Genomic DNA, 144,179 nt, shown 5'->3' with positions numbered 1-144,179 from the left:
TATAAAAAAATTCACCCCCCTCACAGTTGTCATGAAGGGCAAAATTAGATATATAGACCAAAACCACAAGTTGTACCAGGCTGTAAACATGTTTTTTTTCTGCTGTAAAGTTGGGCATTTAAACATGGGGCTCAATGAGATTCTGCTCCCTTCTGGAGCCTGTCCCTAGTGGCCAGTCGATGAATTGCAGTTTAAGTCACTTCCGTTTTGGCTTCAAGAGAAACTGGGGGAGGTTGCCACTTGATCACAACACATGCGTGTGATGCTGACGTAGGAGCTGACCAATAATGAGCCACCGTTCTGACGTAGACCCCGGAAGCGCTGCACTTTGTTTACTACATGAACAGCGTAGGAGAATGACATGGAGAAGAAATTGATAATAACATTAAGGTTGAACCAACTGTAGTCACATGGACTATGAAACATTTTTTACAGTATTTATTAATTCATGTAGATTTTAGTTAAAAATACAGTTGAACAATGTTTGTTCATGTAAGTTCACACTGTGAAATATTACATTTGATAAAGGATTCTCTGTGAGCCGTGTTTAGGAGAAGCTTTGGAATTAATTTCCTTGGCACCTGAAATATATGTCGGTCTCCTGGCATATTACCTAAGAGAATCAGTATAAATTCCTTCAAAAATTCACTTTAGGTTCACAAATGCAAATTTGATCCCTTCTAAAAGTTCATGGGATGCCTTTCAGAGTGATTTTGCTCTAGTTGAATAATCCTGTCCTCCAGTAAGTATTTGTTATATATAAAAAATTCTGTCAGCCCATTTATGTCACAGAAACTCCTTTGCGGCTTGCACCGCCACTAAAGCATCATTATAAAAACTCAAGTCTTACAGCATGTCAGGGCTGTATCATCACGTCGGTGCTCCATTCAATAAGAAGTAGATTGTCAAAACTCTGCCATGAGTTATTATTTTGTCTCAGGAATTTAGCATTTACAGGAGTTTTAGAAGATTATAGATCACAGCAGGCAAGGTGAGCAGCCAGAAGGTTGAGAATGAATCCCTATAAATCATTATCGGTGAAAAACACATTGGGGTTTTCCTTTCCTAAGGGAGTTCTTCAAAGGGAAACCTTTTCACTGAGCACAGGCACACATTCAGGAGGCAGAACGTTCTGGAGTGTATCTTTTGAGAAAGAAAAAGCTTGTTATGTCAGCCTTGCCTCTGTAACTTCAGCAGACAAGCATACATCAAAGACAGCAAATTACTGAGGAAACACTGCGAGTTACAACTTACATCAACTGTTTAAATTTCCATGAAGGTTCTATATGGGAACCAAACATTTTTCTACAGCAAGTAGGTGTAGGTATAAAATAATATGAAACCAGAGGGTAGTATTGTGTAATACTCCAATATATTGTGCATAATGGACAAGATTCTCCTATTTGAGTTTGTGGAATGAAATTAATTCCAGATTGATAGAAATATCAGCAGTGAAATATGTATTATGTCCTACTGTGTGAGTTTCTTTGCTCTGAAAACTGTTCTGTCGATAAAGTATTCCCATTGCACATACTTCAGAGTGCCCACATTTTCGTGTTTTTTTTAATGTTCGAGACAGAAACAGTTGTTTGTATTCAAACCCACCGCTAGCATTATTGAGGCCTACTACATTAGCAGTATACAAACAATTATGGGACAAAAGTGTATCACTTTTTATGGGTTTTAAGCCACATTTCAGCAATAATATCTAATTGCTTTTCCACACCATCAGGCCAAATGGTTACCTTTGCTGACTCTGTTTACAGATTTTGCAGACACGTGCACATGGCAGCCAAAGTAAGTGCACATGAAGTGTGCCATTTGGGACAGGGCCATTATTTACCCTGCCGATAAATTCAAAACAATTTACTTATTCAAGTCCGCAAGTGACCAGTTGTGTTCCGATTAACAGGGTCCCTAAGTCCCAGTGTTCACTACACCGTACTCTGAACACAGGAATTTCCCTTGACATTTAAAAAAAAAAATTAAATACAAAATATGATTACAGCAAAATGGCTTAAATAGTACATTTTTCAACAAGAAACTGACACAGAAGGCTCAACACAATAATAAATCCAAGACAGATCAAGAAAAAAAAAAAATATATATATATATAATTAATTTAAAAAGGGAAAAAGGGTGCATTATTATTTATACAGGAAATTATAGCTTAAGGAGATAAAACAGTTTTATTGACTTATTTCACTAAGGGCTTCAGAGAAATTTTAATTAATTTATGAATATAATAAACAGAGGATGGGATTTTACAGAATTTTTAAGAATTTACATTTATGTAGCTATAAAATATTTTGTCAATATTATAATGTTATTCATCAAATAAAACAAAAAACAGCAGTTTTTGGTTATCCCATACACTATATTTTGTAAGGTGAAGGTGAAACCATCAACCAATCCTGTAATGTTCTCTAAAAGGAACTAGAGAAATCATGATCACACAGACGAAACTTAAGTCACGCTATTAAAAGAGTTTGAGGTATGACAAAATATACTTCTGTAAATAAGTATAGCCTAATGTAAATAACCAGATTTTTATTTAATATACATTTTGTGCATACATGTGTGTGTTTATATAAATATTAAGATATTAATATAATTCAAATTGTAATATAAATTATATATATGCATATTATATTTACATTTTACATTTATGCATTTAGCAGACGCTTTTATCCAAAGCGACTTACAACTGAGGAGTACAGGAAGTGATCCTAAGGAGGCAGCGAAACACAGAAAGTGCCTGAAGTAGGCCCTACTAAGTTTTGGACATCGAACAAAGCATCGCACACTAGGGCAGGGAAGAAGTAGAGGGAAAATAGAAGGAAAATAAGGAAAAGGATTTTTTTTTTTTTTTAAGATAAGGTTAAGTGTTTGCGTAAGAGGTGAGTTTTCAGCTGTCGTTTGAATGCTGTCAGTGATTCTGCAATTCGGATGGAGGTGGGAAGATCGTTCCACCAGCAGGGAACGGTGAATGTGAATGTTCTGGAGAGGGATTTTCTGCCTCTCTGTGATGGTACCACAAGCCGTTGCTCCTTAGCTGAGCGAAGGCTTCAGGTGGGGGTATAGACTCGTAGGAACGAGTCAAAGTATGCAGGGGGGCTCGTGGTGGTAACATATAAATTGTCATATTTGAAAGCACTACACTGAATGATACATTTGTGTTGCGACATTAAATATGAAAACGAACATAATTTGGCTATATGCTATTTGTGTATTTTATCTTATTTATTCATTCGCCCAACCGATTGACTCCTAAACATTGATTCATTCATGAACAAAGCACCACTATTGTTTCTGAGAGATGTTCAATTCGCTTGCGGCTTCATTTGGAACTACATTCATTGGTTAAACAAAAATAGACAAATAGACCTAACTTGTAATAGGCTACTGTGTCTAAAAAGAAAGGTATTCAATATAACTTATTGTTTAATGAACTGATATTGCCGATGTCACAAAGACCAAGAAGATGAAGATGAGAGTCCATAGATTCCAATACGAAAAGTCTTTAATTAAGACTTTAAACTCAGTAAACTCAGGTAAATACATATGGTGTAACAGTGTGCGCATAAAACACACAGCGACAAACACTGAGTGAATGTGAGGAGCTAATATACACATGGGGATGAACTAAATTACGAAAAGTTTTGGTGAAGATTAGTGTCCATGGAAGCAGATGAGTGGCGGGAAATTCAGACAAAGGAACAATGAAAACAAACTAAAAGCCCATAAAAACAAATCTAACAACAAACACAACTGAATAAGTGTGACGCTGATCATCTCAGAGAGATCATGGCTCTCACTCAAGTTGGTACTGGAGGGGATTTGAACCTGAGTTCCTCTTATCTTGATCCACATGAGGAAAATCCAGCTGATCAGATAAGGCAGATGAACAGATAATTGTCTTGGATGAAACGAGGGAATAACTGACTTCATTTATTATGCAAATCAAACTCCATCTGAAGACACCACTCAGAACCACTAATGCACTTATTATGTTTGCTGTGGTATTAATTACCCGTTTTAGACATCATGTTAATGGCTTTAGAGTCTCAAGGATCCACATGCAGGTTTTTCATTGTCAAACTGATGCGTCATCCAGCAGAAAAAGATAAAAATAAGACTAATTCTTCAGAGAGTTGGAAACACAAGTCAAAACATTGTTTCTACCTTGAGTGAAGTGAAGATCAATGTAATAAAACTGTTCATCTCCCCGTTACAGAGGCGAGACTGGTGTCTTATAAAATGTTATTGGGCCGTGTCTCTACTCGAGGGTAAGACTCATTCTTAGTTTATCAGGACTGAGCAGTCGGTTGAGATGGACAAGGACATTTCTCATTTCTAACAGCAGTAGACGCTCTACACCGCTGCACCTTCTCTTCTCAGCGACCTCAGGTCACTCGCCACACACAGACAAAAACAGCCTCAAAGTCACAGAAATCTCAAAGTCATCATTTGTGGCGCGTGTGTGAGGATGTGTCAGCACTGATATGATCTTGACTGATCTGGATAATATTTCTCTCAATAGTGATGTGAGGCAGAGCAGGTCATTCGGTGTCTGTCTGCACATCTTGTTTTATTTCATATATGACGATGTGTCATGGGACATTTCTAGACCGTTGCTTACGTTCATCTTAATGAAATATCGATTGCTGTTGTCACATAGATATTAAGAACTCCATCCGCATCATAACTCACCCTAAGAAATGAAGGATGAAAGTTTCCTCTTTATAAAGTGACGCCTTTAAGGACAGTTTAAGACATAATTACTGAGGAAAATGAAAAGGTTTCTGTTAGACAGCGTTCTGTTCATATTTCTTTTCTTGCTTGACGAGACCAAAGTCACTCTTAATAAGACACACATTGCATATAGTGTGTGTGTGTGTGTGTAGCTGTCAGAGCACAGGTGAACTGTCATGTGTTTACTGAAGCATTTCTTTCCTGCAAATGAAGCTCCTTCAATACAAACATTTTTTTCCCCCAAAGAACCACAGTATATATAATAAGTGTGACTGTGTGTTTATGTTTCTGCTTGTCTTCTTGTCATCTTTAGTAGAGTTAAAGCACCTTGGATTCCAGTTAAGGGTCTCAGCAGCTTCAGGGGGGAATGAGAATGAAGTGTGTCTTGAGCTCTGAGACAATCCATGAAAGAATAAAAACGGTACGATCCGACTTTATCTGTTGCTAATTATGGTTTCTTCACTGACCCCATGCACCACCCTGATTCCCTCCGTACTGCCATCACACTGAACATAATGGACCTTTTTTTTCTACAAATATGCTTCAAAAAGGAGGTTTTTCAAGCCTTCAAGGAGGAAATGGCCCCAAATGAAGGCCTAAATGTGGCCGAGCAGCAGCATGTGCTGTGAGTAAATGGTGCGTAAATGTCAGTGTAAAAGGGGTTGGAGTGCTGGGGAGGAATATGGGCAGCTTCATGTTGAGATTGATCATTTTAAAGCTGTATTTTATTAAATAAGGGCCAGATAATTGAGTATTCCAGGAAGGGAAAACGGGAAGAGCCGTTTGAGAAATGATGGTTGGCCGCTGATGTCTGTTTGGTTTTAATGGGAACACTTTAGCTGGCTGGAGCAGATCCAGCAGCAGTGCTCCTGAAATTCTGCCAGAGTTGAATTTTAAAAACCAGGGTTTCCACAATGGAGATTCAGAACAAATTAAGGAAAAGTTCTCCCCTTGCCGCCCAATGCGTGACCCTGACACCCCCTGGATCTGCAGGAGGAGGTCAACAAATCTGTAGGTCCCTGCTTGTTTGAATGCTCTTTTGTTTTTTGAATTAATTGTTAAATGACCTGCCTATTGTAGACAATTATAATGTGTGCCATTAAACTTGCAACAATTGTAATTGAGTGCAAAGACACTGGCACCTTCCTGTGAGGAGAAGCTTTTCTCTTTAATTGTGTCATTTCTCTGTGAAATAGCCTACTACAGAGAATTGAATGGGGAACTGCAGCAAGAATAATTTTGTTTAAAAAAAAAAGTGACAATTCCTGGCTTGTTAAATAAAATAATTTGTTAGATAGATCACAGTAGATCTCAAAATGCTACTAAAAGTATAAAGTAATCAATTAACCATGTTTAGGTTATTATTTAGCCAGCACTAGTCAGTCTAGACATTATTAGCCTATAACATGCAAACTATTACCAAAACTTATTAAAACTATCAAAACATTAAACTTTAATATACTAAAGCATCAATTTAAGTTATTGATATTCAAGTGTGCAAACCAGTGAAATAACAGGCCTATAGGCTACCATATAGACTAGTATTTTTAAAAAGAAATGGAAAAACTTCATTTGTGTAGCTAAATATGTGGCTACAAACACAATACAATGTACAGATGTAGTTCACAAATAACTGACAGTCATGATCTAAGATTTTAATACTAAAGGCATTAGTAGGCTAACTTACTTTCCACGAGTGGTGCAGGTATGACGTCACTTTGTAGGCCAATCGGCAGTTAGCATCACACTGTTTCCTTTTACAAAAACCCAATAGGATTTTCCCATTTGCTTTTGGATTATCACTAAAAACAAGCTCCATCAAGATAATTATCACAGGGGCGAATTATGAACCAGGGGCGGTTCTAGACCCTTTTTAGTGGGGCTTTAGCCCCCCTGTCTGTCAAACACTGTAGACTGAACATTTTCTAGTGTTTCTGTGCCCACAATTCAGCTGTAGCCTATTCCAGACAATGTTTTCTTGCTTTCTATTTCCCTAAACTATTTGATGTTTGTATGACAGTTATATAGCATGCTACATCCTTTACCGGGATAATTAACCCCATACAAAAAGTAAAAGTAAGAAAAAGTAAATATGAGTGAAAAGATTCAAGATTAAAAGTAACGCTTCATAAGCAATAAAACAAAGACGGTAAAATGTATCGTTTTAGGTTTATTTAAACTAATGTAATTCGGCTATGAGCACATTTGTGCTATCCTTTATATTTGTGCTATGAACATTCTGCAATACACAGCCATAACACTCAGTAAAGGCCTGTTCACACCAGGACGATTTTCGCACGCGTTTATCGCCGACGTTTAACGCCTCGGGACTAAACAATGGGCGCCAATGTGAGTGTTCACACCGACGCGCAAAACGCCAGGCGTAAAAGCGTCATTTTTAAAAAAACGCCTCGGGTTCGTTTTTTTTTTTTGACGCGGCGCGTGAAAAACTGTCCGACCAATGAGATCGGCGCTTTTGTTCACGTGCCTGGAGCTGCTGAAGTGACAGTAAAACACGACTGGGTGGTGCTCAAGCACAAAACGGTGAACTGCTAATGCTGCTTGCCAGTTAGCAAAAAGGGCTTTAAGGGTGAAATCCTAGAACCGCTCCTGAAAACATTTCTTCAATTCTGAAGCCTAAAATGCAGTCACCAGAAGTAAGAAGCTAAAGGTAAGCTATAAACAAACTCGCCTACACCACTTGTTAGCAACAACAGCTTCATAAAAAATCACGAGTGGGGTAGTAATACTGAGGTATTTTATGTCGTACAATAAAATGTAAAAGTGTCTTGAGCTTGTGTTGACCACAGAGCTTATTTCAGCCATTTGACCAAAACCACATAAAAAAAAATAGAACCGGAAGTGCTAAAATGCTAATGATCGTTTCGCGTTTTCGCCTTTTGGCCTACAAAGTGATGTCATACCTGCACCGCGTCATAACAAGTCGCGCGCACGTTCAACCTCTGACGAAGAAATCCCTCTTGGCTTTTTCCCCCCGATTAAAGGGGGGGGTGAAATGCTGTTTCATGCATACTGATCTTTTTGCACTGTTAAAGACTTGGATTCCCATGCTAAACATGGACACAGTTTCAAAAGCTAAGGTGGACGTTTGATGGGAGTATTTCTTTGCCAAAATTAGTACTTCCTGTTAGTCTTAAGTTTCGGAAAGTTTTTTTCGATCATGGGTCCGCTTGACGTCAACAGGGCGGAATTTCCTTGTATGGGCCGTACGGACAATTCTACCGGAAGAGCGCGTGCGAGAGAGAGAGAGAGAGAGCGCGTGAAAGCAATAGGCTACGCCCATCAAAGCGCTGGCTCGTAGCCAAATAACCCCGCGTTAAGGCAAAAGTGGATGGAATTTGCTTTTCCGGATTTTCAAATCGCCTAATACTGAAGGATGGAGCGGTCCCAACGATAAAGGTCCCAACGTTGGAACCGCAGGCAGTGAGTAAGACTGCTTCAAATGTATGTTTTTGCCTATGCCCATCAAGTAGCCCAAATATGACCACGTATTGATCAATGGAGCATGCGATGTATAGTGTGTACATTTGTTTAGCTGGCCACTATATGTGTATGTTTGTGTATTGTAAAAGCACTCCAAACAACAATACACAAAGAATGGGGAAATATGTTGAACTAAATAAGCGCGCTTCTTCATTCAAATGCGCTACTATTCCATGTCTTTCTATGTAAACACTAGCCTGACGCGCAAAACCAGTCCGCTTACTACAAATCATGTCTACACAAACCACGCGTAAACACACACACACACACACACACACACACACACACACACACACACACACACACGATATAATTAAAGTATAAATGTGTAAATAACACAAGCCGCTAAGCATATTATATAGTTAGTGTAACTTATGCTGCCTTTACGTGCTCTCGGAATCAGGGCCGTGCAGAGAGTTCTTCAGAGGCAGGGGCTCAAATGTAAAAAAGGGGCAATATGTAGCCTAAATATATATATATTAGGGGTGTAACGGTACACAAAACTGACGGTTCGGTAAGTACCTCGGTTTTGAAGTCACGGTTCGGTACAGCAGTTTTACAAAATTGCTTTTTATTCATTTTTATTCAATAGTGGTTTAATGGGAAAAAAAATGTGTCTGTCCTTAAATGAATTCAGTTATAACTAAAAGTGTCTTAAAGATAATGCTGTAAACTATATAGGGAGCCCTTACATATTGCTATTAAAGATTAACAACAGAGCCCAAACTATTAGCCTAAATTAATTTGCTATTTATTTTTAGATATAATAATCAACACTCATAAGCTTCACATAAGGCAGTTTTTGCATTAATATCTAAATCTAATTATTATTATTTTTTCTCCAACTCGTTGAAATATAATCATTTAGTGGCTGTAATTTTCATGACAGGGTTATTTAAACATACATTAAATAAACAAGACATCACTAACAGGCTAAGTGGTATATAATGAATATATACATGGCTAATATAACGAATATATAGGCTATAGTGCATGTATTCAGTGAAAGTGTTCATCTCTCTAGTGAACTCACAGCTGTGGACACTGAATGACTTCTGAGGTAAATGTGATTCTACATGACATTGTTTGTTTACAAGCTGTTTTATTGTCTTTCCGCGGTTGAAACACCGATGGAGCGATTACACAACATATAATACGTTTCAGTAAGTTGTAATGTATCCTCAACATACCTTTAGATATTCATTTCTTTAGGAAGAGATGATCGCGTTCACTCGCGCGCCGCGCTGCCGCTTGAAGTTGAAATGATACGCGTCTATCTGTCACGTCACATAATAGAGCGTTAAAATGGCATGTATCGTTTGAATTTCGTGATAAAATGGACTGAATACTTAATATGTTCGTGTGGGAACTCTGATTGAAGTGTGTTCCGCGCTTTAAACAAGCCGACTGTTAACTGTTATAGATTACATTCATAACCGTTCGGTACACGCGCGCACCCTACCGAAAGCCCGAAACGTTCGTCTGTCCATGTAGTTTTCAACCGATTTATGAATAAGAACAGAAAATTACCGCTCCACTTCAGATGCCCAATGGAATTTGAACTTGCTTTGCCAGATCACGATTGGTTGGTGTATATACATGACAAACGGGCATTGAATTGTGTAATACTTTAAAATATATAATATATAGATTTGTAATTAAATCAACACATTAGCTCTGATTATGGATGAAAAAAAAATAGGCTATTGGTTTTCTTTTTTTCCGTAAGGCCACACACTCTCTGAAAGGACCATATTTGGCTCGAGAGCCGCTTCCGAACAGAGGAAAATCAGCAATCAATCAAAACGCACGCAACCCATAGCAACGCATTATGGCAACGCCTCAACAGAAATTGTCCGACTTTTGAGCCGTTCGTTACTATTGTATACATTGTCATCAATGTCATGTTATAATAATCACATTTATTTAGTTTTATTGACCACGATAATATCATTGATATTTGTCTGAGAGGGGCACTTTTGATTCATTTTGAAAAAGGGCAGGGGCTCGAGCACCCAAAGCCCCCCCCCCCCCCCCCCCTTCTGCACGTGCCTGCTCGGAATTATCGTAAATACGATTCCTAGGTAAACATTGCACATGAACGCCCTCACATTTTGAATCTTGAATGCAATGCGCTCGTAATCACGACTTCAGAAGTCGGAATAATCACATTTCCGATAGCACGTGAAGGCAGCATTATACCACATAGACAGAGATGTCCTGCTCTAGTCGTTTTTGCTGCTGCTCCTGTTCAACTTCAGCCTCTGGGTCTGATTCCGGATCATAGATGTATGGCTGTATCCGATTAAAAGCCATTTTTTATGTTGAATAAAGATTTTTCCCGCTTTTAGGGATGACGCAGCTTTCAGACGCACTCAACACAGTAACAGCGGCGCGCTCGACATTCTTTAGCTCCGCCCACACGATACGCCCCCAGCCGCACGGCTTTTTTCGGAAAGACTCGGAACAGCGCATCTTCCTTTTATAATTATAATAAAAATAAAGACTTTTCGGAGATATGCAGGATGCAATGCTACTCTATAGGTACTCAAGATTGACATGAGACTGACTGAAACTGAGTGCCCCCCCCCCCCCCCCCCCCTTTAACTTTAGTTGTTGAATCGAAAACAGCTGTTGGATCAGAATCGTTCAGTATCTTTTGTGAACCAATCAGGTTCATCTTTATCGCGTCTATCTCTATTTCTTCCGTACAAAAACACGAGGAACGATATGTTTTGTACTGGTGTAAAAAGAACCATATTATGTTTTGAGATGTAGTGAAGTAAATGTTTCCCAAAATAAAAATACCCCGTTACTGTCCAACATGGAAAATAATCACGTTGTTTAAAATGAATGTGTTGCCTACATAACATTATATTTTTTAACTATTAGAAAATATTTAAATAATATATGTGTGCACACATGAGACAACTTAGGCTACACAAACAACGAGCATGATTTCAGCAGCCCTAACAGACATTTGTGTGGTGAGAAAGAATACCGTTTAAAAAGAGAAGCAGAAATGCGCCACCTGGCGGATATCCGTTCACACGGCCTGGTTTCATGTTTTTAGGGTTAATGATGAATTTGTCTTTGAGAAGTTGAACCTCAGTTGGACCCCCCTTTTGGGACACCTTCATCACAGTGATGTATTTTTAAGTATTCTTAATCAATAAGCACATTTCTTATGGATGTTTGATAATTATTTGGAGATCAATACTAGCATTTTTGTTTATAGACCTACTTTCATCTTGATTATCAACTTGATAATTTCTATTTCATATTAATACATGATATTACTGATGAAATGGTCTTTCATCCCTACTTGGCAACACAAACATGGTTCGTAAGATGCTTTTTTTTTCAGCCAGATACATGCTGTAGTTACAACATCTACCATCCTAACCAGCTAAACCTCAACCCCTTCATTCTAAAAAACAGAGCACTGCTGAAAGAGCCACTGAGCCGAAGTGTTTACACTCCTTCTTATCCGAACAAGATCTAGACTAGTGTTAAGTTGACTCATCTTTTATTTTGTTTTTTTTGACGCTTTACTTATTTATCTTGATTTTCTCCTTTTATGCTGGTAGCACTGAAATAGCCAAATATTGTTTATGCATAAACACTGCACGCATTGCATGTGCTAGATAAATATCTTAACTTCCAGTATTCCCACACTTCATGTCCAATAGCTGATGTCCTGTCAGAGATTATATTTCAAAAACAAGACAACCTGTACACACAAAATCATGGAAACACACACCGAATGCGTAAACAGAAACTGGGTCAAGTCAAGAGACACAAGAAATATATTAGAGAAATATTTAACAGACACTTTGTTTAGTAAAGCAGTAAATGGAGATGGAAAGGCATCAATTAGTGTTGTTGTTGTTAACTAAAACTTAAAATTAAATATTAACTTAATCTTAAATGAAAATTAGAGATGTTGCCTTGGCAACTAACTGAAGTAAAGTTTAAGTAAGTACTAAAAGTACAACAACTTGAATAAAAATGTAAACTTAATAAAAATCGTTTTTATTTTTTTAAAATGAAAATAAAAATGACAAAAGCACATTACATAAAGCACATGAAATAGGCCTACTACAAAACTAAATAAAAAGTAAAAGGTAATTATACTATACCATGTGTATGATACTCAAATTATGCTGGCGGTGTTTGTGTAACAATTTATATATAAATTCATAATTTTTTTATTTAATTTTCTACAATCATTCATTTATTTCTCATTCATTTCTACTGAGAAATAGTTTTGCATTCATTTAATATTGGCTTGGTTTGTATAAAGCTCACTTTAATTTGTTCTAGATCATTAGACATGACGTTATAGTGCACTGGAAGCTCTTCGAAACCATTTTCCTAGATATACTAGGAATCTGTGATAGCCTGGGAAAACCCTGTGGGGATGAAAAACTGCTGATGAGGTAAAACCATGTCGTTTTACCAGTTGTAAAAGCAAAAGGAGGGTTCCAAAGGCAGGAGGAGACACACTACCACACTACCATGAGGCAGCGAACAGTGGTGATGTACATGGAGATCGGTTGCTTTGTGTCCTGTCTGTGTGGCTGGATGCTGATCTGTTCCACTCTGGCCACTGAGTACTGGATCGTCTCAGAAAGCGCTTCTGTTGCTCTCAGTGCCGGTGATTACTATTCCAACCTCTGGATGGATTGTGTCGCAGACACCACAGGAGTATCTGACTGTAAATACTACCCTTCCATGATGGACCTGCCTGGTGAGGAAAACATCTGTTGAAACAGAGACATTATTTTATGATTTCATGTATATTGCAAGAATATTAATAGCATGTCTTTGTGTGGTTGTTAGTTTTCCTCCATGTGTGCAGGGCTCTGGCTGTGGTCTCTGTGATCTTTGGTTTCTGGGGGGCTGTGCTTGCCCTCATTGGGATGAAATGCACCAAAATCGGAGGCTCTGAGCTCGCCAACGCCAGAGTTACATTCGCAGCAGCATTGACATACATGGCATCCGGTATGAACATTCCTTCATAGTCATTTTTGCATAAGCCGTACATTGATTAAAATGAACTAATGTATTTGTATCTGTTTTGCAGGGTTCTGTGGTATGATAGTCTACTCCTGGTGGGGAGATAAAGTGCGGTCAGAATTTGTGGATCCATATTACTTAGAATTAAAGTACGTAATTATGACATTTATGTTGGTCATATTACTGTTTGTCTAACAGGAGTATATGTACTGACGTAAAATATATGTCATGATGTACCAAAGGGCCTGTAGGGGTCATATAATGAGGAGTTAAATTTCTTTAGTCTTTTGAGACTTGTTTCTTGGACCAAGAAGAAATTTAACTTTCGAAACTCAAAACTTTCTCATTTATTGAAATGAAGCCTCGACATATACATGCATACGAACATACATACATACATTCATGCATATATACATATATACATACATGCATACATACTGTACATACATACATACATACATACATGCATACATACATACATACATACATACATACAAGCATACATACATGCATATATACATGCATATATACATACATACGTACATATATACATGCATACGAACATACATACATACATACATACATACATACATACATACATACATACATACATACGTACATACATACGTACATACAAATATACATATATACATGCATGCATACATACATACATACAGCAATACATATGTAGATGCATACATACATAACATACATTCATGCATGCATACATACATACATACGTAATTACATGCATACATACAAAACATACTGTACATTCATGCATACATATGTATATACATACATACGTAAATGCATACATGCATGCGTACATATATACATGCATACGAACATACATACATACGTACATACATATATACATATATACATGCATACATACACACATACATACATACATGCATACATACAGTGACTGTTGGCATTTCATTTAAGTTACTGTAAAACGCTTTTTTGTTTTTTTATGGTAAAAAAGCAGGGCGGTCAATTTAACATGTTATTTTAGTGCAATTCATTATTTAAAAAATATATGTGATTATAAGAAATTAACAATTAATTATGTCCCTTACTTGAACAACTTTTAACTTGACACAGCATTTCAACAGTGTGGCACTCATTGCACAAGTTGCTTGACATGCAAGACATGATGATGCAACAGCCAAAAACAATGCAACAGTCTGCATGTCTTTATAGACCAAAAAGGACAAAATTATTGCAGATAGAACATAAAACCATCGAATTTATAAACAAGCCTACCTCTGAAAAAACTGACAAACTCAATTGCAAAATAGATGGCTGTGAACAGTACACTTATGTTAATTCAACAATTTTATTTAATTCTAATTCTGCATTTCATTATAAATAACCTTGACATTCTTCATCAATTGATTCTTAATCATCTGTTAAAATGTTACAAATTAAACATAAGCGACTTTTATTTCTCAGGTATGAGCTCGGTGCCGCTCTCTTCATCGGTTGGGGAGGATCCTGTCTGGTTATATGTGGAAGTGCAGTCATGGGCTATTTCTCAGGGAAAGAATCATTCCCAAAAAGGTCTGGCAGGGGGGGCAACATGACTACGTTTAAATCACAATGAATATGTGGTTAAATTGGTACCTTTTTCTTCCACTCAGTTTCAATAAACAACCCAGAAGACCCCCAACCTACATGACGGCACGTACCAGACGGACGTACATGCGGCCGGGCTCATCCAGACCCACAACAGTCATCATCCCCCCTTCACACCAATCATACAGTGAGAGCAGAGGAAGGAGAGAGAGCAGAACACAAGAAAGCCAGTCATCACGAACTGTCCGACTTGCCTGGCCTCCTATAGACTCAGCTGTGTAACCCAATGTTTAAAGAAACAATAACAAAACGATAATAAAGTAAGGTTGAATTTAGTAGCCATGTTTTACAGCATTTATTGATTAGCTATTGTTTATTGTCAATTCATGTTCTTTCCTAACACATTAACTAATGTTAATATATATAACTTTAAATGTAAAATGTATTAGTATATGTAAAAATGAACATTATAGATGAATAAATGCTCTATTATTATTCATTGCTATTTCATGTTATTGCAGCAACTAATGCTAATGTACAGAATGTTCATGTAAAGTGTTGCCAAAGAAAAAAATGAGAAACTTCTCTTGAAAAAGTTAATTTAATAAATAAATATTTTACATATTAGAAAAATCTTGTCCGTTGAGGCTATTTTTTATTTTCCCGAGACATTATCTATTAACAAAAAAATGAGGCAATCATTGGCAGGGTATTGGTACAGTGAATGTGAACATGAATGAAAATGTAACAGTGAAAATGAAAATGTTTCAGCTGAGCAAATGAACATTGCTTTGCAGTACATTATTACCTAATAGTATCTAAAAATAATCTATTTGAAAGTGCATGTTTCCAAGCATTTAATATCAAGCAATAGTCTCGTCATTTCATGATTCAGGTCTATTAAAACTAAAAGCTTTTCGAGATATATTGAAAATGTAGATGCTATTTGCACCTGCAGTAAAATAGAAGCATGCACTACTGGATTAGACTATTCAGTATTCTATTCCATTTGCACCCTAGTGTAAATCTCAATATCTCTGCATTCCACTGATAGGCTACAATTAGCTAGGCCTATTTAAACAGGCTTCACCAGACTAATGGAGAGAGTACCAGGAGTTGTAAACTAAAGGAACATTTAGACAAATTATAGGGACCCACTTTATATTAGGTGGCCTTAACTACTATGTACTCAAATTTTAATTAATAATTTGATACAATGCACTTATTGTGTACATACATGTTTTAACATTGTACTTACATTTAAAAAAAAAATACCAGCATGTAATTACATCTGTAATTAATTTCTGTAGTTACATTTGTAATTACATAGTTGACACTTCCCTTACACCTAACCCTACCCTTAAACTTACCCATACCACCACACCTGTCCCTAACCCTACCCGTATCCCACCTCAATATCAGCAAAGGTGTTTTGCAATACAATTTGAACACAGTAAGTACATTGTACTTATTTTTTGATGTAAGTATAACATAGTAGTTAAGGCCACCTAATATAAAGTTGGGCCAATTATAGAATTTATAATGTTTTAACTAGCCTACCTGGAAATGGTCTTCAAACAAGCACTGCCCAATATATACCACTAGATGGCGTGACTCACCAAGAAACACTTCATGACGATGATGATGATGATGAAGATAATCGTTGAATTGGAAACGTTTTCATAAATGGTATCCTGAACTTAGATTTAGGGTTCAAATGTTTTGACTAGGTATATACACATGATGGATATAAAGAACGTGATGTAATCAAAATACATAGCCTAAGGGAATGGTGGTGGAACATTCCTCTTATGCTGTATTTTCATGTCTTAATGTAATAGATAAAATATTAAACTCAAATTTTAGCAACACTTTCAAAATTAATTGCTTTGTCTTATATCAACAATCTATTGTGTTTGATAAAACTACAGTAAACAGACATTATCAATGTTTCAAAAGCAAACGCTCTATCATGTTAGGTTCCATCCTGTCAGCTGAAATCTATTTTATTTCCATCCGGATAGGAATATAATTTCCTTTTTAACCTCCTGGGTGCCACTGTCCACGTTCGAGGACATTATATTTAAGTGAATTTCTCTGACACCACAAATGTCACAGTTTCAAGTCTGGATGTAAAGAGCACATTCAGAGCTTTTCAGAGATAGCCTATCATTTGTTTTGAGGTTTCACCAGGACAACAGCTTGGTCTTTAAAAATGACTGAATTATCAAATTTAGCACTCTTATAGAAATATGATAATATTTTGTAATATTTTGTAATTATCATTTAAATCTAATTTTCTAATTGTTTGTAATAAATCAACATCTCAGGAAATGTTATGGGGTTTCAAATCAAAATATGACTTTCTGTTCCAAACAGGGCATTGATTTCATACACGTCCTCAATAGACACCGGGGCTTAAATCATATTTATCAGGCATTTTAGGAGACACAACAAGTGAATAGGGAAAGAAATTACATATAAATGTTCCTATAAAATATTAGATATTTTTATTATTTTTTCATTACATGTTGCTCCAAGAACACATTCATATGCAAATTAGAGACAGTATGTAGGCCCTACATTGCATTGAATGGGAAAACCCATGTATGGCCATTTTACCCACATATTGCATCAAGTAAAATGGTATATCAATTCATTCCGTTATATCTTTCATAACATAGTTGAGAATATTTTTTAAACAAGTTTGGCCTGAAAAAACCCTTGATTGGCGAATGAAAATAAATCCCATTGTTTTTGCCTATACATATCATTTTATGTAATTTTACTTTTTGTGTCCTCATCTTGTGTCCACTTATGAGGACATAACATAGCATATGAATAAAATTAAGTGCCTGCAGCATATTTTTGGATGTCTAATATAGTAAAGGAAAAGGTCAATTGTCAATACAGTTTATTATTGATCTTGTTCTCGGGCCTGTGGATGTTCCCTGTGGGACTCCTTCAAATCTTCGCCCGCCCTTCCCCCTCCTCGAGCCCCAGAGATGAGATGAGGCTCGCGCCAGGAATGTGCTGTGACGTCACGGCGCTCCGAATCTCGCAGATTTGGGGGAATCGTTTTGTTGGGCTTGCTTCTGTCTGTGCTAAAGTTTCCCATAATTCCCACAGCCGTGTGGCGTTTGTTTGATTCACAGCGCTGAGGTGAAGCGGATTCTCGGACGGGCAGGATTCGACATAATTCTGCATGGATTCTTTGCTAAAACTTCTTAGTAGAGACTGAGGTAAGAGAGCCATTGCATCTGTCCTTCCCGTTACTCAGCGGCCGATGGGTGAGGGAGCGAGTCGACAAAACTTTTTAGTTTGCTGTGAAAATGCCTGAACACGAACTTCATGTTATTTTTAAGCGTCTTTTCGTTTCAAACTTGGTATCTGGTTGAAGAATTCGCCCTGTGCCGTCCTTATGCTCGTGCCCCTCTTTTGTTCTTAACTGAGCTTGTCCCAACTTGAGATGTTTTGAGGGGGCAGTAATCTGAGACGAAGGCTGATGAAATGCTGAGAGAGACGTTCGAGTTCAGTCTGTGTATTTAACAGAAAATTGCCTGATGTTTATGGGTAAATCGAGATTATGTTCAGGTCACATTTCACTTTGAGATAAAACGAAAAGAGTAAAACACATATTTTATATTTTCCATAAAGGTAACTAAACGTATTTACGACCATTTTTTCTCCCCCCCCCCCCTTTTTTGTTACATCATTTTCATGACATTTAAACCCCGAATTGACATTAGCGCAATGATAAATAATACATTGTTGTAATACGACAAATAGTGATAAATTATGTAAATATAAACATGGTAGTGTATTGCGCGTGGTATTTGTTTTAGTGACTTTTATTCTATCCATATGTAAATAAACAATGCCATTAAGGTAAATATAAATATGTAGCTATTTTAAACTTGTATTCAAACTTAATCATACAACGCACACAAAATAAGCACCTGATATGTAATTGTTTAATTTTATATTGCTAATGAATATTTGAAATGAACTCCGCTTAATCAGCGGTACATAATTTCACAGAATGACACTGTCCCAAAAGCAAATGAATCAAATTTATGAACTAATACATAATAATAACTATCTGACTTGAGTGACAAATCCACAGGAAACCCCCAAAACACCTTTAACATACACGTGCTCTTTCCTCCTCTCTGTTCTCGTGCAGTGTGTGCTGAGCAAAGTGGGACGCGCGCTCTTGTTTCCATAGAAACGTACAGGACGCGCTGATACTGCTGTGCCGCGCGCCGCTCTGATCATTCATCAAGACTTCACAAAAACCGCAAGATGGTAAGGAGACAACAGACACCACGAAGCTGCAAAATAAGGTGGAATTATTTTATTATATATATCAACGATTTCATTATTGTATTCTCGTTTTAAATGAACGCTCATATAGGCATGTGGACCTGTGTTGTTGCTGTTAGCTGGTAACGATTAGCTTGCAGTGGTGGGATTGATCAGGAATGGTTTTTTTATTTTTTATGTGACCTTGAGAAACAGGCTTGTTATGAATTAAATGTTATGTAGCTGGAATGTGTTTCTCCTTTCTTGTAAATTTCACCTAGCTTTTTGTTTCCCCTTCAGCCATTTTATGACAACGTTTACTACCCGTACCCGCCAGATCCCCCGGGAACTCATTCCTCAGCAGGGATCCCGTCTCTACTGAGCTCTCCTCAGAGTCAGCCCTCATCCGGCAGCCAGAGCAGACCGGCTGCATCCACCATGTCCACCACCAGCACCAGCATTCCCCCGCCCTTCAAGTTCAGAGTCCGGCGTGAGAATGTGGATTGGCGTCGGATCAATGCCGTGGATGTGGACCGAGTGGCCTGTGAATTGGATTTCCACGCTTTACAGGAGCACATCACGGCGGTGACATTCTGCAACGTGGAGGGCGAGCGCTGCCACCGCTGTCAGAGCCCCGTGGACCCGGCCCTGATCAAGCTCTTCCGGTTGGCCCAGCTCACCGTGGAGTACCTGCTGCACTCCCAGGATTGCCTCAGTGCCAGTCTGCAGGCGGCCGAGGAGAGGCTGCTGTCGGAGGCGCGGGAAAGGGAGCAGCTCCTCGTCCAGCTGCAGAAAAAAAGCCAGGATGCCAAGACGTTCAAGGAGGAACTGAAGCAGAGGAAGAAGATCATAGCCTCTCAGCAAGCCATGTTCAGCGCAGGGATCGGTGCCAATTATCACAAGGTCTGTACAGCCCCATGGTGGAGTGTGAATGTGGGTATTAGCATTTTCATTGTCGCTGTCACCTCCCCCCAAATGTCACCTCCCCCCAAAGCCAGACTCTGCTTCTAGCCCAGTCTCACTATTCACTGACCTCAGGGAATTTAACGTGTGCTTTTCTCACTGTTTGATGGCGTGAAGGAGCTGAATCGATTCTCTTCGCATGCTCTTCTCCTATCAGTGTTGTTATTGTTAACTAAAACTATTTGAAATGAAGCTTAAACAAAATAAAATATAAATATTATTTGAAAAACTGAAATGGAAATTAGACACGAAAAGTAATCAAATGACTAAAACGGAAATGAAAATAAATTAAATCGTGCTGTCTAATCGATTAATCGTGATTAATCACAATATCACATCTAACACAAAAGTTTATAAAATATATATATATGTGTGTGCATGTGTTTGTGTATGTATATATATATATATACTCACATATATTTACAAACGATTAATTCATAGAAATGTTAAAAATGACAAAAACACTTAACAAAATTACTAAAACTAAAAAATATAGCAATAACGGCACATTTCAAATATTAATAATAAATACTATAGCAGCAGCGAGCTGTCTAATAACTATAGCACCAATCAATCAAACAACCAGCATGCTAATTAGAGCATTGCCGCTAAAAATAGCAGAACTAAAAATATAGATAATAAGCAATAGGTCTGGGAAAAGACTGTTATGATCCATCCCTAGTTTTAGCCTTACACCGTGTCCTAACTTCACGTAACGCGATTACATTCCAGCGACAAGCAACTTGTCTGTCCACACCAGACGCGACGCGACTACGAGATGCGACAAATCAATCAAAAACCGCAGCCAATCAGAACAGTGTGTGGGCGGGCTCTCTCGCCACTCGCAAGGAAATGGATAAGTAGCCTACATAATCAAATTCACAAATATTACACCATTTAAACATTACTAAAATAAATTTACTAAAACAATATTTGTCATAGAATATACTTGTTTGTTCACAGTTTGAACGTTCTTGTTTCAATTTGTTTCATGAGTACACACTTACATATAATTTATGGAGAGTAAATTTAAAGGTAGGGCTGCACAATTAATCGAATTTGTAATCATGATTACAATTACGGATGCCACAATTATGTAATCGCTCAATAAAATGTAATCGCAATTACAAAAAAAAGTCCACAGTATTCTGTGTACTTAATGTGTTTTTTTCCTTTTCTACAGGTCATCTTAAGTTTTTAGGTTTGTTTTTATTTTTAGTATAACATTATTTTTACTTTTTTTATTTAAAGAAACCAAACCAATGTATATTTGACTTTTGAGGCTTAATGCTATAGAATAATCGTTATTACAATTTCAAGGGAATAATCGACAATTATGATGTTTGTCATAATCGTGCAGCCCTATATTTAAAGGCGTATCTAGCGTGCTGTCCGGGGGGGGGGCTTCGAGCTCGGAATTTGGCCCAAACCCAGAGTACCCCCGTGTGTGTAAGTGGTTAGAACTAAAAGTGTGGAGAAGGGGTGGTGGAGGGATGCTGATAAACTGTCAGATTTCTTTCCTGTGTCATAATATAATTCTGTATAAAAGTTTTTAATGTTTTTATTTTATTCCGTATACGAGTTTTAAATATTTTTGAAAGAAGTCAAGACTGCATTTATTTGTTCAAACGTTAATATTGTGATATTACAATTTAAAAGAACTGTTTTCTATGTGAATATATTTTAAAATGTAATTTATTCCTGTGATGGTAAAGCTGAATTCCCAACATCAATACAGACATTCCAGTCTTCAATGTCACATGATCCTTCAGAAATCATTCTAATATGATGTTTTGGTGTTGCTCAAGTAACATTTTTATTATTAATGTTAAAAATGTTGAAATAGAAATCCTTTATGCTTTTACTGTAACTTCAAAAAAGCAGCCATTTAAAACAAAAGAACAAAAACTCAAAACTTTGAATGGTTGTGTGTGTCCTATTGAAACAGGAAGTTGGGGTGGGACATATTGATGGGCTCATCCATTTTTTTAAGTATCCAACAGCTTTTAATTTTATTGGAGAAAAAAAAGTATTACAATGAGTCAACAGGTTATTTTTTTGGTGCATTGTTTGTTTTAATGTCTATATCTGACTAAAAGTAAATTTTGTTAACTTTAGGAGTATATTAGCTTAGAGAACAGACATACCGGTAGACTCAAAGCAACAAAACTCCAATTTTGATTTAATGGTTTAATTAATACTACTTTCCCATCACTAGGGTAATATGTGCTTTTCGTATCCAGTAGATGTATGCGAAATACTTTTCATCCTAAATGAAGTGTTGTCAACACTTTTAAGTCCATAATCAGGACAAGCAGGCCGGGACAGGATTAGCTAATCACCAGACGCTGTGTTTTTTGGACACTGCATTCAGGATTTGGCGAATAGAGCAGATGGTGTCAGCCGGTGACGATGACTTGTACTCTACTTATAAAAGAGCCCTAAGTGGAGGAAACAAATCAAAGCGCCCATCCCCCATCATCCCCTCCCTCTCATCTCTTCATTAAAATAAAACGGCATGCTGCATTAATTTTAGAATATTCTCTGATTTATGTTTCAGCCTTTGCCTCATGGCTTTATCAGATGTTTGCTCATTTATAATCATGTAACTGGCGTTCCTGATTGTGGCCAGCTGTTGCCAAGGCAACACCTGGTGTTTCATGTGGTTGCTAGGAGAAGCACAGGCGCCTAACAGCAGAATCGAAATGAAAGTGCTGCTCATGGTTTACTGTTTAATTCAGGATCATGAAGGGATTTCATCTAAGAGCAGTGAAGCGGTTACCAAAATATAGCTGACTCTGTCATATTTTCCCCCAAAATCAAAATTTTTTAAGTTGTATGTTGAATTGAGCTTTTTAGTTAATATTGTTTTGCATTGATATTATAATGGCATTTTTTAATTTTCTCCTTTGGTTACTGTAATACAGTATATATGTATAATATTAAACGTCTAATTATTTTGTATTATGGTACTGAGAATAAGATTTTTTTTCATTATGCTATGAGAATTAAGGAGGGAAATGTAAAAAAAATGTCAAAATGGGAAAAATTTTATTTAACAAAAAATTGTCAGTGACATTTATCATTAAAATTAAAGGGTTAGTTCACCCAAAAAGGAAAATGATGTCATTAATTACTCATCCTCATGTCGTTCGACACCCGTAAGACCTCCGTTCATCTTCGGAACACAAATTAAGATATTTTTGTTGAAAGCTGATGGCTGAGAAAGGCTTCAGATAGGCCTCCATTGGCATTCAGTACATTTACACTCACAAGACCCATAAAAGGCACTTAAAATGTCGTTACAAAGTCCATCTCACCACAGTGGCTCTACAATAATTTTACGAAGCGACGACAATAGTTTTTGTGCACAAAAAAAAATCTAAATTACGACTTTATTCAACCTCTTCTTGTCTTCCGTGTGTGCCTCCACGACGTATGCGCGAGAATATGACGTAGCGCCGGCGTTCAAGAATCCATGAAATGCACACTTTAGCCCCATTTGAGCACTAAGCCGAGACCTAAAGCACGATCAATGTAGAATTCAACAGCTTAGATACGCACGTCTTCCTCTGCTTGTAAACAAATCGCTTCTGGGTCATGTGTCCGAACGCCGGATCTGCGTAATATTCTCGCGCATGCGTCGTGGAGGCACACACGGAAGACAAGAACAAGTTGGATAAAGGCGTTATTTTGATTTTTTTTTTGCGCACAAAAACTATTGTCGTCGCATTGTAAAATTATTGTAGAGCCACTGTAGTGAGATGGACTTTGTAACGACGTTTTTAGTGCCTTTTATGGGTCTTGGGAGTGTAAATGTACTGAATGCCAATGGAGGCCTATCTGAAGCCTTTCTCAGCCATCAGCTTGCAACAAAAATATCTTCATTTGTGTTCCGAATATGAACAAAGGTCTTACGGGTGTCGAACGACATGAGGGTGAGTAATTAATGACATCATTTTCATTTTTGGGTGAACTAACCCTTTAAGTACATTTCCCCCAATTTTCACTCCTATAAAATAACTGTATAATAATATCCTGGGGTGCGTTTCCCAAAAGCATTGTTAGCCAACTTATGGTCGCAAGTTCCATCGTTATAAACATAGTTCAACGAGTCAGCGTTTCCCGAAACCATAGTTACAACGAACATTCGCAAACAGCATCGCAAAGTTGCGTGGTTGCAACGACAGCTCTCGGACCTGTGGTTAGAAGCATAGTTTCTTGTTAGCATGACATGAGGACATAATAAATCATTATCTTGAGCAAAATAAGCAAGCTGGCATTTAGTACAATCTATATCTTTTATTTCTAATACATACAAATGTAATTTATGTCTTTTAGTTTGTCAAGAGATTTAAAGCACCTTTTTTGAAGAGTGTGCATGTGCGGACGTGCTCTAGTACGTAAGAACGAGCCTATTTGAATCTGGAAATAAAACTGAGAAAAATAAGAATTAGTCCTCAGGTGCCATGTCCATAATTTATAGCAAAAAATCTAGCATTAATTCGATCTCGAAATAATGAATTAGAAGCAGTTATTACTCCACCACCTGCGTGACATCATTAACCAACGTGGTTGAACGACAGATTTGCGACAATATGCAGGGTTTCCGCGGGGTCTTAAAAAGTCTTAAAATGTCTTAAATTTCAAAATCTAAATTTTAGGCCTTAAAAAGTCTTAAATTCTCTGAAGTTTTGAGTTCTAGGTCTTAAATAGTTTTAAACAGGTCTTAAATTGTTCTGCGTCCATGTAACGCTACCTCTAATGCTCATTGAAATGCTCCCGCAGCGCTTTTGTGTGTGTGTGTTTATTCCGGGCTGTTGTAGTTCTTTCTTTCGCTAGTCCAACTATAGTTCGCTGTATTACAACTACAAATGAGACCAGCATGCATCTTATATTGCAGCCAATCAGCTTTCATGTTATTGGCGCGGGTCTCTTTCGGATTTTACCAAAGACGCATCAAACGGATTTTATTCTTCAGCTTCAGTTCTCCAGTTCTTCCAGTTCACGCGATCGTGAAAGCGAAGGTGAATCTTTCTCACATCTCGCATAATGACCAAATAAAAGTATGATATGCCCGATAGCACTAAAAAGAGTTAATTAATAAGAGTTAGTTAAAAGCAATGTAAATCACAAACTCAATAGACACACAGACCGATGTCAGAATGGCTGTGGATTTTGTGCACGCGTTTGCCGCCTGTCAGCTCGCGCAAGTGTACCGAATGTGTCTTTTTCTAGGCTTACTCTTGAACGATCATACACACATTAATATCCCTATGTTCTTATTGGCGGTTATGTCTTGACTCTTGAGTAAAAAAGTTTGGGACGTGTGTCAGTATTGTATCTGCACATTACTGTAGTTCTTAAAGTGAAAGCATACCAATATAGCTTATGTTGGTGCTCCTGTCTGTGTGTTAATGTTAAACAAACAACAACAGGGAAAAAAACGTTACTTCAACTTTAAGCACTGTTTGTATCCGTATCTTTAGGTTGTATTTATTTGTCCTATTGTAATTGGTTAATAAGTTTAGTACTTATTAGTAAAAACGTAGTTTTACTTATATTAAGCAATTGCTTACTTGTAAGATTTTGGGCATATTTCCCACCCAAAGCGATAATGTTATTAAAGCTAGATAGCACACCACTTTACCAGCCTTTTTTGTAATACCAAACAAGATTCATGCATTTTGTTTGTTTTATTGTCATGTGTGACTATTGTGCATCTACGGTAATATGGTAAATGTGGCATCCTATGCAAAAAACAAAACTGGAAATGACCACCACAAAATCAGTAATTTTGATCTCAGTAGAAAAAAAAAAAAAAATATATATATATATATATATATATATCCTGAGATTGAGCTATGAGGAAATGCAAGTTTACTAATACTTTGTTCAATTTGAATAAATTAATTTGCTTTGCAAGTAATTTTGTGATTCTGCATTTCCTTTGTACGTTTTTTTTATTGCGTGATATAGGACTTAAATATAATCCCTAATGGTCTTAAAAAGGTCTTAAAAAGTCTTAAATTTGACTTGGTGAAACCTGCAGAAACCCTGATATGGTTTCGGGAAACAGTCGTGACTAGCTAGTTGATTTCTTCAACGATGCACCGCACTGTGGTAGTTAAGCAGTGAGTTACGTAAAATGCACCCCTGTCCAGTAGAGCTGCACAACGAATCATTAAAAGATTGTGATCTCGATTCAAACATCCACTTCATTTTATGTCTATTAAACCTTCCGATCACATTTAAATCTAAGTTTGCGCTGCCGCTGACCCAGAGAGAGCATGACATGCATAGGTATGAAACATTCAAATTATTCAAATGATCACATTTAACGGGAAAAAAAATTATATTAACACTGATGTCTATGTTAGCCATCAAAATAGAAAACTTGTTGTCAAAGTGTCAAATAAAGATTAATTGTAAGATAAATTACATCATTACACCAGTAGACAAAGTGGCTGTTAAAAAATATGTAATTGAAGCATTCGTTCAATAGATTTGTTCAAAAATGCTTGCTGTGTTCGAAATCGCCCTCATTCACTATTCCCAACATTACTCCACTAATATAGTCCACTTGAGAGAGTCCATACTGAATGAAAACGCGTGAGTGAATTCGGACACTGAGCGCCGGAAGGGCTGCCGCTTTTGCGTAGTATTGTGCTTGCTGTTTAATAATTATTTGAAACGTAGCAAACTGGCAGCTCCAGTAGTAATGAAAAGATTTGTCTTGAACTCTGCCATGGAAACTAGCACGCATAAACTATAATTAAACAATTTGATAATTAAAAAGGAATTTATACCTGTATGATATTACGCTGGATCAGCTTGGTTTGGAAAACAGATGGATGATTGATAAAGCTGTGGGCGGCATCTCATGGCGAGACGCGGGAATTCATTCAGCGCGCGACTCCGTTGAGCGTACATCAGTCTTACACTTGTTATTGCGGTGCATTGTGGGGAGTGCACTCAATAACGTCCACTATGGTTTTCGGACACCACTACAAATGGCCGTCCCCGCAAATAGTGCCCTATTTAAGGGTACAGGGGGCGATTTCGGACACAGACGCTGATTTATCCAGTAATGAAGTTGTTTTTATGAGTGAGTCATTGAATCAGTCATTCAACAGATTTGTTCAAAAACGCTGATCCATCCAGTAATGAAAAAAGTCTTTATGAGTGAGTCATTGAATCATTCATTCAAGCCGATTAAAAAAAAGAAAATAATTTGAATAAATTAAATATTTTTAATGAACATTTAGTCATACATAACCTCTAGTAAATTACGTTATTTTGTTTAGTTGTTTATTCGGAATCATGGGAGAATCGTGATCTCTATTTCTAAATATTCTGAATGTCCGATCCAATCTGACTTCTGACCTGTAAATGCTGCCTGAATCATAATCATACACTGTTCGTTCGTTGGCCAGAGGAGAACTGGCCCCCGACTGAGCCTGGTTTCTCCCAAGGTTTTTTTCTCCATTCTGTCACTTGATGGAGTTTTGGATCCTTGCCACTGTCACCTTTGGCTTTTGGCTTGCTTAGTTGGGGACACTAAATATTCAACAATATTACTGATCTGCCTGCATTGACACCACATGAGAATTGAACTGAGCTGGGCCATGACATCAATGTGTTCTCCAGTGCGACTGTACAGGCGAAACAAACTTTGTTGCATTATTTTCCTGCTTTGAAACAATCTGTATTGTAAAAAGTGCTATATAAAGCAAGGTGACTTGACTTGATAAAAATTAGGATTCTCAATTTATCCTGAATTGTACCAAAAAATCTTGAAAAAACTTTAAATAGCCTTCATTTTGTCTTTACAAAATATATTTTTTCCTTTGACTTTGGGGTGAAATGAGATTTTCGTGAGGTTCCTCTGGTTCTGTAATACAAATCCTGCTGATGTGGCAGATTGACCAAAGCATCCCTGTTTGCCTGGCTCCTAAAAACATAATTGCATTTCACAGTTGATTTGGGAAGTTATGTCAGTGCAGCAATGCAATTGTCAAGCAGTGGATGTTTTACGGAGATGAAAAAAAATGCAAATCCAGAGCATGTGTTTTTGATGGGTATCAGTGGAAGTGTGGTTAAATTTGAATGAGAGTACCATACGGGTGTTTTGGCTGCTAAATGTTCTGTGAGATGTGCAGTGTTGTGGATTTTCCGCATATCTGTGAATCGGAGCGAGAGGTAGAGCGGGGATAAGATGTAACATCAACCCTGCACCACCCGGTGTTTCCATGGCAACGCGCCCACATTGTCTCTTGGTATCATTGTGAGTGGAGTGTGAGTGACAGCTGTGTTGAGCTGCACCGACACCTGCTCGTCACCTGAGCAGGGCTCGTCTTCACTCTGACCTTCAGCAATGATCCTCCCAGGCACAAAAATTCTGCCATCATTTACTCACCCTCACATTGTTCCAAACCCATATGGCTTTATTTTTTCAATGGAACACAAGCAGAAGCAAGCCATTTAAGAAAAAGTCATTAGTATTTGTCCTCCTCACAGATTTGATGTCATGTAAATGAATAAAGCCCCTGATTTTGTTTTGTTTTTTCAGTGCCAACATTGTGAGAAAGCCTTCATGAATGCCTCTTTCCTGCAAAGTCACGTGCAGCGCAGACATCCTACGGAGTTTGACATCAGTGAGTGGCAATCTGTTGTTTAGCATACTTTTTTTAAAAAGTACTTATTACAGAATTAACATAATGTAAAATAATAAATTTGTTCAAAATTATGCATGTTAATTGCAATTCAGTGAAAATGTATTTATAGTTTAAATTTCTATTAAAGGTGCACTATGTAAATATTTTTTTGTAAAATATCCAAAAACCACTAGGCCAGTGTTATATATTTTGTTCAGCTGAGTACTTACAATATCCCAAATGTTTCCAACTCTTTGTAAATGGTGAGAAAATTGCTATTTTAACCAAGGAACCGGGACGTGTGAGGGAGTCGCCTGTCAAGTGCGCCATATCTGCATTACCCTCGGTTTCCGGTTTATTTTGCGGAAACGCTTTACTCTTATGCCCCGATCACACAGAACGCGTTTTTCAGGTTTGAAAACGCGAGGCGCACTGCACTGCCTTTTATTGGTCAACGTTTTTCAATTTAGAAAATAGCAGTGCGCTGCGTTTTTTTTATGTTGCTAAGAAACCCCTGAATCAGCTGTCCTGTCAGTCTCATCAAGGTAACGGTCACCATAACGGACGGCTCGCCACTCCATTCATTCGATTGGACAATAGAAAAAAAAACGTGATGATGTCGGGCGCTTTTCCACTCAGAGTAGATTTTTTTTCAACTTCAGGCGCTCAGAGCGCCCCTTCTAAAATGCGAGGCGCAGCAGGCGGTTAAAACGCGAGGCGCCCGGGGCGCATAAGCACCACGCATAACACTCTCTGCCAACAGAAATCTATTAAAGAAAGGCACCTCTCGCTGCAAAAACGCGTTCTGTGTGATCGGGGCCTTACTGCAGTGTGCAACAAGTCTCATAGCAGCCGCCGAGCGAATGCACAGAGTAGCGTCATAACATTATTTTCAACACACTCATAAACAGAGCTGCGTTACCTCATACTCATGACCGGAAAAGCGGAAATGGCACCGGCGACTGTGGCATAATAAAAGTCCCGCTGCTCGCGAGGCGTGTGTAGCGTTCATCTTATTAACAATCGCTCCAGCGGCCTTGCTCACCTCAACAACACTCGGTCCTGCTCTGCTTCACACTACAGTAACGTTAATAATCACATCCATGAACATGATTTCTGCCCGAGTCCTATCCCGATTCTTTTCCACCGGCTGTGAGGTGAAGACCACATGTCCCAAGATTCTGCGCTCAAACGTAGCGTCATCAAACTACACCTTTATTTTTAATAGGCGACCTCTAGTGGGTGGAAAAGTTACATAGTGCACCTTTAAAAGCAATCAACTAAAAATATGTATTATTTTATCCCGCTCCCGCACAAAACCTTTTCACGTTTTGCCCTGTTTCCGCAAACAAAAACCCATTTGAAGAGGTTTACATGGATTTTTCAGTCCCTTTCCGGTTAGATTCTGTCTTGTTCCAGAAACTAAGGCCCTGTTTACACCTGGTATTAAGATGTGTTTTGGTCTATCGGATCACAAGTGGACGACGCTAAATACAGGTGTAAACGGGATCTAAAACGTCCACTTTCGACAACTTCCAATGGTAGACGAACCGGATTCAAAAACGCATTCGACCGGATAGCTTTCGTAGTGTAAACGCTCAGGTGGTCAAATGTGTTCGAACAGCCACAAAAGACGCCTACTCTCTGCCTACTGACCTGATGCGTAAACATTATGGGAAGCGCACTAGCCAGACAGGTTATAAACTTTGTCGGCTGAAGACCCAGGTTTGGTTTTAAGACAAAAAGTGTACCAAGCTTTCTCACCATTCCTGATTTCTAACACACACGCGCGCAGCGTGCAGCTGGTCTTGCGGCTATCAGAGCAGAAACGAAAGCTGCTGATCTCTGTGTGTTTTTCCGTCATCTCTGGTCGCATTCATATGTAAATTTCATGAGCTTATTTTGTCCATTAGATCTAAAGATCTGAAAAAGCCCATACATTTACCCGCCCATAGACCCTCCCCTCAAAGAAATCAGGACAGAAATGGTCTAAAGGGGACAAAAGAGACCAAAACGGCAGGTGTAAACGGGAATGAATGTCTACTTGTGATCCGATCGACCAAAACGCATCTTAATACCAGGTGTAAACAGGGCCTATAGTTCATTATTTCCAATTTCCACACACACAACACTTAAGATCTCCAGTGACAGTTTGTGCGTGCTGTTATTATTAGATGATTATATTTTGCGCAAGCCCACGAGTCATTTCTTTCTCTCCCTACTTCCCGTGCACCTCTTGTGCCCGCACTCAGCAATTCAAAACTTGTCCCGCGCCACACTCTGCACGACCACGGGATTGCAGTCCTCTAAAGTACATTACAAGTTCACATTTAATGCAATTCACTTCTTTTTCACAAGGGTGATTCAAGAATCTCATATTTTCTAGAACTGATGACAGATAATCAGAAAAAAATTCACACCGTGAAGTTACAAGATGAGATCAACAAACTACAAGAGCAGTTGACCATGGTCACGTCCCAAATGGAGACACAGCAGAAAGACTACAGTGCTAAACAGGTTAGAGAAGACAAAAGAGACACCATGTTTTTAATAGAATATTTAGTTACTTAAAATATGTATTTAATTCTCTATTTTCTCCAGGAGAAAGAGCTCATTCAAAGGCAGGAGGAGTTTAAGCGACAATTGGAAATATGGAAGGAGGAGGAGAAAATGCGGATGAACAGCAAAATAGATGAAATCAAGCAAGCTTGTCAACGGGACATGGATTCAATGAATCAACAGAACAGAAACCTAGAAAACGTATGTTTTTATTTCAGACAAAGCTTGTTGGTCATCATCAGTGTTAATCATTTTTTTATTTGAGCTGTTTTGTTAACATTTTGAATTAGTTTTTATTTTTTATAAATTTAGTTTAATTTGTATTTTGTTAAGTGCTTTTATCATATCATTATTATTATGTTTTTAAATATTGCTATTTAGGTTAATAATTTTAGTGCCTAAATTTTCATCTAGTTTTTCAACTAATATATTATTTATTTATTAAGCTTTATGTCAATTAACAGAAATGTTTTGTATAGTTTTATTTTTGGTTTTAGTTAAAGCTGCAGTCCGTAGTTTTTCCTCTTTGTCGTCATCTCTGTTCGAAATCTGCAATTGCAGTTATTCGCGGAATTATCAACTTAACGTGAATTGTGCCTCGGCACGGCACAGCGCAGAGGAATCCAATGTTTTTTTGTTTCTGTCTGTCTATGTGCCGGTGTGTCATTCGGAATCACAGATTATACTTTTTGAAAGTATGACCAACATAAGAATTTTCACCGAAAAATGTAATCTGAACAAGTAAGTAGATAACATCCACTTTTGTTCTGACCAACTTAGGGGAAAAAAGCATTGTAGTAAATCGCGATGATTAAATCGAACGATCGCTTATCATATCACGTCAAACCATGCAAATTATACTTTGTTTTCAAATTGTTAATGTTAACAACATCAGCATAGCGTGACTACATTTAATGTGTATTTAGGCTACCTGTAGTTTAGTTTCCACTTCTGTGCAGTCTAATTTCTTTCTGTCATATACCAACAAATGAATGTAGAGTAGAGGTGAATGCTCCCTCTCATAGCTAGCGCAAAATAATTGATATTTACCATAATGCACATAGCAAAACGAGAAAGGCACAACAAAGAAAACTGTAACTGTATGAATTAAGCAAACAAGTGTGATTCTATTACATAATTTAACCATTGAAAAAAAAGCAGTCTCTGCGTCCGTTTTGAACCCCTTTAAAACACGGAGTTCACGCCACCTTTCAAAAGCCCTTTTTATCCTTGTTTTCGCATGGGCCCGGTTGCAGTCTTTTTTTTTCTGTAGCCACTCCGAGGATGCGTCTCAATCAGCTCTAACTAGTTCAGTAGTCAGGACACTGATCAGGGATCAGCCCATTGACTTATGTCCTGATCAGTGCCCTGACTACTGAACTAGGGCTGATTGAGATGCACCCGAAAGTCCGAAGTTTTTTGCATATGATTTTACAACGGGCGAATCTCCAGTTGTCACTGGTGATTGTCGTTTGAACCTTTCTGGATCCACCATCAAATTGATAAGTTTAATTATATCAAGAGCTGTGAGAAAAGGCTATACATCTCCACCTCCAACATCCTCACACGCTATATAGCCTACTAGCCGGGACACCTTCTTTATGTGTACAGATGTGACGTAATGACGCAAAGACATGCTTGAATTTCCCGCGGAAATCCACCAGTACCACTGGAATTAAAAACATTATTACAAGCTTACCGTTGTAAATCGAGCTAAGGTAAGCAGATAGTATTGAACACTGGCTGGTTATGTACTTGCTCAAAAATTTATTTTGGAGAATTTTTAACCCAAAAAAGTTACGGACTGCAGCTTTAACTATAATAACTCTGGTTATCATTTCCTCAAGCTTATGTTGTTCCAAATTAATAATATAATATAATTATATAATATGATATGATATGATATAATATAATATAATAACACAGTTATAAAGGATAAAATACATTGATCAAATAAGTCAAAAACTGTAAAAAGTATTGATATTATGTGTTGTGATTATGCTGAAATGGCATTAATATGTTTACTTGTCCTCCCTAGGAATTGCTCAAATTGCAGCAGAAAAATATGCAGGAAAGCATGCAGCCATTACTGACACAGCCCAGTACATCAGCCAGCAATGAACACTGGCAGGAAGTTGTTAAACTTCAACAGAAACTCCACAAACAAGTACGTCATGCAACATTCCGGTGATTTGGAATGGATATTGCTGTACCGGTAGTTATAAAGTTAATATTTATCTTTCCTCAGGAGGTGAAATGGACAGGAAAAATGCAAAAAATAAAGGACCACCATGACAGTGAAAAAAACCTGGTAGGTATCACAGGTGTCATGTAGCTTTTTAAATATGGGAATAGCTCATATGTCCGCATATCCGTTATGTCTCTCTCTTTTTGCTCCATCAGCTTCAGGAGGAGCTGTTCAAACTGCACTCTGCTGTGTCAGAAGGCAGGGAGGAATCGCGGAGACAGGTGCAGGAACTGAGCCACAGGCTGCAGGAGCAGCAGCAGATTATTGCCTCCCAAAACAAGCAGGTCAGTACTGTAGTTCAGCACAGGAAGAGGCTCGATTGTTCAGGATATCCTGTATTAGCGCAGCGGCCCACAGTATAATCTTTAGATTCAAGCTTAAGGAGTGTACATCTGGGAACATATACGGACATTTGAGCAATTATCATCACGCTGATTATGCTGTCAGCTTGTCATTATGCAGGTTGTCTTTTCAGTGAAACATTTAAATTTAAAGTGACAGGGCTCAGATAACGTGGAGCTGTTTTTTTTGTTAAAGCAAATTACATGTGGTTTTGTTTATATGATAGATGAAACAGATCTCGTCAAAGCCGCCAACAATAACAGTACAGCGTGAGGGTAAGTAAATATTATACAGTATTTTTAGATAAACTTAAAATAACTTTTTAATAAATCAGTGCTGAGTTAACTTCCTAATTTTAATCTAAATCAATTTTTGTTTCAGTGGTCGCTGCCCCGGCTCCAGAGACTAAAGCTAAAGTAGTGGTCAGCGGTAAGTCCCTGCATAACATTTTACTAGACAACGTCCAGATAATCATAATCTCAACTGCAACTATCAGTGGTGTTGCACATTGTAATGTCAGGCTTATTAAGCTGAGGATCTACATCCAGCTTTATTATTGTTTTTTCTCCCTTTCATTTAGTCTTGCCAGGTAGCCCCGGTCACAGTGGCATCGCATCATGCTGTTTTTTATACATTAAATGAGTTATATGTAAGAAGTTTCATGTATTAATAGCTTTTTTATTGCCAATGTGTGAACAACTTGAGGAAACCTAAAAAAAACGAGACCTTCCCCAACTTCCTAGGTTGTCTACACTTTTGTTCCGTTTCGAAGTGAGGAGCATGATGTCCCTCCAGTAGCTCTTCTGGTGCTTGTTTACTCGTTATCCAGCTTGACAAGAATGACAAGTTAGCGTTAGCTTGTTAATAACAGTAGTAAAGCAGGGGTAGTATAGTTTGCAAGACTAAAGACACATTTTTATTCACTTGCCTTTTTTGGCCCATTCATTTTTCAATCTTTTGCCATGTTAATTTCGTTGACAAATAATTTGTCAATATTTTAATCAACAACATTTTTCACAGACAAAAACGAGACGAAAATCAAAACCAGCTTTGAATGACAAAAACTATGACTAATATCTATTGTCATTTTCGGTCAGCATTCGGTCTTAAAGTGACAGCAGTCCATTAACCTGCCTCCATTTGTGCTCTTAATTAGGGATGGGTCGTGATTTTCGAATATTCGATTAGTTATTTAATTATAGAATATCGAATAGTATGTGCGATTATCGTCCAAAAAAAATCCCCATGTTGTCGGTGCCGACGCGTTCATGTAACCAGAGGCGCTGCCAATAACGCTCCTAAAAGCTGCCAGTCAGCTCTCAGGGTGTTTTATACTGGACACGTTTGCTGCGGTCCGAGTCTGATTGTTCCCTCCGCCTCCGCAGTGTTGGTCTGGTTTCACACTCAACTTGAACCCTGGTGCGTTTGCGTTCATCTTACGTCATATATCATCTTACGTCAATATATTGGGCTTTTTTCAATTAATTTGGTGCTATTATGTGCAGCTGAGTAAACGACACTTGGGTTTACCGTATGTGTGTCGCTTGAAGGCGGCTTTGCTGCTTGCAAACAGACTCTTTTGAGGAGACGGTGAATTGCCATTAATTTGCTGCCCTGATTGCACTCTATGCGCGAATACACTGCAGGCTCGCTCTCGCGATCGTATCTCAGCTAAATCATCAACACTATCATCTCTTACGTGTATGTTATTGAACTAATGACATTGTAACCGGCTAAAACGCATGCGCTGGTTACTTTCTTCCACAACAAGTGCGCACCCGAGTGTTGTTTGCACATTCACGTGAATCACGGCTCAGCTCCGAGAGCAACCGAACTCTGGTTGTGTGTTCTCGGGTTCGGTACCTCAGTGCACACCAAGCTCTGTAGGTAAGCTTTCACATTAGCAATTTTTCATGCTAACCGTGTCCCATTCCGAACTAAAATGCCAGAGTAAAAACGCCCTGAGACAACAGAAGAATAACACATCGTCTCACGCGCACGCTGCAGACTTGTGGCATTTATCAGGTAACTTGGGGCGATGTCACATTACAGTCATATGTTTCAGCATGTTACAATAATATGGCTTGAGTTGATATAGCCTATTCCCTAATGAATTAAACAGTTTGTTATCATACAGATTGAGAGTGTGAATGGTCTCTCTCCCTCTCTCTCTCTCTCTGTTTATGTGTGTAGCCTATACATGCGTACATGCATGCATGCGGGGGAGGAGTTGCGATTTTCGAATAAAAATCGAATAATTCCCAGCGATCTTCGAATATCATTTTTGCTTGAAATGCCCATCCCTACTCTTAATATTAATCAAACAACAGAGAAAATCACCTCTTTAGTTTTAATAAGGATTCATTATATTTATTATACATTAATTATTTAATCCATATTTAATCTATAAGGAATGTTGTATGCAAGTTGTTATAAAGAATGCATATCATTCACTGAAAATAAGACATTGTGTTCTTCTTTAGGAGAAGTAGTTTTATTTAATTTATATAATAAATAATATTTTTGTATATGTCACAGCAGTTAAATCTGTGTCTGTATTGCATGTTTAAACTTTAATATCATTCATATTAATAGGTTAATACAGTAGATGTTTTCTCCAGGAGTATATACAGTAATGGGTTTGGACATTTTAGAGAAATTCTTAATGCATTACAATTTAACTAAACCCATTAAATTTTGTTTGTGAATGTAGTGTAGAGAACAAGTTCTAACATCCTGTTAAGTTTTCTGATTAGTATTTTTCTTTATATATATATATATATATAAAAAAAAAGACTTATAGATTTATTGTAGCAACCTGTGCACTTTCTGAAGAATTTTTGCACTGTGAATTTGCACTGTTTTTGAATAAAGGATTGAAAATTAATGTATTTTTTTAAAAATCCGATTAATAAAAAAAATGATCGACAGATTAATCGATTATTAAAATAATCGTTAGTTGCAGCCCTAGCGTTAAGTCTTTTGTGTGTTACGTGTGCACGAGTGCGTACACAAGCAATAAGTTGCAGGCTGCAGTTCACATAATGGCCACCGGTGTCGCTAATAACAAGGGTTTCTGAATTCTACATATAGCCCCTTTAAATATATTCTGATTGGCTATGATTTCGTTTATTCAGCAATTCACTGTCAGTGAGGTGTCATGACTAGTTAGGACAAGGTGTATACAAGACCTAATGTTATACTACCATTCAAAAGTTTGGGGTTGGCAAGATTTATTAGTGTTTTTGAAAGAAATTCTTAATGCTCACCAAAGCTGCATTAATTTGATCAAAAATACAGTAAAAAATAGTAATATTGTGAAATATTCTTACATAACTGTTTTGCATGAATTCATTTTGCACAGTAGTAGTGTTTATCTGCTAATGGTTTGCTGTTTGCTGCATCCCAGTTTGCATACGTATGCTATGCCCTAAAAGTATGTACTGTCGTGTTTTTGTGAAGAAAAAGTACATACTGTGTATCAGAATAGTAAGCTTTGTGACATACTACTTCATCATAATTGCGTCTTTAATTGACCTCTCTGATAGTTTTGTGCATCCTGTCACAGTTTAACCTGACCTGTCAATCGTCTGTCACAGTTAATATCCTCCACTTTCAATTTAATTGAATTTCCTACCGTATTGGAGAAAAATTTAGGAGTTCGTTGGTCTGCCAGTCGTTGGTCTTTCATGCGAAGAACTCTCCTTATCGGTTTTAGTGACCAAACTTATCTTTATAAAAGTTTACAATGCTTTTGCAGATGAACTATTATGTGGATAACATTGAATAAATATATTTGCGTCAGGTTAGATACTGAATATTAATCACTCAAACAACTTTATCTAAACCTCTCAACTTAACCGTTGGTCTCACACATCTGCCATGTTTGTAGTTTTTTCAGTTCTAATCTAATCCAAAGTGCAGTGAATTGGGATACTACTAAAAGGGTACTCTGATTTGAGACACACTAATTCTAATTTTGAATACTATTTAGGATGGACAGTATGCAAATTGGGACGCAGCACACCCAGCATGTGTCTTTTTGGTGGACACTAGCATATAGATGGCTTCAAAGCTAATGTACATGCATTAACAGCCACAACATCTGATTTAATGGTGTCAGTATGGGTAATATCAGTGCAAAATGAGATGTTTAGGCTAAGGGTTTAGATTTGAATATGCCTCGGTCCTTCCGTAACCCTTGCACTCTTGTCTGACCTCTTTGCGCTGTTCTATTAGAGCAGTCCAACTCAGTCCATAAACTGGATCCTATAGTGGAGCTGTCTGAGGAGGATAAAGGTAAAGCGATAGTGATTGAGTATAGTCGTCTGTGGCATGCTCGCATCCTGTCTGCATGGATCTGTCGCTTAGGTCTGCGTGTTCAGTCTGAGCTTGTGTCGCCAGCAAACTAAAGGCATGAGCTGGAAGATCTGTCTCCTCTGTAAACACAGATGTTCCAGCATGCATGTAATCATTGGACAGCTCAGAGCAAGAGAAAGGGAATGTCAATGTAGAGCTTCAGGAAATGAACATGTGTTTTAAATGTTTGCCGTTCTCTGTTGTTTATGGGTTTGAAAAAATATAAAAGAGAAATTGTACAAGTGCAGTGGCATTAGTTCTTTTTTTCAGTTTTTGAAAAGTTTTTGCATTTGTCTTCTTTCCTATTTTCATAATTTGAAACAATATTAAAAAAATGTATAAATAAAGAAAAAAACTGTAAATTTATATACAATACCATTAAAAAGTATGTGGTTAGTATCTTTTTTTTTTAAGGAAATTAATACTTTTATTCAGCAAGGACGCATTAAATTGATCAAAAGTCTCATAAGATTAAAAAAAAAATGCTGTTCTTTTGAATGTACTATTCACCAAAAAATACTGAAAAGCAGCAGAACTGTTTTCAACATTGAAAATAATAAGAAATGTTTCTTGAGTAGCAAATCAGCATATCAGAATGATTTCTGAAGGACCATGTGACACTGAAGACTGGAGGAATGATGCTGAAAATCCAGCTTTACCATCACAGGAATACATTTAATTTTAAAATATATTAAAAAAGAAATCAGATATTTTAAACTGTAATAATAAGTCGAAATATTTAATTTTTTACTTTGTATTTTTGATCAAATAAATGCAGCCTTGATGAGCAAAAGAGACTTCTTTAAAAACATAAAAAATTCACTGACCCCCTAATTTAACTTGCAACAATCTATGCAACTTCATTATAGAGCAGTTATGTGCATGTTTAAAAGTTTAAAACGTTTTTTTTACGAGTGGCAGCATCTGCCACGGCAATTGTAGAATTATAGAAAATATATTCCAGAACATTTGCCATCCAACATGTTGCAATGATCATTCATCTTATATTTTCAGATTCCTCTAGCATCTCTGAAAGTCACACGGAGAGCCGGTCGTGGCAGCAGGAAGTGCAGGAGTTGTTGAAGAACCCGGGTTTGAGGAGAGACATGCGTCTGGCAGCTCAGCAGAACCTTGATGATAGACTGCAGAGCTTAGACATCAAGGTCGTGAGTGTCAAACTACATGAAAAAATGTTTACTTATGACACAGTTGGAGTGCAGTTGAGAAGTCATAGCACTGAATAACCTCAATGTCTCTGGTGTTGTTCAGGGGGTCAGTGGTCTCTCTAAAGGAGTGTATAAGAGCGCCATGGCCCAGATTATCACTGATCGTCAGAAGAGACAGGAAGAGGATCCAGCGTATCGGAGGGTGCAGAAAGAGATCAACCATAAACTAGAGCAGAGAGTGAAGGAGAGAAACACGGAGCAGCCAGCCAAGCCCAAACAACATGAACAAGGTCAGGATTTGGCTTTGCAGTTTCAAGGCTGAGAACAAGGCATTAATGGTGCAGTAAGCAATATGATACACTGTTGATATTTGAAATCAACCCAACACATGCCTCCCTTCATTGCTCCGCCCCCAGCACTTCCAGCTTAGGTTTCTCCACCCTGCTTTTCTAATATTAACGTGGGTATTAAAGCTTTGTATTTTAGTTGATGTTTTGTGTCTCACTTGGATCACTTGTTTCAGTTAGGATGCAGCTTTTTTCTTATTCTCTTGCAGTGGTTCAGTCCAGACCCAGATCCAGCAGTTTCCCATCTACAGTAACTCGTGTGGTGTCAGGTCCCGCTCCTAAACAGCAGCACACCCCACAACCAGTCCCACGCAGCAGAACCAGCACACTGCCCAAGACCTCCACACCACTACAGCATCACAGGTACAGCGAAATTTACTATGGTGTTCATGACCGTGTTAAGGTTTTATCTTCAGATAAATTACTTCAAATTTGAAATAAAATCACAATAAAAATAAATCTAATTAAAATAGACTCTATTCATAATAAAAATCCTTGTCTAATGTGGCGTTCACACCGGACGCGATTCACGCTAATAATTCGCGCTAATCGCGCGAAGGTGGACGCGTGTACATTTTGAGTTTACTCGCACGAATCGCGTGTGACATTCACTGCACAACAGACGCGAATTCGCGTCATGGGCGGGGCTTCCGCCAGCAGCTCGTCTCGTTGAGAAATGGCTGACATGGGCTGTGTTTACATGTCTTTTTTTGTTAAAATCTACTGTTAATGTGTGACAAAACGTAGTTTTAAGACTTTTTCAGTCTATAATGTAGTTGTTTAAAGCTCAAATCTGTGGTTTATTTATATAAAGAGTGCCTATTTGAACATTTTATCTGCCATTTTCGGAGTTGTGAACTCCAGCAGACAGCGGCGCTCAGCGCTCGTCAAAGCCGGCGAGGGCAACCTTTCCTCGGCCAGTCCTTCTGCCGTCTGCCGCTGGCTCTAATGTCTCTGTGGTGTGTCTCGAGCTATAATTCGTCTTGTAACGGCCGATCTTTGGTCTCATGGATCTATAATTTGTTCCCTGGCAAATCGTTTAGGCTGAGGGCAAAGATAAGTTTCATTACTTTATATTTTTAGGCTATAACTGTATGTTGCAGTTGTAACGTTAGCCTACTAGCACTGACTTTGAATGTTTGACTGCATTGTTTGCTTTATTTCATGTATAGCTTGTTATACATTACTTATTCTTTTGTATTATTGATCATACATAAACTTGCATTTAACAAAAAGAGACTGGGTTGTGTTTCATGTCATTTAATGTTATCACAGTGATAATCATATTGTCTGAACCAGATATTAATATACAGATTTTCTCCTCATTGTTGTCACTACGAGAGCAAGCTCCTGATTGGTTAACGCGGCGCGAAATATCCGCCAAAGTTCAGATTTTTCAACTTGAGCGATTCCCACGATTCGCGCGAATCGCGCATTCAAAACGCTCAATTCGCGTCCTTCGCGCCGCCTCAATCGCGCTCAATCGTGCCGCAGAATGCCATTTCGCGTCTCTGCATTGACTTAACATGTAAATCACTTGCGCGAATCGCGTCCGGTGTGAACGCACCATTATAATGCACATTATTGTAAGGTTTTTATTGTTTGTTTTTATAATCTCTTAATTGTTTGCTGATATATCCAAAATGTAATTTTTTTATCCAATTATGCCCCAATGTATACAATCAACCGTGTTATTATAGTATTAATAATATATTAATATAGTATTTATTAATATTTTCAATTTGTTTTTGTTTTTTGTTTTTAATTTTGTTTTTAATTTTGTTTTTAATCACTTTGTTTTTAGTAAAAGTTACAGTAATTGTGCTGTGTTTTTATCATTTTTATTATTATTTTTCAATGTCTATTTAGTTTTTTACAAATTTGTATTAAAATTTTTGTTTTAGAATTTAATGAAAATGTTGCCATGGCATAAATGTAGGCTTTTTTAATACTTTATTTTATTTATATTTTATTTAACAAATATGTTTAATATTTTTATACACTCACAATCAAGTTTCAATCCGACATGCGTCACATTACTGATGTGAAATGCTTCACAAATGCCGTTTCCTGTTTCCTTATTTATTTTGTTTGCTGTTCATGATATCACTTTGGCTTAAATGATCACTGATTTTATTAAGTTATCACTCTTTATCAGTAATTTGAATGGCTTTTTCTTTGTTGTCTGAACATATAAATAATATATCTCGCTTGCAGAACCCCTCCATTCAGCTCTGATGAAGAATCATCCGAGGAAGAGGAGACATCTGAGGAAGAAGCCCCTCAAACACAGAAGAAATCTGTCCTGGTCAACAGACCCACAGTCAAAGCCCAGACTGCTAAAACACAGCAGCGCTCGACCCCTCATGCTCCTGCTGTGCGCTCCGCTGCTCCCGTGATCAGCACGGACAGGACGGACGTGACCGCTCTGAGCGAGAGCGACAGCGAGTGGACCGACGGCAGCGAGATGAAGGAGATCAACCTCTCACAGCTGCACAAACACACCGACCAGAATGGGAATGTGGAGAAGATTACTCACAGTAAGACTCGCTTCTAATGTCAGGTGTTGTATTGTATTGGAAACAAAAATTTTACAAATTTGTATTGTGTGTGTGTGTGTTTTCTGTAGGTAACGTCAAAGCTATTGGCAAAAGCCTTGAAAAACAGCTGGCAACGCGAGGCCCAAAGAAACCAGCAGGGGGCGTTAATACATTTCTGAAAAAGCCAACAGCTGTCAAAAATACAAAGCAAGATGCAAAGAAAGAACTAAAGGTGAGATCTGCCCCTTTAAACAGATACACATTTTTATATTATGTTACATAAACACGGCACTGAAATCTACAACAACTGAGAACAGGTTATTTATTTAAATATTTTTGCGCTTCAATCAAATAATCTAGCTCATCATCATAACTATAGGAAATTTTGTAGATATACCATTCAAAAGTTTGTGTTCAGTAAGAAATTAACTTTAATTCAGCAAGGATGCTGTAAAATTATCAAATGAGTCTTACGAAAGATTTCTATTTTTTGATAATTGATAATAATAATAAGAAATTGGCCTATATTACTGTTTTCCTGTATTTTTTAACATACATATACAGACTTGGTGAGCATAATGACTTTTTTCAAAAACATTACAAAATCGTACCAACCCCAAACCAGTGAATGGTAGTGTGTAGACTTGAACTAATACAGAATTCAACTGGTTTGTGATCACAGGTGTATTTGTTTGTAGCTTCGTCAAATATGGCTCATCTAATCAGATCCTAGAGCTGAAACTTACTGTTTTTAATTTACCCTAGTATACTATCCTTTAGATAAAAAGGAAATATAAAAATATGTCATTGGATTAAATGAGAGGGTTATTTTAGCTGCTAAACATTTTAGATAGTATATTGTAACAACCTCAAAATGCCATTAGGAGAACTGTACTGGCATGATTTCTTATACAGCAGTTGGGATGAGCAGGTTTTCTCACTAATTTTGCATGTCTTACTCCCAAAATGAGTTTGATCTCTATACCAAATTTGTAAAGGGTCGTTTTTTTGCTATGTTGCTTTCAGTACACAGATGAAGATGATGACGATGATGACTGGGATATCTCTTCTCTTGAGGATGTGCCTTCTGTACCCAAACCCAGCCAATGTCCCGTGCCCATCATCAGGAAGAGCCTGGACAAGAGTCTGGACACCAGCACTAGCGTATGGGGCTCATCGACAGGCAAAGGGCAGAAGCCAGGTACATACAATTCCTTGTTAGCTGAAAATATTTTCAATAGTTTGCTAATAAGAAATCATGGTTATAATGATTTACATCATAGAAACTCAGATTGCTTGTAGAAAAGCTACACTGAAAAACAATTATTCTACTTTCTGCATTTTTACATTTTCAAAAAAACTTAGTATGATTTATACAGTTTTTTTCTTCATGGGAACAAAACATGTCCACACGAGGTCAAGGATTTCAGATATTCCCATTTTAGTGAGGACATTTAGTCACTGTTAGTCAGTTCAATTTATTTACATACCAACTTCAATGGACCTTTTTAAAATATGCATCATATTTTTGGTTATGTATCCACATTTAAACATGTTACTATCCACATGTAAACATGCTATTGTTTGTTCTATTTTTGAGTTGGCTTAAGACCTAAAAAAACCGTTCTTGTTATTGAAATGCTATTGGAAAAAAAAGCAGAGCTACCCATAAATAGACATAGCCTTGGCTAAAGGCCCTGAAATACTCACGGCTTCTCTTTTTCTTTTTTTTTTCTTTTTGGCTTAGCGGTAAAAAGAAGTTTGAAATATGTGAGCAGTGATATACTGTTAGCGAATATCCTACACCACCAAATACTGAGAATACGTTTATGAATATGTAAATATGTGCTGTGTGCTTTCCTCTCAATAACAAAATAAACAAACAACAAAAATTAGAAAACAGTAAGCATTTGTTTAAAGAAAGCATAAGAAAAGCATCTGATCATATCAACGTGGATATGTTTGCACAAGCTCTGCAATTTGGCACTCCAGTAAAGTCATGGTTATTTATATAGCCTTTTATACAACAGATTGCTTAAACGCACACATCTCTTTACAGTATTAAACATGAAAAACAGTGTCTGATTTCATCAGAAGTCCAACTTAATTTTCTATTATAAAAGCATCTCTCCGTTGTGTTCATGTTTTTTCCCACGGACGTCTGACATTAACGGGCTAAATGAACCAGAAAAGAGTTCCATGCTAAAGAAGGCAGAGCTTTATTATGTAATCGCCACGGACCAATGGGAGTTCGAAGGTGTTTACCAGCCGTAGCAAACTTTTCTGGAAAGTTTGCTTTGGCAAGCCGTTTCGAACTCCTGAAACAAACACAAAACAAACTTTTGGGTTTGATTTTGTTCGAAATGACAACAAATCAGTTTGTTCTTCAATTTCGCTTGAAGTATATTGGGGCCTTAAGTCCATGACCCACGTCTAACAGCCCAACCAATCATTTTGTCTTTTTAGAACTTAATTTTACTATAAACAAAAGCTATATTAACTATAATATGAAAGTAGAATTTTCCCTTTGAATAATTGTGTTACACGGTGTCTAAACCGGGTGCGACTGTTGACGCGTTGTGCCAGCTAGAAGCTGGCTTCACTGGACGAGACAAAGCGACTATTGCAAATCCAGGGTTTTTCCTGCATTAAAAATGTTTTGGCAGCCGCCAAGACAAATTTTTGTCCCGCCAAAGCCTTATTTGATGAGTTATTGTGATTTATGAGTGATATAGATGATACGGTGCATGTTAACTGAGTGACAGAGAGAACGAGCAGAGAGCTCCTCCCCCGCGCTAGGGTTGGTTACGTTCACATTTTAACCGGTATCGGTACCGGTACCCGAAATCGGTACCTTTTTTCGGTACTCTAGGGATTTACATCAATAACTATAAATAACCTGTAAGTCATTTATAGAAGTGTTTTGACATTATATCAGAGCTGCCAGCTGGTCTCTGTCTGCCATTGTCTGTGATGTTTGTATACTATAATATTTACTAGATAGTAGGCTACTAGCTACTTCAATTTAATTAATAAAAACAACCATATTATTTTTTTCTTTTTATTTTCATTTCTATGAAAAGATTTCCCATAAATTATGTGCTGTGTATTTTCTGGTAATCAAATGAAGACATAAGATATTCATTTAATTTATCTATTAATTAAATTAAACTTTTTTGTCAAACAAAGTACTGCTCAACTGAGCTTTATATGGTTAAAATTAAAACATTAAAACAGAACATTTTTTATTTATTACTTAAAAAATTATGTTTTGATTATTATTATACTACGGGGCCGTTGAATGCTTGAATCTGATTGGCTGATGAACGTTCTGAGGTGTGCAATTATTTTCTGGGAGATGCACAGCGAACGTAGTTCCAGCAGCTCTCTTGACCGCATTACAGTTCCATATCACTGCGCATAGTTAACTGTAATAACGGAAATTACAGGACAAAAAAACAACAATATGACAGACGATTTTCCTAAAGTAAATCTTAATATTTACGGTCAATATAAAACGTTCAACAACTGGGCGGCAGCAGTATTAGACAGTCCAGATGAAAACCAACAGACAGAAGCGGACATCAAAGGCAAGCTTTTCTGTCTCATTACTGAAATCACACATGCTCGCACACGCACTACAGTTTGCACAAAAAGCTGTCAGCGCTGCCCTGACGATTTGATCAGTTCGCCTATATAGTGGAGACACTTAAAGGCTACACGTGACATTTTTTCACTAGCGAGGTAATAACAGCTGTTTAGAGACGCACAGAGGGAGCCTAATTCACACAAGCACTCGCTCTCTCTCTCTCTCTCTCTCTCTCTCTCTCTCTCTCTCTCTCTCTCTCTCTCTCTCTCTCTCTCTCTCTCTCGTTCTAATAACTTTATTAATAACTGCAGAAGAATGCCATCAGCGGCTCAAGCCTTCGTTAACAGCTTTAAAATGACGTTTCGGAACTAGCAAAAGAGCCGTTGGATGAGACGCGGAAGAAATAGTCCTACTCACAATAGCTATTTAAGTACAAAAACCGGACGAATCCCTTTAAATATATATTTGGATCGATGTCTTGAGGTGTGGTAACCGTAGTATAAGCGGAATAATTGACTCCGGGGCGTTCAATTATTAGAACAATAATGCACACCCGAGGTGTAACGGCCACTCCGCTTTGCGTCGTGACCGCATCACCACCTCGGGTGTGCATTATTATTCTAATAATTGAACGGCCCGTCGTCAATTATTCCTTACTTATTACATTTGTGTTAGTATTATTAATTGAGACGTATCTAAATTCTACTGTACAACAGTGATGTATTTGTCAAGATAAACCGGACTTTCATTTTGACGATTTGCCGTTCCTTTGCGTTTCTGTGTTTATGATGACGGTAGTTTTTCTCAAATGAAACGGTAAAATGCTGATCAAGTTACTCCGAGCAGCTCTGGAGATGACGTTTGAGCGTTCATGTCCTCATATGAGACGACAGAGATAGAAACATGCGACCTTCATAGTGATAGTGAGCGCTATAGTGAGTGAGTGTGTGTGTGTGTGGTAAACCGCGCTTCTACGGCATTCATTCGCACAGAGACACGCAGGATTCGTATTTAAATGGTCTTTTTGCGGTTTGTTATTCACAGATACTAGACTATATCACCAGATGCGTTCTCAGGTACCGAAATTTGGTACCGATTTGATTTAATATGAATCGGTACTCGGTAGTACCGACGTAATTCGCTCGGTGCCCTTAAAAGTACCGAGTTCGGTACCCAACTCTACCCCACGTGCACTCTCGCTCAAAAAACGCTGACTCTTCTCTGGCCAGCTGACAGAAACCATACTTTCAATAAACAGGAAAAAATTCTATTCAGTTATGAAGTTTTTTCTGTGTTGACAAATCTTTCACAATGTTCTAACAGGCGGGATTCGCACACAACTCGTCTGCTAATGTCCGATTCGCGAACTAATGACTCCTTTGAACCGAATAATTTTAACGACTGGTTAGAACAACTGATCTGTGCAACACTGAACTCACGAATCAGTTTAATCATTTACTCAGAACACATCTGAAAAGAGAACACAAGTGTGCTTACCCAATTTAGCAAGAGTGGATAGTAAGAATTAGTTTTAATCATCCACAGTATTTCAGCTTATTTATGTTGACAATGTGTAGTAAAATATCATTTAGTGTAGTACTTTTTTACTGTGTGTGTGGATGACCATGTCTGTCAGCCACCACCGAAGACCATTTTTGACACAGGAAAAACCCTGAAATCCATTTGTCCTTCCTATAAGAAGTATCGCAAGTGCTTGGGGTACGTCATAAATAGAACGAGGCATCAGTTTACTGCCGAGGATTTGTCGTGTCACGTCGCACCGCATCCACATCACTGATTATAATGGATTATATGATCTTTTGTCGCGTCGCTCGCGTTCGGTGTAGACTCTATGTTACGCTGCATTCACATGGGCCTTTGGCATCAGCGCTTCTCATTTACTTTGAATGGGTGATTTCATGCATTGTCGAACTGAATTGTGGGTTCTGTTGCGTCGCGTTGCTTGCGGCAGAAGTTGTAAAGTTTTCAACTTTTCATGCACCAACGCAGGCATCAGCCAATCAGATCGCCTATGCAAATGCCCTAGCTCAGATGCTAGCCAATTGCATTCATGCAACACTGGAAAAGTAATATAATTGGCTGTTGTCACTATGATGGTCGCGTCAGCACCAGCTTAAGACGCGCCCTCCGTCAAGTGTTGAATGCAGTGTTAGTGTTGCTTACCAACTTCAATGGACCTTTTTAAAAAATGCATCATATTTTCTGTTATGTTCTAAAAAAAACAAAGCACAGAATAACGAATAAACCCCACATTAATTTCTGCAGTTAGTAAAGCTGGCCAGTATAAAACATGTAAAGGAGTCAAAAAAGCACCAGGAATTTCTTCATTACACACACAAACGAAGACGTGCTGCAAGGAGACAGCGTTTCCAACGCCTGTACCGAACTGTAGTGGGCAACGTAGCACTTATGATGAAAAAAAACAGGTATGCTTGAACATTCTGTACTTTTTAGGGTCGCATCTTGTGACATCATGTCCTGTTTTTGGTTAGTTTAGATGTATTCGGTCTGTGTTTCGTTCATATTTCATTCGAACCGCACTAGAGTTCGTTTGCAAGCGGACAAAGACCCATCTTTTCAAGGGTCTCTGTCCGCTTGTTTTGTGCACATGAAGTTTCGGATGACAGTGTTCACACGTATTTAAATGAACCGCACCAACAGAGCAATCGCACCACAGTTGGTTTTAATTGAACCAAACATGCCAAGTGTGAACACACCCTGAGTATATTTTTCTTCAGCTCAACACCTGTTGCTAATCTTCGGGCTGTGATTCTGATTTCATTCTTTGTGTTTTGCAGGCCTCACAGACGCGGGAACCGGCAGCACTCTCAAGAGCAGCTTAGTGACTGTCAGCGACTGGGATGATTCAGATGAGATATAATAAAACGCAGCAGAGCAATACCAAAACTTTCAGAAGCTAATAAACCATATAATTGTAATATCCAGTACCTGTTGTAGCTCAGGCTTAGTGTTTATTCAGGGACAGCAGTGCAAAAACAGCCTTTCATTCCTTGAGTTTGATATTGACAGTGTTAAAGGTACTTTATATGAAATATAAAGGTACAAGTACAGATAATACTAAGGAACATCCAAGGGATATTGCACTTTAAAACAATTGCCTCATATTTTTGATTCTTTATATGCTAAATGATTTATTAAATTCACTTTTTATAACACTTCATAGATTCTTCTTTGCTTTGCTCCCGTTATATATTAAAATGTATTGGATTAGAGAAACTCTCAACAGTGTCAACAAACATTCCAAATGTTTCTAGATTATTTCTTTAAACATTGGGCTACACAATTGAGTCCATGGGGGGTCTTATGAGTCTGACAGTTCGTGATGACTGGCTTTCTTGTGTTCTGCTCTCTCTCCTTCCTCTGCTCTCACTGTATGATTGGTGTGAAGGAGGGATGATGACTGTTGTGGGTCTGGACGAGCCCGGCCGCATGTACGTCCGTATTGTACGTGCTGTCATGTAGGTTGGGGGTCTTCTGGGTTGTTTATTGAACCTGAGTGGAAGCAAAAAAGGTACAAGTTTAAACACAAATTAGTTTTTTGTTCATTATTTAGCTGTAGATGTTTACTGTGTGACAGGCCAGACCTTTTGGGGAACGATTCTTTCCCAGAGAAATAGCCCATGACTGCACTTCCACATATAACCAGACAGGAACCTCCCCAACCGATGAATAGAGCGGCACCGAGCTCAAACCTGAGAAATAAAAGTTGCTTATGGTAAAGGACCATATCATACCGATTTAATTTTTAACATTTAATTTTTTTATTCAGTCCAACAGATGAGAATCAATTGATGAAGAAATTTAATTGAAATGCATTATGAAATTAAATTAATGTCGAATTACTTTTCTATTTCATTGAACATAAGTCTATCACTGGCTGTCACTCTGCAGCAATCTATTTTGCAATTGAGGGTGTTTACACAACAACAGTGCACTAAAAACAGGTGTTCAGACAGATGCGCAAAAACGTCTAAAATGCTGTATTATGCTGCCAGGCCAGTAGACGGCGATATCACTTTGTAAAGAAACACTGCGTCTATAGATGGAACAAGTAATACGCATGTGCATGACGTCAGCGTTTTCACAAAATCAGGTTTTTGTAGTTTACATGGAAGTGATAAACGGTATAGTTTTCAAACCCGTTTTCAGAAGTTTGAGTTTGCAGTCCCTCAATATGCCATTGTCGTGTAAATGAACGGCCAAAACGCATAAAAAGCGTTCTGTTTTTTGCTGAAAACGGTGTTGTGTAAACTGAGGGTGCTAAAAACGGCAAGGTTTTTTCTTTGTACAGATGACAACTTTATCAAAACGATCACACGGATCCGCGAAAATGACTAATAACGCTGTATTATGTCACTTTGTAAAGAAAGACAGTGAACTCAAGATTACCCTATAGACTATAGAAATTACATAATCTATTATTTTTTGTCTGATTTTCATTCTAAGGATGTTAATCTTGATAATAGTGTAGGCTATAATGGAGAGATAGCCTATCAAATGCATCAGCTATCGATATCAAGAAGATTTAGCATTTACAATTTATTTACAAAATGATTATTATTATTAGGGTAGGCCTACTTGTATGATTAAATTGATATTTAATTTGCCCCCGCGATCATTTCATAATGCATCAATGCATAACCGACATGCTGCATAATAAAAGAATAGATCGATTAGCTTACTCCATTATTAAAAAATATTTTGCCCAATTAAACAAGGAATTATAGGCCTATAATTAAATTATTATCAGTCTATAATATGTCAGAAAACTAGCCTAGAAATCTAGACGCACTCTAGCGGCAGCAATTTAATTTGCAGCCAGGGCCGTCTAGCAACTCTCCGTTGGCTTGCGAGCTGGAAAAACCAAACTCTGGTCAGGCCAATCACTTTGTGTATAGAGTCGGTGGGCGGGCTTAACATAATGACGGCAGAGTTGTGGCGGTTCCGCGTGCTACTTGTAAACAAAGAATCTGGCGAACAGCGGTCTTTTTAATCGGCTTTGGCCGTGACTCTGGAAGACTTGTTGTTAAGCTTTTCTTTGAGAAAAGAACAAAGAACGGCACTGAAGTCATTCTTAAGAAAGGAAGATGTGTTCAGAGTTTTGCCCGACCGGATACGGTGAAAGTTTAATCTATCAACTAGCTCCGCTTCACCTTCTTCTTCACTCGGGTTGGTTGTAGCGCTATCCTATTGCGTGCAGAGGGAATTTTAAAGACAACCGTTTATCCCACCCCTCGGATTGAGCCCTGCCAATGGTGATCTTGATGTGGGTCTGGCTTGTCAGGCTATCAGAACACTGCAATAATATCAGTGTCAATGAAAAGTAAGAGCAGCTTTATTTCAAAAATAACTTGTTTAACCCGAAATGGGCCTATACTTTTCTTCTAATTTTTTTTCACAATATGAGCCACAAGAGAAATATTAAGAATATAAATTAAGACAGTTATAGGCTACGTTATCAGCATATGTTAAAGCAGATTTATCTCTTTTGTCTCTGTGAGAATATGCGGTGAAAGCTCGTCAGATTGTACTTTCACTTTCTGTAGTGAATAATTGACTAGGTTTGAGACTTAACCGACTCTCGCGCACATTGCGTGATATCCACTGACTCGCCTTCATGATTTAAAACGAAGAAAAAAAAAATCTATATTGAGACGTGACATTTTTTTTCAAATGATGGACAATGGTTCACATTTCCTGTGATAATAAAATTAAGTAAATATTAAATAATAGTAAATAAAAGTAAATCAATTGTGAAAGTAAAACAAGTAAATTAATGATCAAGCAACTAAATGAATAAAAGAGGCACTGGTGGTTTGAAAGACTTAGATTATCCATTTTACAACACGAACTGGGGGCACAACAGTTTGATACATTTCTGCTATTTGTTAACTGCCTACAGAACTTAAAGATCTCCCTCTTTTCGTTTTCTTTCTTGCTGCATTAAAGATGAAATGGTTCTGTAGGCAGGAACTTCTGCTTTCGCGCAGGCGCAGTGATGAGAAATAGGGCAATCAGTTCGTAGCTCTGCTTCAGCTGTGCGATATCCTCACGAGGGGCAACCAGAATTTCTGACATGCCAGAAATTCATCCGATTGCCGATCGGGAGAGTATTGTCGCCTCTCGTTTCAATCTGTACACTGCACGAACACCTCACGACAAAGCTGAAAATCAGCCCGACCCAAAAAAAGAGTCGCATGAGTCAAAATTCGGCTCGAATTTTGCCTTAAGCCCTATTCGGACTGTAATTGTCCGTAAGTCCGTAAAAATACATTTGCATGCTACCTCAGTGATGAAACTCGTGCATTAGGATGGGGATTTATTCACGGTGGAGGAGCGAGTTTTGTGATCCTGCGCACCTGGGAACGCGCTGCTCACGTGGTCAATAACATGATTGTATGCTGTAAATAAAATGTCATATGCTTAGTAAAATAAGAATAAATGCATATTTAATTTAATAATAGGAAAATAATATCCTAATTATTATTTAATTATTTAAATCAGTTTAAAAAGGAAGATCTATTAACCCACATTATAGTTAAAATTGTTTTCTGGGTGTATTTTATCTCAAAATAAATAATCCACATGGAAATGAGCGGAAATAAGTTAATACAGCCTCTTATGAGGTAAACATAATTGCTGCCGTAATAACGGCCCATTTCAGATGTTTATGTGCTTTTTTTATTTTTTGAGCGGTGATGGTGCAAACGCGCGGTGCTCTGCAGTGGTCAAAAAGGATATAAACAGTGAATTTTGAATTGATATATTCTTGAAAACTCAAGAGATGTAGATTCAGACTGCAATTCAATTACCACACGCCCTTGGTGTTTGTCAAAAACAGTAGGTAATTCGGCCTGGGATTTTTACGCGGGTGGTGGGAGAAAAACACTGACATTCTGGATTTGGACGGCAATACAATCACCGACTAGCCTCTGTCAATGATGAAAATACCTCATGACCCCATAAGAAACAATTACCGTCCGAATAGGGCTTTAGAATTAGGATAAAGTTGTTTTTTTTCATGGTCCAAGGAACAGTTCTGTCTCAGAAGACCAAAAGATATTTGACTCCTCATTAGGCTACATGACATTGACATTTTACATCAATCACTAAAATATCTACTTCTTAAAAAAAGTTAGACAAACAGTAATATGAACAACACAAATGTCATAATTACGTACTTTGATTGTAAGTAATATGGATCCACAAATTCTGAACGCACTTTATTTCCCCACCAGGAGTAGACTATCATACCACAGAACCCTGCAAAAATAGGCATCAGTTAATGATACTCAATTTATGCTTTATGCAAAAATGACTATGAAGGAATGTTCATACCGGATGCCATGTACGTCAATGCTGCTGCGAATGTAACTCTGGCGTTGGCGAGCTCAGAGCCTCCGATTTTGGTGCATTTCATCCCAATGAGGGCAAGCACAGCCCCCCAGAAACCAAAGATCACAGAGACCACAGCCAGAGCCCTGCACACATGGAGGAAAACTAACAACCACACAAAGACATGCTATTAATATCACAGCCTTTCCTCTTAATAGAGAAACGTCATAATATTATACATCACCAAGGCTGCATTTACTTGATCGAAATACAGTAATATCATGTAATATTATTACAATTTGAATGTTATATCTTCCAGCATCATTACTCCAGTCTTCAGTGACACATGATCCTTCAGAAATCATGCTAATAGGCTGGTTTGCTGCTCAAGAAACATGTATGATTATTATCAATGTTGAAAACAGTTGTGTAAAAAATTTTTTTTTCAGGATTATTTGATGAGTAAAAAGTTCAAAAGAACAGCATTTATTTTAAATAGAATCTTTTGTAACATTATAAATGTCTTTACTGTCACTTCTGATCAATTTAATGCATCTTTGCTTAATAAATGTATTCTTTCCCCCCAAAAAAACACTTACTGACTCAAAACGGTACGGTAGTACAATGTTGTAAAAACTTTCTATTTCAGAAATACTGTTCTTTTGAACTTTCTATTCATCACAGAATCCCAAAAAATGTTTAACACACCTGTTTTCAACATTGATGATAATCATAAATGTTTCTTGAGCAGCAAATCAGCCTATTAGAATGATTTCTGAAGGATCATGTGACACTGAAGACTTGAGTAATGATGCTGGAAGATATAACATTTAAATTGTAATTATATTTCATGATATTACTGTATTTTTGTATCTGATGATGCTGACAATTCAGCTTTGCCATTACAGGAATAAATTACACTCTAAAATATATTCAAATAATATTTTATTTGAATAATATTTCACAATATTACAGTTTTTTTTGTATGCAGCATTGGTGAGCATAAGAGATTTCTTCTAAAAACATAAAAAATTTATTTTACTGATCAAAAACGTTTGAACGGCAGTGTATATATATATATATATATATATATATATATATATATATATATATATATATATATATATAATTGTTTTTTATTCCGTTTTTTGTCACCAAATCATGCCACAGTTTCTCAGTTTCAAGAGTGATACTGTAACATTACAATAAGGTTTCATTTGTTAACATTAGTTAACATAAATTAACAATAATCTTAACATTTACCAATATTTTTTTAAGATCAAAAATTGAATTTGTTAAACATTGATAGTTAATGCACTGTGAACCCTCATGAAAATGTTTATTAAGCACCATTAAGAATACATTGCTCATTGTTAGTTCATGCATTAACTAATGTTAACAGATGAGACCTTATTGTGAAGTGTTAGCTGTGATTCCTCACCAGGCAGGTCCATCATGGAAGGGTAGTATTTACAGTCAGATACTCCTGTGGTGTCTGAGACACAATCCATCCAGAGGTTGGAATAGTAGTTACCGGTGGTCAGAACCACGGAGCTGACCTCCGAGAAGACCCAGTACTCAGTGGCCAGGGTGGAACAGATCAAAGTCCAGCCACATATACAGGACAAAAAACAGCCAATCTCCACATACATCACCACTGTTCGCTGCCTCATGCTGCCGGCTTCATATGATGGATGAATGAAAGAAAAGTTCAAAGATCGATGGAAAGAGAGTTCCTGAACTGCTGAGAAGTTATAAGTCAACATGGAATAAAATTACATGGTGGTGTGTGTCCTTCAAGGACAGCTTCCTCCTGTCTTTGTATCTGAACCCAGTGACTCCACAATGCTTTTTTTCGCCATATCAAAGCTTAAAACTGGTAAAACTACATGGTTTTACCTCATAAGCGATTTCTCATTCCATGAGGTCTGTCAAATCTCTGAATCTGACAACCAGGGTCACAAGCCCGTGAAAGGACATCACTTGACCTTTCCCAGGACATCATCTGTGATAAAGGAACCAGCCAAAAGTGCATTCGGTAAATTATGGATTAAAATAAAACGCTGTGTGGAAAATATGGGACGTTTTTATCTGTTTCATCGTCTTTCCAGATGGAAATCTTAAGTCTGATAGTTTATAAATGTAAAAGATTTAAGTTTTCGTTCATGTCCACAGTAAAAAACAGTATACACGACCTGTGTGTTGTATTGAAAGGACATCGGCTAGATATTCAATATAATATCATATGGTCAAGTATGTTCTGACATCAGATATTTATCTTCTATATACAGGCTCATATAACATATAAGGTGTAAGTTATACGTTATGACTGCTGTAAATCTGCACGTACAGTGAAAGTGATACTGTTTATGTATAAACAACATTCAGCAATGTTTGAAATACTTGCAGAAAAGGAAAGTGAAACTGCTATCATTTTTATTCATATTTTTCAGTTTTAGTTTTATATCAGTTGTAGTTTATTTAGTTCCAGTTAGTAATTTTAGTGCTTCTGTCACGGTTGTGGGTGCAGAATAAAGGGTGGTTTATTGAAATAACAAAATAAAACAAACACAAACAAAACACCCACGAGGGGGGGAAACCAAACTTGAAATAAACTAAACACAAGGAGCAGGAACATGTAGCATGACAGGGAACAGATGACATCCGACAACGATCCAGCACAGGACTGCAAACACAAGGTGAATATCCGCAAGTTCCCTACGCCCCATGAAGCCTTGCGTCAAAAGTGGGAGCATCTTTCGGTTCAAAGTAAACAAGCGGGACTTTATGCATTTCCATTGTAGTTTATGTGCACGTTTTCGTATCAGATAGAAAATGTATCTGACTCAAACGAGCGCAAACGTTTTTTATGTGCGTTTATAGAATTCATGTGCATATTGCCGTTTCCATTCAGCATTTTTTGATGCGATATCCCAAAATAGAATCATAAAAATAAAATCATGAAAATAGGTGGATGGAAATATAGCTTTATTGACTTTCATTCAAGCTATCCACATTTGCTAACGATGTGGGAACACAACCTCAACGAACTTTCAAAAGGGTGAAAGGGTGTTACCTCCTCTGTAACTTAGGTGGTTGGGAGAATGACATGAAGAAGTGGCCTCGCATCATTTTTAGCTATTTTCTAGATTCAGTAGCCTGTGATGGTAAGGCGATGAGCAATTTGAAAAGCTTAGAGGCGTATCAGTATCTGTCTAAAAGCAGACATTGAGCCGAGCCTGAGCCTACACGTATCCCATCACAAGGCATGGGTGCTGGCGTCAGTGACAGGTGAACTACAGACAGCGGGTTGTTCATGTATTGCAGGGCCAGGACACTGTTGTAGTCATGCAGGTCAGTAAAGTAAGGACAATTAAGGGCACGAAAATTTTATTAATACATAATAAATTGCATAATAAATGTACTAAACTGAAATGTTTAATGTGTGTCATTCATGTTGCTTCACAGTAACCTTCACTTAACCCTTGTGGCACCACAATAAAACAAATAGTAAAAATGATCATTTTGAAACCTTGCCACTAGCTATGTTTCCATCCACCTATTTTTATGCGCATTTTGGGATATCGCATCAAAAAATGCTGAATGGAAACGCCAAGATGCGCATCAATTCTAAAAATGCGCATTAAAAACGTATGCGCTCATTTGAGTCGGATACATTTTCTATCCGATACGAAAACATGCGCATAAACTACGATGGAAACGCATTTACCCAATACATTCCTTGATGCGCATAAAGAAAATCATGTGACTTTCGCGATGTAACAGCATAACTGTACTAACCAGCGGAAAAATCTTGTTTGCACAGCATCTGAAATGCTGTTTTGGTCTTTCAGAAGTATGTTGTCAAAGATGCTTGGTATATTTCCCTCCTAGAACCGTCTTACACGACTGCGTCCCCACACAGCACATCTGCCTCTGAAAGCATGACAACACGTTTATTGAGACGCACAAGTTTCTCTAATACCCAAATAATTTATTATATACGAAAATGATTATATATGGTGGCTTCTCCTATGTTTCTTAGTGATTTTTTAGCTGTAGTTTATCAGAAAGTGACGATTATGTTCTCTTCGACTCACTGGATGGAAACGGTGCTTTATTCGCAAATGTTTTATGCGATATTGCATTTTTGCGCATAAATTATATTCGCAACTTTGGATGGAAACATAGCTAATGATCCGAAAAACACTTAGCCTCTTCATTAACTAGCACACAAAATAACATTGGTATACTACTTCCACCCCCACCTCACCGGAAGTTGTACCCACATTCTTTTTTACAGTAGCGCTCCCCGGAAACAGGTGGATAAAGGGAACAAACAAGGCAAGTAATGAGGGAGAACAGGTGGGGAAAATGAACCAATAATCAGATAACAAGATGGGCGGGGTTGACAAGCGACCAGAGACATGACATCAGACCAAACATGACAAACACACCACATGTGCTTACACAGGACAAGACAGACATATGAGAGGAGACATGACATAAGCACAAGACCAGAATGAACAAAATACAAGACAGACATGTGACAGCTTCAATGTAAACTTATTTAAATTTGTTGCCAAAGAAACGTTTCTAATTTTCAGTTAGTTTAAATCTTCTAATATTTATATTTTATTTCAGCTCTATTTCCATTAACAAAAATGTTTTTAATAGTTAATAATGATAAGACTCTTAGACCTCCCTATACTTGCATTTCACTGGAGAAGAGGAGAAATAGATAATAAAAAAACATGTTTTGTTTAAAACATCTTAAAAACGTTTTATTGTTTTCTTGCATTGCTTTTTTACATCATTTACAACAAAACATAAAAGTAGTGAAGAAAAATAGTTTTGACAAAGCACAAAACTTTTGTTCCACATTTAATTTTATCTCATGGGTAATGTGTTTTCTATAAATGAAGGAATGAACCACCAATAAATAATTGTTTGCATTTTACATTTTTGCACAAAAGATTCCAGGCAGCATGACATTTAACAATTTTTAATTCATGTTACAAAAATACATGCATTTAAATCCATAAAATGGAGAGTTCTTTGAGATTTGTATTACCACTGTGTTCATGTGTGGGGGCGCCATGGTTATGAAGTAATAAAGGAATTTTTTTTCAAGAGAACTATGTTTGAACAAGGCAGTTCCCTTTTAAAGTGGAACTTCGATGCTGCGTCTTAGTGTTGATGCTATGGAATGCTATGCAAAAACTGCTTGCTGGGTTGGCTCTCTTTTTGAGAGATGAGAGGCAAGCGCCTGCATACGGGACAGGTCCAGTGGCTGCTGAGGCAGCACGGTGAATCCGATCATGGGGCTTGCAGGTCGAGCCGGCGGAGGAATTTGTGAAAGGGGCTCAACAAGCATTTTCTGATCGTCCTTCTCCCATGAGACTTCTGTTTCTTCCGGATCTTCACACTGAGGTGGAGAGATCCTGGAAGAAGCCATATTCAGCTCGCATTTTTCTTTTCCCACATTCGAATTATGCGAGTGTGGAGGGTTTATGCGAGCAAGGATATATGAAGATGCCCCTGCAGAAGAGATGCTAGCTATCTTTTTCTTCTAAGCCATTGCAGACCACCTCATGGATGATTGGCAAGGCGTATGCGACAGCGGTCAGGCTGCTTTTGCAGCCATATCAGACTTTCCTGCTGAGAGATCTGGATCAGGGGCAGGGATTGGCTCTCCATGCAACCAAACAGACTGCCACAGATATTGGTCGTTCCATGGCGGCTATGGTGGTTATGGAGAGGCATCTGAGGTTGAACCTCTCAGCTATGATTAAAGAATGTTTGTCCAGTATACCTGAGGGTATCACTTCATCATAGCTGTCTGCGAGAGTTAAAAAAAAGATGAATGGAAAGATTTTGGAAACTTTCTCCAGTGCTTCTAGGGGCCACAAGCTTTAGGGATTGGAGAGATAATGTAGAACAAAAGAAAATTACCATTTCACATCAGTCCCCCTTCAGCATAATAGCTGAAAGGCTGTTATGAGGTTGGACAGGCTGATAGAATGTAAGTGACCATGTTATACAGTCCCTACATTATCCGTTGTGTACCCTTTGGAAATATCGACACTCCCTTGTTGGCTCGTAATAGCGCCGTAACCATTGCTGTGCTGGCACAGGGATGGAGCAGGTTTTTGTTAAAAGAAAAACAGGAATCAGAAACCGTTCTCTATGTCACCTGTTTCATATTGCTTGCTGAAAGCCGTGTTTTCTAGCCTAGAAATCTAGACGCACCCTAGCGGCAGCAAATGTAATTTGCAGCCAGTGTAGTCTAGCAACTCTCCGTTCGCTTGCGAGCTGGAAAAACCAAACTCTGGTCAGGCCAATTACATCGTGTAGAGAGTCGGTGGGTAGGCTTAACATAATGACTGCAGAGTTGCCGCGGTTCAGCGTGCTAATAGTAAACAAAGAAGCTGGCGAACAGCGGTCTTTCGAATCGGCTTTGGCCGCGACTCTGGAAGACTTGGAGTTAAGCTTTTCTTTGAGAAAAGAACAAAAAACAGCACTGAAGTCATTCTTAAGAAAGGAAGATGTGTTCGGAGTTTTTGCCGACCGGATACGGCGAAAGTTTAATCTATCAACTAGCTCTGCTTCACCTTCTTCGTTGCTCTGGTTGGTTGTAGCGCTATCCTATTGCGTGCAGAGGGAATTTGAAAGACAACCGTTTATCCCACCCCTCGGATTGAGCCCTGCCAATGGTGTGTTCCCAGACCCAACATCTTGATGTGGGTCTGGCTTGTCAGGCTACGTATTTTCAGATTAGGTTAGGATGAGCATATACTACCAGTCAAAAGTTTGGACACACTTTCCCATCAAAGAGAATGGGAAAGTGTGTCCAAAATTTTGACTGGTAGTGTATGTCTGAGGACATCTTGCCCCTTCACCTGCCCCTCAAGGTGAGAGTGACATTGGTCAGTGGCTGTGGAGAGCAGAGGTAGATCGCCTTTTGCATCTCTCTCTTGCTCCACTCCGATACCCTGAAAGTACCTTTCTCCAGGGTAGAGATAATGTATAAGAATTATACACAAGAGCATCCCATTCTCTCTTCCTTATTCTCCCCTATATTAGGATCTAAAGTAGAATTATACACTCTGATATGTAGGAGTTATGTTAGACAGTAAGGATCCATGCTTTTATTGCCACCCTCTCCAATTGTTAATTGGAGTTTTAAGTAGGGCTAAACGCTCCCTTCAAGACCTCCAGACCTGTCAGGCAGTCTGCAAGCATCCTTCCATTTAATTTGACTCCCTCCCCAACAATGGTTGGGTTTGAAGTAGGGATATGCACTCCCCTTAGGATGGGTTGCTTTCTATTCCTCGCCTACTTTAGTGTGGTATTTGAATTCGCTGCCTATAGCAGGTCTTGGAAGTGCCTTTACTAAAGTTAGTATGAGCTTGGTAAAGGATAATTGAGGTTGCATATGCGTCCATCCCATTCTCTTCATTGCCACTCTCCCCAATCATAATTGGGTAGGGATGTGTGCTCCCCCTGGGATGGGTGGCAATACTGAAGGTGGTAGCTAGGACCGAGTAGAGATGGACTGCATCTTAGAAAATCGAGTATTCAGGCATACCAGAGAGGCTATGTTGAGTATTCCCCTGCAGCTCTGCTTGGGGCTCTAGGCTGAGGCCTGTCCCACAGAGTGGTGCCCTAGCATTTGTGCACTCTGGCTCTAGGGAATGGTGCCACTAAGGCCTATTTAGTGCTATGCCCACTCTGCTTGTGCATATTCACAGCTCAGTGAGGCAGGCATTCCTTCAGCATGGCTCAGTTGTATTGGTTCCCCATAGCGTCAACACCAAGGAATAGCATCAAAGTTCCACTCCGAAAGGTAACGTCTCAGGTTTCGAATGCAACCCGGTTCCCTGAGAAGAGTAGGGAGATGTTGTGATAGGGAGATGCTGTGAGATGCTGTCACCTTCAGACAAACTAATTGATGACGTGTAATTTAGGCACCTTTTTATACACACAGACAGTCCGTGTGAGATGTCACGGAGTGCCGTCTGCTAATGAATATTGGCTTGAGACCATTCTCTCTGATGCCGTTCCCCATAGCGTCAACACTAAGATGCAGAATCTCATTCCCCTTCTCAGGGAACCAGGTTGTAGAACCACGTTTTAACTGGTAGAAGTCATTTCCCATGTGTGTTTTTTCCACGAGTTCACACTTAATATAAAAAAATCAGATATAGTAAAAGAGTATGCGTATTTGGTGTGCTGTCCGAGGAGAGGGCTCTGAGCTTGGTATTTTGGCCCGAACCCAGAGTCCTCCCCCCGTATCCCTGGCTGTGATAGGAACCAGCCAAGAGTGAGGAGTCGGAGTGGCTGAAAACTGTTGAAGAATACACTCACCTAAAGGATTATTAGGAACACCTGTTCAATTTCTCATTAATGCAATTATCTAATCAACCAATCACATGGCAGTTACTTCAATGCATTTAGGGGTGTGGTCCTGGTCAAGACAATCTCCTGAACTCCAAACTGAATGTCAGAATGGGAAAGAAAGGTGATTTGAGCAATTTTGAGCGTCACATGGTTGTTGGTGCCAGGCGGGCCGGTCTGAGTATTTCACAATCTGCTCAGTTACTGGGACTTTCACACACAACCATTTCTAGGGTTTACAAAGAATGGTGTGAAAAGGGAAAAACATCCAGTATGCAGCAGTCCTGTGGGCGAAAATGCCTTGTTGATGCTAGAGGTCAGAGGAGAATGGGCTGACTGATTCAAGCTGATAGAAGAGCAACTTTGACTGAAATAACCACTCGTTACAACCGAGGTATGCAGCAAAGCATTTGTGACGCCACAACACGCACAACCTTGAGGTGGATGGGCTACAACAGCAGAAGACCCCACCAGGTACCACTCATCTCCACTACAAATAGGAAAAAGAGGCTACAATTTGCACGAGCTCACCAAAATTGGACAGTTGGAGACTGGAAAAATGTTGCCTGGTCTGATGAGTCTCGATTTCTTTTGAGACATTCAGATGGTAGAGTCAGAATTTGCCGTAAACAGAATGAGAACATGGATCCATCATGCCTTGTTACCACTGTGCAGGCTGGTGGTGGTGGTGTAATGCTGTGGGGGATGTTTTCTTGGCACACTTTAGGCCCCTTAGTGCCAATTGGGCATCGTTTAAATGCCACGGCCTACCTGAGCATTGTTTCTGACCATGTCCATCCCTTTATGACCACCATGTACCCATCCTCTGATGGCTACTTCCAGCAGGATAATGCACCATGTCACAAAGCTCGAATCATTTCAAATTGGTTTCTTGAACATGACAATGAGTTCACTGTACTAAAATGGCCCCCACAGTCACCAGATCTCAACCCAATAGAGCATCTTTGGGATGTGTTGGAATGGAGCTTCGTGCCCTGGATGTGCATCCCACAAATCTCCATCAACTGCAAGATGCTATCCTATCAATATGGGCCAACATTTCTAAAGAATGCTTTCAGGACCTTGTTGAATCAATGCCACGTAGAATTAAGGCAGTTCTGAGGGCGAAAGGGGGTCAAACACAGTATTAGTATGGTGTTCCTAATAATCCTTTAGGTGAGTGTATATGTGAGTCAGCTACGTATATACATATATATAGGCCTCTTGTGCTGATTGGATGGATCATTTGAATGTGTTCCTCCCAAACGTGGTTAGTAAAACAATTGTCCTGAACCAGTGTTTTTTCAGTTCCAATGTTTCAGAGGTAAGAGTTCTTGATGAAGAGATGTGTAGTGGCTCCAGATGGAGAGGACACTTTCTTGCTTTTTAAATGTGATCCGTTGATCATTGAGGCCCGTGAGGAGCTCACTGATCGTGACACTTCAGATCTGACAGAGCCTCTTGATTTATCCGAGTGTTGCGATCTTGAGGGACGTCCAGTTCTGGGGGTGTTCTTTGATGGAACATTTGACGTAGGTGATGTTTCAGACTTGGAGGAGAGCTCAGATATCGCTGATTTGTTGGATTTTGTGGAGAGTTCAGATATGATGGATATATTTGCGTGAGAGGAACGCAAGGCATTGCTCTCCACAGCAGGAACGCTGAGAGCTGGTGCACTGAGGATAAACATTTTATGAAGTATATATTAAATGAATAGTTCACCCCTAAAATCTTAATGTCATCTTCACATAGCTCTTTTCCAAACAATGACATTAAGCCATACCAAACCACCATAAACCAACAATTAAAGTAATACATATGACTTTTCACAAATAAATCATGATTCAGCTTTCTTATTAAAAAGTATTCTAAATGTATGAAAAAACATAGGCATTGTTTGAGGATCTTTTGTGAGAAGTTCAACTGTGCAATTATTAATGAATGAGACACACTTTTAAAGTAATATGATATATTTTTGTAAAAACAAAAAAGGGAGGTCATTATAACAGAAAGTCTGCCCTGAGTTTGGAAATGTTGCAAATATGTTAATCGATATAATAAATGATGGAGTGAGGCGCAATTTTTTAATTTGAAGACGAACGCGATTGAGATATGAGGAATACTTGGAATATAATGCACAGGTCATATGGAGTACTTTTAATATACTTTTATGCGGTAACACTTTACAATAAAGGTACATGAATAATCATGTACTAATACCTGAATTGATACTTACTTCAACATGAACTTAGGGAAGATATGAACTAATCTTGAACCAATCTTGAACTATCCTGAACTACGACTGGAGTCATAAGGATTCATGTATGAATAACAGCAGCCTAAAAGGGATAGTTCACCTAAAATTGAATTGAATAGTCATCATATTGTTCCAAACCTGTGCAAGTTTCTTTCTTTGAACACAAAAGAAGATATTTTGAGGAATGTTGGTAACCGGACAGTTGACGGTAGCCATTGACTTCCATAGTATTTTCTTTCCTACTTTGGAAGTCAATGGCTACATCAACTGTCTGAATACTAGTTGTACTAGTGCATGTGATTTCATAGTAAGTTTATGATAAAATACATTTAGTTAACAATTAATTATGATGTGCCCCCTCAAGTAGTCATGACAAAATATTAAAGTTAACAGGACTGAGTTGATGTTAGTGTATGGTTAGTTAATAATGAGTTAAGTATGGTGTGCCCGCTCAGGTGTAAAGTCCTTAACATTACAAATCGTTTACTAAAATATGAACAAACAAGTGCCCTATCATACACCCGGCGCAATGCGACGTCATGTGCAAGTGTTTTTTGCTAGTTGCAGCCCGATGCAGTTATCATCTTCACATCCAGCGCCACGTTGTTTAAATAGCAAATGCACTCGCGCCCATCTGTTCACCCATGGGCGTACTGGTCTGAAAACTAGGTGTGTTTAGGCACATTGTTGGCACGTTGCTATTTTGAGGCAACTGAAATCGACTGCACCATTGACCAACAGTATTTTTTGTGTTATTTAAAGGGAGTGTTAGTAATATACGCATATAGTCGGGTGCACAATATGTGTACACTCTGCTTATTACACACACAGGGATGAGCAGCAGCACACAAACATTTCTAAATATTAAAAATAAAAGGATTCCTCTCTGTAGAAGCGCTCAGTCTTTCCGCTCAAAAATTCCGCCATGTAAATAGCGTATCCGCCATGGTGCAAGCACAACTGGCTTTTAAAGGGAATGGGAGATGAGACTCTGATTGGTTTATTGCACGTAATGCCCAAACCACACCCATGACTCATTAAGAGACTAGGGACAACCCTTTTGAACCATGCGCCTGGTGCGCCGACTGTTTTTTTTCCATTGTTAAACTGGCAAAAGTGGATTCGGACACGGCCTAAATGCACCTGCACCGTGCTCTTCGGACCATGTGTTCAGATTGTTAAAATAGGGCCCTAAGAGTGCCAACCTTATTACTTTACACCACCGGTACAAAAACCAAAGATAACAATTATTTGTAGTTATTTTATTTTCATTTATATAATTAAACAAATATGGACTCCCAAATATGGAACCCCAAACATACCTATTAAGACACATTTTTACATGTAAAAATCGGTAAAAATAGGGTGCGTCCATAAGCTTATGCTAATCGAAGCATATAGCTACATTTAAATGACAAGAAATACGGTTAAAGGGATAGTTCACCCAAAAATGAAAATTAGCCCATAATTTACTCACCCTCAAGTCATCCTAGGTGTATATGACATTCTTCTTTCAGACAAATAAAATCGGAGTTTTATTACAAAAGTCCAGGCTAATCCAAGCATTAGAATTGGATTTATAGCTGCTCTCTTTTTTAAGTCCATAAAAAGTGCATCTGTCCGTCAAATAACGGCTTGGGGTGTTAATAAAGGCCTTCTGAAGCGAATCGACGCGTTTGTGCAAGAATATAATACATATTTAAAACTTTATCAAGTAAACTTTCGGCCGACCGCCTTCCGTGGAAAAGTGTTGAATGTTGACAGTGAAACTCAAGATGCGTACGGGACATCATGACGAGTGTACCTGGTCGCGTTAGTCTTTCGATCGGCAGGGGAACTTTCAACAGTTTTTCCATATATTGAACAGGGAAGGCGGTCGGCCGAAAGTTTACCTGATAAAGTTTTAAATATGGATATTTTTCTTACACAAACGCATCGATTCGCTTCAGAAGGCCTTTATTTACACTCCAGAGCCGTGTTAAGCAGTTATTTGATGGACAGATGCACTTTTTATGGACTTCAAAAAAACAGAGCAACTATAAATCCAATTCTAATGCTTGGATTAGCCTGGACTTTTGTAATATAACTCCGATTTTATTTGTCTGAAAGAAGAATGTCATATACACCTAGGATGACTTGAGGGTGAGTAAATTATGGGCTAATTTTCATTTTTGGGTGCACTATCCCTTTAAATACTGTACATAACTTTCTGAAAAATCCCAGTACAACATACAGTACATGCAAACATGTCTTTGATTAATTCGGTTTACCAAAGCAGTCAACATTTACTATATTAAAATGGCAGCAAACCCATAGGAAGACAAGTAACACGCCAAGAGAGCACCTAAAGTGCGCCATTAATGAGTGTCCCACAAGAAACAAACCCTACATACAGTAGTCCCGGGACGAAAAGTAGCTATGATGACTAAACATAAATGAACAATATAAATGAGAAAACGGTTGAGATCAAATTGAATTTATTAGTGGTAGTGATTCAACTATTTACCACATTTTATTAGATGGATCTATGTGATTAATGGCTAAATAATCATGTGCAATCATGTTCCAATTATTTATCGCAAAGCTGCAGGTGGCAGATTATGATATTACAGTTGAAATTATGACTGTATTGTATTTATATATTTTTATATTTATATTTATGCATTTGGCAGACGCTTTTATCCAAAGCGACTTACAGTGCCCTTATTACAGGGACAATCCCCCTGGAGCAACATGGAGTAAAGTGCCTTGCTCAAGGACACACTGGTGGTGACTGCTGGGATCGAACCAGCGAACGATTCTGCGTATCAGTTCCACCATCTCTTTAAGAAGTACTTCTTAAAGTATTAAATCACTTTAAAAGTTAGAGTACTTCTTATTTATTCTTATGGAGCCTAATTGGTTTAGTTTACCCCTAAATGTTAATTAATACATTAAATATAAAACATGCAGGCTATTAGTTAAGGCTGCTGTTATTCATGCATGAATCCTTATGACTCCAGTCGTATAGTTAAAGATAGCATTTCATTCATTGGTTCATGATTACTTCACATCTTCCCTTATCATGAGTTCATGTTGAAGTAAACATTAATTCAGGTATTAGTACATGATTATTCATGTACCTTTATTGTAAAGTGTGGTGTTGTTTTGTGTTCTTGGATCTTGGGCTTGTTGTTGATTGTGAAAGATTGTGAAAGAGCTGCACGAAGATTCCTCAAAATTCCCTCTTGAGATCCATGAACAACAAAAAAAACGTTTTTTTTTTAACAGTGCCAGTGTACAAGTGCAAACTATCTATATTTAGATACTTGTAACTAACATAGAAAACTATACATTGCGGCAATTTATCGTTTTCTATGTTAGTAGCTAAATATAGATAGTTTGCACTGGAACTACATTGGAACTGCACATTTTTTATTTTATTTGTATTATTCTGAATTTCAACACTCACCTGCTGTATGTCTGAGACCAGATCTTGCAGACTGAAACTAGGAAGAAAATCCCTCCAGTGATCTGAAAAGCACATCCTGACCATCCAAGGAACAATGGAGTTCCCAAGTCAAATCTGAAATGTTACCACACTAATTAAACAAATGAAATATACTAATGAAATATTGAAAAAAATAATTCTGATTGATTGTGATATCAGAAAACATAAGAACACAAGGATAGATAGAGCAGGATCGGTTGCTTACTCCAATCCATCAAATCTAGGGTTGAAATTCTGTGCAGAAACATGCTGAGCGTAAACTGCATAACCAGAGGCAGCCAGCATACCTAAGAGAACAGACTCAGTAAAACGTGTGTAAGCATTGTTTATGATGGTTCTGCTGTATTTTACAAAGAAGTATAGGCCTACCGCTTGTTACATGACAGATGGCTCCTGTGAACACGGATCGGTTCTTCTCTTTGTGTTTTCCTCCAATGTAAGTGCATTCCATCCCTACAAGATTCAGGATAAAGCCCAGCATTCCGACAGCCATCCCAGACATCAGCAGAGCCCTCACGATCTGAAGGTAACCTGAACATTCAAGATCCAAAGAACTTATTATAATATATAATATTTTATATATATATATATATATATCAATCTGACTAGCTGACTATCTTGCTAACTATCCATCCATCCACCCTTCCATCCATCCATATCCAGTGTTGGTGTACTAAATAATTAGTTACTGTAATTTGATTACTTTTCCTTTGAAAAAGTAAAGTTTTTTTTATGTAATTTAATTACAGTTCCTTCTGATTTAATTGAACTAAATACCTTTGTATAGACTGTAAAACAATTATAATACAATAGTGGAATTAACATCAAAATTTGAAGTCTTACTTGGCCTATGGTTAGCAAAAATCGTACCAATTCGTACCTTCTCACAACAATTCGTACAAATTCGTCATATTTTATGAGGTGGCTAATTCATACAAATTTGTACGACCTCACTTGTACAAAATAGCCACCTCATAAAATATGTACGAATTGCCGTGAGATCAGGTTGGTCTGTCTGTCCATCTGCCCATACATGTGTCTGTCTGTCTATCTATCTATCTATCTATCTATCTATCTATCTATCTATCTATCTATCTATCTATCTATCTATCTATCTATCTATCTATCTATCTATCTATCTATCTATCTATCTATCTATCTATCTATCTATCTATCTATCTATCTGTCTGTCTGTCTGTCTGTCTGTCCGTGTGTCTGTCTGTCTATCTATCTGTCCATCCGTCCGTGTGTCTGTCTGTCTGTCTATCTCTGTCTGTCTGTCCATGTCTGTCTGTCTGTCCGTGTCTGTCTGTCTGTCTATGTCTGTCTGTCTGTCTATCTATCTGTCTGTCTGTCTGTCCGCCCGTCCGTGTGTTTGTCTGTCTATCTCTGTCTGTCTGTCCGCCCGTCCGTGTGTCTGTCTGTCTATCTATCTGACTATCTTGCTAACTATACATCCATCCACCCATCTATCTATCTATCTATCTATCTATCTATCTATCTATCTATCTATCTATCTATCTATCTATCTATCTATCTATCTATCTATCTATCTATCTATCTATCTATCTATCTATCTATCTATCTATCTATCTATCGTAGCGGCCAAAAGTGATGTCCAGAGGGGATATTTGACAATACAAGTTTGTTTATTGATTAAACTATATATATATATATATATATATATATATATATATATATATATATATATATATATATATATATATATATATATATATATATATATATATATATATATATATATATATATTAAACCTTTTAAATATGAAGGAAGAAACCTTCATATTTGGCAAAAAAGGCAAACTAAAGCAGGTTTTATGTTACTATGCAAAATAAATGCATAGAAAAACACGAAAAGCATTGACTATACAACATAAATATTTAGTTGGTTCTCTCGTTTTCCCACATGTTCATCATTTCTATGTATGACAGCCTGACTAAAAATGATGTCCGCACAGTTTAGCATGTTTCATTGCATTTTTACAAATAAAACAATTGACTTCAAGCACAAAATCACAATACTTTTGGCCACTACTGTATCTATCTATCTGAGAGTTTTGGGGTGTAAACTGTTTAAGTTAATTGTACATGTAGATTCAAATACTTTAATGTCCATACCTTCCACGGACCACAGCACAGGGAAGTCGTAGCAGTTGGATGTGGAAGTGGAGTCCGTGAAGCACGCCCTCCACAGACTGGACCAGTACCAGCCCACTGATATGATGGAGCTCCCACCTTGCCCTCCGATAGAGGCGATCTTCCAGCTTTCCATGGCCATGGAGCAGGAAACAAAAATCCAGCCCAGTACCGCTAACAGAAAGCCCCAGATCTGCATAGCACGAATCTTCATCTTTGCTCTGGTTCACACTGTACTACGCTGATCAACCTACCTCACAATTTGTAGCCTTTCTTTGCTCTCAAAACGTTGCCACTTCCAGCATCTCTTTGCCTGTTGTTTGCAGTATCATGTCAGTTTGTGATCCATTAAACTGTTTGCTCATAAGGATCTCTACTGCTCTACAGGTCAGTAAACTCACTTTTGTTTTGTGCTGATGTGAATGTTTGACTCTCCATGTTCCCAGGGATTTGTTTGTAAGTTTATGGAGGACAGAGAGAATGCTTACCTCGGGTTTCAGCTCATATTTCATGACACACACTACGTGCAGACCAGTCATCTAGTTTTAAACTCCTTATTCATCATCTTAATTTATTTTTAACAAACACAGCACAGGGCCCTTTGTAAAAAAAAAAAAAAAAAGTAACACAATTTAAAAAAGAGTATAGCCTACTTCAAAATAATATACTTTAAGTATAGCCTTATATAGCTATATTTAAATAATATACTTTACTTTTTTCTTAAGCATAAACTGAATTTAATGTTTTAGTTGTATGTTAACGGCAATTAAAATAAAATGTATTGGAGTTTAATTTTATATTAAATGCAATTAGCTGACCCACTTAAATAAGACTTATGTACATCTTTATATGTCATTTCATAATTCTATTGTCTTTGAAATATTGCTAAAGTGTAATGTTGAATGTACAAGCAAAACTATACGTTAATGTAATTTCTGTATTTATATATATTTGTAATTAGAAAATACTGTATGTAATGATGAAGCTGCAGTTTAGTACATTTAAATAACTTTAAATGTAATATTGTATAACACATATTTTTTAAATTATAATTATATACCTTACCGCACAAGGCTTTATTATGTTAGTCAACACTTCAAAATAAGTGCATCTTTAAAGCACCTCACAAGATCATTAAAACAAAATGATTTAAAATGTACTTCAACTAAAACTGTTCATTTGACATTAAGTGCACTTTTTAAAAGTGTACTTAAAGGGATAATTCTCCCAAAAATGAAAATTCTGTCATCTGTCAGTTACTCACTCTCAAGTTGTTCCAAACCACTTGTTTCCATAGTATGGAAAAAATACTATGGAAGTCAATGGGGACCACCAACTGTTTGGAAACCCATATTCTTCAAAATATCTTCTTTTGTGTTTAGCAGAAGAAAGAAATTCTTACAGGTTTGGAACAAATTGAGGGTGAGTAACTGAAAGATGACAGAATTTAAATTTTTTGGGTGAAGTATCCTTTTAACTGTGTAAAAAAAAAAAAACATAGTGCCCCATTATACGCCCGGCGAGTGCAAGTGTTTTTTGCTAGTTTCAGCCAGACGCAGTTAGGAGGTAAGACCTTCATCTTCGGAACACAAATGAAGATATTTTTGTTGAAAGCTGATGGCTGAGAAAGGCTTCAGAAAGGCCTCCATTGGCATTCAGTCCATAAAAGGCACTTAAAACGTCGTTACAAAGTCCATCTCACCACAGTGACTCTACAATAATTTTACGATGCGATCAATGTAGAATCCAACAGCTTAGACACGCGCGTCTTCCTCTGCTTGTAAACAAATCGCTTCTGGGTCATGTGTCTGAACGCCGGATCTGCGTAAAATTTCTCGCGCATGCGTCGTGGAGGCACACACGGAAGACAAGAACAAGTTGGATAAAGGTGTTATTTCGATTTTTTTTGAGCACAAAAACTATTGTCGTCGCATCGTAAAATTATTGTAGAGTCACTGTGGTGAGATGGACGTTTTAAGTGCCTTTTATGGGTCTTGGGAGTGTAAATGTACTGAATGCCAATGGAGGCCTATCTGAAGCCTTTCTCAGCCATCAGCTTTCAACAAAAATATCTTCATTTGTGTTCCGAAGATGAACGGAGGTCTTACGGGTGTCGAACGACATGAGTAATTAATGACATTTTTGGGTGAACTAACCCTTTAATCTTTTAAGATTGGTCTGGGGAGTCTGCTCTGTATTTTCTACTGCACAAGAGGCGTGATCAATGGGCATAGTTCAAATGACTCTGTACGAAATTGGATAATCCTTCTACCAATCAGACTACAAGAGGCGTGATCAACGGGCATAGTTCAAATGACTCTGTACACAATTGGATAATCCTTCAACCAATCAGACCAACGATCCATCGCTTCTCTATCATCGTGTTAAACCCGGCAATAGCATGCCAGGTGAATAAGCCGGTTTGTGATTGGTTCCCGCAAATTTGTAACAGAAGCAGAATAAAAAGATGCACAGGTTTCCAGACTGAGCTGCAGGGCAAAATCAAATCGTTGGCAGATCGGGCTGGGTTTACCCAGTCTAAACAACTGCGCCATTGACCAACAAAAACCTGGTCTAAAGTCAATAGCGCAGTATTTTTTGTGTTATTTATAGAGCGCGTTAGTAATATGTGCCTATAGGCGGGTGCATAACGCGCGTACACTCTGCTTGTTATACACACAGGGACGCGCAGCAGCATACAAACATTTTTAAATATTAAAAATAAAAGGATTCCTGCGAGCGTTCAGGCTTTCCGGTCGCTAATTCCACCATGTAGCGAATCCGCCATGGTGCAAGCGCAACTGGCTTTTAAAGGGAATGGGAGATGAGACTCTGATTGGTTTATTGCACGTTACGCCCAAAACACACCCATGACTCATTAAGAGTACAACGCTTTTGAACCGCCAAACGTTTTTTCCGTCGTTAAACTAGCAAAAGTGGATTCGGACACGCCCTAAGTGCACCTTTGCCATGGGCTCCAGACCATGCGCTCAGATCATTAAAATAGGGCCCAAGTCATAAAAGTGTACTCTCTTTAAGTTCCCTTTTATTTCATTAGTAGGTTTTATCTGTAAGTATACAGTTTTTAAAAAATATACTTTTAAGATTTGAAGTACTCTATAAGTGCCCATTCAATAAAATTAGTGCACTTCTTTTTCACAAGGCGGTGCATGGTATGTATGGTCTGTTTATAGGTGCAGTTCAGGGGCGTTTTCAAAAGGGCCTTTATATTGCCAGAAAATAGCCTCAGGGTTCATAACATTATTAATTTCATAAAAGTGTGTGTGTGTGTGTGTGTGTGTGTGTGTTCAATAGACTTAATTAACATGGTGTTATCAGGTGTGTGTATGTGTGTGTGTTGTAATATACTGTCCCAGATTCCGCCGTTTGATGTTGCGTTCTGAACTTTGATCAGGTTTAGAGAGGACTTGCTTGTTCCATCTCCTGGAGAACGTAAGAGACCTTCTGAGAATATAAAGAATGATCAGTGCTTTCTTCATGGTTTTAACTAATGAAGCCAAGACTGGGATGTTGAATTACGCCTTTGTTTGCTGGAAAAGCCTCAGCCATTATCTGAATGACTCTTTGGAAACAGCGCTTCACCTCCTACTAAGATACATTATCTTCAGTGGAAGGGCCAGCGCAGAGATGATAAAACAAGACCATGATGCCCTCTGGTGGCCAATTTTGCACTCAATCACTTCTGATGAAGGTCATTGGTCTGCACAAGTTGTTTATTAGTGGTGTTTGCTAAATTTGGTATTTAAACAATTCTGTAAGCCTAAGAATTCAGATTTGGTGCGTAGATTGTCCTTCACTATTTGCGGTGATAATCTTTTAAGAATTTAAAAAAAAAAAAATGTTTTTGTTTTTTTGGTTATGCAAAAGTTAAGGCAAAATTATTATTATTATTATTATTTTAAATGTTATGGGAATGTTACTTTTTTAATGTATTTTTCTATGGTAACATTTGGAAGATTCATCCAAAAATCAGTTTATCAGATTACATTGACTCTACACTGAAAAAAATGATTTATGATGCTGTTCACTTTATTTAAGTAATTCATCTTGATTTAACACCATTATATTAGGTTTCTGGTTCAAATGTAATTGATTCATGTTAAACTGACTTAAAACCGTTACTCTTTGACATAACTTGATGTTTTCATTTTGAAATAACATGTTTCAATCAACTAACCCAAAGAAATAAGACTTTCATTTCCCATCATGCTTTGCAAAGGGGCTGAATTCGGAGAGTAAATGTTTAAATAAAGTGCAATTTGATGCATTTTTAACAAGATGAGAAAATTGAGATACTTTTTAATGCTTAATGTTTTGTTATGTTGGTATTTAAAAGTTTGTGTTATGATAGTGTTTTTGGAGGTTACCATTGTGGTGAAGTGTAGAGCATGTGTTTGGGTTGAGGACCTACTAATAATTATTAAAGTTGTTTTAATAATAGAAATCTACTCTGGGCATGCCATGGATGTATCAAAACCATCTTCTGGCTAGCCAATAAAATCTTTGTAAAAGAAAAAGGTTTTGTAAATGCACTCAAAAATTATTCTTTGAACTAATGTAATTAAATCATGGAAAGGATAAATTAAATGGCTTTCTTTCAGCATTAAGCACTTTTGTTAGGCTAACTTAAATAAATTAGCTGGTCCAAAACATTGCAAATGAGTTGGGCTGACACTATTAAATTAGGCTGTGCCTAACCATAGTAAATAAGTTGAATCAACCTTAATAAATGAAGTTGACCCAACGTAAGTACATTAAATTGGAATAACATAATTGCATAATGCTGAAATAAAGCAAGTTAATCACGTGGAAATACTTTCCATGATTTTTTTATGTTCATTCAAAGATACATTTTTTTGAGTGTAAGATATTTTAAAATGTTTTTGAAAAAAGTCCCTTGTGCTAACAAAGACTGCATTTATTTGCTCAAAAAAAATACAGTAAAAACAGTAATATTTGGAAATATTATTCTAATTTAAAAGAACTGTTTTCTATTTGAATATATTTGAAAATGTAATTTATTCTTGTGATGCAAAGCTGAATTTTCAGCATCATTACTCCAGTCGTCAGTGTCACACGATCCATCAGAAATTATTCTAATATGCTGATTTGCTGCTCAAGAAACATTTCTGATTATTATCAATGTTAAAAAGAACAGCATTTATTTGAAATAAATCTTTTTTCATGTCTTTACTGTCCCTTTTGATCAATTTAATGCATCCTCTCTGAATAAAAGTGTTCATTTCTTCAAAAAAAAGAAAAACAAAAAAATCCTACTGACCCGAAAATACTTGAAAACCTTCTTACAGAGACACTGAACACTTGTTTAAGGAAGAATCCGACAGAACAAGAAGACTCTGCCAACCTGCAGCAGCCCACGGAAGCTCCAGCCACTTGAAAGCTCTAAAAACTGGGGTCAGAGTCTAGAGTTTCCACTGATCAGGAGGTGAAGAGAGACTCCAGGACCGGCGCAATTTCCGAACTGAGACAGCATGTTCCTGTGGTCGGTGGAGCGCAGCTGTTCTCCCCGTCTTCTCTGTCATCAGTTTACCTGACTAAGTTCAAAGTCCCAACTAAAGAAATCTGGCAATTGTATCGCAATGTCATACTTGCAAACTTTCTTGAGGTGTCTTATGGGTAAAATATGGAATGGAACTGAAAAAATTGTTTATAGATATAAAACAGCCTCTGTAAAAGAAAAATATCCCCCTATATGGGATTTACCCATATAGGATATATATATATTTATAATATATGACATTTGCCTCTGTGCAGTCTTCTTGCCTCAAATGATGAAAGCAGCCTTATGATCTCAGGTCCTCCATTCAAGGATGTGTTTGATAGTTGACTTTACACAGTGTATACTTGTTGGCCTTCACTTGTTATCATATCCAGCTTTACTGAGGATGCTGAAATCAAACGTACGCGTTCCTCTCAAACTGCCTGCCAGAAAAGCTTTGGTCTGGAGGATCTTTCTGAGGAGTCGCAGGGTTCTTGCCCATCTTCGTGATCTTGGTTCGTGTTGATATGAAAGATGTGGCACCGTTGTAGGAGTATTCCCTGTCGGAGAGGAGAAGGATTTCAAGACATTAGAACCAGTGTTGTAATAAAACTATTTAAATAAAATATTAGATGAGCCTTAAAAGTGCATGTAAATGTAAATTTGTTCAGTAAAATATCCAAAAACCACTAGGCCAGTGTTATATATTTTGTTCAGTTGAGTCCTTACTATATCCCAAATGTTTCCAACTATTTGTAAATCGCGAGAAAATTGCCATTTTAACCAAGGAACCGGGACGTATGAGGGAGTCGCCTGTCAAGTGCGCCATATCTGCGTTACCCTCGGTTTCCGGTTTTATTTTGCAGAAATGCTTTACTCTCACTGCAGTGTGCAACAAGTGTCATAGCAGCCGCCGAGCGAATGCACAGAGTAACGTCATAACATCATTTTAAACACACTCAAATGTATCTATTATGAAAAACAGCTGCGTTACCTCATACTCATGACCGGAAAAGCGGAAATTATAATTTTATGCTCATGATCATGTATTTAATTCACATTAATGCACAATAAGTTTAGTTTTAAATGTTATCATTATTTAATGCTATTACTTCATTTACCCCCTTTTTTTTATTAATAAAACAAATCAAGAACTAGAGCAAAAACCAGTGTGAGGCAAGAAAATATATAGTTTTATCAATATTTATGAGCTATTTTATCATTAGAATAAATGTATAAGAACATATAATATATGAGAATTACCAGAATGAACTCCATTAACTTCAATGGATTTAATTACATTTATTTGAACGTATAACTCAAAAATGTATGAATCCTACATATTCTTTTTTTCTAACAAAACAACATCAATATAATGTTTTTTAAAAATGTATATTTATTTTACTTGCATAAACTTTTACTTTCATATGAAAAAAGATGATGATAAACAGCTTGAATCTCCTTTTCATGCTGCAATGGTTCATCAAAAGGTGTTGACTTTTTCCTTTTCCAAATCCTCTTTCCTTTGTCAAATTTAGACTATTTGTTATATGAACTTTCGCTCAACAAACAGATTAATTTGTTTGACATTTTATTTTAATTCCAGAATTATTGTGTGTGCAGAAGTAATTTGAGACAAATCTAACTAATAGACATAAGAAAAAAGCCACAGTTCACTTTCGGGTAAAAATGACCCGGACACAAAAGGTGTAACTTCAATGGATTATTTTTGTAAATTTTATTTGTTTTGTTTTTATGTACGTCCTCTGAGGCAAGACGGAGTTGAATGCAATAGGAGGGTTAATATATATATATATATATATATATATATATATATATATATATATATATATATATATATATATATATATATATATATATATATATATATATATATATATATATATATATATATATATATATATATATAAACTAATATAATAAACCATTCTAAGACCCCTTTAAAACAGGCGACACGGTATCTAAGTGGACAATGTAAGAATCAGACCTGATGCTGAGTCCCTCTGACATGGAAAAGCAAAAGATAAATCCTCCAAGAACGCTGAGAACAGATCCTGCCCAGCCAATAAACAGGGCCGCCCCGAGTTCAAACCTAAATCCAAACAGGCAAAACACTGGTGCTGGTAATAGGTGATGGGATGCATACAAGAAATTGCGGGAAGAATGTTACGATAAGATGCTATTGCTTACTTCTGTTTCACAAATAAGGGGTCAAAAAACTCTGATGTTATCCGGTGTGCGTAGAGAGAACAGGCGGTCAAAGAGCAGATTCCTGCAGAGGATGGTGTATAGTTACAGGACACTCTCATTCTGATATGTGGAAATTGCAAATGCTTTAGAAAAAGAAGAAACCATGCCGTATAGGTGACATTTACCACTGAGAATAAAGTGTAGTCCACATAGACAGGTGATCCTGGCTTTGGTGGTCTCTGATCCCCCTATTTTAGTACACTTCATGCCCACTAGCGCAAGGGCAGCTCCAAAAAATCCCAGGCAGACAGCGGAGATCATCAGTCCACGACACACCTGGATATAAGCTGCAGGAACAGGAAAGGAGAAGCGATTTAGGCTATATTTCAAGGAAGAATTTATTATACGATCAAGAAGCTTTTTTTCTGCTTGCCTGGTCGGACCAGTAGATCAGATTTCTGCTTGCTCTATAACATTGCCACTGGTGCCAACACTCACAAAAATGATAGCTTACAGTTATTGAAAATGTATCATTCAAACATGTAATTTAACATCATAAATTATTCACTTCCTTCTTATTTCTGCTTATTTGATTTTAATACAAATTAAATACTTTTTTTTTTGTTAAATTTATTTCATCCGTTCTGATTATTTCATGATTATTTTTGAATAATTAAAACATTTTATAATATAATTTTCTATTTAATTATAAATTAATTATAATTATTAATCATTTTTCTTTACAGAGAAAATGTGCAATAAAAGCCAATTTTTCAACCCATTCTTACTGATAAGACTAACATAAGTCATTTTTGCACCTCATCTATGTTATGAATATGATGTCACTGTTACTCCCATTAATGTACATTGAAAATGGGCCACACACCTTAGAAACCACTCAGGGTGCGTCTCAATCAGCTCCCCAGCCCGTGAATCAGTATACCGTGTACACAAATCCAGGCACAGTGGTAAAAAAATTACCAGTGGGATTTTTTAGGGAGCGAACATTCTAGGCCCTATCCCAAAATGGCTGAGAAAATGGCACGCACACAGTCTGCTCCGGTCCAGAGACACGATAGCACAGAGTGGATCATATGCGAGTGTCGGCACAGACCACAAAACATATCGGACACATTTGAATTCTACACAAAATGCTGTATTTAAAAGTGTTAATGGAGGATATTAGGGGGAGAAATGGTTAGAGATTAGTAGGAAACTGCAGCTTCCTCGGCTCTGGCCGAGCTGTGACATAAACTAAACGCTATTGGCTAATTAAAAAAAGATGAGAAGCTGATCGATATTTCCCGCCCTGTCTTCCTGTTTCAGTGGATGTTACGTTTACATTTTGAATAATGCTGTGCGTTTCAAAGCACTTCAGTAGGCTTTTAAGTCCAACAGACTGCCCCTCTTTGTGGCCGATATGCGCCATCGATGCACACTTTTCCCAAACCTCCAAGCCCGCGAGCTCCGCAGCAGACTTCTACTCGACAGTCAAAGCGGCATTATGTCACGAAAGTTTAAACTAGGAGGAAGATCACGAGGGCTTAGGGTTCCATTTGGCACAGGGCCCTAATGCACTGGAAGGATTTTGCAATTGAGACAGCACTTAAAATGGCCTACTCCCTGATCAGTGGCCAGACCGCTGATCTAGGGAGCTAATTGAGACGCACCCTCAGAACGCCTTAGCAAGCATACAGAAACAGCATGGCAATCTCCCTCAACACATGTAGCATTTTTCATTAAACTCTCTAGTTAGCCGTCAAAAGGTCACATCACAAATATGCAGTGCCTCAAACATGGCAATTATGCATTAAAAACATGCAAATACTTAACCACCTGCTTTTGCACGGCAGCCTGAGGGAACAAGCTGTCTGTGTGTTCCCTCCTGTTTGTGGGTGTGCCATCCAGACATAATGAAGCTAATGTGTGCTTGTTATAAACACTATTTTTCCTGCAGGTTGTAACTGAAGTGAGTCAGAAATAGAGTTTGAGACAAGCAGATCATTTTGTATCTCTTTTTACCTGAACAGAGTTCAAATTATTGCCTTCTTAAAACTGGTGTCAGCGTCATGTTAAATGCATTAAGAGCAATGATAACACAATAAACTCCCTGTTTAAATTGTCAAGTGATCGGTTTGGCTTCGGTTTGTTTGTGTTGTGGAAGCTTCTGCCAAAACAGCATTAGGGCAATCCAACACCATGCTTTTTCCGAACAATTAGACACCTTGACTCTCTGGAGGAAGGAAAAGGGACCAATAACTCACAAACACATACAGACCATTCATTCAGACAAGAAATAAAACGTCAACAAATGTTTTAAAGTAAGTAATCAAGTACCATCCAGTGCGAGCATAGAAGGAAAGTCCTTGCAGTTGGAGACTCCGGTTGAATCCGTAACACACGTCTTCCAGAGATTGGACCAAAAGGTTGCCGTGGTGATGACCGTCCCATCCACTGATGACACTTTCCAGTAATCAGTTGGGAGCGTTGAGGAGATCAGAATCCATCCAGATACGGTGAGAAGAAAGGCAATAATCTCTGTTGCCATATTACCCATTTCCCAAAGTCCTATTAAAGTGAAATACAGGGAAAGTCTGGTCAAGGCAAGAATCAGTACATTCGTATGGGGTGCTGGGTCTGGACTGAACTGTTTGTTGATGGGTCTCCCCCCCAAAGCTGCTTTATATTCAGCAGGGAGGGCCCTGGCTAACCTTTTCAACAGCTGACCAATAGCCTTTTGTTTTCATATAAACTACCCACAACACCACACACACTCGCATACACCCACACCCACCCAAACATCACTCTGCAAGAATCATTTTAAGAGAGTCTGCAAAGATGCTGGAGGTCAGGAGGTGAGTACATTAAAGATGGGTGTTATTGGAAGGGCCTGAAAAGTTGATGCTTCCAGCGGATATTGAGGAAAAGTGTTCAGATAAGGGTCTGATGTAAGAGATAAAACTTTAAAGTATGTCATTTTGCATATAGGATTCATTTGGACCAGTGTTATTTGATATTAAAAAATTATGTCATCATTTACTTTTACTCATACATTCACGACGTTCCAAACCCCATAAGGCTTTTGTTCATCTTCGGAACACAAATTAAAATCTTTTTGATGAAATCTGAGAGCTTTCTGTCCCTCCATTGACAGTCTATGCAACTACCACTTTGATGCTTCAAAACGTTCATGAAGAGATTTGAGCAGTTAAGTCCGAATTTGCTTTATATGATGGACAGATTGAATTTAGGCTTTTATTTACATATAAACATTGATCAGTGAACACAAACAGAAGTTCAACTGTACTTGCTTGACACGTGAGAACAAACCTCATTGGTTCTTGCGGAAGTTCAAACATGATGCACAACACGAGAATGAACCTCATTGGTTCTTGCGGAAGTTCAAACATGATGTGTAACACGAGAATGAACCTCATTGGTTCTTGCGGAAGTTCAAACATGATGCGTAACACGAGAATGAACCTCATTGGTTCTTGCGGAAGTTCAAACATGATGCGTAACACGAGAATGAACCTCATTGGTTCTTGCGGAAGTTCAAACATGATGCGTAACACGAGAATGAACCTCATTGGTTCTTGCGGAAGTTCAAACATGATGTGCAACACGAGAATGAACCTCATTGGTTCTTGCGGAAGTTCAAACATGATGCGTAACACGAGAATGAACCTCATTGGTTCTTGCGGAAACTCAAATGTGATGCGTAACACGAGAATAAACCTCATTGGTTCTTGCGGAAGCTCAAACATGATGCGTAACACGAGAATAAACCTCATTGGTTCTTGCGGAAACTCAAACATGATGCGTAACACGCGAGAATGAACCTCATTGGTTCTTGCGGAAGCTCAAACATGATGCGTAACACGAGAATGAACCTCATTGGTTCTTGCGGAAACTCAAACATGATGCGTAACGCGAGAATGAACCTCATTGGTTCTCGCGAACATGCTCGGCCTTCCATTTACCACAACTTATGTGAGTTGATTGATGTTTATATGTGAATATAAAAAAAGAAATGAAAGGTTTTTGCATATTTTCTATGTACATTATGTTTGGAAGGACATGATGGTCAGCAAATTATGACAGAATTAGTTGAATTAGTTTTTATTTTTATATTTTCATTTCAGTCAAAGTTTTAGTAATTTGGTTTATTTTTATGTCTACATTTTTTAAAGTTTTTTATATTTTATTTATTTATTATAATTATTTATTTATTTCAGTTAATGTTTATTGTCAAAAATGTTTTTATGGTTTTGGTATAACTATAATAACCAAGGTTTGGACCCAGGTTGAGGTTCTAATCTAAGGTTTCGTTGCCATCTAGAGGTACTGAATTTGGGTGAATCCTCTTTTATATAAGAATCAAAAATTATTTATTTTTATATAAGCACCAGTTTTATCTTTTATTGCTATTCATGTTTTTGCATTGGTCCTGCAATTATGTTTTTATAATATAATTTGGACATAAAAAGTGAGCTTTAAAACTCATAGGAGAGAGTACATGTAAAATATCCACACTAGATATAGTCTAAAATTTCAGTCATGCTTCCTGTGTGAACACTACACCTTGAGCTTAAAATAACAGATCTTCACTTAACTAAAATGTTACCGGTGTTTTACTGCTGTTTGATAAAAAGGGGGGGTATTTGGCAAGAATATTTGAGTGGTAAATGTGTTTGTATCTGTGAGTTGGAGAGCATGTTTGTGTAACCAGGAGGCTCCAGTTAGCAGAGGTCAAATGGGTCTTCCTGCCTGTTCTCAGCCTCAGATCCTGTAAAAGTTTTCCCTCAGTCCCCCAGAGGGAGTTACAAAACATAACCTGACCTTACCAAAACAGTGAGGCTTCTTCAGTCAACAGCTGCTCGGCTCAGCCAAGAACACATAAATTACAATTATGTAATGTGTGAAGGTAGTATCAGTTACATTGGTCATTTCATTTAATAACTTATTAGGTCAACAAAACAACAGCGCTATCTAAGTAATTGTAATGAAACATCTACAAAATAAATAGGCTGCAAAAATAACCAAACTAGATTTACAAGTTCTTAAAAAAACTGTGAAATGTAATGTGGTCTCCATCATAACCGTTTCAAATTGACGATCTAGGTGATGTGTCTATATGTTTTTTTTTACCTGATCTCAGATCGGTTTTTATTATTTGAGGCCACATTATTGGCCTGAGTATCCAAGCCCTCCTTAAAGGTAGGGTAGGTAATTTTCAGAGAGGCTAGCAATAGCGAGCTTGCTTTGAAACCACAAGATCCCATCCTCCCTTCAGAGCGTCTCCAAAGCCACGCCTTCTTCAAAACACATGAATGCACATGAACGAGAGACGGCGTTAAACTACCTCATGGCTCAAAGCACATAACATTACAATAATACTGAACGTAAACAACTTAAAGAGCACTGACCTGTACCACCTGACTACTGCAGATTAATGTCAGTGTTGATAGTGTTGCCATTGAAACGCATAAATTAAAGTCACGAACCGCTCTGTCACGGGTTTCTATCTCTTACAAATTAAGGTGTTTATGGTGTGAACACAGCTGTTTTGGTTCAGGAGGAACTATGGTTGCTGTTTCGGTCTGTCTAACTCTGCTTAGAATGAAACGTGTTGATGACGTGATGTAAGCGTGATCAGCCAAACCGCCTATACCCTGCCTTTCAAACACACTAAACAAGCACTAACAACTCGATCTCATAAGAAAATGTAACAACAAGCTGAGGATTTCATATGAATTTCATGTGATTTGTACAAGAACATACAATGAAAAAAGCAAGCGGGAAGTTCCACCTAGGGTTGTCCCGTATCAAACCAATACGGGACGTAATTTGTCGCGTATTTTTAGGTCCACAACACAAAAAACACATAAGGATTTTGCAGTGTGGAGAACACGAATAGCAAATATAAAGAATATAATATAAATTTTTTAATGGATGATATATTAATATAATATTATCAGAGCTTGGCAGACAGAATTATTATATTTTTTAGACAGGTTAGTTAATAGATTATAGCCTAATTAATGTTATTATTAATTTATCATTTAGCTAGGCTATATTAATAATACATAATAAATAATCCTGTCATATAGCCTAAAGCTTATGACATTAAAAAAATATATTTAGATACAAATGGGACAAATAATTACATAACAATAAAGTCATAATTTAAATAAATTCATTAAAAAAATAAACATTTTTGAATTTCAGTCACAAAAAGTGATTACTGGTTCAGAATGACTGCTTAAAGGGACAGTTCACCCAAAAATCAAAATTCTGTCATTATATTTACTCACCCTCAAGTTGATCCAAACCTGTATCTTTATGTTGAACACAGGAAGATACATTCCAACTATGGAAGTCAATGGTGCCCCCAAAGCAGCCTGGGTACAAACTTTCTTCAAAATATCTTCTTTTGTGTTCAGCAGAGCAAAGAAACTCATACAGGTTTGAAACATCATGAGGGCGAGTAAATGATGACAAAATTTTCATTTTTGGGTGATCTATCCCTTTAAAGTGCTACCAAAGAGTACTTTATAAATAAATAAAATAATTAAACGTAAAATAATATAAAATGTGTTCTGTTGCAAGTTCACATACTTGATCTCACATTTTCTTATGGTTTATTGTTGAAATAATCAGTTCATGAGCCCTTATTTTGTCACACTGAAGGTGGCAACCCTTGTTCCACCCCTAAACCTAACTGTCAGTGGGGCATAAGCAGATTGTATGAGATTGTACAAATTCATACCACTAATTCGCCAAAATAGAAAATAGGTACAAATTATTAACCCTACAAACTGTCAGATTCATCTGCACAGAAGAGCAGTGCTAAAACAAAGCACAACAGAAAAATGCATCGGGGAAACACTGGTGTAGCTATAGTTAGTCCAAACAAGTGGTATCAGGTCTAAAGGCTTGGCTCCCTCTTCAATGTTAGTTTATGACTCTAATCTAAATATTATACTATACACTCACAAGCCACTTTATTAGGTAAACTTTGCTAGTACTGGGTTGGACCCCCCTTTGCAATCAAAAGCTGGAGACATTCCTCAGAGATTTTGGTCCACATTGACATGATAGTATCATGCAGTTGCTGCAGATTTGTCGGCTGCACGTCCATGATGTGAATCTCCCATTCCAGCACATCCCAAAGGTGCTCTGCTGGAGGCCATTTTAGTACAGTGAACTCATTGTCATGGTCAAGAAACCAGTTTGAGATGATTTGAGCTTTGTGACATGGTGAGTTATCCTGCTGGAAGTAGCCATCAGAAGATGTGTACACTGTGGTCATAAAGGGGTGGACATGGTCAGAAACAATCTCAGGAAGGCTGTGGCTTTTAAACGATGCTCACTTGGTACTAAGGGGCCAAAAGTGTGTCAAGAAAATATCCCACACCATTACACCAGCAGCCTGAACCGCTGATTCGAGGCAGCATGGATCCTTTCATGTTGTTAACACCAAATTCAGACCCTACCATTTGAATGTTGCAACAGAAATCGAGACTCATCAGACCAGGCAATGTTTTTCCACTCTTCTATTGTCCAATTTTGGTGAGCCCGTGCAAATTATAGCCTCAATATTCTGTTCTTATAGCTGACAGAAGTGGCACCTTGTGTGTATTCTGCTGCTGTAGCCCATCTGCTTCAAGGTTTGGCGTGCCAGACCGCCTTCCGTATTCAACTTATGAAGAAAGTGTTGAAAATAATAAAAGTTATTAGTTATACAAGTTAACCGGAGTGTGTGACAGATGTGCGGATGCATTAGTCCATTATCAACAAAGGCTCATGGAAGAGATAAAAGATTGAACCAAATAAATAAACGGATATAACCATATATGAGTTGTCTACGTTCTTTAAAGGGTTAGTTCACCCAAAAATGAAAATTCTGTCATTAATTACTCACCCTCATGTCGTTGGACACCCGTAAGACCTCCGTTCATATTCGGAACACAAATGAAGATATTTTAGTTGAAAGCTGATGGCTGAGAAAGGCTTCACACAGGCCTCCATTGGCATTCAGTACATTGACACTTCCAAGATCCATGAAAGGCACTTAAAACGTCGTTACAATCTCACCACAGTGGCTCTACAATAATCATACAATGCGACGACAATAGTTTTTGTGCGCAAAAAAAAATCAAAATAACACCTTTATCCAACTTGTTCTTGTCTTCCGTGTGCGCCTCCACGACGCATGCGCGAGAATATGACGTAGCGCCGGTGTTCGGGAATCGATGAAATACACACTTAAGCCCCATTTTGAGCACTACGCCGAGACCTAAAGCACGATCAATGTAGAATCCAACAGCTTAGACACGCGCATCTTCCTCTGCTCGTAAACAAATCGCTTCTGGGTCATCTGTCCGAACGCCGGATCTGCGTCATATTCTTGCGCATGCATCGTGGAGGCGCACACGGAAGACAAGAACAAGTTGGATAAAGGTGTTATTTTGATTTTTTTTTGCGCACAAAAACTATTGTCGTCGCATTGTATGATTATTGTAGAGCCACTGTGGTGAGATAGACTTTGTAACGACGTTTTAAGTGCCTTTCATGGATCTTGGAAGTGTCAATGTACTGAATGCCAATGGAGGCCTGTGTGAAGCCTTTCTCAGCCATCAGCTTTCAACTAAAATATCTTCATTTGTGTTCCGAATATGAACGGAGGTCTTACGGGTGTCCAACGACATGAGGGTGAGTAATTAATGACAGAATTTTCATTTTTGGGTGAACTAACCCTTTAAGCAGTCTCTGGTATTTTCCATAAACGTATGTATTTATTATTGCAATGATTAGCATAAGTAGCTTTTAGCATCGCATGCAAGTATATTTCTGCCTCATGCGGTGATCAGAATTCCCATCGGATCACTAGGTAGTTATTTCAAACACTTGCAGGTGTCTGAAAGTGAGTTTTGAGCTGAAAATTGTTTAAAATGCATTGAAGTTGAAGTGAACTGGTAGCCTGATATAATAACATGGGAAATGAGTAGCAGTGTTGACCCTTTCCTGACTCAGGTAAACTCTGCCTCTATTCATGGCCACTTCTCAAGCCCCAGTTGACCCACTTTGGACTAAGGTATTTGGTAATGCAGCTTATGACCTTTAAGGGTATAGGGGGTGATTTTGGGCACACCCCGTGAGCGTGTCTCAATCAGTTCCCTAGCTCCCGAGCTCGTGAATCAGTATATTGTGTACACGAGTTCGGCCACTGGTAAGGACAGTAAAAGACCCTGGCTCGCTACACATTGTAACACAGAGCTTATATATTTCTGACATTACTTGTAATGTTATTTAAAGTACATTATGACAAATACTTCGCTTGTTACATATACGTGCAACATTTCAGCCGTAAATCAATTATAAATGTTAGCTAGATTGAGTTCATTACCTGTCTAATGATGTATGTTTATGCTGAAATATAATAAAATAATGGTTTCTGTTTCACATATTGCGTGTCGTTATCGGTCATTGTGTGTAGTGAGTTGGCACACGTGATTTGAGTTTCGCGCTTCAGATCTTCCGTTAAGGGAGCATAGTGAGCATTGATGCACCCTGGGTTTTGCGGTGCATTGTGGGATTTTTTAGGGAGCAAACGTTTCAGTGTACTGGAAGGATTCTGCGATTGAAACAGCCCTTAAAATGGCCGACTCCCTGATCAGTGCCCTGACTACTGAATTAGGGGAGTAGCATCTGCCTGCACAACCGGAGGCTGCATTTTCAGGAACGCAGTCCTAGGACTGCATTTCTAGGACCCTTGGTTTTTATTGACAACGCCACCTAGCGAATTAGAGGACCAGCAAAGATGGATGACGATCAGAGTGTGAGTATCACATGTGAATCAGTTTTTATTTTAATATTAAAAACAATCATGATGCATTTCATTGGAAAGTTAACGTAGCCGAAAATGATCGTGATTTGCTAAATAGTCTTGAATGCATAGCTATCCTACGTATTTTAGATAGTGCTGTAAATGAATTGTTAGCACATTCGTTTAACTAAACTTACATGCAAGCTTGTGTTGACTTAGTGACAGCACAATTGTGTTTTAAGAATTAAGTATTACGTTCGTTGTGAAAGCTTGAGTTACTCGTTGTTTTTTTCTTAATTTTAAGTAAGTTAATAATTGTAATGTTTTAGCTGTCACGTGCTCACAGTCAGCCTGTTTAACGTTACCACACAATACATGACATGTTATGAGTACGTCTCTTCATTTTGGCATGGTTTTATAATGTTGATTGAGACATATGACGTTTTTATAGTCAGGCATAACAGAGGCCATCATAATAGTTGACTGTAAAAATAATACCACGTGTTTGATTGTGTCATGCATTGTGTACTGTACTCTATATGAAGTGCTTTCAAGGACACAGCTCAAGGCAGGCAGAAGTATGACAAAATATTAATTAATTGGTCAAGTCCTAGACTTAGCCCTAATTTATGTCTATTTATTTATATAAAATGAACTTGTTGAAAAGATGGGAGAGCATCCAGTTGTTAGGAAGAGCTGCTGCATACATCACAATGTGTGCTTTAAATATTTAAAGGACAAGAAAAGTCATATTATTTTAGAAATAACATGTTATTTCTATTCAATAATTTCTTGCATCTTTCTCTATTTTTTTTTTTCTCGGTTCAGATGCGCTTTATTGACATGAATGTTTCAAGAACCTGTTCACCCAAATCTTTGAACAGTATGCAATAACAGTAATATGAACATTATTTGGTATGAAGATTGATAGAATTTTGTATTGAATATTATGTGTGTGCTCTGTGGTGACTAAGATTTGAAAAATTTAAATTTGAAATTAAAAATTAGAGAGTAATGTTCCTTATTCCATTGACTTCTCTATCTTTCTCTCTCTTAGGAGTCAGTGAACACGTTTGTCCATGAAGTTCTTCCTATGTGGTTCACGTCATGAACAAATTTGTTTTTGTGGGTGTTCAAATTCAACTGTTGCAATATATTATTTTATAAAATATACACAATCTTATATCTACCCCCGGAGTCATCCTTATGTATTCCCTCTGTACTTGAAAATGTGATTGACTGAAAAGGCTATACCATTCCTTGTTTATTTTACTTGATGAGTTATTAAATTATGCAACTTGGACCCAATAATTACTCAACATTCCTAGAAACCAGATTTAATTGCAATAAAGAAAGCAGAATTTGGGTGTAATAAACCTTTAAAAAAATGGGTTAAAATACTGCCTTGGTGGCACTTGTTTCGGATCTCCAAAACTAGGGTCCTGGAAATGCGTTCCTGGGATTTAGGTTCTCCGATTCGGTAGGTGGCGCTGTCACAAAAAAAATAGGGTCCTACAACCCCAAATCAGAAAAAGTTGGGACAGTATGGAAAACGCAAAAAAAAAAAAAAAAAGAAGTGATTTCTAAATTTACTTTGACTTGTATTTCATTGCAGACAATATGAACACAAAATATTTCATGTTTTGTCTGGTCAACTTCATGTCATTTGTAAATATGCATCCTTTCCTGTCATTCAGACCAGCAACACATTTCAAAAAAAGTTGGGACAGGAGCAATTTATGGCTAGTAATGAGGTAAAATGGTTAAATAATGATGTGATTTGAAACAGGTGATGTCAACAGGTGATTGTAATTATGATTTGGTACAAAAGCAGCATCCAAGAAAGGTCTAATCCTTTAGGAGCAAAGATGGGACAAGGATCGCCAGTTTGCCAACAAATACGTGAGAAAATTATTGAAATGTTTAAAAACAATGTTCCTCAAAGAAAGATAGGAAGAGATTTGGATATTTCACATTCAACAGTGCATAACATAATTAAAAGATTCAAGGAATCTGGAGGAATTTCAGTGCGTAAAGGACAAGGGCGCAAGCCTAAGCTGAACAATCGTGATCTCCGATCCCTCAGGCAGCAATGCATCAAGAATCGTCATTCATCTATAAGCGATATCACCACATGGGCTCAGGACTACTTTGGAAAACCTTTGTCAAGTACCACTATACGTAGTTACATCCACAAATGCCAGTTAAAACTGTACTGTGCCAAAAGGAAGCCCTATGTTAACAGTGTCCAGAAGCACCGTCGACTTCTCTGGGCCCGGAGGCATCTGGGATGGACCATCACACAGTGGAAACGTGTACTGTGGTCAGATGAATCAGTATTTCAGGTATTTTTTGGGAGGAATGGACGCCGTGTGCTCCGGACCAAAGAAGAAAAGGATCATCCAGACTGTTACCAGCAACAAGTCCAAAAGCCAGGGTCTGTCATGGTATGGGGTTGTGTCAGTGCCCTTGGCAAAGGTAACTTGCACTTCTGTGAAGGCACCATTAATGCTGAAAAGTACATAGAGATTTTGGAGCATAATATGCTGCCTTCAAGAAGACATCTTTTCCAGGGACGTCCATGCATATTTCAACAAGACAATGCAAAACCACATTCTGCACAAATTACAAAGTCCTGGCTGCGGAGGAAGAGGGTATGGGTACTTGACTGGCCTGCCTGCAGTCCCGACCTGTCTCCAATAGAGAATGTGTGGCGCATTTTGAACCGCAAAATGCGACAACGAAGACCCCGTACTGTTGCCCACCTTAAGACTTGTTTGCAGGAAGAATGGGACAAAATTACACCAGAAACACTTCATCACTTGATGTCTTCAGTCCCTAAATGTCTTTTAAGTGTTGTGAAAAGGAATGGCAACATTACAAAGTGGTAAATGCTTTACTGTCCCAACTTTTTTTGAAATGTGTTGCAGGTCTGAATGACAGGAAAGGATGCATATTTACAAATGACATGAAGTTGACCAGACAAAACATGAAATATTTTTGTTCATATTGTCTGCAATGAAATACAAGTCAAAGTAAATTTAGAAATCACTTCTTTTTTTTTTATTTGCGTTTTCCATACTGTCCTAGAAATGCGGTCCTGAAAGTGCAGCCTTCGGTATTGCAGGCGGATAATGTTGAATTAGGGAGCTGACTGAGACGCACCCCGTGTCTACATGCCTAAGGCCCCATCCACACGAAGCCAGAGCTTTCTCGATCCAATCTTTTTTTTCCTCGTTTCAAGAAATATCTGCGTACACACGAGAGCACTGAAACTGACTCAAAACGATGTATTAACATGGCAGGCCAGTATGTGGTGCTGTAATTCTGCCACAGAAACACACTAAAAACAGAGGAAGAGTTGTGGCTAGAAGGGGTACAGCAATGGTAGGAAGTGAGGCAAAATCTCACAATAAAATAACAATAAATGAAGTTGCTACTTACCAGATTGTGTTTTATTAAAGCTACACTGTGTAACTTTTTTAGTTTATTCTTAGCTAAAAACACTTAGTTCTTTCAAAAATATATGTGCTCATTAATGTATATTTACTTCTTTCAAGTAATAAAGAATTCTCGTAAGTTTATAATATGCCATTGAAAATACATACGGGTAAGGGGTTCGAATGCGGGTCGCCATGTTGCCCCTCCATCTTGAAAGTACATTAGCCAAAGAGGGACATACCCGTAAATTCAAGCTTCGCCTTTCGCGTTATAACACTCGATGGCACCGTGTCGAATGTGGACGAGGTCGAACTGGAAGCCATATTAATCTTGGACTAAATCGGCCACCGTAGGAGTTAAAACGAAATCGGAATTGAGAGGAAGAGAAACTAATATTCACTAGATGGTCATATACCTTTTAACCGCTAGATGGGGGAAAATATCACACAGTGTAGCTTTAACGCCTACACTCTAAACCTACCCTTACAATAATGCAAATACAGTAATTAAATGATACAATATTGATGTGCGCATGCCCAATGGTCGTAGCTGTATCCCTTTCTAGTCTTTCCTGTTGGGGGACGTGGTGTGATGACATCACCATTTCACAAAATATACGGATTGGCTGTACACACGAAAACGCAAGGGTGTAGTTTTCAGATTTATCCACTCTGGGACCCGGTTTCAAACAATAGCGGTTTCATGCTCCCAAAACGGCGGATCCGTGTGGACGAAACGCTGATACGCCACAAATTTTTTATGTATACAGCTAAACGTGTCTCCGTGTGGACGGGGCCTAAATGCATTGAGTTGCTGTCATGTGATTGGTTGATTAGATATTTGTGTTAATGGGCAGTTAAACAGGTGTACCTAATAAAGTGGCCGGCGGTGAGTGAAGATCATTGGTCTATGTATGACAACAAAAGCAACTGAAGAAAATTAAAAATGACTAACAACTTCTTTTCCACTGAACATGTTAGAGAGACATTCTCTCGTATGCCCATAGGGATGGATGACTCCAACCAGCCTGTCATTGTTTTTCAGGTGAGCTGTTGCTGAGTGATACAAGGTCAGCGAGAACGTCAAACAAAATATCGGCTGTCATAGCAACCACATGGATTCCCTCGAGGAGATCCCTGTTTTGTCAAATTAAACACATGTATCACCTCCAATGTGCAATTATATTGTCGTAAATTCCATGTGAAATTAATCTTGCCACATGAAAGGGAGAATGTGGCACTTTTATGATTTCAGAATAATTCAGAAGGGGCAGATTGAAGCATGCTGAGTGAGGTATAGTTATTCATCTTCAAGAAGCTTAAAGGTCACAAACCTGACATCATCATGATATTACACTATGACTTAGAAAAATGTGCAAGACTCAAATGAGACACACCAAACTAGTTTACTTTTGCATGCCATACAGAGTACCTCATATGAAGTTAATATTTACCCATGAAAAAAAGAACGGTTTATCAGAATGACTTTGATAGCGTTCTGAAAGTTGACTGAACATGTCTGTACATGGGTAAGTGCAATGCACCACTTTCTGTATTTACAGCACCACACAAATTTGAGTTACATAACCCTGAAGAATATAATTTGCTATACTCAAACAGAGTGGAGGTTAATAGTTGGCCACTTTCAGCGTAGTAATAAACAAGCTATGTGAAAAGGCAGGAATTTGTTTTATAATATAAATTATAGTTCTAATTTTCATATGTGACCTACAATAAAACATTTAGCCTGTGAGAACAAGAGGGAATCCAGAAGCCTGCTGTGTTTTCAAACATTGGAATGAACATTTGGTTTCTGACCATTCACAAAAAAATACAAAAATCCCCAGATTCTATTATAACCAAAATGTGGTTGAGCCATGTTTTATTGTTTTTTTCTGAGTAAATTTTCTACCAGAAATATGTAATCCCTTACTGGAGGTTGGCCTTTGGAGTAAAGTTCACATTTAAGACATTTAGCGAAGTAATAATGACTCAACAGTTCTGCTTTCTTTGTATAACATGGCATGGAAGTCAATCATTCTTAATGTGCAGTTCTAACTCGTCCTTACAGATTACGTATGGATGATTCTTTATCTTGGAGGCTACAGATATTGGCCCCCCTTCTCACGTGTGTGTGTATGTGTGTGTGGGTCTGTGTCTGTCAGCGTTACCTTTATCAGTGTAGTGGCCACCTGCCCTGTATCATTGTGGGTCTCTCATCTTCTGTTCTTTCAGTGCTTTATCTATATCGGATTCGGAAATCCAAGAAAGAGAGACAGAGAGAGGAAGGAAGAGAGAGAGAGAATGAACATACATGCAGTGTGTTTCACAAAAAGGAATGAGATTGATTGCCTATATGATTGAGTTACAATGAAATTCTCTCTGGACATGATTTAAAATTCAAAATTTAGTGAACAAATCGTTCTTTTGAATTATTTAATGGATCTTGTTCACAAATTAATCTTTTTATTTTACAGACTAATTTTTGGTGTTCATTATCTTACAAGAATTGGAATATAGTGCACAAGTCAGATAGAATTGTATATGATGCTTACAGTCCCCATTTATTGAAACTGTATGGAAAAGAATTACCAGAAGTTACATTATTCAAAATGTATCCATTTGTGTTTCAGAAGAAAAAAAGTCATATGGGTTTGGTTGGAACAACATGAGGATGAGTAAATGGTTTTCATTTTGGAACATTATATGTTAAAAAGAAAGGATATTTGTGTAACTTTTTGTTTTCCTCTCTTTAGACAGTCTAATTAAAGATGATTGCTTCCAGCACACTGCATGAGTGGGTTGTGTATGCAGAGCTAATAAAGAACAGATGGTAGACAAGAAGCCTCCTCATCCAGAAGTAGCCTACCTACGAAGGACAATAACACAATCAAAGCTACAAATGTAGTTACGTCTCTTGCTTAAAAGAGTAGGCTAATAAACATATAAAGTTGTAACTTTGCCCAATTGTACCTCACAGCAACTTTCTGATAATCTGCTGCTGTTTCATCCTTATTTCGTTTACTGTTCCCGTCGATCCTTCTCACAGAAACCCCTACTACGGTGAAGGTTTGGGTTATAAATATTAATTAAGTGACGTTCGACCAGTTGGTCTGATTGGTCGCGGGCTGGTGAGCGCCGGTGGGTGCCTGAATATTAATTAGAAAGGTTACCAAGCAACGTAGGTATGCTATAATTATTATTCATGAGATGGGTCTTCACCATAGTAGGATTTGTAATCGTGTCACTGTCAGATAATTAGCTTGATCAGGAAAGTGTGTGACATATGGAAGCGCCTTGTACGGCAAGCCATTTTAGCATACATTTTCGACAGCGTTATTCGTCGTAATTGCATTTTTACTGGTAAGAATTAAAGAGGAGAGCTTTACAATTCTTCATTGTACAATTCTTTTAAATTCTTCATAGTAACAATTACAATTGGAGAGCTCTCTAATTCAAAGTATGTTTACACGACAACAATGTACTAAAAACAGACGACAATGTTGTCAAAACGATGTCCTTTCACACGAATCTGCGAAAATAACTACCAAAGGCATAGGAGGATAACGCTTAACGTGTAATTAAACACATTGCCTTCCTATTCTGGGCTCATCTGCTTTTCTGCACATAGTATGCTTTATTAGTATGGAGTTTGGTCTGTCTTAGTATACGCACAACCGGTGCAACATCATAGAATATTTCTAAACAAATTCAAGCCCATTTTTAGGGGAAAATAAACTAGACTTCCCATAGACTTCAATTCAAAATAGCAGCACAAAACAACGTCTGTACACAGCCGGCAGGCTTGAATAACTTAAGAAATCACCAAGATTAAATATGTCAAGCCTGCCTTCCATATGCGTGAAAGACACATCCACACACTTAATTTGGACAATAATAAAAAAAATGTCCCATTCATTCTCCCACCGTCCCACGCAATTATGCACGCCAGGCAACGTTGGAGATGTCACTTTGTCAAGAAACACCCGCGAACACGTAATATGAATGTGCATGACCCGTTTTCACAGATTCACATTTTTTGGTTTACATGGAGATGGTAAAAGTATATCGTTTTCAAAACCTTGCACTTTGAAAGCTGTTTTCAAAATCTTGCGTTTTTTTAGGTAAATGAACGGTTATCATGTTTAAAATCATGTTTATGGTGTCATGTAAACCTCCCTAAGTAACAATTCCAATTAGAGAGCTCCACAATTTTATTCTTATAACCATTACAATTAGTAATTGTTTCTCTAATTTTATTTAATTTGTCTCTAATTTAAAAAATGACAATGCTGGGAACATTTTAAGCAAATACGGCTTGCCGTAGAGGCGGGGCTTTTGCGTTCACAGTAGGAAGGAAATGAAGGGTTTACCTCCTCCTGTAGTTACCGACATCGACATGTGTGTGTTAGAAAGTTATACAAGAGTTTGTAAGGTGAATGTCTCGCACTGGTCGCAGGTTATGCGTGGGGAACCAGTGTCTGGCTGAACTGCAGGGAGGATGGCGATCGATATGGAGCCAATAAACAAAGATGCGAAGAGCAACCCGTCAGCAACGGCTAATCTCTTCTCACTGATATTTTTCTGGTAAGCTTTTAAGAATCTAGACAGGAGAAAGAGGGGGGCAGATGAGTGTATAGGCTATTTTCTGTTTCTCCCGTGAAATTAAAATCCTTCACCAAAGAATTTAATCTTTATGGTTTCCTTATGTGTACATTGTTTAAAACTAAAGACATTATTAGGCTACTTCATCCTTATTTGTTAAAACTGACACTGCTCAGAACCCACTTCTTTCCCTTTTTGAAGAATAACGTTATATTCTTTAAGTATTCATATTGGTTCAAAGGATTTCTGAAAACCGATTACTTACTACAAAAAAATTCAAGTGGTAAATGCTGTTCTTGCACTTTAAGAACATGAGTGTACACTGCTAATCTTACTTGTTATCACAGCTAAACACGTTTACACGCACGCACGCGCATTTTTTGCTATATGTTAGATAATATTAGATTTTTTTTTTCAGTTTTCACAGAACTGTTGGATTAAAGGCTTTCAAATTACTATTTTAAAGCAGAATTTCTTTTTAATTTAAAAAAAGAAATATTAACACAATTTGTCAAACAAAAAATTCTGCCTTTTCATTTATTTATTTTTTCGCAATATGTACAGTTACACCACATACGTTAGACATTTTTGACATTAATATGAAACTATTTTAAACTGACTTTTAATTTGTAAATTGAAAGCAGGTTTACTTATCTGTATGAGTCACATTTTAATATATAATGTTATTCTGTATTATTTTAACTTAATACATCTGAAGCGTCATGTCATGGACCCATGTGCAGACCCAGCCATTTGGCTGTAATGTCAGTCAGAGTAGTTTTTAGGTTTTGTTTCCAAACCCTTGACTCTCAGGAACACTCTTTGCAAAGCTGATAGAGGAGAGCATCTGTTATTGTCATTTTAAAGAGATTGCCTACCAGCACGAATGTTGGTTTTGTTTAATTACTGCTTTCACTGTCATGAAACATTTGGTTTGTACACTTTAAGCCACTGTCATCACTCATCAATAATTCAGCATCCTTTGCCACACACCTTTAAAACGTTCTGTTGACTAAATCCTTTTTTTCTCTTCTCATTTAACATCAGCTGGCTGAACCCTCTTTTCCGTATTGGATCTAAGAGAAGACTTGAAGAAGATGACATGTTTAAAGTCCTTCCGGAGGACGGGTCCAAGAGACTTGGGGAGAAACTACAGAGGTGAGTGTGCCGCTGGGAATAAACCGATTAAACAACAGGCTGTTCTCAAACAAACCCTCAGAAGACTTATGGTGAAATATGAGAACAGAGGCTGGTGTGGTTCATTAGGTGTAAGGTAGGTGATCCACCATTTTTGCAATGAGTGCATTATGCAATGTTGACTTCTTCTGAAAGTCATTCACACATTAATGATGTATGCCAATTGAAATGAAAGGATTAGTTTTAGGCTGGTTTAGTATTCCTAGAAGGAGCTGTGTGGATGGGCACATAGGACCTGAGGCAGTTGGTCCTGGTGGTGACGCTTAGTGGATTAAGATCTGGCCTGGTAACCCAGGAAACCGTAGGCTCGAAATACACAAGGGATACCACCACTGTGCCTTGCAACAAATTGCTGCGTAAGGACTGTCACTCTAGGCAAAAAAGTTGCCTTGGATAATCGGCCAGGTGAAAATGTCAGATCATTTTGAAAAGCAAACACCAATTCTATAGCCGTATGATTTAGTATTTAGGGCTTTTTTGGAAGGGGGGGGGGGGGGTCTACTAGATTAGGGTTTCATGCTTGAATATTCAAAAAACACCTTATTTTTCAGATTTGTTGCTGCACCTCTCTTCCCAGTATTGCCCTAATTAGTTCCTGTCTCTATAAAGCCCTGTCTCCTGTCTCTGAAAAGTACAATGTGCTCTCATTGGTCGGCTGGACCAGTGTGTTGTGTTTCAGAAATGTCACGTCGACCCCTTACCATAACCGCAAGATTCAACACTACTAACGCAACTCAACCAGGCATAGTCCCTCTTTTTGCGGACAGTGCCGGACACCTTGGTGGGAATTTAAATCGGATATTGTGACGTGTACTTTCCTGGAAGATGTAAAATGTAAAAAAGCATAATAGGTCCTCTTTAAAGGGTTAGTTCACTCAAATGTACAATGTAAACTGCATAGGAGACTGACACAGGCTAGAACGAAAATTGTTGAATAAAGTTGTTATTTTGGTTTGTTTTTGCGCACAAAACGTATTCTCGTCGCTTCATAAAATTAAGGTTGAACCACTGGGGTCACATGGACTGTTTTAACGATGTCTTTACTACCTTTCTGGACCTTGAAAGTGTTAATCATATTGCTGTCTATGGAGGGGTCAGAGAGCTCTCGAATTTCATCAAAAATATTTGAATTTGGGTTTGGAACAACATGAGGGTGAGTAATTAATGACAGAATTTCAAATTTTATTGACATAAACCATTTAAACAACACTGGTAATCAGTGGGGCCACTACAGAAGGGCACATAATTTGGAAGGTTTTACTGTTACTATTATTACAGGAGCAGAACTTTTGGCAAAGGGTACAGAGAGCAGGACATGAGGTTAACAGTCTGTCTGGTTTTCCTGCTCACTTTCATTTTTATTGTGTTCACGAAGCTACAGGCTACAAATAATGTGAAGTAGTTAAGCTACTCTTTTGAATACAAAAAAAAGAAATATTTTTAGCTTGTCCACTTTCGACCACTTCCAGAGATAGTTAAAAAAACCTCATGTGGTCAAATGCGTTCGAACAGCCGCAAGAGACCGCCTACTCTCCGCCTACTGACTAGTGATGGGAAGTTCGGTTCTTTTCCGCGAACCGGTTCTTTCGGATGGTTAGTTTCAATGAACCAGTTCACCGGTTCTTTTACGTCCTCACGTAATGACGTAATTTACATTATAACACATTCATATAAAGAAATTTTTAATCATAACTACGTTTTGCAAAAGCACTCAATACAGCCACTGGTGCAAACGTGGATTTTTACACAGATTAAATAAACTTACATTGACATAACATAAACTTACACAAGTCCTCGGTTCACCCGTGCTCATATTATCAGCACAACATTAGTTGTCCGAGAGAAACCGTTCGGTTCAGGCTGTGCTATCACGCATGCTCACTTTGCTCAGTCTCTCAGTTCTCAGTATCAAACGTGTTCAAAAGAAACGGTTCTCTGTCTCCGGGTATGTTCTTATGTAGATTGCATAAGCTTATTTTGTCCATTAAATCGAAAGATCTGGGAAAAAAAACACATACATTAAACATACACATACATACCCTCATCTCGAAGAAATCAGGACAGAAGTGGTTAAAAGTGGACAAAAGAGACAGATTAAAACACCAGGTGTAAACGTAATGTGTTTCCCTCGTCTACTTGTGATCCGATCAACCAAAACGCATCTTAATACCAGGTTTCGATCACCTCAGTAATGTCTTAATCTGCATTCTCTTCCCTTGAACCAAAAGGTAATAAAGATTCTAAAACTTATATAGATATCTTACTTGTAGAGGAAGGTGGATCCTCTGCCGATGGCTGCCTCCAAAAACCTAGGCAGCTGACTCGTTGCCTCGCTGCCTTATCAGACAATGGCTTGGAAGGCAGCGTTTGTGCATGAAGGCACCTCACGAAACTAATTTCGGACAGACTTCTTAGGCAGTGTAACCATTTAATGATCTACAGCAAAATTGAGAGAGCTTTGGTGAGAACTAACAAACATAATTACTACATTAGTAATTTCTCGCTAGAAATGACATCAGAAGTAGAAAATATTGGTAAAAAACATACATTTACACACAAACTGACCAGCAAACGCAACTTTCGGACGCCATCTTTTTTTCCCAGCTCAACTGTCACAGAATGGAAAGCACAGGATCGTGGGATATCAAAGGTAGCGAAGGATACAAATATGCTGCCTTCAAAAATCGATCAGATGAAGGTATCTCTGGAGACAGGAAGTGAAGCTAACATTAGATTCGGACGTGCCTTCCTTCCTTGAAATGTGTCCTCTGAAGGCAGCATTTTCCAGGTTTCGGACGCAGCCAAGGTCTTTCATGCAGATTACCTTCTGTCCCAAAAGGTGTAAACTACTCAGGTCTGGGGTCTTGATTAATTCAAATTCCGACAGGCATAACTTTTGTCTAACACTGAGTTAATGCTCCAGAGTCGACTGTGCATCTTATTTGACTTGAAGTAAACATGAAATAACTCAAACTCAAGGTCCTTGTCTTATTGCCAGCAATTTATCAGTCTTTGTAAACCTTAATTTAAAAACAACTAGTCCACCTCTGAAACATCTTTCCTTTTTTTCTTCTATGAAATGCAGCCTTTTGGATAATGTTTAGATAAACACCAAATATTATTTAAGGATTATTAAAGCAACTGTTTAGGTAATGCAGCCTGTCTAAAAGCCTTTTCCGAATGATTTCTATTTTATATATTGTTAATAAATTATTTATTTATCTATCCTACCTGTGTAGGACTGAATTGTGGAGTTAGACCATTAAACAGTTTTTTTGCTGTGTTCAGGATTTTTTTTAGGCGGGGCTAAAACGGTGGCTCTGGCGCACTGGAGCCACTGTGCATATGGCCCCTCCCCCAACACGATCATAACTGTTGAAGACGCACTGGAGCCACCGAGCCTGGCTCCTCCCCTAACATGATCATAACTAGAGCACATTTGCATCAGTTTGCCCGCTCGATCGCGAGTTACTGTCAGTACCGTTAGTTACTACAGCCTACAATTTACAAAACAGCTTACAAAACAAAAACGATGATATCAAGAAGAGGTGGATTAATTTTGTGAGCGGCTACACTAATGGAGAGCTGAGGATCACCACCAACAGCTGCCTCTGCTCTGTAGTGACTTTACACCGGATAGTTTTACAAACTTTCATCGGAGACAACTGGGATTCACTGATAATCTGCTGCAGAATGGGGCTGAACCGATTATTTCCCACGCCGGCCTTCATCCTCCCGTTCCACCGACATCTGGTGCCGCCGTGAGCTGTACTTGAGTGTTGTAGGCTTACGGCAGCTTTCCCGCGAGTGGGCGTGGTTTCAGCACCGACAGGGGACACGCCCCCAGCGTTTGAGAGCAGAGAATGCTGCTTATTTTTTCAAGATTTTGATAAGATATATTATTTACTTGGCGGATTTTTTTATGATTCAAATTTGACTGGGTGGTTAACACATTTGTCTCTGGTGTGACAAACTCATACACATTTAATTTAGACTTTACAGGGACTTTAAACTGCATTCATTTTTATCAGTTCATGTATTCCTTGGGAGGTTTGCCTACGCTCTGATAACGAATGGCCCTTTTTCACCATCTAGTAAATTAAATTCCCTATTACTTATCCAGTGTCAAGTTTTTTCTTATCAGGTTTATTGCTCATTGAATATCCCGTTTCATTCAGAAATGTCACATTACAAACGTATAATGGGTTGCATAAAATGGGTTACTTTGGTATTCATGGATATTTGTAACTGTGCAATCCAAGATTTCATGGTTATTTGTTCACACAGCAAATGACACACAGTTTATCATGTTAGTGAGTTTTTTTTTTTCTTCACCTTGAGGCTTTATTACATAAGAGCAGATAAGCAGATAAATGATCTGCTGACCCATTGTACGGCAGATAAAACCACTGATAATCAGCAGTCTCCTACAAGGGTCTCATTCTCCAGCCATGAAAGCATGGAGAATGAATGGCGATGAACACAATCCCGTCGTTCATTAAAAAGCACCTCCACACAGCATTTCTCTGGCCTCTAATCATGCACTTTAAAATGGATCATTGCTGGTTCGTTTAGCACAGAGCTCTGGGCTATGACACTAATTAGTGAAGCTTTTATTGCGATCAGCAGCATGGAAAGCGATGTGGCCGAGGCGTAAACACAAATGTTCTGCCTTGAAGTAAACTGTTATTTGCAGATGTAGAATTTACTACCGGACGTTGCTGTTGGAAAACATCAACTGAAGAGTCTCAGCAGCTGTTTTGAAGGAGCTCTTTAGTAGTTTTCCTGGTTCCTAGTTTCGTTTCATATGTGCCTCGAATGTTTCTTATGGTGTTTTTCATATGGCCTGTATGCTCTAAGTTCATATATCATGTTGCCTACATGGCATGTACAACATACACTCATGTTACCTGTTCACCGGGGGGGCCTTGTGGTCCAGGACTGGACCTTGTTTGGTCCTGTGTAATAAAGAATCAAGATTTTTAATGTCACAATGTCTTCATAGTGATCAAGTTTGTATGTTGAAGTAATTATATTATGTTGTATGTGAGATGACACAATGTACATAATAAAGGAGAATAGTTTTTTGATATTCTCTCTCTCTCTATCTGTATCAGCTTTCTTAATTTAGCCTTACTCTTCTTTTTTCAACACTTATAGCTACTGGGACCACGAAGTGGAGAAGGCAAACAAAGAACTCAGGACACCCAAACTTACCAAAGCCATTATCAGGTGCTACTGGAGATCTTATGCAGTACTGGGATTCTTCACTTTTATAGAGGTACGTTCTGATCTGGGACTTTGCATGATAATTTTTTTGTAAATGGTGCACAAAGTAAAGGCAAAAAGCCCCCCCCCCCCCCCCCCCCCCTCTTGTTAACTACTAGTCTGGTGTGTATTCATTCACTATACATTTAGTTTAATTTTTAAACCAAATCCACTGGCTGTCAAATTACACCGCACATCTTATAAATTCTGTTGATGATTCACCGTCTTAATATGAGTCAACTGAAGTGCATCACACATGAGTCAGTTTTAAGAGTTTTTATGGAAGACTGAGTTGAAGCACATCCACAAGATAAGATAAAAAGAGTGGTCAGATATCCACTGTTCTAGGGGTCTTGGAACCAATTGGAAGGTGTGTGTAAAGATGAACTGTTCACCCAAAATGTAAAGAATTCTCATAATTTAGCCTATTGTCCGTCTAAGTAACTTTTGGCTGCTATTGTTCATCAGATTGGCTGATGGAAAAGGGACAGGGACAGGGACGGGGCCAGAGGGACCCCAAGTGCCCCCCCCCCCCCATTCCATCAGAGTCGGAATGTAATATGTTGTTGGACTTAATTCTTTACTAGTAGTACTAGCGGTTTTCTTAACTAATATTTTACAGTGCTTTGATTTATTTTTATTTAATTTTATGCATGCAAGTGGCCACTGCACTCATCCCCGTTTGTTGTGGTTGTGGAGCGTCTCCGCACCGGTGAGGAAACCCTCTACCGTGTGTTGTTATCGGAGTAAATAGTGGGCGCAAATGGATGGCGAAATGCGGTGGTTGGTTGGTTTTTTGCTTTAAAGCTTATTAAAAAAATTATTTGCGCGCAATAATAAACTAAAACTAAGCCAATTTACTCATTCAGGAGCCAGAAGGCGAATGAGAAGTTGCGCGCGCCGTGAGAAGATTGTGTGTGGGTGTGCTCATCCGAAGCGCGCAAACCCGCATCTCAGCGAAGCGGTCCCCTTCAGGCTGATTCAAGACCCCTCCATGACTGACTGAATCTCTGAATGTTTTAAAAACGCTGTACCCAATGTTTAGATCTGTTGTGGTATTTATGCAAATTAGCACATCTGTAATTAGATTATGCACCGTTTGTCCATGTTAACAAACAATTGAAAAAATACTTGTAATACATTTTTTATTTGTCTTGATATAAGTAATCTATTCAGTAATTTTCATGGTGATATCTAAAGGTTACATTTTTTACCCTATTCATGTGAGAAAAATAATGAATAGGCGTATGAATAGAATATATTTGGGTCTTTTTCTGAACTTACAAAGTGTGATCTCACTTGTTCCTTAGGATAAATTTATTTGTATGACCCCAAGGTACTTCCATACCAAAGGCGACCTTTGCATCATGACTTAAAGTCAAAGGCCTATTTTTTGGGTTTAACCTCTCTACTATTATAGTGATTTATATAGGAAATTAACGGAAGAGAGGTTGTTTTGGCTGTTCATCAGCTCTAGAAAAAAAGTTATTGTCCTGCTAAAGTAAGTTTTTGATGGATTCATTTGCGTTGTAAATAATCATTAGTTATTTACTTGGGGCCACTTGCATGAAAACCATTTTCAAATAAAATCAAAAACTCTCAATGCGTTCCGGGCCGGCTGCTCATCCACACGGCAACAGCGCCCAGCGGCTAGAGAACGCAAACCCCAAAACAGATTTTGATACGGTCTCTGCTGTCACTTCAGGGCTGCATTGTGGTCGTGTCTAGGCGCAGGTCCACCATCTGATCTAAATTATGTGTCTGCTTACGAAGGTTAGGAAGACTATTCCAGATTTTGTGTGTTAAATAAGAAAAGGAAATACCGCCAGCAGTTGATTTTGATATCCCAGGTATTATCAGCTGGACAGAATTTTGAGATTGCAATGGACGTTAAGGACAATAATGCATTAAGAGCATGCTCATGTACTGATGGGCTAAACCATTTAGTGCTTTGTAAGTAATTAGCAATAATTTAAAATGTATATGCAATACATTAATTGATAGGGAGCCAATGCAGTGTTGACAAACCTGGGCTAATATGGTCATACTTCCTGGTTAATGTAAGAACTGTAGCTGCTGCGTTTTAGACCAGCTGAAGTTTGTTTATTAAGTGTGTAGGGCAGCAACCCAGTAGAGCACCTCACCTGAGGTCATGAACGCATGAACTAACTTTTCTGCATTTGTCATTGAGAGCATATGTCGAAACTTTGATATATTGTTAAGATGGAAACATGTGGTTTCAAAGGTGCTAAAGGTGGCTTTCAAATGAAAGATTGGTATCAAAGAGTCACATTCAGGTTCCTAACTGATGAAGTAAACTTGACAGAGCAGTCCTCAGGCGTTAGACTGCATTCTAGGTTATTGTATACAGAGGTTTTTGGTCCAATAATTATAATCTCTGTTGCGACTAAATGGTCGCATTTTGCGACTAAAATTTGAGAGTGTGCGACTGAATTTTACGTCCAGTCGCACATGTGCGCCCCAGTAAATTTGCCTGCTGTCGGTACTGGAGAAATTAAGAAAATACACTTACTAATTATAATTGATAGACGTTATGTCTGGCAAATTCTATCTTTGCCAGCCGTTTCTATATGAGATAATATTAAATAATACAACACCACAGTCAGCTTTAATGAGTGACGATGGCCAAGAGAACTACACAGAAGTTTAGTCTGCTTAAACTTTAGGGATGTGCTGTGATATTAATCTAATTTTATTTTCGATTTTGGCTTCCAAGAATTATAAAAAGAAGAAATATGAGGTAAAACTATTCCTATAGCCGTGTTCCGTCGAGCTCATCCTTCCTTTCACAGCTGAGCTGTCATTTCTCCCTAAACCTAAACTAATCGTCAGAATCAGTGATTGTTGTAAACTGCAGTCTCTACTGTTGCTAAACTGCGGGATGTGTTTGATACTAAAGAGCTATTAAATGCACAATAATCCGCGCAAGAGACGCTGTTTCCAACTTCAAAAGGCGGCTTATGTGTGTGTGCTGCGAAATCGACCGGCTTGCACTTAATATTGTAGGCTTCGTGTGCGCGTCTATTTTTTTACGGTCTATGGTCTAAACCATCAAATAAACAACAAATAGCCGGTGTCAAATTGACCGGATTGGAGAGAAGTTATATTTAACAGTTTATATCTTAAATGGGCGTAAATAGTTTGGAGAAATAGGAGAATATGATATTATTAGTTCTACATTCGATCGGTCTTAAAGGGGCAGCGTCTAATAAACCTGACGATTGAGCCATTGATTCGAATCGAACAAAAGACAAATAGAAAATATTCACATCTCTTGAATTAATAACTTTAGCTTTTATAAGCATTAATCTATCAATTTATACAGTGAAAACTATGCAGTGTTATTTTACATTTCATTACTTTATAAGATTTCTTTGTAGGTTTGTTCTTTACTGTAATATTGATGTTAGCAGACCTTCCGAATGCCTGCACACTGGTCCATTTACACATAGATGTTTTATATTTTTGTTCAAACTTTGCGGTTTCTTTTGCTATATATATTTTACTTTTCAGATTATAAAGCAATGTTAATTATGTTCTTAATTATGTTTTTTTTTTTTTATATATAAAAAAAAAAAAAAAGTATAATAAAAAGAACCGGTAAGAATACTGTTAAAGTACCGGATCGATAAGCAGTATAGGTAAGAGTAGTAATACCATTAAAACCTTAACGATACCCATCCCTATTAGTAAGTAATACAGTGGAAATTAGTAGATTTGATTAGCATGTTGATTTACGGTGTGCGCCACTAAAATTTCTGGTTGTGCCCCTAAAATTTTCAGTTGGGGGCCACTGTGCTCCTAGTGAAAAAAGTTAGTCTGGAGCCCTGAGTCATCCAATCAACTTTGAATTCCGTTAATTTTGTGAATTCACACATCACACAATGTCACAAAAATATATCTCAACTTGGGGGGGAAATATATGCGGAATATATAGGGCCCTATACATGTAGCACAGGACAAAATATCAATTATTTTTACGTTGTTATTATCTGATGTCTCCTCTTCCCCATTGTAGGAGTCGATCAAGGTGATACAACCAGTGTTTTTGGGAAAACTCATTCGATATTTTGAGAGCTATGACCCCAATAACATGGCAGCCTTGTATGAAGCTTATGGATATGCAGCAGGCGTCTCTCTCTCCACTCTGTGTCTGGCATTACTCCACCACCTCTACTTTTACCACGTCCAAAGAGCTGGAATGAAAATCCGCATTGCAATGTGTCACATGATCTACAGGAAGGTAAGATTTTTATTTATTTGTTTTTTTTAGTAAAAATTAAAGCCTTCCAAAAAAGTGCTGAGTTGGTGCCAAGTTACAGTGTTAGTATCAAGTGGTAGTGATTTTATAATAATTATAAAATCATTACCATATTTGCATACCATGTCTGGATTCTGAGGTTCTTCAAAGAAGGGTCAAAAAAACATTTCATTTCATAGAACATTGTCTACATTTTTTTTTTTTAATGATTATTATATATTTTTTTGTGTTTGGGCTGAGTTGAGGATAATTCCTTATCACAATTTCTCCCCCAAACCTCTGGAATTGTTTCTTCTTGTAGGCGCTGTGCCTTAGTTCCACAGCTATGGGCCAGACCACCACAGGGCAGATTGTTAACCTTTTGTCGAATGACGTCAACAAGTTTGATGAGGTAGGAAATTTCCATAACTTCTTTGTCTTCCTCTTAAGTGTTATGGTCACAGGTTGTCCATTTCCTGTTTTTGAAGCAGGTCTTTTAAAGTGTATTTTTTTTTATTTAAGAATCGGACGCAGCACTTGTTTAGTCAGGGATTTGTTTTGTGTAGTTCAATTTCCAGTTAAAACGGCCAAAGGCAGCACGAGTGATTTACTGTAAACTAAAGGGCTTGTGTTACCGGGTAACCGATTGGCCAGTGTTCAGAGGACTAGGAGAGGTTGCAAATAGTTTGTCTTAACCGTTTGTGCATTTACAGCCAGACTCCGGATCATTAGGAAATTAAAATGATTAGTTAAACAGTTTTAAACTCTCGTGGTTTCTGACATGCATAACTCACCCGTTAACAGTTCAGATTCCCTCAGATGAGTTTGTGTCACTCTCAACATCATGTGATGGACAGTTAAGTGTTGGCTTTGTGGCTTGCAACATTACTTTACAGATCTAATGCAGCTCCATGAACCACACAACATCATTTTTAATCAGTGTTCATTCTAGCTGAGTAGTTATTCTGTCTAATCCAAGGAGGAATGTCATTGTTTTAAATCTGTCCTTTGAGGCATTTCTCCTGTATTTACCAGCAGACATCAGAGGGTTTCTATGAAGAATTACAGGAAGTTCCGTTTTTGTTCAGGCCATGTTTCCCAAAATTAGAACTTTGAAGTTCAAGCTCCTTTTGTGGATTCTAAAATAATATCTTGGGCTGTTTGAAATATAATACACAGTACATACAAATACTGTGTAGTATTGTGTAGTACATACAAATGTAGTACACCGTATCTCAAGTACAACATCCAAATGTCATGGTTGTGTGCCACTCTTTAAAAGCTTAAATGCATTAACATTGAAGCCTTAATGTTGGATTAAAATAGATCAAAAGTGACCGTAATGACATTTAAAATGTTAAAAAAGATTTGTTTAAAATAAATGTTTTTTTGTTGTTGTTGTTTTTTTCACTCAATAATTAATCAAATAATCACAAAAATTAATCAAATAATCACAAAAAAATGCATCACTGTTTCCACAAATATATAATTTATATTACTTACTTATTCATATTTTAAGCAGCACAAATGTTTTCAAGATTTATAATAATAGAATTTTTTTTTCCTGAGCATCAAATCAGCATATATGAATGATTTCTGAATGGTCATGTGACACTGAAGACTGGAGTAATGATGCTGAAAATTCAGCTTTGCCGTCACAAGAATACATTACATAAAACTGTTATTTTAAAGGGTAATAATATTTCACAATATTTTTGTTTTCATTGTATTTTCGATCAAATAAATGCAGCCTTTGTGCATTTTTCTTTAAATATTTAAAAATCTTTGATGGTACATGTGTATGAAATAATTGTTATTTTGTTTACGTCTGTATTCCCAGGTGACAATTTTTCTGCACTTCCTGTGGGTGGGGCCTCTTCAAGCCGCAGCTGTGATTGGTCTGCTGTGGCAAGAGATCGGACCATCATGCCTTGCAGGCATGGCAGTTTTGCTCTTTCTTATGCCACTTCAGACCATGTTTGGCAAACTGTTTTCCAAGTACAGGTACAATCTCAGGATTACTCCTGATAGGGATTTTTTTTTTTTTTTTAATTGGATCAGAAAAAAGGAATTGTGAGAAGATTAAATGTTTAATCACAGTCACAAGATGCTCCTCATGTTGTGACGAATAGTGTCAAGTAGGCTTCATAAAACGTATGTAATTAAAATACCATTATTATCTCTGAAAAACCTCTGCAAAGAAAACTTGGCCCTTTAAATTTTAACAAGCTGTAATTTTATTTTGTTTAAAAATTCTTTCATTGATCCAAATCAATTAGACTTTTGTTCATCTTCGGAACACAAATGAAGATCTTTTTGATGAAATCTGAGAGCTTTCTGTCCTTCCATTGACAGTCTATGCAACTAGCATTTTGACGCTTCAAGTTCATAAACCTCATTGGTTCTTGTGGAAGCTCAAACGTGCTGCATAACACACGAGAATTAACCTCATTGGTTCTTACGGAAGCTCAAAAGTGCTGTGTAACACGAGAATGAACATCATTGGTTCTTGCACATCAAGCCAACATGATTGAGCTTCAGTTTACCACAACTGATGTGTGAGTTGATGAATGTTAAAAGCCTAAATTCAATCTGTTCATCATATAAAGCGATCATGTCGCTGCAGAAAATTTGGACTAAACCACTCGATTCATATGGATCAGTTTTACGATCTCTTAATGAACATTTTGAAGCGTCAAAGTGGTAGTTGCATAGAAATCGCTCAGATTTCATCAAAAAGATCTTCATTTGTGTTCTGAAGATGAATGAAAGTCCTACGGTTTTAAAACAACATGTGGGTTAGTAAATGATGGCAGAATCTTAATTTTTGGGGGAACTATCCCTTTAAGAGCACAAAGAACTTTGCATGCTAAGGATGGTGTATTTTTCTGTTATAGTAATTATTCTGTTCATGAGATGTAATCATCTCCAAGCAAGTCATTTATAAGAATGTGGTCAGTCTTAAGTTCCCACAGTGCTCAAACACAAGAAATCATAGTTACACATTCAATCAAATGCCCTTTCCTTCTGGGGTTATGCACTCTATCACGCGAGGTTCACATAAGATGATTTTAAAGTAAAAATAATACTTTACAATAAGGTTGCATTAGTTAACATTAGTTAATGCATTAGTTAACATGACCTAACCATAAACAACACCTCTGTTCAGCATTAGTTAATTTATGTTAACGTTAGTTAATAAAAATACAGCTGTTCATGGTTTGTTCATGTTAGTTCACTGTGCATTAACTAATGTTAACAAGATTTTAATAATGCATTAGTAAATGTTGAAATTAACATTAACAATGATAAATAAATGCTTTAAGTGCAGATCATTATTAGTTAATGTTAACTAATGTAGTTAACTAATGTTAACGAATGAAACCTTATTGTAAAGTGTTACCAAATAATATTTATAATAGTTTTAAAATTCAAACACTTGAGAGATGAAAGGTGAAAAATTTCAGAATTTCTTAATTTTTTACTCTGACTTTATCTCCTTTATCTCTCTTTAACTCCCTTTATAGTAAATAGAAGTGTTAATCAGGAAAATATATTTTGCCTTTCAAAGTTTCCTTAGGAAAAACAATGCCCCAAATTATCCTGTCATTACCATAACTTCAAACAATTATACTTTTTATTTTTCGTAAATAATTTAAGCATGCTCAAAAATCCATTTCAATGTTGATAAAAACGCCATGGTCTGATCCAATTTTAGGGTGTGTAATGTGTTTTAACAAAGATGAAACCTAGTTTTAAGAAGTGCTCCTAATTGCAGGATCATCCTTATGTTTTAGATTATAGCCAAAAAACGTTCTCTGTCTCTCTCTCAATCTCTGTTTCTCTCTCACACAGGAGTAAGACTGCAGCCTTAACTGACAATAGGATACGTACTATGAATGAGGTGGTATCTGGTATACGTATAATCAAGATGTATGCCTGGGAGAAGCCGTTCGCAGCTCTGGTTAATGATGTACGAAGGTAAATGATGTACCATAGGCTTATTTAGTCTTCTTATACTGCTATGGCTCTGACATAGGTCAGCAGAATTCTTCACTGAAGCCAGCATGTTGCCTAATGTTTTATAGGCTTTGCTTTATTTCTTTTGACTTAAAGTCTTAAAATGACTTTATTTTAAAAATCTGTAAAAAAGGTCAATCAAGGGAGTGATAGAACATACCTGTGTTATTAAACTGGATTTCTGGATTTTTCTACTAACTTAATTTTTAACTAACTTGCTCAGCAAAATTCTCCTGCTCTGCCATGATAGTAGTTGACTTGAAAGTAAAACTGACCATAGTAGAGAATGCACAGCATACACAACCGGTTCTAGCCATGTGATCTTTTTTGACATTGGATTGTGTTCACATTCTTTTGTAGTATGGTTCGAGAACTAGGGTGGAAGGCAGCATGTCAAAAGCGTAATTTGTTTAACCTCCATTTTTGGGGATTTCCGCCTGGATTTGGCCTACCCAAGTTAAAAATCTTTGAAAGTTTTGAAAGTGTATAACTCAGACTCTGTGTGTTCTAGTACCCTGTAGACAGTTTTGGCTGTTTCCACTAGATTCCAGAAAATACTGGGAAAAAGGATTTTGTCTGTATCATTTTGTATGCAAGATTTATTCAAATGGATCTGAAGGGAGGAATATTACCTTTTTTATGTAATTTTCCACCTACGCCCCCCCAAACACCCATATACAGTAGTATAAATGCAATATCCCAGTGTCTTTAAATTATTTTTCCAGTGTTTGCTGACATATGCTGGAAACAACCTAAACTGTCTGCAGGGTGCTAGAACACACAAGACCTCAGATGTACACTTTCAAAAATGAATTTATAACCCAAAAAATCAAAAAGCACCTATTTTGTTTCTGGTTTTTTAAATATTTTATATGTTTGTTTCTTATATCACACACAACATATACTATAATATTTATCACTTTCAGCAGTGTTTTATGTAATTTCAGGGTTTTCTGTAAAATGACACAGGGGTATTGCATTTATACCACTGTATATGGGTATGGGGGTAGAAGGAAATTACATAAAAAAGATAATATTCCTCTATTTTAATAAATATTGCATACATGATACAAACAAAATATTTTTTTCCAGTATTTGCTGCAATTGAATTTAGTAGAAACAGCCAAAACTGTCTGCAGGGTGCTAGAGCACACAGGGGCCTGAGTTATACACTATCAAAATGTGCCTTTTTTGGGATATATACTTAAATGTTTATCACTTTTTTTTATCACCACTGAATGTGGGTATGGGAAGCTTTTCAATTTGGGTAGGCCAAATCCAGGTGGAAATGGTCCCAGAGTAATTTAGTGTAAATATGTAACTTTGTGTAAAACAAATGCCAAAGTGATGCATATCTCCAGAAAGTAGACTTTTTAAGCTTTCATATAGTACCACATATGAGGTCAGAGCTCCTCCATAGACATTTAAAATTTAAAGTATATACTTGATGTCATTCCTGATCAGGGTCCATGGAGTTTAAAGCTACACTGTGTAACTTTTTTAGTCTATTCTAAGCTAAAAACACTTAGTTCTTTCAAAAATATATGTGCTCATTAATGTATATTTACTTCTTTCAAGTAATAAAGTATTCTCGTAAGTTTATAATATGCCATTGAAAATACATAAGGTAATGGGATCTAACGGTGGTCGCCATGTTGCCCCTCCATCTTGAAAGTACATTAGCCAAAGAGGGACATACCCGTAAATTCAAGCTTCGCCTTTGGCGTTTTAACCGGTTTTAACACTTGATGGCACTGTACAAAATTCTCTGCCTCGCGCATATGCGCGTCAACTTGTTCAGACTTGTCTGGTGCATGTGCAGAGAGTTTTCATCTCAGCAGCGTCCAGTAACAGAGTTATATGGAGTTTTCCTGGCTTGTTTATTCCTCAAAAGTCTGTTTTTCCTTGTGTGGTATTTCTGTGCGTTAATAACTCCGTAAGTAATAATAGTTATTGTCATTGTAGATGTGTTTCAGAGTGTGTCATCACGTAATTCAGTTGATGTCACCTCAGAAGTATTTTTGTGTCAACATACAATATGCTCACCTATTTTGTTATCAACAATGTTTATTCGTTTATAGAAAATATTTGCTTGTAATGTATGTTGATGGAAATATGCATCAGGTCTGATCGGCATATTAACAATTGTTATACAGAGCACACTGCAGTGCTAACGTTAAAGCGGCGCACACACTTTTGTAACCGGACACCGCTTGTTAGCAGCGGCAGCTCCGCTCCTTTTAATGCAGCTGCATTTAGCGCCTATATATGGTACAATAAGCTCTGGTTTACGGTTACATTATACAAATGTAACTTATAAGTATACCGGTAGTTATACAGTTCTTAACTGTGTATGTATATTTACCATCCTTATTTGTTCTCTCACAGAAACCACATTTATGTACATATCCACGCAAACCTGTTTATGCCTTGCAATTGGATGACTGAATAAACATTACTATCATCAAAGTTCACTCTGGATTAGCTGCAGTTCTTTCTAGCCGAATAATTAGGCCAGTTGAGTTCCAACGGTCCCACTGCGCACAGAATATCCCACAGGCACCATGTCGAATGTGGACGAGGTCGAGCTGGAATTCATGTTAATCTTGGTCTAAATCGGCCACCGTAGGAGTTAAAACGAAATCGGAATTGAGAGGAACAGAAACTAAAATTCACTGGATGGTCATATACCTTTTCACCACTAGATGGGGGAAAATATCACACAGTGTAGCTTTAAGAGGTTAATGTTTATCATATTTCATATATTATCACATATACAGTGCCACCAACGATGCTTCTTTTAATCTTATCTGTGGTTCTGCATGTTATCTGTCTCTTTTTAACTGTGAAAAGACAGAATAAACTTTTATTGTACAAATCGACCTTGTAAAGTACTATGAGAACCATTCAGCTCTAGGAGGTAACACATTTGTGATTCTTTGGCATGAATGGATAAAGCTCTTATTTTTTTTGTTTCTTGTAGGAAGGAGATCTCAAAAATCATGAGTAGCTCTTACCTCCGTGGGCTGAACATGGCCTCGTTCTTTACGGCGAATAAAATCATCCTATTTGTGACCTTCACCGTGTACGTGCTTGTGGGCAACACTATCTCTGCCAGTCGTGTGTTTGTGGCCGTGTCGCTGTACAGTGCCGTCCGCCTCACCGTTACTCTGTTCTTCCCTTCTGCTATCGAGAAAGTGTCCGAGACTGCCATCAGCATCCGGAGGATCAAGGTACATCCTCCCTCATTAGAAAAACTGTCTCAATGAGGTTAGTGTTCCCATGGTCATGGGAAACCTAAAGTTGTGTCTGGGAAAATCATGGTAATTATTACAATCTCGAAAAGAACAACTAGAGCATAGTATACAATATTGTATCCCACAGGGCAATTGGTTTATCATCTCTTTTATGACTTATCACATTACCAAAATATCAGATTTTTAAGCTAAATTTAATAAAAAATGAACAAATGTAAATTTCCAAGTTGACAGCTGGACGCCACTAACGTGCAACATGGTGTCCAAGAAGTTTCTTCCCATTTTCTTTCATAATGTATAGATATGCTATGACAATATTTCATGTATTAATATACAACAAATGAGGCAAAACAAGATCTAAACTAATGGATACTGGAAACAGGTTAGTTAAATGAATAAATAAATATGTAATATAGTACATATATTTAGCAAAATGCTCCTGTCTTGTTAATTCTTCTGGCTAACTATCACGTTTATGGTCATTGAATGGCTTTTCTGAGGTGAAACTGAGGTGAGAACTTTTACAACATAAATATACAACTTTCGATGCAAATAAATTAAATTAAGACTATTTGCCATAAGTAATAACATTATAAATCTCTGTCTCCTCTGGTTGTGCTGAAGTGCTGCAGGTGTCATTTTCAGGGTTAATTTTAGATCTATTCCAATGTTTCCACTGACGCAGCTACTGTTGCATAAGTCCAACATGAACCTGCAGATTTTGTAATCATGGAGTGTCTGATTTTAAGAGAAAAGAAGCTTTGAACACACTAAACTCACTTCTCACTTCAAAATCCTAATTTGTGTTAACCACAGAAACTCAGAAGTACCGTGACTACACTGTCAGAGTGACATTACAGCAGTTTTTCAGGCATCATAAGTGTCTGTGGTCTTTCTCTCTCATGCAGAAGTTCCTCTTGCTACATGAGCTTGTGAAAACCCACGTCCCACTTTCTCAGGAGGAGAAGAAAGAGGCATCTGTGAAGATTCAGGATCTCGTATGTTACTGGGACAAGGTGAGTATTTAAATGTATAAAGTACACACACCTTCCCGGAGTTATACTTTTGGAAATGTGGAGCTACAAGCCGATATAGTGCCCATCAAGCAGCGGAAGTTTCTCTTCATCCCAAAAGCATAGCTTTTTGTTTTGTTGTTTTGTTTTTTTTGGCTTCATTATTTTGTAGTAAATTAAAGGTAATAGATCAATAATAATAAACACACACAACATCTACACTAATTAATACATCTATTACCTTTTATCTATTACAAAACATTAAATGTGCAAAACAAAACAAAAAATCTAAACAACTAGTATTTATCCTTTAATCGACTAGTCGAATAGTCTCACACATCCCTAAATATTAAGTTAATATAAATTTACACGTTTATATTTATAGTGATATATATATGTATGTGTTAAATACACCATAAATTGGCTCAAGAAGTTCCCCATTATATATTTCCATTTTTTTTGGGTGGGATTTAAAAAAAATATTTTCCAGTTTGCTAAAAACAGATGACCTTTTATAGATGTAGTAGATATTTCATCATTACCTAAATTAAAATGATATAAGTACAATATATAAAATGTATGTGCGCAATCGTTCAAAAGTTTAGAGTTAAGATTTTTCTTATGTTTTTGAAAGAAGTCTCTTAAGGCTGCATTTATTTGATCAAAAATACAAGAAAAAATAAGCAATATTGTGAAATATTATTACAATATAAAATTAAGTTTTTCTGTTTAATATTTTATTCATGTGTTGGCAAAGCTGAATTTTCAGCCACATTACTCCAGTCTTCAGTGGCACCTGATCCTTTAGAAAATATTCTAATATGCTGATTTTCTGCTGAAGAAACATTTGTTGAATAGAAATTTCAAAAGAACAAAATGTATTTGAAATATACATTTGTTGCAACAATGTGACATGTTTTTGCTGTTTTCAGTCATTTCTAGTCAAATTGTTTCACTTGTCCCCCTTTTTTCATGTCGACTAATATATTTTCTCCTTTCTACTTGGCAGTCTCTGGATGCTCCAACATTACAAAACGTGTCTTTTACTGTGAAGCCAGGTGAACTTCTGGCTGTTATTGGTCCTGTGGGGGCTGGAAAGGTCAGTCACAGTTATCCTATTTTCTGATTAAATTTTTTTCCAAGCTTGCCAATTAAACAGAAGTGATCATGTCAACCACAAGTGTTATTAGTTTCTAATAATGTCTTGTATCCTGCAGTCCTCTCTCCTCAGCAATGTTCTGGGGGAGCTTCCAGCAGAAAAGGGTGTCGTAAAGGTCAAAGGTGAGCTGACGTATGCCTCTCAGCAGCCTTGGGTTTTTCCAGGGACCATTCGGAGCAACATACTGTTCGGAAAGGAGCTGCAGCCCCAGCGATATGAGAGGGTCCTCAAAGCCTGTGCACTCAAAAGGGTGAGATGCTTATTAGTTATTCATCTATCACACTCTTGACTTAACACTTTTCGTCAATGATCGTCAAATGAATTAAGGACATACACCGATCAGGCATAACATTACAGGTGAAGAGAATAACACTGATTATCTCTTCATCACAGCACCTATAGTGGGTGGGGTATATTAGGCAGCAGGTGAACATTTTGTCCTCAAAGTTGATGTGTTAGAAGCAAGAAAAAGATCCTATTCTAAAGTTATTATTAGAAAACTGTAGTATACTGAAACTGTAGTTCTTTCTGTGTCGTATAGGACATGGAGCTGCTTCCTGATGGGGATTTGACTGTGATCGGAGACAGAGGAGCAACTCTCAGTGGAGGGCAGAAAGCTCGAGTCAACCTGGCCAGGTATCCCAAGCTGTCATCCATTTTTCCTCTTCATTTTACAAATTCAGTAATACAATTAAACACAACCCCTTTAACGGATGCATATCGGTATGAGCAAAAAAAGAAAGAACAGAAAAATTTGTAATGCATATGTACATTCAGAAGATTGCATCGTGGTCATACTGAGGATATATTTAATGTAAACAATGACAATGAATGATATTTATATATATATATATATATATATATATATATATATATATATATATATATATATATATATATATATATATATATATATATATATATATATATATATATATATATATATATATAATACATAATACATAATACATAATACATAATACATAATACATAATACAGTGGAAGAAAATCAACCATAAGCCATTTTTTATATAATCAAACTAGCATATTGCTATACTTTTTAAGAGCCGTTTTATTCAATTTCGATGCAGACCTGTTACTGAACCCTGTCTGGTTTTAGGGCTGTATATCAGGATGCTGATATTTACCTGTTGGATGATCCATTGAGTGCAGTGGATGCTGAAGTGGGCAGACACCTGTTTGAACAGTAAGTCCATACTCTTCACAGATGCTGTTGCATTTTACTGTTGCTCTTGATGCTATTCTTTTTCACACAATAAGAACTTTTAGTGTTTAGGAACTGCCAAACTCCCAAAAGGGCAGAATAAACCATAAAAGCTTCATGAAAGTAGTTCATATGACACATAAAGACATTAGTGATGGGAAGTCCGATTCTTTTCTGCAATCTGGTTCTTTTGGACAGTTTGTTTCAATGAATAGGTTCCAAAGACAAATTCACCAGTTCGTCTATGCAGTCACGCAATGACATCACGTATACAATAATCATGTGACTGTTCTCAGTTCGGTGTACTGTTTGACTAACTAAAGCCCTGAATGAGTTGGCTTTAACCGGCATCATATGATCATATACTCTGGGATATTGGCTCATTTCGAGTAGGAGGGACTGTCAGGCATGTCCGAAAGGGAGTTTGGATTGAGTATCTTGTAAATCTGTGCTGACTTTGGTTTAGTCCAATTTGGTTCAAGCAGTTCACTAAAAATAATTGGTTTACTAACAGCTTGCACCAGCGCAAACCATCTTTTAGCATCAAACTACTGTCAGGATTTACTAAAGACACAGTGAAAAATTAGCCTTAGCTTACCTTATTGCATATGCATTTGTATGAGTTTCCCTTTCAGATGCAAAACGAATGGGAGGAGAGTATTTCAGTTAATCATGCAAGGATTAAATTCTCTATGTTTCTCTATTTACTATTGTTTGTGCAAATCAATTTACTGGTATTTGCGTCATTATGTACCACTCAAAAACAGCATGTCTTAAACCAGATGCTAATTTGTGCCACTCTTGGTAGATGGAAATGATCCGGCTGCGTTCTTTTAATGTCCGCATTGTCAGTAGATCACTTGCAGTATTTTCCACTCCCATCTGCGCTTTTTTGGAATTGTGCTCACGCTAATTTGCCCTGTTTAGTAAATCTGGCCCTTACAGTGTCACAAAATTGCCTGCCTTAGTCAATGCCAACAAGCACTTAGTTCTCAATTACACTAACATTTACTCTTACATTTTATAGAAATTATTACTTTTATTCATCAAGGACGTATTAAATTAATCAAACGTGACAGAAAAGTTTCTACATTGTCACAGATGAGCTTCAATTTCAAATAAATGCTGTTCTTTTGAACTTTCCAATCATCAAAAAAAGTTTACACATGTTTATTAAGCAGCAAATCTGTTTTCAACATTGATATTAATAAGTAAGGGGTTAAACATTTCGGCACGCATGTGATTTGTGGATTAATTGCAGAGTTTACCATCATTGTGAAATCATTTGCACATGTTTTGTCTTGCCAATTTACACATTCAAGTGATTTTAAACTATTCAAGTGCAAGAAGAGGCAAAAGAGAATTTAATTCACACTGTTAAATGCACGCTGTTATCTCTGCGCATTCAGCCGCACACACTTACACAGAATTGATTTTTTCTTATCTGCTTGTGTTTGAACACACACAAAAAAAAATTCAAAATACCGTCTCGACAAGTTTACTCATGAACAACAGTAAGTTATGTTTGAAGTGAACTTAGACAGTTGACAAAGAAATCGGATGTGCATCATTTATATTGGATCCGTGCATTTGATCTTAAAGTGACAGCAGCCTATAAATACCTGCTGCAGACTGTAAACTAATGTTAATTTTAAAAAAAACTGTTTTAACGAAGATAAATCTTTGCATCTAATTTTTACAGTGAACCCTGAATATTTTTATTTTACATTTAGGCCTAATTATTACATTTCTGTACCTTAATACTACGGGTTAGACCTTACTTTATTTGTAACTTTATTGTGTAGTATTTAGCCATGCTTGTAATTAGTGTATTTTTTTTTTTCATTACTGACTTTTCACTTTCCTTTTAATAATGTTTGAACTTTATGACTTAGGCTAGTAGTTTTTGCTGTGGTATCAAAGTACTTAAAGTGAATAATAATTGCCCCCCCAATTATTTTCTTTTCTTGCTGGTCCGAAAAATGATCCGATCTGTGAGACAAAAGACATAATGTGATCTGAACCGTGAGTTTTGTGATCTGTTGAACCACTAATATAATAAGAATGTTTTTCTTGAGCAGCAAATCAGCTTGTTAGAATGATTTCTGAAGGATCATGTGACACTGAAGACTGAAGTAATGATGATGATAAATTCAGCTTGACCATCACAGGAATAAATTACATTTTGAAATAGAAACCATTTATTTTAAATTGTAATAATATTTCACAGTATTTCTATTTCTACTATATTTTTGATCAAATAAATTCAGCCATAAGACACTTCTTTCAAAATCATTAACAAATCTTACCAAACTCAAACTATTGTACCAAGAGTATTGTTGCTTTCACTGTTATGTTAAAATTTTTCTTTGAGATGATTATTAAGAGCGCTGACTGTCCCTGCAGGTGTATTTGTGGTATTCTGAAGGAGAAGCCCAGGATCTTGGTTACTCATCAGCTGCAGTATCTGAAGGCTGCAAATCAGATCCTGGTTTTGAAGGAGGTGAGCTGTAGCATTTCACACACCATTCAATTTGCATTCCATCAGTGAATAAATGAGCCAAAATGAACTGATTTGATCTCTCTCAGGGGCACATGGTGGCACACGGCACATACTCTGAGCTGCAGCAGTCAGGAGTGGATTTCACCTCTCTGCTGAAAAAGGATGAGGAAGAGGAGGGTGTGGTTGAAAAAGGAGAGGCTCCTCGCTCCCCCCGCATTCGGACCCTCTCCCAGAATTCCAGTCGTTCCCACTCTTCATCTGTTCTGTCTGTTAAGGATGAGTCTGATCAGCTGCCGGTAGGTGTGATTTTTGACTTCACCACATGGTAGAATTGTAAGAAATAGTATAAAATGTTCATGATTCACTCTTTGTTGTTTATTTTTGGGTGAAATTTCCCTACAATCACATTTACAGATTAGATGTGTCAATAGCTTCATCTAGTGGATTGGTGTGGATTTTATTTACTGTCTGATCATGAACATGGACATTTCCATCTAAAATTGTTTGTAACGGGTAGGTGGAGCATGTGCATACCATGGTTGAGGAGACGCGCTCAGAGGGGACCATCGGTTTTCGCATGTATTGGAAATATTTTCGAGCTGGAGCCAACGTTGTCATGTTGATTATGCTTGTTCTCCTCAATCTGCTGGCACAGGTAAAAGGCATAGCAGTGCTACTGCGATTCAGAGTTATACACTGAAAGACCTCTTGCTCACACAGAGATTCATGCTAATACTCTTTTCTGCTCCATAGACTTTTTATATCCTTCACGACTGGTGGCTTTCATATTGGTGAGTGGTCTATAATATCAATATCTTTGCTGCTAAGCTTCCATTTTTAAGTGCATTACTACATTAATGTACTGTTAATGCAGTTATAAGTAAATTAGTTAGCGTTTCTCAAAAAAATGATATATATTTATACACACACCCACTCACATACCTGTATATATGACATTTTGGGGCCAGAAATAAATAAATGAATACTTTTATTGAGCAATGAGCCATTAAAATAATCAAAAGTCACAGTAAAGAAATGTATGATGCTACAAAAGATTTATATTTCAAATAAACATAAATTCTGTTCTTTTGAACTTTTGTTTTCATCACGGGATGTGTTTTTCAGCATTGATAATAAAAAGAAATGTTTCTTTAGCTGAAAATAAGCATATTAGAATGATTTCTGAAGGATCATGTGACACTGAAGACTGGAGTAATTTAGCTTTACCATCACAGGAATAAATTGCATGCTAAAATGTTAAAATAGTAATTTTAAATTGTAATAATATTACTGCTTTTACTGTAGTTTTTATCAAATAAATGTAACCTGGGTGAGCAAAGGAAAACTATATTATATTATATTAATTACATTAATTACACAGAGAAAAAGGGTGTTGATATTGTACCTTTTAGAGGTACAACAGCTTGTCGCTAACCTTAAAATGAAATATTTGTATCTTTTTTTTACTCCTTAAAAGGTGCATATTAGTACCTTTGAGTACAAATACATACCTCAAGGTACTACTATGAACCTTTTTGTGGTAAAAAAAGGTACAAAGATGTCCTTTTAAGGGTACTACCCCAGCGACAAGCTGTTGTACTCCTAAAGGTACAATTTTGAATCCACCTTTTACTCTGTGTATATTATATTAATTATATATTAATTATATTATTATATACAAACAATAATTATATTAACTTAAATTAAATATATTTTTCTTTGAACATTTTCAATTTAAAGTCTTGTTTGTGGCAAATTCACTCTAAATAAGCAAGAATCTAAAACTACACTAACACCTAAAATTGCCTTGCAATGCATGTTGGATATACAGAATGGATGTGGTGATGTTCTGATGATTACTAGCGTGCGTAATGCCATTATTTTGTGATTGACAGGGCCACAAAGCAGGAGATGCTGAACTTCCCTAACGTCACTTTAACCAACAGCGCTAACACGACTCAACAGCTCAACCTGGATTTCTATCTGGGCATCTATGCAGGTCTGCTCCTGATCGAAGTCAGCAAAATAACAAATGTAGATATGTTGCATGTGTCTACAAATTGTGTATCTGTGCTTATCAGGCTTAACAGGAGCCACCATCATCTTCGGCTTCATGCGCAGTCTGTTTATGTTTAATGCTCTGGTGAGAGCAGCGGAGATGTTACACAGCCGCATGTTCAACAGCATCCTGAGAACCCCGGTCCGTTTCTTTGACATCAACCCTATTGGTGAGTTAAAAAAGAGGAACGACAAGCTAGTTTGAAAGGCAGTGTTGAAAGTGACCAACAGAGGGCAGCACATCCTGTGAAATGTCTTCCTTTCCTCATTCCTCCTTATGAGCAATTTATCTGTTCTGTGCTTTTCTTGGAACACCTCTGCTGATGTGCAGGTAATGCCAGAGGAGATAATCCCTCATACACACACTCCATATAGTATCTGTCAATATATGGCTCTTAGAAGATATACTTTGATAGTGATAGTGCCCTGGTACTTTGATACTAGATAAGGATGATCATTATTAATGGATGATTGATTAATTGTTATTAAATCATTTGATTAAGCTTATCGAATATCATTTAATAGTTAGTTTGTAATAGTTAAGTGGACTCAACTTATCAGTGTTGGGGCAAATTTTTATAAAAATAAAAACGGTTTCCCTTCACTGTGTGTGATAGTGAGTTAAAATAAACATGGCAAAAGCACAGTTCATCTGTCAGTCTCAGTGTCATGCAGCTACACTCACCTGGACTCAGTGTAGCTGTATTTTATCCATTGGATGAAATGCTCAACAACACGGTTTATTTGATCAAAAATACAGTAATATTGTGAAATATATAATAATATTATATTCACTTTTTTTCACAATTGCTAAGACACATTTTCTTGAAACCATCACCCACCCATTTTCTCACAACATTAAACACAAAACCAAATCTTCAAACTATATTCACAAAACCACGGACTCTTCGGGCTAAATCAAACAGTCACCTCAAAACCATTTCAACTGTACTTAAAATAAAACACAATTTAATATATAAACACAACAGATCATTCAGTACACTCTACATGAGAAAATGGAGAACACTGCATCCAGATCATGTAGCTACTAAAAATGTATATTGTATTCTGTATGTACTGCAAGTATAGTATTGTATTGAATATTGTATAATATTTAATTTCTGTATATTCAGCACTTGCATACTGTAAAAATGCAGTTGTCAAACTGCTAAAGGCCAAAGAAAACTCTGTAACACTTTTTGTGTCCTTGTAACGTTACATGTAGTTACTGTAGGAATAACTATAAATTATGCATAATAACATGCAACTACCCTAAACCATCCCCTATTCCTAACCCTATAGTACATGTTGTGAATTATTATTATTATTACTCAGTACTTAAATGTATAATTACACTGTTTACACTTTATTTTAAGGTGTTACAAAACATGTTACACTAAATTTTACACAACACTCTCCACGCGTCCTCATCCTCTTCCTCCTCGTTCACCACCTCTTACACACATTTTTTCTCCTCTGCCTCTCAGATTGTTTCCATCTATTGTTCCTACCAACATCTATGCACCTGTGCACTGAATTGGCTCATATTTTGTACAGTTGGTTTAATCACATCATCAGAACCAAGTGTGAACATTTGAGTCGTTGTGTGTAAATGATGACTTCTGTGCTGTCGTTGTGTTTAACTTTTGCTGCTTGTGTGTTTAGTATTATGCAACACAAGTGCATCACAATGTTAAATGTGTAGTGAGAATTTGTTTAGAGTTTTGCAAAAAGGAGTGCATGAGATTTGCAAATAGTGTCTAACTGGCCTAAACCCAGGTTTCTGCAAAACCTTCCTTCAGGCATTGAGAATTTGGTTCAGAGAATGGGGTTTAGTGTATGTAAAAACTGTAACATAAGTAGCAAAATGTACCATGGAATTAGTGTCAATGTTTTCCTTTTGTAAGGATTGCAGTTATTACATGCTATTGAACTTTTTATGTGCACTGTCCAAAAATGTCTGTAATTTAGTGCTTCTGAGTACTGGATGACATTAATCTAGAAGCAGTCACAGTCTTTCAGGTGCACTTTGTCTGTTTTAAAGTGATTTCCAGACTTGACCAGGGAAGTGTAATGCAGTGTTTTCAATGTTTACCCTCGATTTCAGTGTTTACTCTGGAGTATTGTGTAAATGGCAGCGTTTGAGGCCTTTGCTCATGCAGTGAGGTATATTGGCTGTGTTGAGCGTGAAGTGTTTGGAATGAAGTGCAGGTGTGTGTGAACTGTGAAGTCAAACCTTCAGTTCTCACTGGTCGTTTTGCCTGCCGTGTTCCTCTTGCACTTATCTATAGAAAATGATTCTCTAGTCTGGATTGATAAGTCATAGATAATTATTAGGACAATCTAAGCTGTAGCCTTTTATAAGCCTCTGATGGTTTTGGTTATTGCACCTTATTTGCTATAACATTTCACCTATACAGTAATTAAAGGGTTAGTTCACCCAAAAATGACATTTCTTTAGAAAATTCTTGTTTTAGACTTCTAATTTGTGACCGGTGTTTAGTTTTGCTCTATTCTCTGCTCTTCAGCGTTCATCAAGGTTTCATCCATCAGGTCAGAGGTCACTCTTCAGCCAGATCTAGACTCGTGTACGGCAGTTACCTCAAGCCAGTGGTTTATAAAGTTATTTTATAAAGTTATTATTATATGGTTATTTTTTAGGGCTGTCAAAAGATTAATCGCGATTAATCGCATCCAAAATAAAAGTTTGTGTTTACAATAATATATGTGTGTGTACTCTGTTAATTATTATTTATATATAAATACACACACATTCATGTATATATTTAAGAAATATTTGCATGTATTTACTGTATATACATTTATATAATCTATAATATATATAAATATAAATGTTATATATATATAAAAAAATCTTAAATATATACATGCTAGTTTGTGTATTTATATATAAATAATAATTAACAGAGTACACACACATATATTATGTAAACACAAACTTTTATTTTGGATGTGATTAATCGCAATTAATCTTTTGACAGCCCTATTATTTTTCTTACAAAAACTCATCGCTTCCCTTCAGAAGGCCTTTATTAACACCCTGGAAGCCACATGGATTACTTTTATGATGGATGGATGTGCTTTTTTGGGCTTCAAATCCCACTCCGATAGACCCTTTTCACAGACTGTGATGACGCATTTTAACAGTCATCAAAATCGTATATCCTGCAAAGTATTTTGTATTTTCATTTTTAAATATGTGTACATTTATAACACTAATACTTTGTATTATATTACTTTTGCATCAAATTATATTACAAGTTACCGCTGCTGGAGTGATGGTAAAAATGAACCTTTCTCTTTTCACTGCTGTTATCAATCTCACTCTTTATCCATTATCAATTTTTGAAAGTTGTGAAATCACTATTGTGGAGTTTTTCTTTTGCTATTTGAGCAAATGGGGACACAAAAAAATTATTTAATGTAAACTCTCCTTCACCGCTATAAAAGTTAACCCAACCATGACGACTTCCGCTCTGAGAAACCCAGAAATGTGAAAAGGATCTATTATAAGTCTTGGAAGAGCCAGGAATGTTTTAACTCCGATTGTGTTTGGCGGAAGGAAAAATGTCATATACACCTAGGATGGCTCGAGTAAACTATGGGATAATTTTCATTTTTGGGCAAACTAACCCTTTAATGAAATTATTTGGAGATACCATCATAACTTGCTCTGTTGGTACACCTATCATTATGAGCACATTCTATAGGTGTAATGATTTTTTTATACTTTATATTGAATACAGGAAAAACAGTAATAAAGTAATTATTACAATCTAAAATAAATGGTCTCTATTTTAATATATAAAAAATAGAAGGAATTTAATTTATTTCTGTGATGTTAAAACTGAATTTTGACACTCCAGTCTTCAGTGTCACATGATCCCTCAGAAATCGTTCTGATGAGCTGCTCAATAAACATTTGTATAAATTATCAATGTATCAATGCATCAGCGTATTAGAATGATAATTGTGCCAGATAATGGTGTTATCCTGATATGGCCAGTATAGTGCAGTTTCTTCTCGCCTTCTAAAGAGCAAACAGCAGACCTGGGTTCTGTGTCGTCGTGGTCTTTTTATCGGGGTGTTACCGTTGATAACATGAGCTAAAGGGCATTTACAAGTCTCAAAAGTCTAATAGATAGTTTTTATGACTGCTGAAGAGTCAGTTGGAGCCCATTTCCATGATACTGTTATCAGCAGCACACACATGAGGCGCAATTACTGCGAGATGCACTCCTAGAAATCATATTTAGAACAACTTTTATGGTTGGAATAAGCTTGTGATGTGGATTAATTGCCACAACTACTGTATCCTGTGTATCTGCACTCTAGCCGTTTTCGTTGATAATCTATGGTCTCTAGTAATAAAGAATGGTTAACACTAGTGGGTGTTTATGTCTGTCAGTTCTTTGGAACTTGTAATCTCAGCATGATTAGCTATAAACATTTCTGACAAATGACACATAGATAACCTGCATGGTGCCATTGTTGATTGAGCTCTCCTTTGTTAGCTTTATTTGTGTTTAATCTGTCATTTATTATCCAGTGATACAAATCGTAGGTTAAAGGCCTTTATGGCAAGTATTATCATAACCAGTTAGATAAGTAAATGGCATTATGGGATTGTTAATGATAAAATAATGCAACAGAAAAGTTTGTCCAGTATGTCACTGTCAGCATTTATACTTTTTACTTTAATTAGTGTTGCTTTCATTTACTATTACTGGGTCAATAACAGATACGAGTGCCATAACTTTAATTTGACAAAGCTTATTCAAATTTTAAAAAAGCAATGAAGCAGTTTTTGTTCATTTTATTATTATTTTATAATTATTGTAATTTTTGATAAGAAATAATAGTAGATACTTTTCTCATTTTTCCTTAATCTTACTGTCCTGTTCAGCTTTGTTTGGTATTGCTCTGGAAGCAGTTCTGTTTGCTAAATGGCTTTTTTCCTTTTCATTTCAGGAAGAATCCTCAACCGGTTCTCCAAAGACATCGGCTACCTTGATTCCTTACTTCCGTGGACATTTGTGGATTTTATCCAGGTTTGCTAACTTCTTAATTTGCTAAAATATTTCCTACTAAAGCAAGTTTTATAGTTCAGTGTCTGTTAAACACTGTATAATGTGCTCACTGCTAACGTGGCTATATTAGAACACCCATCACTTGTGGCCATACGCATTATTATTCGCTCTGGTAAACCAAGTGTTGTAGTCCAACAACATATTGTGGCTTTTCCCCTGACAAATGACAATGTGGTCAATGCGTGGGTGACAGGCGTCACTTTATGTGCTCAGAGCGCTATTGTCTGAAGCTTGACAGACTGAGTGGAAGTACAATAGTCTTTCTTTTAAGGAGCTTTTCATTGTGTGGGGCAGCAGAATCCTTCTTGTTCTCTCTCAGGATGAGAAAACTCTGCAGTCACTTAGCCTTTCCCACAGTCCTCTCTCACTATTGGTTCCCTTTAGCGTGACTGCAAAGTCAGCATGCATTGTTGAATACTTCCTAAAGAATAGCATACCACTATTTCTCCAGTATTTGGCGCCTTAAAGTTGGAATGATCATATTTACCAGATACCAGTGTCATAATCAGCAGTGGGGAAACTGATTTTCTTCAATCTGTGACTTTGAAATGGACGTGTGTAATTTATGGAATCGCGTAGGAATTTAATATTGTTTCATTTTGCACAATTGGCAATGAACTTCAACAGTTTCTCTGTTTCGTGAAAGTGAAGATGAAAGAAACTTTGCCCAATGCATTCAGTTTATTTTGAGTAAAATCTTGAGTTTTTTGCTAATTTCAGCCCTGACGCAGTTATCATTTCACGTCCATCACCACGTTGTTTAAATGACAAATGCACTCGCGCCAATCTGTTCACCCATGGGCATGCTGATCTGAAAACGAGGCGTGTTCAGGCGCATTGTTAGCACGTTGCTATTTTGAGTCAACTGAAATCGACTGCGCCATTGACCAACAAAAACCTGGTATAAAGGGCATGTTTGTAATGTGCGCCTATAAATGGGTGCACAACGCGCATATACACTCTGCTTATTACACACACAGGGATGCGCAGCAGCACACAAACATTTTTTAATATTAAAAATAAAAGTATTCCTCTTTGGAGAAGCATTCAGTCTTTCCGCCATGTAAATAGCGAATCCGCCATGGTGCAAGCTCAACTGGTTTTTAAAGGGAATAGGAGACCCTGATTGGTTTATTGAACATTACACCCAAAACACACCTATGACTCATTAAGAGAATAGATGCAACCCTTTTGGACCATGCGCTGGCATGCTGACGGATTCGCCCTAAGTGCATCTGCGCCGTGTGCTTCAGACCATGCGCTCAGATCGTTCAAACAGAGCCCCTTGTGTAAGTTTGCTTATTTTTAGTTGTATTGTGTCGTAGTATATGTAAATGAACAACGTTTACTCTCTCTGTGTTACCTGGATTTTGAAATACCTGTTTATTAGTCATCAAAAGTCTGTTGGATGTTGCCAAACGTGTTATTCAGCGGACTTTTGTCAGCTCCTTTTGTGAAAACTACACATTGTACTTCTGCATTGTTGTATCCCTGCACATAGACAGCCAGATCAACAGAGGGTTATTAAAAAAACTGTTGTTGTAAGAGTAGGTTTATCATTCAAATTGTATTGCTCGTTGTCTATGCTTTAAACAGCATTATGGTAAATGTGGAACACTATGGCAACAGTTTTCTTAACTGTTTCTTTCAGTCCCCCCCCCCCCCCCCTGCGTTTGGCCTACTACAGTGTTCGTTATCATCCAGTTTGAAATGTTGAATGACTACAAACACTGAGGTTTTTCCAATTTTCTGCAACAGTGTTCTCTCTATAATTCTTTGCAGCCTTTAGCCACTGCCTACAACGCGTTGAATCCATCATTAGAAACCGAAAATAACTCACTCCCACTAAATGTTTAGTCTTTGAATTCTTGCCTCCAGTAACAATACAGGTCGACATTATTATGACTAAAAGTTTGCTAAGAAGTATTTCCTACTAAAGCAATGCGGTATTTGACACTGATCAGGCATATCTATAGCAGACTGGTGGGAGTGGCCTTGGATGGCAACATGGCCAGTGCATTATGGGTGTGGAAGTTTTCCTATCTATTTGGCCAAAGGGAGGACAGCAGCCCTTTTTCTCTGTTTTTGCTAGTCATGTAGCACTGATTTAAAAAAAATTCCCGACTTTCTACTGCAGGAAAGCCCATTTATTACCCCTGAAAACACACATCATGTTGTAATTACAGCTTTCAATTTTTAAATAGGAAATTCCCAGAAGTATTACAGCAAATATATGTGACCTGTGCTGGTAAAAATGAGTTGCAATGAGCAAATTTTCGGAAATTAGTTATTTGTATTTTCACATTTATTCAATTTCATATTTATTACACTCTATTGAAAACCTTCAAAATGATGTATGATTTGTTTTAATCATACAGAAAATGAGCAACACCTGTTTGAAGTCTATAGAGTTAGCCAAGTCAATTTTAAGAGAAAAAAAAAAAGTTACGTTTTCTGAAGGTTCCAAAACAAAGTCACCCAGCAACCATACCTTAAAACCCCTGGTAATAACACCAAATTTGACACACACAATTCAAAACCAAATATCTATCGAAAAAAAAACTATATATTCAACTTTTTTCCCCCCAATATACCACAATTGTTTGACTAACATAAATGAAACAGACAGCCTATAGACCTACTGTACCGCACAGAGCTAAAATAATGTAACACAACAGATGTTTTTACCCAACAGTTAACCAAACATTCACATAAGACATAACAGATGATGTTTGGATGAATACTTGCCATGACAGATATTTTGAAATACTATAATTCTGTGTATATGTGTATATCGGGATCGTGTGCTGTCTGAGGCGTCAGCGCGAGTAAGATCGTTTGCATGGACTAGGGAAAGTACTCCTTTCTGAAAACGTACAAATAAAGACAATTTTAGATGTTTAATTGCTATTTGGAGCATTGGGATCGCTAGACTAGGGCTTAATGAACAGGTTGAGGTTTTGAGGTTTTCACCTCGCTAACTTTTTCATTATCCTGTGCGCATTCCGACTCATTTTGCCAGCCCGGGTCACATATACTGTGTGCGGGAACCAATCACAGACTGGCTAATCCACCTGGCGTGCTATTGATGGATAGAGAAGTGATGGATCGTTGCCCGTTGATCACGCCTCTTGTGGTCTGATTGGTTGAAGGACTATCCAATTGCATACAGAGTCATTTAATTTATGCTTGTTGATCACGCCTCTTGTGCAGTAGAAAATACAGAGCAGACTCCCCAGACCAATGTTCAATCTTAAATTGAGCTTGTCTGGTGACAACAGACAAGTACACCAGTGGTTCTCATCTTTTTGACTCCATGTTGGCAAAATCTGGTACATTTGATTAAATGACAACTTTTTTTTACAATTTTAATCTTTGGGCATTCCTAGTTTCTGTACATTTAAATTTCAAGATTCCAGAAGTTTTAAGAGCTGAATGTTTTTCAATGTTCGTGTTAACGGCAAAAACCTGATATGTGTCAGTATTTCAGATCCTAGCATTTGGTCTTAAAGGGATAGTTCACCCAAAACTGAAAATTCTGTCATCATTTACTCACACTCAAGTTGTTCTAAACCTGTATGAGTTTCTTTGTTCTGCTGAACACAAAAGAAGATATTTTGAAGAATGTGTGTAACCAAGCAGAAATAGCAACCATTGACTACCATAGTAGGGGAAAAAATACTATGGTAGTCAATGGTTGCTCTACCTGCTTTGTTACAAACATTCTTCAAAATATCTTCTTTTGTGTTCAGCAGAACAAAGAAACTCATACAGGTTTAGAACAACTTAAGGGTGAGCAAATGATGACAGAACTTTCATTTTTTTGGTGAATTATCCCTTTAAAGTGACAGCAGCCTAAAATACCTGTCTGTGTCATTTAATGTTAATCAAACAACAAAAGATGTTAAATAAATGTATACATGTTAAATAAACCTACTGTACCTGAGAAACTAATTTGTAACTATATCGTATTTGTAATTTGCTGCTTTGTTTTTTATATAACAAAAATAAAATAACTATATGGGTGATTTCAGAGTGAAGGGAACACTTTAGAATAATGTCACGGCTTTAGTCAGAGTGGTAAAAATGCAATTACGATGTTTACATGCCGGTTTATTGCTACATAGTGTTTGCCACATAGTTTAAATTCTTCTTAAATAGGCTTCTACGATTATGAGCTTAATAGCATTTGTTTGATCAAAGTATTGTGCTTACATCAGGTAAAGTTTGATCCCAATATTTCTAAAATCCCATTGTCGCACTATGAGGGTGCATGTTCAATGTAATGCGCTTTACTTGATCTTCCATTTCTAGTGTGATGAATAAACCAAAAGTATTATCATTTGTGATATTATCATTATTTCCTTTGACCGCCAAACGTTTAGGCATTTTATGCAAAATTGGATTACATGGCATATGCAAATTAACCATAAATTCCAAGATGCTGACTGGATGCCACTTGCTAAATTAAACGTGCGACATAATGAGGTCACAACTTTGCAACCAACGCGGTTTCTTTAAAAGAAGTTTTAAAGAGGGAGATCTCGCTCTGACGCGGATCTTGTACGTGGCGAGTCCCAAAATCCCGAGCACAGTAATGCTTTTGTCCGTTTGTGTTCTGCCATAGTCTATGGTCATTCCCACTCTAGCCTTAAGTTGTTAAAATGGTTGCGGGGATTATGGGTCATTTGAGTGAGATCTCACTCAGAAAGTGTCGAGTCATGCTGTCATGGCAGCCTCACTGTTTTTCTTCCGTGTTCTTTGATAAATGTTTGTGGTCAAAAGGAGCAGCCAAAACCACAAAGTGCTTTTAATGAACCAGCAGTCAACCGCCGTGACGCAGTGTTTCTACAGCTCACTTGCCATTTGGAACACACTTTGTACTTTTATTTTATTGTATTTATTATAAAGTAAATGTATTTACTTCAAGTTTTATAATGTATATCTCTTCCTTTACGTGCTTTTCTGCACTGCAGGTGTTTCTTCAAATCATCGGAGTCGTTGCTGTGGCTTCTTCAGTCATCCCTTGGATTCTGATTCCTGTGCTGCCCCTCTTGATATGCTTCCTGTTCCTACGCCGCTACTTCCTGCGGACATCTCGAGACGTCAAGCGCATTGAATCCACTAGTAAGCATCTTCAAATTTGATCAGATCTGAGAATAATATTGTCTTCAGTAATGTTTCCTCAGAGCTTCTTTGTTGTGTGGCCTGTACGTTTAAGTCTGATGTTGCATTCCTGCAGCTCGAAGTCCTGTATTCTCCCATCTGTCATCCTCACTGCAAGGCCTCTGGACCATTCGTGCCTTTAAAGCTGAGGAAAGGTTTCAGCAAACGTTTGATGCCCATCAAGATCTGCACTCGGGTCAGTAAAGGAGTCGGTCACTTACAGGACTCAGATTAGCTCTTATCTCTATAAATGTGTTGTTTAAAATGTTCTGTGTACTCCTACAGAGGCCTGGTTCTTGTTCTTGACCACTTCACGCTGGTTTGCAGTGCGCTTGGATGGAATGTGTTGTCTGTTTGTGACCATCACAGCCTTTGGATGTCTTCTTCTTAAAGACAGTGAGAAATCCAGATTAAAGCGTACACACTACTCACCAAAACACAATCCTTGCAATGAATCTTGAGTGCTGGGACACATAGGGGGGAAAATATTATAAATGTTATGCTTTTCATAAATATCTAATGGTATTGACAAAAAGATTTCACAGCTAAAGCAATATCATTTAAGAGTATTTTAAACTTAAGATGCATATTGTGTATATATACACTACTTTTCAAAAGTTTGGGGTCAGTTTTTTTCTAGCAATTATAAAAGTCTTTACTGTCACTTTTAATAAAATGTTGTTACAAAATATTTATATTTCAAATGCTGTTTTTGTGAACTTTCTATTCAAAGAATCCACAAAAATATTAAGCAGTTAACTGTTTTCTTGTTAATAATAATAAATGTGTCTTGAGCTCTAAATCCACATATTAGAATGATTTCTGAAGGATCATGCGGTAATGATGCTGAAAATTTAGCTTTGCAAAACAAAAATATTATTTTACTTTACCAAAATATACTTTTTTACTGTATTTTTGATTGAATAAATGCTGTATAACATGCATTTTTGCATGTTAGTGTATATATGTTTATATGTTCATGCATATTCTATATGAAGCATGAAGTGAAAATTTTGCTGTCTTAGTTGTTATCTGGGACGTCCCATGTCTCATGAATTAATGGTCTTTGATGCTTATATTGCCAATCGCCAACTTGAATTGAAAATACATATTTGGACGTTTCAAATCACTGTCAATGGACACATCTTTTATCATCTTTTGACTAATATCAACTTTGTTTCAAACTCATGTGTTTACAACTGAACAAGCTGAATCTCTTTTTTGAGACCAGTATGTGAATGAGTATTGATTTGTGTCTGATTCTCACAGGTATGAGGGCGGGAGATGTGGGATTGGCCTTGTCTTATTCAGTCACCCTAATGGGAATGTTCCAGTGGGGCGTTAGACAGAGTGCCGAGGTGGAGAACATGGTAAGAACCTTGAAATATATGAATTTACTGAAATATCCATTTCATGAAACATTTTGAACAGTAGTGTGTATAGTCTTTATATATGACTATCACCAAGCCATTTATTTGATACAATCTGTAAAAACAGTAATACTGCAAAATATGATTAAAATTCAATTTTAATATGCAATTTATTCCTGTGATGGTAAAGCTGAATTTTCAGCATCATTGCTCCAGTCTTCAGTGTCACATGATCCTTCAGAAATCATCCTAATATGCTGATTTGCTGCTCAAGAGACATTTGTTGTGGGGATTTTTTTTTTTGTATAGACATATTTTGTAACCGTGTAAAAGTATTTACTGCCACTCTTGATTACTGTATTGCATCCTTGCTGAATTAATTTGTTTAAAACAACTACTTTTCTGGTGCAACATTATTATTTTGACTTTTAAGAAACTCTCAAATATGGTATTTCTGACCTGAAAAGAACGGTCAGAAAGTGAAGTGGGGTGGGGGTGGTTCACATATAGTTGTGGACAATGAGGGGCCTTGAAGTCAAAAAGTTTGAGGGGTGTGTGTGCCTGCATATTTACATTAATTGATTTGCTTTCTGAATGATGTGTCCTTCTAGATGACGTCAGTGGAGAGAGTATTAGAGTACACAGAACTAGAAAGTGAAGCACCTTGGGAAACCCAAAAACGCCCCCCTCCCGACTGGCCCAATCGGGGCCTGATAACCTTTGACAAGGTCAACTTTTCTTACGCTTCTGATGGACCCGTCATCCTCAAAAACATCTCGGCCATGTTCAGACCTAGAGAGAAGGTGAGTCCAGCACCAGCTTCCGTTCATCATGTGAGTCTGTCAGGACATTTGCACTGATGTTTTCTGCTCTGCATCGATCAGGTTGGAATTGTTGGACGGACTGGTGCAGGGAAAAGTTCCCTGATTTCAGCACTGTTCCGTCTGATGGAGCCAGAAGGTAGAATCTTTGTGGACGGGGTGTTGACCTCAGAGATCGGCCTGCACGACCTCCGCCAGAAGATGTCAATCATCCCGCAGGATCCCGTACTGTTCACAGGAACCATGAGGAAGAACCTCGACCCCTTCGGCCAGCACTCAGACCTTGACTTGTGGAACGCTCTGGAAGAGGTGAACATGCGCATACACACTCGCTGTAATGGAGAGCTGCAGGGATGATGCATTTATGTAGGCCAAAACCTGAAAACGAGTTAGCATTTTTGCACTTCTGGTTCCATTTATCTGAAGTCAGTGGGTTTTTTTTAATGGGTTTTTATGGGACTAAATGGGTCTGCAGAGGTTGTCGGGAACATTAAACATCATCACATTGGATCAAACAGGAAAAATCAACTCCTTAGTCCGCTTTTACAGCCTCATTGTGTCTTTAATTACACTTGCAAACTATTCTAACTCAAACTTTTTTAGGGAAACTATTTAAGAGTTGTTTGAAGCTTAAAGGGTTAGTTCACCCAAAAATTTTAATTGTATCATTAATAACTTGCCCTCATGTCGTTCTACACCCGTAAGATCTTTTCATCTCCGGAACACAAATTAAGATATTTTAGTTGAAATCCGATGCATTAGCAGAAACAAAATTTACACTCACAAGACCCATAAAAGGTACTAAAGACGTCATTACGAAGTCATAAAAATGTTGCATTAAATATTTTAAAATAAATACAATCAAAATAAAATGCTTATATAAAAATAAACATTTGATTTGATTACCTGCATTTCCCATCACCATAAACCAACATCAGAGAACCTTTAACATGTGAATGTGCTGTTAATGATTCAGATATTAACTTAACACCTCAGTGGCTGCTTTTAAAGGCACAATATCCAAAAACCATTAGAACAATGTTATATACACTCACCTAAAGGATTGTTAGGAACACCTGTTCAATTTCTCATTAATTCAATTATCTAATCAACCAATCACATGGCAGTTGCTTCAATGCATTTAGGGGTGTGGTCCTGGTCAAGACAATCTCCTGAACTCCAAACTGAATGTCAGAATGGGAAAGAAAGGTGATTTTAAGCAATTTTGAGCGTGGCATGGTTGTTGGTGCCAGACGGGCCGGTCTGAGTATTTCACAATCTGCTCAGTTACTGGGATTTTCTCACACAACCATTTCTAGGGTTTACAAAGAATGGTGTGAAAAGGGAAAAACATCCAGTATGCAGCAGTCCTGTGGGCGAAAATGCCTTGTTGATGCTAGAGGTCAGAGGAGAATGGGCCGACTGATTCAAGCTGATAGAAGAGCAACTTTAACTGAAATAACCACTCGTTACAACCGAGGTATGCAGCAAAGTATTTGTGAAGCCACAACACGCACAACCTTGAGGCGGATGGGCTACAACAGCAGAAGACCCCACCGGGTACCACTCATCTCCACTACAAATAGGAAAAAGAGGCTACAATTTGCACGAGCTTACCAAAATTGGACAGTTGAAGACTTGAAAAATGTTGCCTGGTCTGATGAGTCTCGATTTCTGTTGAGATATTCAGATGGTAGAGTCAGAATTTGGCGTAAACAGAATGAGAACATGGATCCATCATGCCTTGTTACCACTGTTCAGGCTGGTGGTGGTGGTGTAATGGTGTGGGGGATGTTTTCTTGGCACACTATAGGCCCCTTAGTGCCAATTGGGCATCGTTTAAATGCCACGGCCTACCTGAGCATTGTTTCTGACCATGTCCATCCCTTTATGACCACCATGTACCACCATCCTCTGATGGCTACTTCCAGCAGGATAATGCACCATGTCACAAAGCTCGAATCATTTCAAATTGGTTTCTTGAACATCAGTTCACTGTATTAAAATGGCCCCCACAGTCACCAGATCTCAACCCAATAGAGCATCTTTGGGATGTGGTGCCCTGGATGTGCATCCCACAAATCTCCATCAACTGCAAGATGCTATCCTATCAATATGGGCCAACATTTCTAAAGAATGCTTTCAGCACCTTGTTGAATCAATGCCACGTAGAATTAAGGCAGTTCTGAATGCGAAAGGGGGTCAAACACAGTATTAGTATGGTGTTCCTAATAATCCTTTAGGTGAGTGTATTTTGTTGACTTGTGTATTTACATTATCCTAAATGTTTCCAACAATGTTTAAATCCAGAGAAATAAGTAATTTTAACCAGGACACGGACCATACCCACATTACCCTAGAGTTCTGGTTTTATTTTAGCCTAGAAATCTAGACGCACCCTAGCTAAATCTGTCTGTTTCTGAGTCAGCAAAAAGTGAGTCACCACAGGAGAAGAAAATAGTAGGTAGAGCCATAAAGAAAAATATCTAAGATTACTATTGGCTCAGCAAAAATAGAGACTCAGAAGAAAGAAATCATTCTTAAAAAAGGAAGATGTGTTCAAAGTTTTGCCGGTCGGATACGGCGAAAGTTTAATCTTTCAACTAGCTCCGCTTCACCTTCTTCGTTGCTCTGGTTGGTTGTAGCGCTATCCTATTGCGTGCAGAGGGAATTTGAAAGACAACCGTTTATCCCGCCCCTCGGATTGAGCCCTGCCAATGGTGAGTTCCCAGACCCAACATCTTGATGTTGGTCTGGCTTGTCAGGCTAGTTTTATTTTGTAGAAACCATGGAAACACCAAAGACACTTTTAATATATTATATGTTTTATTAGACAATGGAACAATGGTTTGAATACATTTATAGACAGAAAACGAATTATTATACAGTAATGCAGCATTTTCTCCGTTATACAATGTTTTAAAATGAATTGCATGCCATTTAGCTACACAAGCCATCCAGCATTTATTAATATGATATTCTAATATCGATCTAGCTTACTGCATTGTGCAACAAGTGTCTCATAGTAGCCGCCGAGCGAATGCACAGAGTAGCATTATGACATAACTTTCAACACACTCAAATGTATCTAATGGAATAAAACAGCACTGCGTTACCCCACATACTCATGACCGGAAGAAGCGAAAGCGATCGTCTGCAGCAGAATAAAAGCTCTGCGAAAATCAAGGTGTCGTCGTCATCAAGCTACGCCTTTGTTTGAATAAAGGACCTCTAGCGCTGAAAAATTACATATTGTGGCTTTAAGTCAAAAGGGTTCGGCAGACCAAACATTTCGGAATCCCTGAGGTACATCATTCACCATTTCAATCTGTTTGTTCTAAAGAGGCACAAAAAAAGATTCCTTCACATTTTAATCTCCCCACAAATGTGACATTAATCTATTCACATGATCGGATCACCCAAGATTGAGCTTTTGTAACAGGCCCATAGATCCATTTTCCAGTGTGACCTTTTTCCCCAGTGGACTTGAATTATGATTATAGATGTTATACAGTTAATAATTGATCTCTGACTCATGGCATATGCTGTCTGCTCAAAGGTCCAGCTGAAGGCTGCTGTGGAGGAGTTGCCCAGTAAGCTCGAGACCGAACTGGCTGAGTCAGGATCAAACTTCAGCGTGGGCCAGCGGCAACTCGTCTGTCTAGCTAGAGCCATTCTGAGGAAGAACCGTATTCTCATCATTGATGAGGCAACTGCAAATGTGGACCCTCGGTGAGTCCTTTACCTAATTACCTTTGACCTGGCTCTGAGATTGCTGAAGGTCCTTTATTAAACGAATATAGTCACTCTGAGAGCTATACCTTTACATTTATGTTATGTGCTCTACAGGACAGACGAGCTGATCCAGAAAACCATCCGGGAAAAGTTCAGGGAATGCACCGTCCTCACCATCGCACACAGACTCAACACTATCATAGACAGTGACCGCATCCTGGTGAGTGCAGAGATGGAGTGCTCTTTATCATAATGCATGCGGATCCGTTATGACCTGGAACACATGCATAAAAAATGCATCGTTTTTAGTACAGAAACCATAGCATTGCACATGAGCCAAGACTATCAAAATACACATCATTTATTTGATTTACACCTTTTGCATTAGGGTTCATTTTACCCAAGCATCAACTGAGGCTTTACATATGATGTTATGCACACTTTTGTTTACTTCTATCAGTTGGATTTGTCTCAATACTTTTTTATAAATATATTTAGTCTTTTTGGTGCTGAATTTTGTTGATAAACATTAATGCCTATTGATGAACCGTTGCAGCATGAAGATTGCATCATCTTTTATTTGAAAGTGAAAGATTATCCCAATAAAATTAATACATTTCATTTGAAAATATTCCAGAGTAATATCAATGTTGTTTTGTTTATGTAGGTTTCATAAATTTGGTCTGTTTTTGAGCAGGAATTTAAAGCTGGTAATTCTGTTCTTAAAAACTTCTTATTATGATATATTCAAATATGAATTCTCATGAACATTGAAAAATATATCAGTGTTTTTTATGCAATTCATGTAAAATTGGAAATTGCAAAGAATTTCTAAATTGCCTAATTACAAGAATCAAAAGGTGGTAAATGTAGTAATAAATTGGTAATAACACTAACGTTCAAACATTTTTGTGCATTCACTCATTAATGAGAAGTTATTAATCAGAGACGGTATGGTTTCAGTTAAAAAATATCAAGTTATGAAAATCATAGGCAGATTTGAAATGCATTATGAGGGTTAAAGATATAGTGAAAATCATATTCACATAATTTCTGACCCTTATTTCTTTCTAAACCTGCATGGTTCGTCCATGTTTTTGTCCTGCTTTTTTCCCCATGCTATTTAAGTGTATTGGGACCTATATAACCAGGAGCCAGCCATCAAGCTCAAAAAAGTCCATGAGAATAACTTTAAGTACTTTTATAATATTTTTCATGTGTGCTGCATATTAAATGAACAGCCACTCTGTAACTAAGTCTTACAAGCATTAAATGCATAGATCACAATAGCATTTTCTTCATTTTGAGTGGGACATTATGAAAGTCAATAGACTAATTCAAAGCAGTAACTCATGATTTTTAGTTTGATTCATTAAAAAGAACCAGATCATAAGTCATTTATTAATAAATCGACTACAGATCCTGATGTCACAAATCATTTGGTTCCAGTATTTAGTTTTTCAATGGAACCACTTTTAGAAAAGTACCGCTTCTCAATCCTAAAAGGGAGGCATAAAGAAAATAGATGTTTATTTTTCTTGCAGGTTCTGGATGCAGGTCGGATCCACGAGTATGACGCCCCCCACGTTCTCCTACAGAACCAGAACGGGATCTTGTACAAGATGGTGCAGCAGACAGGAAAGGCAGAGGCAGCCTCGCTGCTGCAGACGGCCAAACAGGTAAGCAGATCACCGGATGTCCACAGGAGCGCGGTGACCCCCTGCATCAGTTTAATACCGATGTGAAGTCTCCCGTCCATGTCGCCCTGTCCGATCGCCAAATATGTGCCACATGTACCTGTGCCAGAATGCCACAATACGCCGTGTTTCAAAGAGCCCAGGCCTTTGTGCTGTCAGTCAGTATTAGTTTCCCCCTCCTCAGCGGCATGTTGTTCTCCCTTCGGATCGGGTTCCTCTCCACCTCCTTCAACCGGTGAGCTCATTCTCCGCGCCGGCCCCTCTGGAGCTGACCGCCGGGGCTTTCAAGCACATATCTACCTGATATTAGACCACTCTGCCTTTGTGTGCTCTGAATACCGCCTCAATTGAGAGTATATCTGATAGTGTGGCCAACTGTTTGTCGGCCATGCTTTGTGTTGTTGGGACTTTTCTCTGTATATCTGCGGGGGGTGTGGGTCCGAACACACCAGGTGCTTTTTCTTCTTTTTGTCTTTACGCTCATTGTTAGCCATGGGTGCTTTTAAATACAATGAGAGGTTTTGATTACTGCATCATAATGATATTAAATAAGGGGGGATTTTTACTTCCATTCAGCCTCCTGTGTTCCGTCCCCTGTGTTTAGAAAAGCATTGTCAGGGAAGGTTTGGGAAAAGAGTGACGCCTTTCATCCCTTTCCAGGTCTCATTAAAGGGTCATATACACAGTGCTGGGTAGATTACTTACAAATTGTAGTGCGTTACAGATTGCAAATTACATGATGAAAATTGTAGTTAGAAACATAATCTGTTAAATTACACAATTTAGGTAATGTATTCAGACTACTTTTTGATTACTTTTGACCGAACTCATTTATCATATTTAGGGCAATATTTATTGATACCATATTGATATAAAAATGTTAAGGGAAAGAAAATATATTCCACAATATTAAGGGGAATATAAAAAAAACTTGGGGAATAACGAATGCAGTAAATATGCCATGCATTTGTACGTTTTAAAGGGATAGTTCACCCGAAAGTGAAAATTACCCTGTGAATTACTCACCCTTAAGCCATCCTAGGTGTATATGACATTCTTCTTTCAGACGAATACAATCAGAGTTATATTAAAAAATGTCATGGCTTTTCCAAGCATTATAATGGCAGGCCAAAATTTGGAGCCCAAAAAAGTGCATCCATCCATCCGTCATAAACATACTCCACATGGCTCCGGGGGGTTAATAAAGGCCTTCTTAAGTGAATCGATGGGTTTGTGTAAGAAAAATATCTAGCTTCCGCATTCAATTTACGGGAAAAAAAGTAACTGCAGCAAAATATGATATTGGACGTAGAGCATGTGTTTTGAACTGCGAGAGGTGTAACAGAGGCCAGCTAGTAGATTATGTAATCCAGTACTCGCTGTGCGAGTAAACCTCACTCCTCTGATCTCAAGAGATGCGCTAGCAACTAGGGTTGGGAACCGAGAACCGGTTCTTATGCAGAACCGAAACTGATTTTTGAAAAATACCAGAACCGCGCGAAATTCCTAAGTTTCGGTTCCGAAAACGGTTCTGGTGCAATGTGTGTGCGAAGCGCTGGAAGCGTATCCGAGTGACAGCCAGTGTTGCCAAGTCCGTGGTTTTCCCGCTTTCCCGTTTTCCACTGTTGCCGCGGGCTGTGTTTCATGTCCGCGGGTTGAAGCGATTGTGCAATTGTGCGGGTTTTGTTGTGAAAACCTGGCAACCCTGGCTCACCTCATCATGAATATTAATTCCATTGCCTGCCGCTTCCAGGAGTGCAACGCAGTTCAGCCTGAAAGCCCTCGCGCTACACATTTAAGGTTTTGCGTCAGATATTTTCTCGTTGACCACCAGCATGGCGAAGAGAAAGTCACAAGTATGGATTCATTTCCAAAGAATGAATGATAATGAAGCAAAATGTAACACGTGAAAAGTTAATAACATGCAAAGGAGGCTGCACTAGCAATTTGACAAAACATTTGCTACAGCAGAGAGTGCCTCAGGGCTTATACCAGATTTATAGTGAAAGGCCTATATATATATATATATATATATATATATATATATATATATATATATTTGTCAACCGTTGAGTCACCATGGTTTAGGTAAGCGTTTAGGCACAATTACCTTTGTAATGCTGAATTGCAATTTATTATTTACAAGTTCACTGAATAACTGAATTACTATTAAATTAATATACAACTAATTAATAAATATAACTAATAAATATAATTTATAACTTGGTTTTATTCAGAGACAGAGAGATAAAATGTAATAAGACAATTTCAGAGGTGTTCATTTGAAAAACAATGTGTTGCAAGAATGGCTTAATTAATACTGTAATATTATGTACAGTACAGGACTTTTTTGACATTGCCAACCTGTAAATAAATTTTAAAGCAAGTAATAAACACAAAATGGATTGTTTGAGTTGCGTATTGTGCCTTTTTCCTTTACCACTATTTGTTTAATAATTTTAATGGAACCGGAATCGGAACCGGAATCGTTAGGCGGAACCGGAACCGGAACCGGAACCGGAAAATTTCTCACGATTCCCAACCCTACTAGCAACTGACGCTAGAGGTTGCAGCCTTTATCCTCCTTGTTAGAGCGTCTGACTCTCATGCCAATGGACCCAGGTTCGAGTCCCGCTTGGAGTTGGCGGTTCGAACAGCAGGGGTTACAGAGGCGTTACACTTCTTTCGTAAGTTGAATACGGAAGGCGGTCTGGCGGAAGCTAGATATTTTACTTTCTAAAGTTTTAAAAATGGATATTTTTCTTACACAAACGCACCACTTTGCTTCAGATTACATGTGGATTACTTTTTATAATGGATGGATGCACTTTTTTTGGCCTTAAAATTTTGGGCTGCCTTTCACTGCCATTATAATCTTGGAAGAGCCAGGACATCTTTTAATATAACTCTGATTGTGTTCGTCTGAAAGAAGAATGTCATTTACACCTAGGGCTCTTAAGGGTGAGTAAATCATTGGGTAATTTTCGTTTTTGGGTAAACTATCCCTTAAATGTGTCTGAAAGACAAGAGCCTTCCAAAGACATAGTAATACATGGTTTAATGACACTGAGTGATAATTCGAATAATAATTCAAATATGTTCATCAGGATTTGATTAGATGTGCAATAGAGAAAACTCCTTAAAAGTGAAATGATTTCTGTAAATTCAGTGGTCAAGCGCTGTTACCTCTCTGTACTTGTGGCTGGTGTGTGCAATTCCACAAATCGAGAAGACTTTACCGGCATATATAAGTGATAAGATTTTTTTTTTACATAGTAAAATTGAACAAATAAAAAAGAATCAATGAATATGTAATCAATAAAAATGTAACTGGATTAGATTACATTTTAAAATGATCTTAATCGGGCTACAATTACAAGTACTTCATTTTTGGAATCTGATTATGTAATCCAGATTACATGTAATCAGTTACTTACCCCGCACTGCATATACGTCTCACACCGTCTCTCTTTTTGCTTACAGGCTTACATGAACCGCAGTCCAGCCCACCAGCTCAATGGTTTCGCCACCACTGGAGATGGCAGCTTGGTTATCTTTGAGACAGCCCTATAACAGCCTGGAAAGTGGCTGATGTTCATGGGCATGGCTACCCCAGCATCCTCAGCTTCTGCGGAAGGCAACAGCCACAAGTTCTGCCTCCCTCGCCCAAGACACCAGGCTGAGCGGAGCAGGAGACGCGTACATGCGCTGAACGCACACGCCAACCACTCCAGAGAGGACGGGCTGCAATCACACGAGAGGAAGTACCAATTCAACACCAGCGTTCTGATTTCTCCAGTATGATAGCGATAGGTTGTACACTATATTATGATTATGAGTATGTGCCTTAATGTGTAAGTGTAGTACCAGGACTGCTATGGGCCAAAGAGATTGCTTGCCTTTGCTCAGATGAAACACTATGCTATGAGCTTGGCTGGACTAATTTAGTTTACTGGTGACTTTATACTCCTTATATGAACCTTAAAGGCTTCTGACAACAACGATAAGGCCTTATAAATATCAAGACAATACTGTACTGAGAGGGCTCTAAAAAAGTTTAAAAACAGCATCTATTTTTATTATTGTATTATTAATCTGACACTCCATTTGCCTTAATCAAAAACATGAATCACTTTTTAGAGACCGCTTAGAGAGAAGCATATTTGCTGGAAAACAATCTTTCTGTAAATGCGGTATTGTATAGAATATGGAGACTCTTAATATTTAACATTTCTTGTGCAATACGAAAAACGTCTGAACTGTGAGTTTTGCGTTTAATGTACCCTTTAAATGTAATGCTGTCCCTGATTCATTTGAACTTTTGTTTTTTAAAGCACTTCTTTTTTTTTTTGTGAATTTGGAACCGAGACTGAAAGGGATGTTGACTGACTTTATCTTTATCTTTTTACACTCAACGAAAAGAAAACAAAAAGCATAAAAATTACGTAGTGTACGGGGGAAAAAAATGGCAGTTTAATGGCAGTTTTTACTCTGCTGCTGTATTTTTTTATTTTTTTTCGTACACTACGTAATTTTTATGCTTTTTGTTTTCTTTTCTTTGAGTGTAAAAAGATAAAGTTGCAGTACCAGCCAAAAAAGATTTTTGTGAAATTGTAGCTTAGCCCAAAATCTGAACTCAGTGTTTTTTAAATTGGTTATTTGTTCAAGAATTAAGTTAAATGTGTGTTGTCAAATACCATGTGATTGTGTTCTGTTTAAACTAGCAACATAGTTTCTGCTCGTTGAAGAAGCTGTGTTTGCTGTTCAGAAGTCATGTTTGTATTATTTGCAGTTATGTTAATTTGTGTTTGCAATTATCATATCCGATTCTTTTATTTGGATTAAACCACTTGGTATCACACATCATTTTTTGTATTCAGTCTGCTATCATTTTCTTAAAATATGTGTTTGTCCAAAATCCCTTTCAAGGAAAGTCTGTCTGTCACTAGGTGGCCATATTTGTAATGAAGCTTTCAAACTTTCATAAACAAGCTCTTGAGTCATGAAGCCTAAAGATCAAGAAGCTAATCTTTAAACACAAATTTTCTCCACATATATGGAATAATCAGTATATATTATCAGTAAATC

General features: G+C 37.6%; 6 protein-coding genes across 11 annotated transcripts; 3 read left to right on the top strand and 3 right to left on the bottom strand.

Moving 5' to 3' along the window:
- Nucleotides 1-12,780: 12,780 nt before the first annotated feature.
- On the top strand, nucleotides 12,781-15,147 carry LOC307140622 (claudin-10-like; the record flags this gene model as incomplete). Its single annotated transcript, XM_079840236.1, has 5 exons — nucleotides 12,781-13,012; nucleotides 13,105-13,266; nucleotides 13,349-13,430; nucleotides 14,743-14,850; nucleotides 14,931-15,147. The coding sequence occupies 5 exons, from the start codon at nucleotides 12,781-12,783 to the stop codon at nucleotides 15,145-15,147; spliced, it is 801 nt and encodes a 266-aa protein (XP_079696362.1).
- A 2,719-nt stretch (nucleotides 15,148-17,866) lies between these two features.
- dzip1 (DAZ interacting zinc finger protein 1) lies at nucleotides 17,867-51,600 on the top strand. 5 transcript variants are annotated; one of them, XM_079840912.1, is made up of 19 exons: nucleotides 17,867-18,107; nucleotides 19,052-19,173; nucleotides 19,471-20,073; nucleotides 28,706-28,790; nucleotides 31,177-31,307; nucleotides 31,392-31,550; nucleotides 33,388-33,516; nucleotides 33,598-33,660; nucleotides 33,753-33,881; nucleotides 34,166-34,214; nucleotides 34,321-34,368; nucleotides 38,179-38,238; nucleotides 39,313-39,461; nucleotides 39,568-39,754; nucleotides 40,021-40,174; nucleotides 42,029-42,351; nucleotides 42,441-42,583; nucleotides 43,378-43,552; nucleotides 48,760-51,600. In XM_079840912.1, exons 2-19 carry the CDS (start codon nucleotides 19,171-19,173, stop codon nucleotides 48,840-48,842), a joined length of 2,673 nt encoding a protein of 890 aa, XP_079697038.1. In that variant the 5' UTR covers nucleotides 17,867-18,107; nucleotides 19,052-19,170; the 3' UTR covers nucleotides 48,843-51,600. The 5 variants fall into 5 exon arrangements, with proteins under 5 accessions (XP_079697038.1, XP_079697037.1, XP_079697040.1 ...); XM_079840911.1 differs by lacking the exon at nucleotides 38,179-38,238 and adding an exon at nucleotides 48,227-48,387 and having other exon boundaries at nucleotides 17,885-18,107; XM_079840914.1 differs by lacking the exon at nucleotides 38,179-38,238 and having other exon boundaries at nucleotides 17,885-18,107.
- LOC307141020 (claudin-10-like) lies at nucleotides 49,258-54,990 on the bottom strand (the record flags this gene model as incomplete). Its single annotated transcript, XM_079840916.1, has 5 exons — nucleotides 49,258-49,474; nucleotides 49,567-49,674; nucleotides 53,164-53,245; nucleotides 53,321-53,482; nucleotides 54,759-54,990. 5 exons carry the CDS (start codon nucleotides 54,988-54,990, stop codon nucleotides 49,258-49,260), a joined length of 801 nt encoding a protein of 266 aa, XP_079697042.1.
- Nucleotides 54,991-63,035: 8,045 nt separating this feature from the next.
- On the bottom strand, nucleotides 63,036-69,835 carry cldn10e (claudin 10e; the record flags this gene model as incomplete). The annotated part of the gene is made up of 5 exons (XM_079840039.1): nucleotides 63,036-63,393; nucleotides 67,426-67,539; nucleotides 67,670-67,751; nucleotides 67,834-67,995; nucleotides 69,604-69,835. 5 exons carry the CDS (start codon nucleotides 69,833-69,835, stop codon nucleotides 63,036-63,038), a joined length of 948 nt encoding a protein of 315 aa, XP_079696165.1.
- Nucleotides 69,836-74,546: 4,711 nt separating this feature from the next.
- cldn10a (claudin 10a) lies at nucleotides 74,547-93,690 on the bottom strand. 2 transcript variants are annotated; one of them, XM_079840632.1, is made up of 7 exons: nucleotides 93,599-93,690; nucleotides 92,797-93,494; nucleotides 79,691-79,921; nucleotides 77,539-77,700; nucleotides 77,354-77,435; nucleotides 77,151-77,255; nucleotides 74,547-75,702 (listed from the first exon to the last, which is right to left on the bottom strand). In XM_079840632.1, exons 3-7 carry the CDS (start codon nucleotides 79,908-79,910, stop codon nucleotides 75,558-75,560), a joined length of 714 nt encoding a protein of 237 aa, XP_079696758.1. In that variant the 5' UTR covers nucleotides 79,911-79,921; nucleotides 92,797-93,494; nucleotides 93,599-93,690; the 3' UTR covers nucleotides 74,547-75,557. The 2 variants fall into 2 exon arrangements, with proteins under 2 accessions (XP_079696758.1, XP_079696757.1); XM_079840631.1 differs by having other exon boundaries at nucleotides 74,548-75,702; nucleotides 92,797-92,868.
- A 1,266-nt stretch (nucleotides 93,691-94,956) lies between these two features.
- On the top strand, nucleotides 94,957-143,958 carry abcc4 (ATP binding cassette subfamily C member 4 (PEL blood group)). Its single transcript, XM_079841058.1, has 30 exons — nucleotides 94,957-95,212; nucleotides 96,278-96,388; nucleotides 101,588-101,708; nucleotides 105,735-105,959; nucleotides 106,279-106,368; nucleotides 107,797-107,960; nucleotides 109,812-109,937; nucleotides 112,960-113,209; nucleotides 114,142-114,249; nucleotides 115,256-115,345; nucleotides 115,464-115,655; nucleotides 115,947-116,041; nucleotides 116,526-116,612; nucleotides 119,037-119,133; nucleotides 119,220-119,429; nucleotides 119,651-119,788; nucleotides 119,887-119,924; nucleotides 121,029-121,132; nucleotides 121,215-121,361; nucleotides 126,184-126,263; nucleotides 131,279-131,429; nucleotides 131,545-131,664; nucleotides 131,754-131,864; nucleotides 132,738-132,838; nucleotides 133,450-133,641; nucleotides 133,723-133,968; nucleotides 137,219-137,391; nucleotides 137,509-137,614; nucleotides 138,939-139,073; nucleotides 142,575-143,958. Exons 1-30 carry the CDS (start codon nucleotides 95,127-95,129, stop codon nucleotides 142,662-142,664), a joined length of 3,984 nt encoding a protein of 1,327 aa, XP_079697184.1. The 5' UTR covers nucleotides 94,957-95,126; the 3' UTR covers nucleotides 142,665-143,958.
- Nucleotides 143,959-144,179: the final 221 nt, after the last annotated feature.

The sequence above is a fragment of the Gobio gobio genome (assembly GCF_949357685.1).
Source record: "Gobio gobio genome assembly, chromosome: 17".
In the NCBI taxonomy this organism is placed as follows: Eukaryota; Metazoa; Chordata; class Actinopteri; order Cypriniformes; family Gobionidae; genus Gobio; species Gobio gobio.
Note: the sequence above shows the minus strand (reverse complement) of the source record. Positions and strands in the feature narration are given on the sequence as shown.

Coding starts and splice junctions, on each gene's coding strand:
- dzip1 (XM_079840911.1), top strand. Junction 20,074..28,705: donor TCGGTGCCAATTATCACAAG/GTCTGTACAGCC, acceptor TTGTTTTTTCAG/TGCCAACATTGTGAGAAAGC. Junction 33,882..34,165: donor TTGCCTCCCAAAACAAGCAG/GTCAGTACTGTA, acceptor TTTATATGATAG/ATGAAACAGATCTCGTCAAA.
- cldn10a (XM_079840632.1), bottom strand. CDS start 79,910: ATGGGTAATATGGCAACAGAGATTATTGCCTTTCTTCTCACCGTATCT. Junction 77,701..79,690: donor TTCTATGCTCGCACTGGATG/GTACTTGATTAC, acceptor CTGTTCCTGCAG/CTTATATCCAGGTGTGTCGT. Junction 77,436..77,538: donor ACTACACTTTATTCTCAGTG/GTAAATGTCACC, acceptor CATCCTCTGCAG/GAATCTGCTCTTTGACCGCC.
- abcc4 (XM_079841058.1), top strand. CDS start 95,127: ATGGCGATCGATATGGAGCCAATAAACAAAGATGCGAAGAGCAACCCG. Junction 114,250..115,255: donor TCGTATGTTACTGGGACAAG/GTGAGTATTTAA, acceptor TCTACTTGGCAG/TCTCTGGATGCTCCAACATT. Junction 131,430..131,544: donor CAAGCGCATTGAATCCACTA/GTAAGCATCTTC, acceptor GCATTCCTGCAG/CTCGAAGTCCTGTATTCTCC.